This window comes from Microcebus murinus, chromosome 1, assembly GCF_040939455.1.
Source record: "Microcebus murinus isolate Inina chromosome 1, M.murinus_Inina_mat1.0, whole genome shotgun sequence".
NCBI lineage: Eukaryota > Metazoa > Chordata > Mammalia > Primates > Cheirogaleidae > Microcebus > Microcebus murinus.
In genome coordinates, this window is record NC_134104.1 from 46,444,749 (window position 1) to 46,562,615 (window position 117,867).

The 117,867-nt window shown below is 38.4% G+C and overlaps 1 long non-coding RNA gene and 2 pseudogenes across 1 annotated transcript; 2 read left to right on the top strand and 1 right to left on the bottom strand.

The window, feature by feature from the left end:
• Nucleotides 1-1,199: 1,199 nt before the first annotated feature.
• LOC142872938 (uncharacterized) lies at nt 1,200-112,469 on the bottom strand. The gene is made up of 3 exons (XR_012921046.1): nt 111,734-112,469; nt 14,313-14,490; nt 1,200-1,436 (listed from the first exon to the last, which is right to left on the bottom strand). It is a non-coding gene; the product is annotated as an uncharacterized LOC142872938 (long non-coding RNA).
• LOC105879429 (thioredoxin-dependent peroxide reductase, mitochondrial pseudogene) lies at nt 16,911-17,663 on the top strand (annotated as a pseudogene).
• LOC105879423 (actin-related protein 3 pseudogene) lies at nt 40,333-77,496 on the top strand (annotated as a pseudogene).
• Nucleotides 112,470-117,867: the final 5,398 nt, after the last annotated feature.

Below are 117,867 nucleotides of genomic sequence, written 5' to 3' on the forward strand. Positions count from 1 at the left end.
ACTTTACTCATAAATGCCAAAACTTGAAGCAACCAAAATGTTGTTTAGTAGGGGAATGAATAAATAAATGGTGGTACATTCAGACATGGAATATTAGTCAGGACTAAAAAGAAATGAGCTATCATGTCAGTAAAAGACACAGCTGAATCCTAAGTGCATATTATTAAGTGAAAGAAGCCAAGATGAAAAGGCTACATACTGTATGATTCCAACTCCATGACAGTCTAAAACAGGCAAAACTATGGAGACAATAAAAAGATCAGTGGCTGCCAGTGGTTGCAGGCAGGAAGGGAAGAATAGACAGAGCATGTTCAGGTAGTGAAACCATCCTGTGATACCACAATGGTAGTTGATGTCATTATACATTTGTCAAAGCCTACAGTATGTACACTATGAACTTTAGGTGATAATGATGTGTGCATGCAAGTTCATTCGCTGTAACAACCACACCACTCTGGTGCAGGATGCTGATAGTGGGGGAGGCTGTGCATGTGTGGGAACAGAGGAAAATCTCTGTACTCTATACTTTCTGCTCAATTTTACTGTGAAGCTAAAACTGCTGTAAAAAAATTAAAATATTTTTTAAAAAAAATATATCACGCAAAGTGGTCTTTAAAAATTCTAACTCAAGGTCTTTTCAGAAGTGAATACAATTACTTACAAAAAATGCTTTCAACAAAATAATTATGTTGACTGCAAAGGGATATATTTCAAGCTGCTTCAATTCACTTACAAGGAGTGAAGGGTGAAGAGGAAAAGAAAAATTGGATTTGTTCAACTAAGTACTAAAATACTTTTAACATTAATCAAGTCTTTGTAGTTATCAGATAAGTCATCTAATAAAAAATATTAGATGGCATACAGAGAAGGGAATGACAGAATAAAAAGCTTTATCCTTGATTAAGCTCTTTATTTTGTCAAATAACCACAAACATCCTTTCAAATAAGCATGACAAGTTCCACCCCACTCTGGCAGCTGCTTTCGGAAATGTGCAGCTGTGCTATAATTTGGGTTATTGGAAATTCTCAAAACTGTGATATTATAGCCTATGAAAAGTAAACTAAAGAGTTGGAGAAACTCCACCAACTTCCAACATGAGCAGAAAGTACCTTGCATTTGCACATGGTGAGTCATGGACATGTTTCTTTTTCAGAAATAAATCTCTCCAGTATTGTTTTGAAATTCTTAAAAGGTCTTAGCTATGAGTCTGCAGAACTTTCTTTTCATTAATAAGCAGGTCACAGGCTAGTACTTCTTTAAATACCATCACAGGTGTTAAAAATGCATGGGGCTATAGAGGAGACAAGTGTGATCACGGAATCCTACACATCACAGTAGCATTTCTTTCAAGTCCAAGAGCTTATCCAGGAGCAGCTGCAATCTCTCTGTGGCCATTAGCATGTAAACAGATGATCCTCCATTCAGACAGGTCACTCTGGCACAAGTCAGAAAATAGGAAGGGACAGAAATACAAATATTCAAAACCCAGCCTTAAAAAGAGATATGAAAAACTGCTAAACATTTACAAATTTTTAAAAAAATGGCTCAGCTCTAATCATTTGGAGCCAATCTAGTCTTTACTGTACATCTACTGTGAGTGAAGAACAAGGACATATCTATAACGTATTTGGATAACTGCTGTATAGTCTAATGTATTCCTTTTCCTCCTCAAGGACTAAAATGGTTAAACGTTATCTTCTTTAAAAAACAGAAAAGCAAACACTAGGACTTGTTTTATGAAAGCTCATCTGAGAAAACTGAATGAGTCTCTTAGCATCATTGTTTACTTTCCAGGTAGGACTAAAGAGGTTATGGGATGAGTTGAAGGTATAGTAGATTCCCTCTTATATGATATACTCAAGACCAGCAGATGGCTCTTTAAAGTAAAAGTTAGTTAATGTGTACAAATCAAAAATTGATTAGTACATTAAGCATTTTAACTAAAGTATGTAAATATACATTTATTTACCAATCTTCAGATATAGGGCAAATTTTCACAGTATCACATTTAAATTTCCATTAATCTCAGAGCAGGAACAAGCACAGCATCCCTTGTCAAGTATGTTGAGTGTAAACACTTTCTCGAGTGGTGTGATCCCTCCCTCCAATCTCAGTTGTCTCATTTACACCTAATTAGACAGCACACACGGTGCCACGTTTTTATCAACACCTCACAGAGTTTGCCTTTGTTTTTACAGAAATAATTGTCAGGCAAACATTTATTGCATTGATTTATAGAGTGCCTAATTAGATGATATAATTATAATAAACATGTATTAGATTATAATAAAAGACAACTGGATTAAACAGATTTTGAAACAATTTAACTGGTGGTAGCAGATGCACACGGACGTGCCAAAAAGTAGCCTACAGCTGTGTGAATGACAGGTTTAGTGCGCTGTGAGTTTTGGAAACAGGCTTTAAGAGGGAAAGGAAAGTTTCAGCACAAGGCTGATAAACAAAGGTGCTTCTATAAAACTAACTGGGGGACTGGATTATGCCCATGAGAAAAACAGGCCTAATTAACACATTTCCCAAACATAGTAGCAAATCCACATCACCTGAGTATGTTCAAAATTGTCTTATTTGTGTGTTTGTGTGTGTGTGTATACGCACATACGTAAGTATGTACGTACCTAGTGGAGGATGTGGGGACTGTCTATGAGTGCTCCAGAGATGTTTTTAAACTTTTTTCATTTTATAATTTAAATAATTTATGTGAATATATTTTGTGTCATCTAGAAAACCACCTCCAAACTGAATCCTGCCTCTCCAAGTATTGCTATGTCACAGAATTTAACTTTGTGTTGATAAGCATGACTAACTGCTGTCAGGTTGCTACCATTCCAATCAAGCTAATTGTTAGGTACTGTATTTGTATCGATTTATTTTTACTAGTTACAAAGACAATTTCCCTTTGCCAAGAGAATCTGTAGTTGAAAGACCTTTCATTAAAAAAATAGACTTTAGTTTGAAGTCTATTTATCTCACATTGAAGCCAATTTGAGATAAAAACATGATATAGCAGAGAAATACACTTATTTGTCACAATTTAATAAAGACTATCATAAATGTAGACTTTATATATAAATATACTCACTCCAAGTGATGGGCAAATCACACCCAGTTTACTATTAATATAAAACAAGAGTTCAGTAATTTGGAATAAGGAAATCTGAGTTTCGATCACTTCATTTTTAAATGGGCTGTAAAAATCTCTTTTGGTATTTATATTGACCTCAGTCTGAGAGCAGGGTAAGTATTTATTACTATGTTCCAACATATGCAAAAATCAAAAATTTTAGATATTTCCTACAGTAATTAGATTAGATACCACTTTAATTTAGAATTCAATAACAACACAATGATAACCATTTCCTGAATAGACATGGAACCTTTGGAGTTAAAATGATAGCTTATTGAGAATGGCATTCTAGTATTGTTCCTTGGCAGAGTTTTGGTTAAGGATGAAGTCTGCTTATGGCAAACCAGCAAACAAAGCCTTGAAATTATTAATGGTACGCACAGCATACTAACACAAGTAGGCGTTCTCTGCATTTTTAGAACTGAAGTTCAAATACAGAATCAAAGTAAATATGTTACAACTAACAAAAGGCAATTTAGTCACAACAAATTTGGCATATTAAAACAGTTAATTTGAATTGTATTTGATTTTCTATTATTTGCTTATTTATAAATTTGCTTTAATTTTTTAGTTGTGTAAGAGCTACAGATACAGGTAGTTGATAAATATGTAGCTAAGTAATAATAAAACAAAATAGGTTAAGTCCAGTGGGAGCCCCACGAGGCTGCTCCCATGTCCTGGGGTGGTTCCACTAGTCATTGAGCACATCTTTGATTGCTGGCAGCATACAGTGTTGCAGGCCCACCTGTCCCTTCCTTTCCCAGGACTTTAATCAGGCATTTCTCCAAAGAAGAAATTAAGAAAGTAAGACCTGGGCACCAACTATGTCATTGCTGCCATGGTACCATTGCTTCTGTGCTCTTCTAGCAGACAAAAATTAAGAAATAAATTTTTAACAGATCATAAATTCATTGTTTATTACTTCATACTAATATCTCCAGTGTAAATTAACACAAGATTCTTCCTCACTTTCTCTATTCCATATTTGTTTTTCCTTTTTCCTACAATGAGGACTCTCATTCCCAATATCAATATTTATACATACACACTCTATCATACAATACACATGAAACAGTTTTAAAATTAACTCATCAATACCACAACTAACCCCAGTGCATATAAGTTCAAGATTTCTACACTGCCTGGTTATAACTCCTTTACAGGCAATGCAGTCCTAAAGCCATTTGATGGGGCAGAGCAAGAAGCCATCTGTATGTGACGGGGAAGCTGGCCCAGTGTAGGAGCAGAAGCCCACCGAGGGTCTGAGACCTGTTCAGGTGATGTGCTAAGTTAAAACCATTTTCAGAATAACTCTAAGGTTACTTGTCTTTTGCACTTTTATCATCTCATGAGTATACTGTGGAGTTTTCCAAAAGCTCTAGGACTTCAGAATTGTATGAAGCTGGGTTTTCTTTAAACAAAACAGCCTAATTAGATAATTTGAATGAAAAAGCATATATAGAATCTAGCTGCCATCTATTAAGCCAGACATTGAAGATTTCAAAAATGTAAAACAATGCCACGCTTCTCACTAAATTATTTATTTATGTTTGGGGAAGTAATTATTTTTCATAAAAATATTTCATTTATGTTAACATGTCATGGGTTTATTGCTATTACTTTTAATGATTAATAATTTTTTTACTTTAAAATAATTTTAATAAGGATTTTTTAAATGTTTTATTTTCTAATATGGTAAAGACCAATAGATATAACTCAAATAAATTATATTAAATGCAAATTAAATTAATAAATAACTCACATAAATTAAAGCTCTTTAGAGTCCTCCATAATTTTTAAGAGTGTAAGGAGTCCTGAGGCCAAAAAAAGAAAAAAGGAGAGAACTACTTCTCTAACACAACATGGCAAGGAATAAAAGGGGGAAGAACTATAAGAGATAAGAAACTTTATATAATAACCAAATGTATTAAATGTGTCTCTTTTGGGTCCTAATTCTATTTATTTTTTATTTTAATAGATTTAGGGGGTACACGTTGAATTCTGTTAAGTGTATATATTGTATGGTGGTGGGTCTTCATTTTTAAAAAATCAATTATAAAAAGGCAATTTTGAGATATCAGGAAAATTTAATTATGTACTAAGTACTATTAGATGACATTAAGAAATTTTAATCTTGTTAGGTATGATAATGGTACAGTGATTAAAAAACCCTACTTACCTGTTCTTATTTGTTATATATGCTGTCTGAAATAGTTATAGGTGAAATGAAATGATGACTAAATTTCATTTAAAATTCTCCATAAAAAAAGTAGATGAGACAAAATTGGCAACTGTTGACAACACAAAATCTGGATGATAGGTATGAGTTAATGTAATATTCCTTACATTTGTGTATCATTAAGATTTTCCAAAATAAACTTTACAACAAGAAACAATAAAAAAACTTACAAGATACTAATTTTAATATTTCCCAGGGTACATATTTTATAGAGGTTCAAATTTAATTTGTACTGATAAATTTTAATTTCTACTTTCTCTTAAAATTCATGTCTAATTAAAAGGAGATCAATAGGCTAAACACAGTTAAAAATATGAGAATTTCAGCAGATGTTCATGTACTCCTTCTGCTACTTGATTTCAAAAATTTTCCCAGATTATCCTACAAATATCTATGACTGTATTGGAAATCCCAGGAAACTCTGTAGTTACAAAATAAATTTAGTATTAAAACAGAAAGTTTCTAAACTAATTAGAGTGATCCTACTAAGGAAAATAATTTAGAGCAAACTGGAAGTAAGCCCTTTTATTTTAACCAGGTAAGATCAGAAACATGTTTTCTTGCCAAAAATGGAAGCTTGTTTAAATTAATGAGTCTTCTGAAATAGGTTAATTAACCAATTTTATGTAGTAATTGTCTTCTGCAAAGCAGAACTCTGTGAGGTCAAGTATATATATAGCAGGGTTGCTACTTTGTATTCTAGTTAAAGATCTGAGCGACAGGAAGACTTGACTCTACAAAGTGTCTAAATGTGCAAGACAAGTTTCCCTCCTGCTTGAGTAATCTGAGAAATCTTCACGAAAAATTAGAACCCAACCTCGAAGTACAGGTTCAATTCAGAAAAGCAAAAATTAAGAAAAGAACATTCCAGATAAGGCACACACCAAGAATAAAATCAGGGAAGTAGAAAAATGTAAGGTATATTTAGGAAAAATGAGTAAGCCAGCCTTGTTAAAGCAGAGAGATTACGGAAGGAATAATGAGGCATAAGTGGGGAGAGCGGGTCAAGTACAATTGTGGAAGACCTTGAATGCTAACACGAGTACTGACAGAGCAGTCCTCAACACAGGAGAGGCAGTGGCATTACAGGAGATTCATTTGAATGTGCACACAAATTGATTCACATAGAACAGGATTCACATAGAACATAGGCAGGATCTACTGGAGTATGGTAAACAAAAAAATGTGGCTGTGGTAGTGGAAGTGAGACTGGAAAGAAACAAAAACAAGACTGGGGGGTGGGGCTGGGGGGTAATCAAAATGACATGATAAGACTCCTGAAAGGTCTTGGGTTTAATTCAGTGAGCTGACACGTGCATTTGCCTCCATTTTCTCCTAGACACATGGAAACAAAGGCATTAAGTATAAAAAGAATAACCTCACAAATAATTATTTAAAAGTGTGAGAAAATGGAATTTAACCAATAAATATTTCAACAAACTTGTGTTAACTATGAAATGAGTTGGTAGACAGAACAGATGGAGAGAACACCCCCACCCCCACCCCATCTACAACTGAGCCATGGAGGACATGGTCACCAATTTTGTCCAATAAAACTAAAGACAGTCTGAGCTGGAGTCTGCAGATAAAGCAGAGAGCATGGATATACAATGGGACTAAAAACAAGGAGACCCATTAAAGGGTACATAGGAGACTTCTGTACCAGTCAACACTGCCTGCCCACACCTCACAGTCTAGGCATTTACGACCCAGACAAAATAACAAGTGCTTCTTTTCTGAAGATATTGAAATAAATATTCAATGAAAGCCAAGGATTTTGTCATTTCTTGTTTTCTTTCTAGTACCTTTTAGGGAGTGGAGGCTATTTTGTCTTATAGCAATTTCCTTACCTCCTCACCTAATGTAAAGCAAGCCTGTTGATGTAAACTACTCACTCCACATAAAATCTTGGTAAGAATTTTCATTCAGGGAAGACATTTAACTGGAAAATAAAGCTATGTATAAAATAATACATAGCTTTGGGTAATAGGTAGGTAATGACAATTACCCTATTCTTTAAACATAAATGAACCACCAAGAACCACCAGGTATATGAGGAGAGACAACATTATAAAAGTGAAAGACACTCCTTCCACCAAAAACAAAACCCAAAAAACAAAACCAAAAAATAACAAAAGTCCTTGGTAAGAACAAATAGTCCAAGTGTAGGAAAAAAATTTTTAACACTAGAAAAATTTATAATTTACTCAAAAGTTGAACACTAGAACAGAAGACAATGAAAAAAAGAAAAAGGAAATAAGAAAGAGCTTGTAAGCATTTTTTTAAATATCCAAAATAAAATATTCAGTAGAATGACTGGAAAATAAAATTTAGTAATCTCTCAGAATAAGAAGGCAGAGACATGGATGACATTGAGGATATAAAACATTGGGAAGCAATCCAGGAGATTCAATTAATGGGAACCTAAGAGAGAGGAAAAAAAGTGGTGAGGAAAAAATTATCATAATAAAAGGACATAATAAAGGACATATTATCATAATAAAAGGACATAACTTCAGAGATTAAGAACAAATCTTTGAATTGAAAGAGTCCACCAAATATACACTAAAATTATTTCTTGAAAATATAAAAAATATATACCTAGATACGCTATGGTGAAATTTTAGATCAAGGATGAAGAATAAATCCTAAACAAAAACGAAACAAGAATCAGATAGACACCAGAATTCTCATGAGCAATTTTATGTACTAAAACACTGTGGTAAATTAAATACATTAACCAATCGAAACAATGATCTTCCTGTATCTACCCTTTGCCTTGTAACTTTGTAGTTTTCTCTCATCTGACTCCAAGCTCAGCCATGCAACTTGCTTTGCTCAATAGGATGTTAGAAACAGAGATCTAAAAAGGTGCTTGTGTTCTTCCACTCTCTTAGATTCCTGCCTCAATCATGGGAACACACCCAGGCTAACCTGCTGGGAGAATAAGAAAGATAACTACACAGAAGACAGCTGAGTTGTTCCAGGTGACATCATTCTAGACCAGAGTATATAACTAGCCAATTCCCAATATATATAATTCTATTTGTGACCAACAGAGTCATATAGTTACTCTCAGCTGACCACACACTCCTGAGTAGTCCAACTGAAATCAAGGAACCATGCAGGCAACTCACAGAATTGGAAGCAATAATAAATGGTTTGATTTGTTTAAGCTACAGCATTTAAAGCACTTTGTTGTCCATGATTGTTGCAGTAACAGAGAACAGATAGAAATGCAAAAGATCAATGCTCTCAAAATTTTGAAGGAGAGTTTTAAACCTGAAATTCAATACACAGGCAAACTATCAATCAAGAGTGAGGGCAAGAACAAAACATTTCACAAATACAAGAACACATACCCATTCTCTCCTTACATACCAGTGTTCAAGAAATTACTTGAGAACCTTTTGCAGAAGAATGAGAGACAAAGCAAGATAAAACAAGGTGCTACATCTAGAAAACAGAATCTAATCCAGAATGTTCCAGAATAAAAGCTGTATAATAGGCCCAAGGAGATGCCAACAGATTGGATTAGGATGATACATGCTATGAGAAGGAGAGCTCTCCTCCCACCCCAAAAAAGTGACTCAGTAAAAGAGTAAACTCTCCCCCCTCAAAAAAAAAGTGACTCAATAAAAGAGTAAATATTTCTGAGATATTAGAAAATAGTGAGAATGGGATTTAAAAAAATAGTATAGCAGTGACATCAGTGGAAATGGCAGAGTAAGTATATCCAAAAAGCCTCTTCTCCATAAAAGCAACACTGGTAAAACATTAGAATCAACTTTTTCAGAACTCTGGAAATTAACAAAAGGCTTGCAGTAATTTCAGGAGCATTTATTCAAGAAAAGCAGTTGGATCTCAGTAATATCAGTAAGTTTTATGGTATTTTAACTTGTCCAATTCCTTTCCCCTACTCTCTAGTCCTGTAGTAACCTTAAAAATCAGCACCAAAAAAAACAGCAGCCTGGAAGCCACTGGATGGGGCTACTCATTTGCTGAGAATTGTCATTATTTGATGCGTCTGGTGATTCCCTAGAAGACCCTACTCACAAAGATATCTTTATATGACCTGACTCAGAGATTACCCAGTGTAACAAATAAAGTTGAACATCTATTCCATGCAATATACAAAAATTAACTTAAATAAAAAACCTAAAAGTATGAGCTAAAACTATAAAACTCTCAGACAAGAATGTCAATAATTTCATAGATATGGCACCAAAATCACAAGCAACAAAAGAAAAAATAGATAATTTAGACTTCATAAAAATTTACAATTTTATTCTTCAAGAGACACTATCAACAAAGTGAAAAGACAATCCACCGATCAGCAAATCATATCTGATAAAGGTCTAGTATCTAGAGTATATAAAAAACTCTTAACAACTCATCAAGAAGAGGACAACCCATTAAAAAGACAGACCAAAAAAATCTCAATAGACATTTCTCCAAAGAAGGTATACAGATGGCCAACAAGCACATGAAAAGATATTGTCTGTCATTAGTTACTGGGGAAATGCAAATTAAAACCACAATGAGATAGCACTTCACACTCACTAAGATGAATATAATTGAAAAGGAGACTGTAACAAGTGTTGACAAAGATGTGGAGAAATTGGAGTTTTCATACATGGAATGTAAAATGATGCAGCTGCTTTGGGAAATAGTCTGACAGTTCCCCAAAGAGTTAAACACAGAATTCTTATATGACCCAGCAATCTCATTCTTAGGTACATACCCAAGAGAAATGAATACATATGTCCACACCAAAACTGTGCACAAATGTTCATAGAGGCAATATCCATAACAGCCAAAAACTAACAATGATCTAAATTTCCATCAATCGATGGATAAACAAAATGTATTATACCCACATAATAGATTATTTAGCCACAAAAATGAATAAAATACTGATTTGGGCTACAACATGAATGAACACACTATAGCATGGATGAAAATATTATGCTAAATCAAAGAATCCACACACAAAAGGGCACATAGGAGCCGGGCGCGGTGGCTCACGCCTGTAATCCTAGCTCTCTGGAAGGCTGAGGCGGGCGGATTGCTCGAGGTCAAGAGTTCGAAACCAGCCTGAGCAAGAGCGAGACCCCGTCTCTACTATAAATACAAAGAAATTAATTGGCCAACTAATATGTATATAAAATTAGCCGGGCATGGTGGCGCATGCCTGTAGTCCCAGCTACTCAGGAGGCTGAGGCAGCAGGATTGCTTGAGCCCAGGAGTTTGAGGTTGCTGTGAGCTAGGCTGACGCCACGGCACTCACTCTAGCCTGGGCAACAAAGCGAGACTCTGTCTCAAAAAAAAAAAAAAGGGCACATAGGGCATGATTTCATTTATGTTAAATGTCTAAAAATAGGCAAATCCAAAGACAGAAAGTAGATTAATGGTTGCCAGGACCTGAGTATATGGAGAAATGGGAAATGACCGAGAAAGGGGTTTCTTTTTTAGATGATGAAAATATTCCAGAATTTGTGGTGATAGCTGTGCAATTTTGTGAAAATACTAAAAGCCACTTAATTGTATATCTTAAAAGGCTAAATTTTATGACATATGAATTATATTTCAATTTTTAAAAGCAATAATGAACGATAAGAATCACAAAGTTCCTTCCCCAAAAAGTCACATTCTAAATATTAGGCAACCTCAAATGGAAAATAATGTTAGGCAGTTGCTATTATATTAGAAAAGATAATTCAATAGAAAATGAAAGTGGGAACAAAGAACATGTTCCTTCAGAGCCTGAGGACAACAACATTGAATCTATAATGGGGACCCAGATGTGGATATGTACAATAATGCTATAGTAATGTAGGCAATATTTATTGGTGTTCAACCTTTAGAGATCATCAAACACAGCAAACTGAGAAACGGTGGCAGAGAGAAGGTAACTGTGTTCTGTAACAGTTGAACTTAGAGTGTCCATGGTGAAAGTACAGAAGGAAGAAGAACAGAGAAAGTGTATAGTATAATAGGATCCAAGGAATCAGAAAGCTTACCAAAATATGTCCAAAATTGTAAACACTGACTCTTTCGATTATAATAAAGAAGGTAGAAAACACAAAGAGAAAGTAGCATTTGAAGCCCTACAACCTAGGGCAGCTAAATTCCCTCTGGCCTTCACAGACAGTACTTAAAATAGACTCATAGAAGTTGAAAGCTGATCCATGATTTTTCTGACTATAACTGGCTCTCTAATAATACAATTGACAAAAACACCCTGCTAGTTACACTTTTAACTACATAATGCATGTAAAAAATGTTCTGCCAACTCTATTCTAAATCTTCCTCATCCATCGTGACCTGCTCCAAAAGCATACCATATTGGGAGAAAAAAATACACACAATTACAAAAAGCTGGAAGCCAATTTTTGTTCAAACCCAGTGATGTAGTCTTTGAGAATTACATCGGACAGCATTTCTATGAAGACAATATGGAAATATTTACGTCTCGCTTATTTTTATAAGAAACTTCATGCAGCATTCACCTTGGATCTCCAGAGAGAAGGCATGCACTCCTGAGTGTCATGGAGTTAATATTAAAAGAATAAAAGATAGAAAAGATCTCAAGTTACAATCTAAAGTCTGAAGGAAAGGTGCATTTGAAAATGAAACCAATGGGCCTTATGCATAATTATAAGCATATATTTTTGCTTCTCAGTGAAAATATCAAAATTGTTATGCCTATCTCACCAATCTAAGCTACACTGATTTAGATTTCTGACATGCACATCCCTCTCCAGCTATTGTCTCCTCTCTTCTCTCCATAATGACCACACGTATTCAGAGCTGCCCACATACAGTTGCCTGCAGCCCATTTTCTTACCTCCAACCTACTCTCTAACCCTTCCAATTTGCTTCTGTTTCATCACTCCATCCAGGGATTCTGGTTAATATGAATGAGAACCCTGATATTTCTAAAACCAGTGGATATTTTTCAGTGCTTTTTTTTTTCCTATGTAGTAGGCTATATTCAACACCTTAAATCAGTCTCTCATACTTGAAACGATTTTTCCCTTTGTTTTCAAGATAAGGCACTCTTCCTGTCTCCCTTGCAGGAACATTCTCATCAATTACCGATCTGTAACACCATACTATAAGCACAGCACTCATTCATATGTACAAGTATCTTCTTAACACTTGTACTTGGATGACTGGGGTATCTCAAAATTGATCTAATGATATTGACCTCTAAAGCTGATTTTCTTTATGTTTCCTATTTCAATGAATGGACCTACAATGCATATAAGGCAAAAAACTTTAAATTGTCTTTGAACTCTCCTCCCTCCCCTCCTATATTCAACTCACCATTGACTTTGCTAACTAAATATCTCTTAAATCCATACAACTGTCTGTCTCCACTATCACCCACTAGTCAGGCTCCAATGATCCCTTCCCTGAGCTACTGCACTAGCCTCCTAACAGGTCTTTCTACATTCACCTTGGACTCTCTAATCTAGTCTCTCCATTGTAGCCAGAGTCATATTTTACAAAGCATAAATTTGATCTTGCAAACAACCCTAGTTCTTCTAAGCTTTTGCTTAAACTCTTTCCCATTGTTTTTAGGCTACAGACAAAAATTCTTAACATGGTCTATCAAGTCCTACATGATCTGATCCCTGCCTACTTCTTAGGCTCATATCTCAGAACCCTCCTCTCATTTTTGAACTCTGCCACAATGACATTCTAATTCTTCAAATGGGTCAAGCTACACACACCCCCAATCACCAAAGTGCCTTTGCACATGCTTGCCCTACTGCAGCCCTGTTCACCTAGTTGCCTACTGATTCTTCAGCTTTTGTTCAACCACCACCTTTAGAGGGAAGCCTTTCATGGCTTCCTAGGCTATTAGGTCCCTTTCTTATCTACTCGTATAGGCTGCTCCTTTCTTTCAGAGTGCTTATCTCACTTTGTTCACATTCAGTCACTTTCAATTATGTGGTTATCTTATGAATGTCCTTCTCACCTATACTCTGAAGCTTCATGAAGTTAGGAGCCACATCTTTTTTTTCTTGCCATTTTATCTCTATCTCCAAACAAAGCTCCTGGTATATAGAGTACTCAATACATTTTTGATGAGTGAATTAACACATGAATAAATGGCAGATTTGGGTTAAAAATAAGTATATGGCTCATAAGCCAATTCTTCTTGCAATTCAGACATGATTTTCCCCAATTTTTAGCTTGAAGTGTATTGTTTATTTTTCTTCTTATACATCTACAACCATAAAGACTGTTCACAGCACTGAAATGTTATAGTATTTATGAATATATTGTCTTAATTTCTGACCCACAGGAAATAGTAATGACATGAATATAAGATTTCTCATGCCAAACAAGTATTTTAGATAATGCCAAATAGACCCAATAGCTTCACTAAGGGTGTGTTCATATGACACCCAAAGATATCTGAGTAATTAACTGATCCTTGTTCTGGTTCTACTGCACAGAATTCAGGAAAGAACTTGTGTCAGGCCCTTTTATCTTGGAGGAGGGAACGGAAAGTGCTGCAAACAAAGGGAAATCTGTGACTTGAGTGTACTTCAGTTTAGCAATCAAATGTACAATTCCAAAACTGATGATCTATCACTGGCCCAAATGTAGAGCCAGCCACATAATTTATGGGGCCTAATTCAAAATTAGAAAAATTCTAATTCAAAATTTATGGGGCCTAATTCAAAATCCAAGGTGCTTTCTTCAAAAACCAGGATAAAAATATTTTTCCTACCTTCTGCAGTCTCTTGATTGATCTGTCATGGTGTTTTTATTTTTACTGTCATTGTTATTTTGCTATTTAATGTTACATTTCCTTGGACACAAAACACTCATGGAGGAGTGCAGACCCTCACTAGTACCTTGGTCCCTGCCCTGTGACTTGGAGTGTGCAAGTGCCCCAAACTTACCCTCCTCATGCCTAGTGTCCCACTAGGTGTGGAGGCTCACAGCAATCTCTGACTGGGGCAGACGAGCAGATGGCTGAAAATCCAGTCTGAGAACTCATGGAAGCAGCAGGAGGCAGAACCACTCCCAAGTGAAGACTCTTAGTTCCAAGTGCACGCTCCATTGTCCAATCAGACTTTACTTTTAAAACACAAATTCAATGATAAGTTGTTAAAAACTTCAAGGTGGTGACATTAGAGCTTTAGACCCTACATATATAGTTCCCTTCTGAGTGTGGGCCCTGTGCAACTGCACTGGTCACACACTTGTGAAGCTGGCCTTGCCCAGATGAAATGGTCTTTAGCATAATTCAACATTACCAAGATGGTTGGACCATGATGAAGAAGGTATAACATACCTTCACACACTCAAACATAACTGTACTATCTTCATTCTGTATCATTCCGATAAGTACATCTCATGTCCTGTATCCAAGTGTTGTTAGTGCCTGGTGCTTCCTCAAATCCAGCAGACAGGCAGTCAAGAACCTATGTATTTAAGTATTAATCTAGAGCATATGCTTGCTTAGGGCAGGAATAATCATCTTTCTATCTCTAGCAATTAACAGTACCTTACATAAGTTGATCTTAATAAATAGTTCTTGAGTTAAAATAATAGACTCCATAATCCTCTTCTGATTACTCTATTCCTAAAATAAAAGTCAACTTTTTTGAAGTGAATGATAGACTCTTTAAAATTGTCAACCTATTTGGTATACGCATGTACACACACACACATATACAGTCTTAATTCCACACATTTCTTTTCAGAAGTTCAAGGTGGCTGTCAGAACCAATCCTACAAATGAGCAAATTGAAATTTCCACAAATTTCACCTTAACCAAAAGGAAGTCCTAGTTAAAATGCAAAAAGCTAAAAGAATATTTAAATATCATGAAATAGAACTTATTGAATAATTAAATGAAAAACCAAGAGGAAATTATAATATTTCAAGTCATCAAAATAACATGTACTTACATATACAAAGTAAAAAGATTGGAGGGAAACATTATCCAACATTATTAGTATTTATCTCTTGGTGTATAAGAATACCAGGGATTATTGTGTTTTTCCTTTATTTTGTGTATATATTAAAATTTTTCTCCCACAATGAGCATATGCTATTTTTATAATCAGAAATAAAATTATGAAAAGAAAATCTTTGAAAAAAAATAATTTTTAGTCATTTAAACCAGTAGTTAAAAGTATTTCTTAGTAACAAAGTGTTTTTGGCATATTATGGAATCTCAATATATTTTTTAAAAAAGCAACATGTGGGAAACAGCTTCCTGAGGCAGTTTCAATCTTCATCACCAGGCAGAACATATTCCACTGCTTAAAGAAACTCCTGAAGTGCCATTCAGAAATTCAATGATTTGAATCCAAATCCTATCCAGTAGTTGTGAAATAGGCATATGAATGTTCTCTGATTCATATTTTATTTAAGACATTGGAGTTAGTTAAGTAATTTTTAGTAACAAATAAATCCTGAAGTCTCAGTGCCTTAACTCCAAGGCTTTATTTTTCACTTGTGTTAATCCAGTATAAATCAGGTAGCTAAGCAGTGACTCAGGACCCAGGATTCTCAATCTTGCAACTCCCTCAGCTTAGACTTCTTCGCTTCCAGTTACACAGATAAAAGAGAAAGAGATGGTAGAGGTATTTTGACCCCTAACATACATAGCCCAAAAACCATCACTATATACACATATATTTTTTATATACATATGTATTTTTTTTCTTCCCAGAACTAGTCACATGGCCCCAACTTAACTGCAATGGAGACTGAGAAATGTAGAAAAGTGCAAAGAATGTTTGGCTTTTACTAATAGTGACTGTCATAATATTTTAAAATTTCAAATAACATTAAAGGAGACCATGAGATTTATCATAATGAGACAAAAGTTAAACGAGGATATAAATACTATCTTAGCAGAAACTTTTTTCAAAAGATTAATGTACTCAAAAAAATTCCATAGAGGATATGACAAGACAGATCATTGGTATGAAGTGGGATTGAAGATGAGATTAAATAGAGTTGAAAGTGTGAAATGAAACTAAGATGTCACCACCCTCAGATTCCCTGAGGGTCTATATTGAGACAGGCAAGTGGAGCTTTTAAAATGTTTAGCAGAAGTAGAAAGTTGCCACAACTTATTCATTTCACGTGGTTTGATTTATGTTGCTTACAATACACTTCAAAGAGAAATGTGCCAATGGTTCCTAAATGTCATATAAACACAACTTCATATAAACATCAGTCTGGAACTGCACCAACCTGTACAGATCTCGTGGATATTCAGCAGAGCAAACTGGCAAAGGACTATTTTTAAGCTTTCACAATTAAAGATAACTTTGTTCATTTTTCTACTCAGACTGTCCATCTAATGTTTCTACTTTAGGACAGCAAGTTATCTTCTCCATAGTTTTGCATATCAGTTTATACTTCTGAAGAAAAATTTCTATAAATTTAAGTAGAAGAATGTTTTGCAATCATGTACCCTATGCCTAGGATTGTGCTCTGTATTGGTCCCTTAAAGAAATGATGATTGGACACTGAAGATGGCTGCAGCTGTGTGCAGATTGCTACAGCCCCAGTTGCTCGACATGTGAGCGCCATCCCTTGGGGCATTTCTGCTCTGCATCCCTTAGGCCTGCTGCTGTCAGAAGAACGGGCTTGACAGATGTATTGTGGTGTGGTTCTGGCCAAGCCTTTAGCATCAGTTCCTCATACCATGCCCCTGCTGTCACTCAGCATGCACCCTATTTTAAGGGTGCAGACTCTATCAATGAGGAGTTCAAAGACCTAAACCTTGATGACTTTAAGGGGAAATATTTGGTGCTTTTCTTCTATCCCTTGGATTTCACCTTGTGTGTCCTACAGAAATTGTTGCTTTTAGCAACAAAACCAATGAATTTTGCAATGTGAACTGTGAAGTTGTTGCAGTCTCAGTGGATTCTCATCTTGCCTGGATAAATACACTAAGGAAGAATGGTGGTTTGGGCCACATGAACATCACGCTCTTGTCAGATTTAACCAAACAAATTTCCCGAGACTACATTGTGCTGTTAGAAGTTCCTGGTCTTGCACTCAGAGGTTTCTTCATAATTGACCCCAACGGCATCCTCAAACATCTGAGTGTCAATGATCTCCCAGTGGGCCTAAGTGTGGAAGAGACCCTCCGCTTGGTGAAGGCATTCCAGTTTGTGGAAACTCATGGAGAAGTCTGCCCAGCAAACTGGACACCGGATTCTCCTACAATGAAGCCAAATCCAACTGCTTCCAAAGAGTACTTTGAGAAGGTAAACCAGTAGATCTCCCTGCGTGTACCTGCACCTCTCACACCAGAGAAGAACCATAGTTGGAACCTGCTTTTAGCATTTCAGAGATGATCGTTTGTAGAAGGCAAAGCACCAATTATGCTTGTATTCATAAATATTACTCTATTTTGTTTTTGTAACACTGGCTAAGGCTTTTTAAATGTGGTTAGTTGCTAGTATAAACAGTTCTTTATTGGTAACATCCTGATGGCTAGCTAGCTAGTTTCTACAGAATGCCTTGTTCACCTATTTCTTAGATCATGTCTTCAATGGGTAAAAGAAACAATTTGTGTTTAGCCTTACCTAAACCTTTGTCTACACCAAAGTAGTACAACAAGCATCTAAAGCCTCTGATCAAGGGTCCTGAAATTTTCTTTTTGAATTTCTTTGTATTACACTGAATCTTCTTTTAAGGTAACAAAGATCACAGTTTAAGATGTTAGTATCAGCAGTCTAACTTAACTCTTGAAATGGATGTATGTGTGATTAAAGAAAATGTGAATAATGTTATATAAAAGCACAGCAAAGTGACTTAACTGATCATGCATGGTCCTCATCACTGAGATTTAGAGTTTACAGTCATTTTACTGATTGTAGTCATTAGCTAACTTAGTGTCTACATGTTTCTAGACATTGATTGGGTATAATTATAAAGGATATTTATTGAATCCAGGGATTGCATTTTGAAATTATTATAATTATTTTCTTTCTTGAGGTGTTCATTATAAAATATATTTAAAAACAAACATTTTAAAATACTAAAAAAAAAAAAAAAGCAGAGTAGAATGGTAGTTTCCAGGACCTAGTTTGGAAGTGTGGGGAAAACTGGGAGATGTTGGCCAAAGGATATAAAGTTTTAGTTAGAGAGGATGAAAATATTCTAGAGATCTAATGTCCAGAATGTTGACTGTAGTTAATAATACTGTATTTTATACTTAAAATCTACTGAGTAAATCTTTTTTAAATTTTTTACTTTTAAATGTTATGAGTACATAATAGTTGTATATAAGTTATAATTTTAAGTGAAGATACCACATTGTAGTGGTATGTGTAAAGAAAGTTTAGATGTGTATATATAATATATACCTAGAACATTTCTGAAAGGATACACAAGAAACTTTGAATTTTTACCTCTATGGAGGAGTACAAAAGGACTGGAGGAGTAAGGAAAACTTTTACTTATTATAAAATTACTCTTTGGTACTATTTTTTTGTAAAGACAAAAAAGGAAATCTTCTCATTACTCCTTAGCAGAGACATGTGTAGGTTGGTGTCTATTGGGGTATAGGGTATCACCACCGCAGCAGCAGCAAGGGGATCTGACCTGCCTCCACTGGCTTTTGATTTTTTGTCTCCTTATTTATCTGTGTAATTTTGTGTGTGCTTCTACCATTTCCTCCCTGGAGCAGCGCAACTTTTAAGAGACTAAATCTTAAATGTACTCACCACATCACAAAAAAGGAAAAGGTAACTTTGTGTGGTGATGGTTTGTTAATCAGCTTGACTGTGGTAATTATTTCACAACATACATGTGCATCAAGACAATATGCTGTACCCCTTAAATACATACAATTTTTATTTGTCAATCATACCTTATTAAAGCTGGGGGAAATAATAAACCTTTAAACAAATGCAATAAAAAGGAAAATAATTGCCCAAAAGATATTTAACTGAAAACAGGGACAGTCACCTATTAAGAAGCTGTTGGAGTAATCTAAGTATGAAGTAAGTAATCTAAGTATGAAGTAATGCCAGTCTAGACTCAACTCCAGATCAGTGGTTATTGAACTTCATCACCCATTAGAATCACCTGGAGAGCTTGCTAAACACCACAAGTTTAAATGCTGATTCTAATGGAGAAAGTCTGGGATAGGACAAAGAATGTTCGTTCCTAACAGGCTCCCAGGTGGTACCAATGCTATTGATCCATAAACCATGCTGTGAGTAGTACTACTATAGACTACTGGGGTAAGAAACAACAAAAGCAAAAACAATTTTCACTAAAAATCAAAATTATCTAAGAAAAACCTACTTGTAAGTAAAAAGACACTAAAATTTCCCCTGAATGGAAATTGAAAAACAACAACAACAAAAAAAACACTAGATAGGAGAATGAAAGATATGGTTTTTATAAATGTTGGATTTGAGATGACATCAGGATATCTAAGTGTGTGTAATTTGTAGGGAGAAGGAAATAAATGTCTGTCACAGGTATATAGTTAAAATTCAGATTTAAAAGTAAAGATTTGTGAGTTTCATTAACACAGTGGTCAAACTCAACCAGGGATAAAGACTGTGTTATGAGAGGAAATCAAACAGCACTCACAGAACCTCAAAGAATTTCAACATTAGGAAGGAGAATGAGAGACATCAAAGGAAAGAGAAGAAGGACTGGTTACAATGATTATGATAGAAGAAGAGGAGCTAGTAGGTGAATGTTTCAGGCATTTAAAGAAGAGAGTAGCATTTCATTTATTAATACGTTGTCCGTACTGAATACTTCAAAAAGATTGGGAAAAATGAAAACCAAACAGAGATGCTCCAGGAGCAGTAGGCTCACTGTAGTCACTGATGAACTTCTGAAAGCATTGTCTCAGTTGCATGGAGCAGAAGTCAAACTGGAAGTGGTTAAGAACAAAATAAGGAAAGAAAAAGTGCGGCAGTGGGCATGAATTAAAACAGAGAATCACACTGAACTAAATTTTGTTTACTGAACTAAGATTCAAGGACATCTAGGATGTTTACAACTTCCATTTACTGTTTCTTTTAATATTTCCAAAGAGTTATGCATAGGTTGTAGTAGGCTGAAAAATGGTCCCCCAAAAGATATGCACATTCCAATTCCTGGAATCTCTGAATATAACCTTATATGGGGTCTTTACAGATGTGAATAATTTAAAGATCTTGAGATGGGGAGTGTATAGGGATAATCCAGGTGTTTCCTAAAATGCAATCAGAGGTATTTTTATAAGTGGGAGGCAGAAGGAGGTTTCACACACAAGGAATAAAAAAAAATAAAAAAATAAAAAAAAATCACTGTGACAACTGAAGAGACATGCTATGCTGCTAGCTTTGGAGATGAAGGGGCCACACACCAAGGAATGTGAGGAATGCTGTGCTGGAAGCTGGAAAAGACAAGAAAGACAAAAAAACAGATTCTCCCCTGGAGCCTCTAGAGGAAGCATGCCCCTGGCAATATCCTAATTTCAGCACAGTGAAAGTGTTTTCAGAAATCTCAGGCTCAAGGACTTTAAGAGGATAAATTTGTGTGGCTTTAAGCTACTAAGGTTGTGGTAACTTGTTAAAACAATCACAGGAAACTAATACCTAGGTCAAGTTTTGATTGTATCTGGGCAATAAATTAAATTTAGCGTACTAAGGCATCTGCTCTTAGACAATAAAAATACTTGAAGTAATTATGAAATATTTCTCAGTTGAGGGTCATAATATTTTATTACTCTTCTTACATCCAATTTGGTAAGAAACAGTTTTGCTGCATTGTAAGAACTTGTAGAGTACATTACTATTTAAAGAATTTGAAAAACTAGGTAAGAGAAATGAATTTTATCCACTACAATGTTAATTTTTTAAAATATAGTTTGCACTAGCCAAGCTAGCCAAAGTGGGTTGCCCAACTAGCAAATAAATTAGAATACATTCCAGAAACTACAGTCATCAGCATTTCATAACACAGATGCAAAGAAGAAAATCCCAATATCTTAAGAACTATAAAAGTCCTGTGACAAAATCCTAAGAGAGAAAAAATGCAATTTAAGCATAGCAAGAAAATTCCAGAAAAATCAATACTATGTGGAAACTGGAAGCTTTATCTACAAAGATACTTTGTGTTCAATTATATTACTTTTTAAAAAATGACTAAAAGCACTGAAAAAAAATGACACTCAACAGCAAAAACAACCCAATTTAAAAATGGGCAAAGGAATGGAATAGACATTTCTCCGAAGAAACTAATGGCAAATGAGCACATAAAAAGATGCTCGACATATTAATCATTAGGCAAATGCAAATGAAAACCACTATAAAATGCCATTTCATGCCCATTAAGATGGCTTTTACCAAACAAAAAGTCCCTCCAAACAGAAAATAAGTGTTGGCAAAAATGTGGAGGAATTGAAACTCTTGTGTATTGTTGGTGAGAATGTAAAATGGTATAGCAGCTTTGGAAAGTAGTTTGGCATTTCCTCAAAAAATTAAACATGTATTAAATCCCAATCCAGATCCTGTCAGGATACAGGAACATGCCTCATTTTATTGTGCTTTGTTTCATTACGTGTCACAGATACTGTGTTTTTCACAAATTAAAGGTACGTGGCAACCCTGTGTCAAGCAAGTCTTTCAGCAAAATGTTTCCAACTTCATGTGCTCACTTCACGTCTCTGTGTCACATTGGGAGAGTTTTGGTGACTCTCCCAATATTTCAAACTTTTTCATGTTATTATATCTGTTGTGGCGATATGTCATCATGATCTTTGATATTACTATTAGAATTGTTTTGGGGCACCACAAACTATGCCATATAAGACAGTGCCCTTGATGGATAAATGTTGTGTGTGTTCTGACTGCTCTGCCAATAGCTGTTCCCCCTTCTTTCTCTCCTCCCTCAGGCCTCCCTATTCCCTGAGGTACAAACAATATTGGAATTAAGTGAATGAATAACTCTGCAATGGCCTCAAAGTGTTAAAATAAAAGAGTCACACATCTCTCACTTTAAATCAAAAGCAAGAAATGATTATGTTTGTTAAAGAAGGCATATCAAAATCTGAGATAGGCCAAAAGCTAGGCTTCTTGCACCAAACAGCCAAGTTGTGAATTCAAAGGAAAAGTTCTTGAAGAAAATTAAAAGTACTATTCCAGTGAACACATGAATGGCAAGAAAATGAAACAGCATCATTGCTGATATGGAGAAAATTTTAGTGAGATAGAAGATCAAACCAGGTACAACATTCCTTTTGTGATAAAGCCTAGTCCAAAAAAAAAAAAAATGATGCTGATATTTTAATAGAGATTGCATTAAATCTATAGCTTACTTTGAGTAGTATAGACATTTTAACAATGTTGATTCTGCCAATCCATGAGCATGGCATGGTTTTCCATCTGTTTGTATCCTCTGCTATATCCTTCCTCAGTGTTTTGTAATTCTCCTTCTAGAGGTCTTTCACCTCCTTAAACATATTCCTAGGTATTTTATTTTCTTTGTTGCTATTGTGAAGGCTATTGAGTCTTTGATTTGGTTCTCAGTGTGACTGTTGTTGGAGTATAGGAATGCTACTGATTTCTGTACATTGATTTTGTAACCTGAAACTTTGCTGAATTTGTTTATCAATTCTAGTAGTCTCGTGGCAGAATCTTTGGGGTTTTCTAGATACAAGATCATATCAGCAGCAAAAAGCAATAGTTTGACCTCTTCTATCCCCATCATATTTTGCAGATTTAGAAAAAATAATTCTATGTGTTGTAAGGAACCAGAGAAGAGCTCATATAGCAAAAGCAACCTTAAGCAAAAAGAACAAATTGGGAGGCATCAATCTACCAGACTTCAAGCTATACTACAAGGTTATAGTAACCAAAATAGCATGTTACTGGCATAAGAGCAGACACACAAACCAATGAAACAGAACTGAGAACTCAGATATAAAACCATCCTCACATAGACATCTGCTTTGACAAAGCAGACAAACATATGCACTGGGAAAAAGAATCCCTATTCAATAAATGGTCCTGGGAAAATTGGATAGCCTCACATAAAAGACTGAAACAGGATCTGTACCTCTCACAAAAAAACCAACTCACAATGGATACGAGACTTAAATCTAAGGCATTAAACCATAAGAATTCCAGAAGAAAATATTGGAAAAACTCTTATAGACATTGGCCTAGGCAAAGAATTTATGAAGACACCAAAAGCAATCACAGCATCAACAAAAATACATAAATGGGATATCATCTAATTAAAAAGCTTCTGCACAGCCAAAGAAACTGTCATGAGGGCAAACAGACAACCTACAGAAAATATTTGCATGTTATATATCCGATAAAGGGCTGATAACTAGAATCTATATAGAACTCAGGAAAATCAGCAAGAAAAATTCAAACAACCCCATTAAAAAGTAGGCAAAGGACATGTACAGAAACTTTTCAAAAAAAAAGATAGACTAATAGCCAACAAAGATGAAAAAGTGCTCAACATCTCTAATCATCAGGGAAATGCAAATTAAAACCACAATGAGATATCACTTAACTCCAGTGAGAATGGCTTTTATCAAAATGTCCCAAAATAACAAATGTTGTGTGGATGCAGAGAGATAGGAACACTCATACACTGCTGGTGGGGCTGCAAACTAGTACAACCTCTATGTAACGCAATATGGAGATACCTCAAAGAGTGATGAGTAGAACTACCATTTCATCCAGCAATCCCACTGCTGGGCATCTACCCAAAGGGAAAAAAGACATTCTATAAAAAAGACATCTGTGCTAGAATGTTTATAGCAGCACAATTCACAATTGTGAAGATGGTGGAAATAACCCAAGTGCCCATCAATACATAAGTGGATTAATAAAATGTGGTATATGTATACCACGGAGTGCTGCTCAGCCACAAAAACAATAGTGATCTAGCACCTCTTATATTATCCTGGATAGAGCTTGAGCCTATCCTTCGAAGTGAGGTATCACGAGAATGGAAAAACAAGCACCACATATACTCACCATCAAACTAGTACGAACTGATCAACCCTAAGGTGCTCACATGGAAGTAATATTCATTAGGTGCCAATTCAGTAAAAGGGGGATGGTGGGAGTGGGTAAACTCACAACTAATGGATGCGGAGCACACTGTATGGGGGAAGGGCATGCTTGTAGCCCTGGGTAAGGCAAAGAAAGGCATGTAACCAAAATGTTTGTACCTTCATAATATCCTGATATTTTAAACAAAAAACAAAAAAAAAATCCTCTCTGCTCCTTGTCCTTTTCTCCTTTCCCCATATTTCAAACCTGTAGTGATCAGAAGCCTAGGATAGAAAGTGAGGAGGAGGGAAAAGAAAAGGAGATGGCATGGAAAAGGGCGGGGTAACCTAACCAGATCCCACCCCTTTGACAGAAGGCTGGAGCTGAGGTAGAGGAGAAGTTTTAACTTCGTTTTGACTATTTCATGATTCTTGATATTTTATTCACTGAAATAAGACTCCTTAACTAGGAGTACAAGACAATATCTGAGCATGAGATTTTAGCCAAAGTCAAAGAAAAAACTACCCTCATAGAATGGATTTGAATGAGAGATGGTACATGAATAAATTTTGTTTCCACCTTAAATGTTTTTGCTCCTTCAACACACAAGTTAACTTATAACCCTTGAGAAGGAATAATGAGAAATTTATTTTTATTCTTCATTATTTTTTAAAACCAGCCACCTCTGCTTCCTTACTACCTACTTACTCCTTTAGCCTTAAAACTCATTTCCTATAGAAATTGCCAATACAAGATATTGGTGTTTTATGTCAAATAACTTAAAAAAAAAGAAAAGGATCCCATTATAATGTAAACTATTTCTGAAAAATCAAATCTAGCCCCATGTTAGAGGAATGATACCTGATGACATAGTTGGTTTTATCCCAAAAATGCAAGAAGAGTATCATATTAGGCTGTTATTAATATAATTCATCACTCAAAGGAGAAAAACAAAATGATCATAAAATGTATAAAATCATTACTTATTTTTTTAAAATGTTAGAAAATGAATAAGATTCATGTGATAAGGATCTTCTCAGATTGGAGTTTCATCAGAATTCTGCATGTGAACCTGGCCAGATGTTTTGCTACTTGACTATACCACCCACCCATGATGTGGGATTAGTGTTTAGGTTACACAACCATGAGATGCTCTGATAAAGAGCTGCCAACATGATATGCTAATTATATCCAAGATAATCAAGTAAACACAGTTTCACCTCACGGTGTAGTTAGGGTAGGGCAGTGATTATCTACCTTAGCTGCACATTAAAATCACCTGGCAGACTTTTAGAACATATTGATATGGGAAGTACAAAACCCACCTTAGAGATTCTGATTCAATTCACCTAAAGTGAGGCCAAAGTCTTAAATTTTTTTTATTTTATTAATTTTTAGTTTTGGCGTTCTATAGTGCAACTGACCCTTGACCAACACAGGGGTTCAGGGCACCAACCCCTTGTGCAGTCAAAAATTCGTGTCTAACTTTTGATTTCAAAAATTTTACTAATAGCCTACTATTGACTGCTTCTGATAACATAAACAGTTGATTTACACATACTTTGTTATATGTATTATACACTGTATTTTTACAATAAAGTAAGCTAGAGAAAAAAATGACATTAACAAAACCATAAGGAAAAGAAAATATATTTACTAAGTGGAAGTGGATCATTATAAAGGTTTTCAGTCTCACCATCTTCATACTGAGTAGGCTGAGGAGGAGGAGGAAAAGAAGGCGTTGGTCTTACTCTGTCTCAGGAGCGGCAGAGGTGGGAGAAAACTCACATATAAGTGGACCTGCACAGTTCAAACCCATGTTGTTCAAGGGTCAACTGTATTTCATCATAAAACAAAGGGGGATGTAACTTATGTCTTAGCAGCATCAAAGATGTGGTATAGGAAAGCTTAAAAAAAACAATGGTGATTTACCCTCTCATCAAAGACGCACACTCTTATAACCTAAAGAATCCTATTCAATAATTCTGAAAGTGAAGAAATGTTAGGTAGATAGTGGAGGATTCTGGGTCTCCTAGGAACAAAAGTGGGTGCTGTTGCCTTGGCACAATTGCCCCACCTGGGGAGAAGAATGAGGGCAGGCCCCCATCTTGGTCCTGTTCCACCTTAATCCTCTCTAGCAACTGCCATACCTGGGGTGGGAGGGAACACCCTACAAATCAGCTGATCAGAACACAGCACACCAGCTGCAAAAGAATGCAGAGGAATAGCCCACAAGCCAAGCAGCACAGGTACTACAGAGTCCGGAAAGTGATCTAGAGCAACGTGCATGCATAGTAAGACTCAGGCGATGCAACTCCCAACTGTCCAACAAAAGTGGTTCCATGGTGACATCTGAGCCACTAGGGAGGTCCCAGTCCAGGCACTATAAAACTAGACAGACTATTTTTTTTTTTTGCATCCTTTCGTTTGCTCTCTCTGCTGCAATAATGGGTCCCGTCATCCTCTATGGCGTATGTATCATGCTCTATATACCTATATCTTGCTCTTGCTCTATAATCCTATCTTTCCCTCCTCAATAAACTTCATTTTCATGCTCGCCTTACTTTGGCATGTCTGGTCATTCTTTGTCCATGAGCATGTTAGGAACCAACATTTTCACACTAAAACCTGACAGAAACACTTTCCTTCAGGACAAATCTGGTTTCTGGTTATGTACTTACTTCAAAAGCTACTTCTTAATCACCCTGTACTCTAGACGCCTCTTACACTTCAATATCTTTATCTCCCCACAACACCACATCTAATCTTTATAACTATAAAACCATTGTTCTCTTGAAAGAAGGCAAAGCAATGACTAATTAGCTAAAAAAAAAAAAAAAAAAAAAAAAAACCTTCAAACTTGTATTTTTGAAGACAGGAGTAAAGGACTTACAAGATCAGACAGGGCACCTGGCACACATTCACGTTGGAACAACAAGAGCTCTTGAATCGTTTTTCCACGTCAATATGTTTGCCAGGCAAAAGAAAAAAAAAATAACCCTGCCAGGAAGACAGGAATAGTTCAGCATGAGCTCCTAGACATTTCGTACATAAGCACAAAAACATCTTCACACTGAGTACATAAACTCTAGTAGAACTCTCTCTGAAGAGAAAAACATCCTTCAATTTCTGAGTTACTTCTCTAATGACTTAGGAATGTGATCTCTAATCACCACCAAAAGCCTCACAACAATGCCTTGGGCTAGGTTTATATCCTACAGCAATTTGTTCAATTTCAAAATTTTTGCAGAATTCTTTGAACTTTTGCTATGTTTATCCTACCTAAACTAGAGTTTGAACTAGCCCCTTAAGTGCCAGAAATGTCCCCTTGTATCTTTATCCCATAGCAACTGCTACCCATTAGCACTCAAACAGTAACTGAATAACAGTTGCTTAAAATCTCCTCCTTCTCCCTAAAGCAAGAGCTCACATGCATATAAATGTAAATAACAGTCTCCTAAACTCTGTCAGAGGAATATGCCCAGTTAAGGGACCCGGTTACAGGAGAAAATGGAGGGGCAGCTAGAAGTGGTAGAAAAGGCAGCTTATTGGTTTTGGGAGAATCAGAAGAAAGCTCCCTTGCTTTCTCCATCTCCAACATCCTCCATTGTCATGAGAGGCAGCTAACACAACCAAGGAGGAAGCCGCAGCCCCAGAAGCCTAGGTTTGGGTAACTATGTCTGTCATGGTGAGATTTGTGGTCATTGGGCCCCCTTTGAGGGAAACCCAGGAATACTAGGGGAGAGGGTTTCTTTGAAAGGATATGGAAAGTCCTACATAGGCAACTGGAGGCAAAAACAGGAATTCTGGCTTGCTGCTGTCATTGTGACTTTGTGACTCCATTTGTACCCTCAGGCTGGAGCAATATGGTCATGTTGAGTTGTTACCATATGGAGATGCCAGAGATGCACCAGTGTGCTTTCTTCTCATGCTCTCAAGCCTTAAGTCTATCTTTTCTACCCCTCCCAGATTCCTCAAACCCCTTCTCCAACCACAGAAAACATACATGGGTAGAGGTGAAGTTTGCAGAGCCAAGACTCAACACTTAGTTTGGAAAGCAAACAATAGCAAACTTACAAGGAAGGTGAATCACTTATAATAGGGCAGCAATTAGAGGCCCATTGGCAATAGGAGTGTCAGCAAAAGTTAAGAAACTCTGAGATTTCCAAACTGTGCCAACTGCATGGTAGACTATAAAGGCATATTTGGAATCTATAAATAGTGTAAATAGTGGCAGCCTTTCCTTTTGCCAATGTGCAAGCTCTAGTGAGGGCTGTAGGTTCAGCAGCTTGTGCTGACTTTATGGTAGGCAGAGAATGTGCCTCAAGGGTTTTGTGGGGGGAGATTATAGCATAGCCAGATGCTATACTTCCTTTGCAATCTCATTTACAAGAGCTGCCACAAAAGAGGAGTAAGTCCGCATTGCCTAAAGGAATGCCCCAGAGACCCTCTCATGGTTTTGAAATCACACCAACAGCTGTAAGGCAATCATGTGGAATGGAATGGGGGTCTCCATCATCAGGTAGAGGTAGGAAGGTAGCTGGATTTAAAGTGTTATAGTGATGTAAAACAACGGAGAGGATGGTTAATAGGGCTTGCCCATAGGTGGTCTGCCGTCTGCTAGAGAGGTGTTTTATGGACTTGTAGAAGAGCAGACACAGCATGGGGAACATAGAGGGGAACCTCGTGGAAGGTGCTGGCTTTGTCAATCAGGGTGGCAGCTGCTGCCACTGCACTCAGGCATGGGGGCACACCTGCTGCCACAGGATCTGACTGGCATGAAAAATATACTATAGGATGGATCTGAGAGGAAAAGGGCTGTCCCAAAATAGCAGCCACAGTCCCATTATTTTCATGGCAATGTAAGTGGAAAGGTTTATCAAAATTAGGTAAGCCAGAGCAGGAGGTGTGGATAATGCTAGTTTGGGGAATTTAAAGGAGTCTAATGCCTCTGAGGGTCAGAGAATAGTGAACACTGAACACTGTCTGGGAGGAGGGAATAAAATGATTTAGCAAGAGCAGCAAAACTAGAAATCCAGTGGCAGCACTAGCCAGCTGCTCGTAGAAATTTGCATAGTTGTTTCTTAGTTTTGGGGAACGGAATGGACAAACTGACTCAAGGTGTTTGGGTGAGTTTTTGAATGCCCTGAGATAGTTCATGTCCTAAGTAAGAGTTGTCTGTACCCTGGAGTCTAGACCTAGAGGCTTTCTGGCCTCTTTCATCTAGAGCTTTTAAAAGAATGAGGGTGTCTAAGGAGGCACCTTGTTCACAGAGCAAAAGATCATCAACATACGGAGTAAGAGTAGATCCTTGGGTAAAGGTTGTAGAGTCTAAATCACCTTTGAGAATTTTAGAGAATACTGAAGGAAACTCACAGTATCTCTGAGGTATTCGGGTCTATGTAAATTATCTCCCTCTGAAAGTGAATATAAAGCCAGACTGTGAATTGGGGTGCAACAGAATTAAAAAGAAAGTTGAGCAGAGGTCAATTACTGTTTTATCAAAGTCATGTGAACTAACGGGCATTTGAGTTAGTTTCTATTTTCTTAATAAAATATTTGATTTAAGCACTTATGTTTTAAGCTAATTAGAGTTATTTCAAACATTTTGGTAGTAAAATTAATATCACATATACATGACATACATAGACACAGACATATAGACACACAGACAGAAGGAGATCTAATAGCTGTTATAAAGAATTTGCCAGCTCTCAAATGTTATTATTTTATTCAGACTATCAATCTTTTAATTACCTATTTTATTGTTTTAAGCAATTACTAGCTAGGCAACAATTTGCCTTTAGTAAGATTTTGCCATTTCTGTAAGGATTTGCCACTTCCAAAGCCTAATACTTATGCATGCATAGGTAGGTGTAGCCAGAAAGTAGAGTACTCAGTTCTCCAGAAATTAAGGATCCTGTTTTTACCTTGAATCTTGACTTTGGTTTTCAGATCTCCACAATCACCTTAGACAATGATTTTTCCTGATGCTAATTTTAGGGATTTAAAATGGAGTAGAATGCCTCTGAGGGTCAGAGAATAGGCTCCCAAGCACAAAAAGGAAAAAAAGAAAAATGAAAAAACTACCTTTTGCTCAGGTAAAGACACTAGAAAGGAGCTTTTCCCTCTGCATTGAAAACAGGGATGAAAACTGGATCTTTTCTGGGTGACCATACTAGGGCAATATTGTGATCACACTCTACGATTTGATTCCACAGAGGCCATTCTTGCACCTCCTACAAAAATCAGAGATGGTACTGACATTAACTCTCATGATGTCAATAATTGTCAAATCACAAGATGTTAGGAAAGGCTCACAAGCCAGGCCTGTGCAATTTGGGGTAGTTCAATTGCTCCCCTTAAGTTGTCAGACACTGAAGATTGTATAAGGACAGATAAAAAGTCTGGACTGAGTTGGTTAGGTGACAAAACCAAGCCCTACAACTGCTAGAACCAGGCCAAAGGCCTTTTATAGCAGATATTTCACAATCTGTTAATGTTCCCACAGACTGGCAGGGACACATGGACACTGGAGACGTGGAAGAGCCAATGAGGAAGAAGAGGCACAGCAAACTCCAGACTGGGAGGTCACAGGTTCCAACCTGACCCTACCCTGTAAATTGCACTGGTGTTTTTATCTTGTGTGATGATAAAGCATAACAAGTGGCTCTCACCTAGGTGGTCAGGACACTATGGACTTGTTTATCTGACACCCTTTGTTATGAGGTACTCTACTTGAAATGTCAAACTACAAACTTGGGCTCTTTCTTACATAAAGAGGTATCGTGCAAACATAATAGATGTGATATTATTAAAAACTACTTGTATTTTCCTGGATAGAGCTGGTACCCATTCTACTAAGTGAAGTATCCCAAGAATGGAAAAACAAGCACCACATGTACTCACCAGCAAATTGGTTTCACTGATCAACACCTAAGTGGACATATAGGAATAACATTTATTGGGGTTGGGCAGATGGGAGCAGGAAATGGGTATACACATACATAATGAGTGCAATGCACACCACCTGGGGGATGGATGGACACACTTGAAGCTCTGACTCGAGGGGGCAGGGGAATAAGGGCAATATACGTAACCTTAACATTTGTATTCCCATAATATGCTAAAATTTAAAAAAATAATAAAATAAAATTTTAAAAAATACTACTTGTATATATCACAATTTCTAAGTTATTTTTGGTGCTCAAGACACTTTTCCCAGCATTTGTATCTTATGATATTGAAAAGGCAGTTTTGAATATCTCCATGGTAGGAGAGAACAAGAGTTCACTTTCACTGTGCAAAGCATTTGGAGCAATTCAGTCAGACGTCCACAGCCTCGCCTCTGTTGTATTTGAAAACCACCAAGTCCTGGATGCCCTGACCTCCCAAAAGAGAAGAGCTTGCATAATCATTGGTAAAAAATGCTGTTTCTACATAAGCCACTCAGGGCAAGCAGAGACTAATCTACACTTCTTAAAACACAAGATAAATATTCTCCATCAGATTAATGAAGACCAGTTCCCAAGAAAGGGAGACAGGTTTAATGGGATATGGGGAAATGTGCTTAGATCTGTTCTTTTCTTATTTATTCTCAGTCTATGTTCTTGTCTCCCTTTTCAGATCCCTTGTTACTTGACTACCAACCAGATGTTTCTCTCTCTCTCCACAGCCACCAACTTTCAATGGGTGAAATTTCTAGGAAAGTTCCAGACAGGAGGAATGAAGGAGCTCAGGAAAGTTCATCCTAAAATATGACTCCTTGGTATAAAAAGTATTTTGAATTAAAGGCCCTTCAAGATCAACAGGCATTGGAAGGGGCTTCCCTCTACCTGCATAACCAGATGGACCCATCAAAAGAACAATTGACTTCCCTTCCTGTCCCTGTAATCTTACTGTATTGCAGGAAAGAAGATCAAAAATGCATCCGGGCCGGGCGCTGTGGCTCACGCCTGTAATCCTAGCTCTTGGGAGGCCGAGGCGGGCGGATTGCTCAAGGTCAGGAGTTCAAAACCAGCCTGAGCAAGAGCGAGACCCCGTCTCTACTATAAACAGAAAGAAATTAATTGGCCAACTGATATATATATATAAAAAATTAGCCGGGCATAGTGGCGCATGCCTGTAGTCCCAGCTACTCGGGAGGCTGAGACAGCAGGATTGCTTGAGCCCAGGAGTTTGAGGTTGCTGTGAGCTAGGCTGACGCCACGGCACTCACTCTAGCCTGGACAACAAAGTGAGACTCTGTCTCAAAAAAAAAAAAAAAAAAAAAAAAAAAAAAAAATGCATCCAGACCTAGCCCAAACCATTTTAAGATTAATACCTGTCTCTGGGGTTAATTTAATTTGCAAAGGGAAATATTTACAAGTCAATCTGTTTCTCCCATCCATTCGTCCTCCCTAGCAACGATTTATTGCCCCTAAACAGAATTACCTATAATCCTCATCCCCTCTAAAAGGAGGGTGTAAAAATTTTTGGACCTTATTGCGATATTGGGTAAAAGCTCTGTGATTCTCCCTGTGTGCACAGTAAATAAACCTCTTCCTCTTATTAATCTGCCTTAATTGTGAGTTGATCTTTCCATGAACTTTTGAGGGTAAAGAAGACATTTCTCCCTTACCCCTGCAATGCTTAGAAAGACTAAAGCACTGGGAAGTCTGACATTGACTTCTTCATGCACTCTGAGTCATTTTGTCCATGATTCCTAGAGATTCCTTTTGTCTCTCAATAACAACATGCACTTTATTTGATTAAAATAATATTATGTTAAGCCCTATTTCATCTCATCACCATATTATCCCAAAAAATAAGTAGAAAAATATTAATGTCTCATTCAAAGATTTCACTGTTGAAACTTCAATTAAAGTTTTACAGAAAACTACAATTTATTACAAGTCTGTCATTTCAGCTTCATAAAACCACAAATACTATACTGCCTAGGCATAACTTTATTATTTTTTTTTACTGTTCTTGCTGTATGATTGATTTTATTACATAGATACAAAGTTATAAAGTATAAAAAATAAAATGTAATCATATTACATAGATGGAAAATATTTTTACTTATAATGCAGCAGTAATTTTGTCAACTTTAGTTCAATTAGGGGAAAAGGACCTGGATTCTACCCTGGTTATATATTTTTTTTTTTAATTTTAGCATACTATGGGGGTACGAGTGTTAAGGTTACATATATTGCCCATGCCATCATAGGGCTTTTTGTTGGTTTTGTCGTTGTTGTTTAAATAAAAGAGCTTTAGCAGCTTCTAGGATCTCTGTTGCACATTAGCCTTTGGGAAATCACAACTGTTAGATAGTAGGCAGACAGCTTAATTTGCCTAATCAACTTTAAACTTTCGTTCCCAAACCCATAACACCTTCCAACTCATTAAAAGCAGTATTGCTTGTGTTTGTTATCTATGAGTAGTGCCAGCTGATACTACAAAAGATAGTCTGAGAAAAGCCTCCTTTTTGGTAATGTAATCACAGCTGCTGTCCAGGCAACAGTACTATTTATTATATTCAATTACTAAAGCAAAAGAAAATATACACAGTGTTTCAAATGGGTTAGCTAATAAACACCCACTACTTACTGCTTAAGCACCAACAGAAAATATTTTACATCACGAACATCAGCTGATAAAGAGGACATTTTTATTGTTCTCACTAAATACACAGCTTTCTCAGTCCACAGATACTCAATTCATACTTTTAATCCCACCCCTCCTTCAATGATAATCATTTATGAGCACCTACTATGTGCCAGGCACTAATCATCCTGAGAGATTCATATGTTTAACATATAGTGAATTCTAGCTTTTTATATTCCAAAATGTACCTTTCTCATGGTTTTATATGAAATGCAATTCCCTGTGATGTTAAGCAGCAGATATATTCTTTAAATTAATGGTCACATTTTAAATCTAATCCCATGAGATGAATTCACTGAATTCACTTTTAAGCAAATATGGATTAGCTTCTACACCATGGACAACACTGATTTCCCTCTAGAATGCATGTCTGCTGAAGTCTTTTTTTTTTTTTTTTTTTTTTTTTTGAGACAGAGTCTCTTTCTGTCACCCAGGCTAAAGTGCAGTGTCATCATCATAGCTCACTGCAACCTCAAACTCCCGGGCTCAAGCAATCCTCCTGCCTTGGCCTCCCAACGTGCTAGGATTACAGGCATGAGCCACTGCACCTGGCCTGAAGTCTTTAATTAAAACTAACCCCAAATAAAGCTCAAGGCAAGAAGAAACCCCAAAAATCTTTTTGCCATCCCCAAAGCAACTTTTAAGCCCCAGTGAGTGAAATGGAGTTTGAATAGTTAATTACACTCCATTAAACCTGCCAATAGCCTTATCAAAATATATGTGTTCGCAGTTTAGGAAGGCAGATTGCTTACCTGTTTCCTGGCGTTGACTTGCTCTGCCAGCAAGGTTATTGGAAAGGTCAGGACATATAGTGATGACTCAGACAGTGCTGGGAACGTGTGAGTTTGGAATGGTTTCCTGCCTCTACACGAACCACCACAGAAAGCGATTAAAACTGATCAACCTCAGGAAATGACTGGGGTGAGGCGACCCCAGCCGACAGAGCAGCGCCACGCACTTCTTCACCCCACGACAGCACAGTCAGGTCAGCCTGCACATATGAGCTGCTTCACCATTTCCCTACACCGTTTTCAGAGCTTAATTCATCTGCGAGAAAACCAACCTGATCTAAGCAAATTTTGAAATCCCTTAAAGGCACAGGTTTTCAAAGTGGAGTGTAATAAGAATTACCTGGAGTACTTCATCCCAGCCCTTCCCAATCAGTGTCTTTGTGGGGCCTGGGGTGGGGATATGCTTGTTTATACGCCACCCAGGTGTATCTGAAATGGTTGGTGCTGCTTTAAAAACACTCATCTAGAACAAAAACATCTACTCCCTAATGAACAGGTGTAAGAAATGACTGCTTCATTCTTTTCACTAAGAGAAGACAGGTTGGTGATTAAAGTCTGGAAAGCAAAAGCTAGCCAAAAAAAAAGGGGGGGGGAGTTGAATTCTGGCTCTGGCCAACTAGATCACATCTCACTGGAACCCAGACTAACTTATACTCTTCACATGTTTCTGATGTTTCCACAAACATGATTCTATCCACTCTCCTTAGTTAAATCCTAGAAAGAAAAAGAGAGAGATGTCACAAGGCTAAAACTGATTTCTACCACACTGAGCTCTTGGTGCAGAAGGAACCTGGGCTAAGAGCATAGTTATGAAGGGAAGAGTAAGGAGTCTGTATCCCAGAAGCAAGGAACTGAAATACTTATAAGCAGAGACTTGGAGCTCTAAAATGGGTGGGACAAGAGCACCCTGTGTGTGGTGCCAGCTGTGTCCTTCATATCTCCGACCTCCACTGGGTGCTCCTCTCTGATTAGGAGAAAGTCTCATACACCAGAAGGCCACACCAAGGAACAAGAGCCCACCCTGTTCCCCACCTTCACTTCTCCCACCTCAGCCTCCCCCTTCATTTCTGGAAAGGTGTGGTGCAAGCCAATGCCACTTTGCTGGGTGATAATTAACTAGAAATGTATTATAAAGTAGACATAGGCATTAACGTCACTTTTAAGAATTGTGGTAGTTAATTTTATGTGTCAACTTGACTGGGACATGGGGTGTCCAGATTAAACATTATTTCTGGGAATAGCTGTGAAGGTGTTTCCAGGTGAGATCAGCATTTGAATCAGTGGCCTCAGTAAAGCAGATGGGCCTCCCCAGTGTGAGTGGGCATAATCCAATCCATCAGGGGCTGAATAGCACAGAGGTAGAGGAAGGGAGAATTCACTCTCTTTGCCCAACTGCTTGAGCTGGGACATTGGTCTTCTCCTGCCCTCGACTGGGACTTACACTATTAGCCCTCTGGTTCTCAGAACTGCACCACCGGCTTTCCTGGGTCTCCAGCTTACAGACAGCAGACCCCGAGACTTTTCAGCCTATGTGATTATGTGAGCCAAGTCCTTATAATATATGCTTTATTTATACACACATACATATACATACATGTATATATTGCCCTGTAATTGCCAAATCACAGTAATGCTTCTGCATACCTGCATTTCAATTCAAAGAGTATGAATGAAAAATCATGCCTTGGTATTAAGAAACTCCTATTGAAATCTAACTTATGTATTTATATATTATAAACTAGGCCTGTCACTCACACAAGATAACAAACAAGTCCATGGAATTCAAGTGGCCTTGTCAGTTGCAGAGTTTAGTTAGTGTAAATGCTAATTAATTTGCTTTTATCATATTTATATTTATTAGCATAAATCTACGATGAGCGTCTACCCCATATTTCAGATATTCCCAGAAATAAAAATAAATTTTATAGCAGCACAATTCATAATTGCAAGGCTATGGAAACAGCCCAAGTGCCCATCAATCCAAGAATGGATTAATAAAATGTGGTATATGTATACCATTGAGTACTATTCAGCTCTAAGAAACAATGGTGATATAGCACATCTTATATTTTCCTGGTTAGAGCTGGAACCCATACTACTAAGTGAAGTATCCCAAGAATGGAAAAACTAGCACCACATATACTCACCAGCAAACTGGTATTAACTGAGCAGCACCTAAGTGGACACATAGGTACTACAGTAATAGGGTATTGGGCAGGGGGGGGCGGGTATATACATACATAATGAGTGAGATGTGCACCATCTGGGGGATGGTCATGCTGGAACTTAGACTTGTAGGGGGAGGGGGGAAAGGGCATTTATTGAAACCTTAAAATCTGTACCCCCATAATATGCTGAAATAAAAAAATAAATAAAATTAAAAAATAAAAACCTATTTGTTTAAGCTATTAAAAAAAAGAAAGAAATTATTTCAACCCAAAGAGCAGTTATACACATTATACCCAAAATATCACTCCCACTCTTTCACACTGACTCTAAATTTCTATGCCCAATTTCCTAGACCATGACCTGACCCTACTTTAAATGTCTATTTATTTTCTAGCCTCAGCCTCTGTTCCAGGCATGAAAGCCTCCACATTATTGTCCAAGTACTTTATAGTTCTCTTTATAGTTCTTCTTCACCTTCACTCAAGCCATTCTCCTTATTAAACTACTTTTCTCCTCTGCCGCTTCTGGTCCTATTGCATGAATTGGGATTCTTTGAATTGCAAGTGACAGAAACCCAACCCAAATGTGTTAAGTAAAAGCAAGAATGCATTGGCTTACATAATGAAAATGCACAGAGTAAACTGGTTTCAGGCATAGCTGGATCCAGTAGCTCAAATGATATGACCAGATCCAGTTTCTCTCCATCTCTCACCTCTTCTATATACTGAGTTGACACCATTATCAGCCATGCTCCCCCTCATGAAGGCAAATGGTTGCAGTTTAAAAGAGAGGCTCATCCCCAGTAACTCAAAAAGTCTTTATATTGAAACTTATTAGCCCTGATTGACCTGAGTTGGGTCATGACTGCATCCCTGAACCCACTGTGGCCTTACGAATAGATTCATGGGATGGCTTAGGATTTGGTCATATGATGCCATGGAGCCAAGAGTGAAGTCAGGTTCATCTGAAACTCATGGGCTGAATGTGACAAAGGGGCAGTTAGTTTCCCAGAGCAAAATTAAAAGATTATTATCACAAGGAGGGAGAGTGAGTGTTGGGAGCAAAACAATAGAGATTCTCTCCACATCTACGTATCTACTGGGGCCTGGCCATATTTTCCCTCCACAGGGCGGTTCCAATACAAAATGGTTTTCTGGGTTGTTGTTTTTTTTCACTTATTGTTAATACCAAACAATGTACTCACATTATAGAAATTTATTCACTAACTTCCAAATGGGTGCCTGTTTTATTTCTCTAACTACATTGAAAACTCCTCTGGACAAAGATCATGGCATTTCTCCTTTTGCATTCTTTTCTTGTTGGCATTCAATAAATAATTAACTTTGTACTAGGCACTGTATCTTGAGAATTTCAAAGGCATGACTTCAGCTCCTTAAAATCCCACAATCCAAACCAGTTACAGTGGAGAAATATTGTATCAAATTTAAAAACATTAAGCTGAAACAACAAGAGGTATATTTTTGAAAAGGCATCATTATGTGTTACCTGCATGTACTTCCCCAAGAAGGTTTTTCACTTGTATGTCTTGGAATAAGGTGAAGACCAATGACATAGATGTAGAAAGTGGCCCCAAATACCCTGCTGGGATCGGGACTTGACTATGGCAAAAAGTTAGTTAGATATGTGGGAAGCAGAGTTAGCCCTGCTGTAAACCCTGCATATAGATTCTACATTATTCTATGATTGCTTGGACAATATCTAGCAGCACTACTCCTCCCCAAAGCCACCAGCCAACAACAACAAAAAAAAACAATAACAACAACAATAGAAACCCAGAAGATTCTTTTTCTCTTTGTGTGTTCTACTCTGCTTCACTTCCATCTTTGAAAAGGAGTGGAGCATCTGGCTCCAGGCTAATGGTCCAGGGAGTCAGGTTAACAGGTTAATGCATTCAAACTTCTGCCTCTCTCCTTAGAGTTTTTAACCACATTCCAAGTCCCCATTGGGAATTGCTTTGCCCACATGTTGGGGATTAGACTGTATTGAGAGGATCATAGCTGAAAGTGAAACTGAGCCCTGGCTCCCTGCAAAGGCATCGCTATCCATATTAACTAGTTCCTTGAATCCAGTACAACTTCAGCTCCGGCATATTTTAAGTTCCTGGTATTTCCATTAAGTGGAAAAAACAGACGCTTGAAGCCAAGTCTCTCCCCCCCACACACACTTTTAACAAGTAAAATACTTTATGCTAGCTTTCCCAATAGTACATTTTATGGAACAACAGGACAAACTGTTAAATTGGTGGGATATCACAAAAAAAATCCCAGGGACCCAATAGCCTGAGTTATTTGGGTGGGGGATGCAGGCCCCAGACCCTGTTGCACCTCCTTAATCTCCTTGGAATCTTGGAAGTGCTATTTAAATGTACTAAGCTGCTTTCCTAATTATTAACAATGACAGATATGGATTCAAATTGCAGGTTGAGAAATGAGAGATTTGGAGATTCAAAAATAAGAAAGATCTCATATGTATTCTTCCTTTTAATCATGCAGCAAATATTTACTGAATTCCTGCTGCGTGTTAGGCATTATGCTAAGAGCTGGGGGTATAACAGAGGACCAGTCAGACAGTTGCCCATGTACTAATAGTAAAGGTTTTATCTAGAAAGCTGTAAAAATAGGGTATGCTCTCCCTCTCTCACTGTGGGCTTGAGCTGGGTAAACTCACCAGTCCTTCAGGTTCTTGCTGGTTCTGTGATTCTGAGTGCCCACCCGCCCCTATTCCCAGATCCACCACGGCACTGGTTTAAAGGACTCCTCTCGGACTATGGATCAATCTCACTGACCAAGGCCCCTTTTTGAGTTTTCAAAGGTGACATCTTCAGTTTAAAATCAAGCAAGGTCATCTGGTGGGACATTTCCTAGCGGACATTAATTTGTCAGACTGCAATTGTCTTAAGGGCATGCCTCACTGTTCAGATAATGTGTGGTAAGCATGTCACTGTCTTCAGAGAAAGAGTACAATATAAATACCAAACTTCCGGCATGGTTGTTTCCTCATTGTCTATTTCTAACTCTTTGAATTGCTCTTCTTAGAGTCCTTTGATTTGCAGGATCCTGCATTCTTGCCATTGGTATTTAATCCATAGGCAGAGCTGGGGGGAGGAAGTGGGGGTGGAAGTGGTGGCACATTTTGCCATAAGACAGGAGCCTGAATGCTCTGAGCTTCAGGATTCCTTCCAGTTCTGTTAATTGAAGAAGAGCAGACTGAATACAGGAAATTACACTTAGCGAAAGTATTCTTTCATGATATCTCACTTGCCTTTGGGGAAGCAGCACAGACCCAGCATGATGCCAGCAGGCTTCTGGGGTCCAGGCAAAGGGGTACAGAAACTGACAAAGCCTAAGGTGAGTTCAAATTCCACCCAAAGAAACCAGGATGGAAAGCAGGAAAGTATCACAGAAAGACAAATACTGTATGATTCCCCACTTATATGAGGTATCTAGAGTAGCAAATTCGTAGAGACAGAAAGTAGAATATTGGTTGTCAGGACCTGGAGGAAGAGGGGAATGGGAAGTTGTCTAATGGATACAGAGTGTCAGTTTTGCAAGATGAAAAAACTTTTGGAGATTGATTGTACAACAATGTGAATGTACTTAATACTGAATAGTACATTTAAAAGTGGATAGGATGGTAAATTTTATGTTATGTATATTTTACTATAATTAAAAAAAAAAAACAAAAAAAACAGGAGAGACAAATATACTAGTAGATCAAAACTCCTTTTGTGAGGAAAAAATTGGAAAGCAAAGCCCCAAAAGTCAGGAGCATGACAGGCATTGGATAGGAACAGGGGCTACAGAGAAGAGACAGTGCCCAGGACTGTTTTCAAAATCAGGGTTTTATGCTCAAAATATGGGAGCTGTTGTGCAATACCATCTGGATGCCCTGGGTTAGAGTCACAATCACGGTGAACATTTTAGACAGTAGCAAATGCCTTTGGTCTGCACTACAGAGAAGAGGCATATGCCTCAGAGATACATGGTTTGAACCTTTAGGTCCAACTTCAGAACAGAGCAAAACTTTTCTAATTGTACTTAACATATCGTTCTTTTGGCCATCACCAAATTGAGCAGGAGCCTCAGAAAGAAAAGCATTCCTTCCTTGGGTAATGGACTCCGGGAAGTAGAAAGAGGAAAAGGAAAGAATTAAAATGACATGACAAAAAAGAATCAACGAAAAATATCAAGTGTCATTGTGTCATAAAATTTTTACTACTTGTTTAGAAACTGTTTGTGATGTTCACAACTTTGCCACTCCAAAATAATCTGGTCACTCCAAATTGAGACCAATAAGTATTTTCAGGCTGTAACCCATTATACCACCCCTCTTTGGAGTGCCAGAAATGTGCTCCCTGGACTTCAAGCTCCACATTTGCAAAATTGAAGACAGACCAAACATGTTTTTCCCCCTGATTTCTCTTTCTTAGTATGGCACTAGCCTCCTCACAGCCACCCTTGAACTGTCAGAGTCAAAGGAATTCTCCTCAACCCACACCAATCTGGTTGCCAAGGTCCCTCAACTGTGCTCAGGGATACTTGCCATACCTATCTCCTCCTCTCTGTTGTCTTTGCCTCTGTTCTAATTCAGCTCTTAACATCAGCCTTTTGTTCGATGTCTTGCTAGAACTTCCTCACTGGTCCCAACTTCACTCTCCTGATATCCACTCCAACCTTCAAATAGCCACCTGAGTGACAAGCTTATACTCCCTCCTTAAATGTCTTCAGCGGCTCCCCAGTGTTCACCGATCAAAGTCCAGACTCCTAAGTCTCAATTTTATATTCCCACACAATCTTTCCCAAATTCCCCTCTTTCTCTACCTTCCACTACGCCCCGTTAGGTACCTCTGCTTTGCCATATCATACTACTCGCCATTCCCCAAACATGCTAGGACATTTTACACGTCTGTGCTTGGAGTATCCCTCAACCAGGATACTCTTATTATCTTCCCCATCTTTTTCACGTGTTGGAATTCTACTCATTTTTATATTTCATCCCCAATATTATCTCCTCCCTGAAAGTCACCACAAGCCCTCCCATTGGAATGAATCCTTTCTTGTTCACACCCAACTGTTACTAAATGACTAATACTATGTGTTGGGTACCAAGTCACAGGCCCTATTTTCAGAAAGCTTAGGGTAAGCCATAAAGAAAACATAGTCTTTATTTTACACTTAGCGAAAGTATTCTTTCTACAAAGAATACATTCTTTCCCCAAAGAATACTACAAAGAAAACATTGTAGTCTTTATAGTATTCTTGCCTATATTTGTGTTTACATTTTTATCTCCCCAGCAAGATGATACATTTCTTGAAGATAGGAAACATGTCTCACTAACCTCTTTAACCTCCATGGATGTAGTAATAGTGTTTTGAATTTAGTAGGTGCTCAAAAAAAGTCAACTGATTCAATGAATAAATAAATGGAATAATTCATCCTTACATGCCAACTTACCATATCATTATATTCTAGCCTTTAATGGCAAGGAAACTTCAAATATTTTCATTTTTGTGTTTCATTCTCAACAAGGAATTCAAAGTTACTCATTTTCATGTTTTTAAAAGCCACCTGATAGATGCAGTTTAATATATAATAAGTAGTAGCTTTTCTCTTTCCCAGCAACATCTAGTCAGAAATGAGGGGGAAAAAAGTCTCATTCACATTAGCTACAAAATTGTTAAATATTTGAGAATAAACTTAAGAAGGGTATAGCACCAACTTGAAAGAAAACATAACTATTACATTTTATTAAAGACCATAAAACTAGATCTAAATCAGTAGAAAGATATACCATGTCTCTGGAAAGGAATAATTAAATAATAAAAATGTATTTTTCTGAACTGATGCATAAATTTAATGCTGCTCCACTCAGCAAAAGAAAAAAAAAAAAGAAAACCGGTGGATTTGGCAAGTTTTATTTGACATCAAGCCATATATGCATCCCAAAAATGTTACGTACCTTACTAAAAGTAATATTTATTTTCCTTAACATTAGTGCTAGTAGACTTATTTGCCAGATATAGACTATGATATGCAATCATGTGGTATAGACATTTCCTGGACACATTTACAAGGATATCTTAGAAAAACATTACATTCTCTCCCTAGTGTTGAATTGCATTTTAATTTAGACTCTCTGAAGATGCTGGATGTGCAGAAATTAACAGCAAAATCTGCTAATAATACATTCCAAATTCTTTGTAGATAACTGTAGATAACTGTAGATTATCTACAGTTAGATAACTTAAAATATCAAGTGTCATTGTGTCATAAAATTTTTACTACTTGTTTAGAAACTGTTTGTGATGTTCACAACTTTGCCACTCCAAAATAATCTGGTCACTCCAAATTGAGACCAATAAGTATTTTCAGGCTGTAACCCATTATACCACCCCTCTTTGGAGTGCCAGAAATGTGCTCCCTGGACTTCAAGCTCCACATTTGCAAAATTGAAGACAGACCAAACATGTTTTTCCCCCTGATTTCTCTTTCTTAGTATGGCACTAGCCTCCTCACAGCCACAGTAGATAACTGTAACTTTGATGAGGAGGGATAATGCTGGAAAGAATTCTGTAAGCCCCATCAGAGAATCCTCTGACATTTGTGAGCATTTCCCTAAATGAATAGTCAAAACAGAGTAGGAGGAAAGAGGGAGGAGTATCTTTGGTGGGTTTGATAGGTTATTGTTCAAACATAGTCACACAGGCTACTTTATACTTCACCATAGGAATTATTTTGGCCAATAGACCATCAGCAGGTGTGACATGGCCAAAAACTTGAAAATCACTTGCACAACTGACATTGCTCCCTTTCACTTCTGTCATTTCTGTTAGAAGAACATCCATGGGTGAGCCTCATGATCCCAGGAGGAAGAGACACACATGGAACAATCTTCTCCAGCCAGACAGCCTCAACCAAGAAAACCCACAGACATGTAGGCTAAACAAATGCTCTTTGTGGTATGGCCCGGTAATCCAGGGAATTCTCCCACATCTTACCCTAGTCTACTAAAGTGGTACTACCAGGAGTCTGCAAGAGTCACAGCATTACTGGACTTGAGGTGCTCCCTAATGCTAATGTCACTGCCATGACCAAAAACTTAGATCCCAACACTCAATTCCCTTTGAATACCTGAGAAACCTTCTCAAGAAGGATGGGTACAAACAAGCTCAGACTCTGAAAATTAGAATAAATACCTGACTCTTCAATGTCCAGACATCAATGAACATCCACAAGCATCAAGAACATCTTGTAAAACATGACCTCACCAAATAAACTAAACAAGGTGCCAGTGATCAATCCTGGAGTGATGGAGATATGTGACGTTTTAGACACAGAATTCTAAATAGCTGTTTTGAGGAAGCCCGGTGAACTTTAAGATGCACAGAGAAGGAATTTGAAATTCTATCAGAAAAATTTAACAAAGATATTGAAATAATTTTTAAAAATCAAGTTGAAATTCTAGATCTGAAAAATCCAATTGACAAACTAAAAAATGTGTCAGAGTCTTTCAAAAGCAGAACTGATCAAGCAGAAGAAAGAATTAGTGAGTTTGAAGATGAGCTATGACAACACAGAAAGAAGAGAGAAACAAAAAAGAGTAAAAGAGAATGATGCACACCTATTAAATCTAGAAAATAACATTGAAAGGGCAAATCTAAGACTTATTGGCCTTAAAGAGGAGGCAGGGAGAGAGACTGGAGTAGAAAGTTTATTCAAATAATAACAAAGCACTTTCCAAACCTAGAGAAAGATATCAATATTCAGATACAAGAAGGTTGTAGAACATCAAGCAGACTTAACCCAAGAAAGACTACCTCAAGGCATTTAATGATCAGATTCTCAAAGGTCACACATAAAGAAAAAATCCTAAGAGGGGCAAGAAAAAAGAAACAAATGATATAGAAAGAAACTCCAATACATTTTGCAGGTACTTCCCAGTGGAAACCTTACAGGCCAGGAGTAAGTGGCATAACATATTCAAAATGCTGAAGGAAAATCTTTAATCTGAGTATATCATATCCTGCAAAAATATTCTCAAACACAAAGGAGAAATAAACACTTTCCCAGACCAAAAAGAAAAAATAAAAAAAAAAGCTGAGGGATTTCATGAACACCAGACCTATCTTACTAGAAATGGTAAAAGGATTTTTTCAATCTTAAAGAAAAGGACATTAATGAGTAATAAGAAATCATCTGAAAGGATAAAACTCACTGGTAACAGTAAGTACACAGACAAATACAGAACACTTTAATTGCAGTGTGCAAACCACATATATCTTGAATAGGAAGAATAAAAGATAAATCTATCAAAAATAATAACTACAACTCTTTAAGAGATGGATAATATAAAAAGATATAAATGAAAATAACAAAAAATGCCAAAAAGGTGGAAAATGGAGTTAGAGTGTTTTGTTTTTTTTTGTTTGTTTGTTTGTCTTTTGAAAACACAGTTCAGTTGTCATCATTTTGAAATAATTGATTATAAGATGTTTTTTGCAAGTCTCATGGTAACCTCAAATCAAGAAAAACCTATAAGAGATACACAAAACATAAAAAGTAAGAAATTAAAACACACTACCAGAGAAAATCACTTTTACACAAAGAGAGAAAGGAAAAAAAGAAATAAAGAACCACAAGACAACCAGAAATCAAATAACAACATGGCAACAGTAAGTCCTCATGTGTCACTAATAATATTGAATGTAAGAGGACTACACTCTCCAATCAAAAGACATAGAGTGGCTGAATGGAATTTTTTAAAAAGACCTAACTATATGCTGGCTACAAGAAACTCATTTCTCCTATAAAGATGCATATAGACTTGAAATAAAGGAATGAAAAAAGATATCCCATGCAAATGGAAACCAAAAAAAGAGCAGGAGTAGCTATAGTTATTAGATCAAATAGATCAAGACAAGACTATAAAAAGAGACAAAGAAAATCATTACATAATGATAAAAACATCAATTCAGCAGGAGGCTATAACAAGTGTAAATATATCCACTCAACACTGGAGCACCTAGAAATATAAAGCAAATATTACTGGAACTAAAGAGAGAGACAGACCCCAGTATGATAATATCTGGAGACCTCAACATCCCACTTTCAACACTGGACAGATCATCCAGACAAAAAATCAACCAAAATATTGGATTTAATCTGCACTATACACCAAATGGACCTAACAGATAGTTACAGAACATTTTATCCAACAGCTGGAAAATAACATTCTTCTCCTCAGCACATGGATCATTCTCAAGGATAGACCAATGTTAAGCCAGAAAACAAGTCTTAAAAAATTCAAAAAATTGAAATAATATCAAGTATTTTTTCTGACCACAATGGAATAAAACTAGAAATAAATAACAAAAAGAACTTTGGGAATTATATAAACACATGGAAATTAAACAAGGGAATTATATAAACACATGGAAATTAAACAATATGCTCCTGAATGACCAGTTGGGCAATGAAGAGATTAAGAAGGAAAGATAAAAATTTGCCTAAACAAATGAAAATAGAAACATAGCATACCAAACCTAGGGGATATAGTAAAAGCAGTAATAAGAGAAAAGTTTATAGCAGTAAATGCCTATATCAAAAAAAGCAGAAAAACTTCAAATAAACAACCTAATGATGTATCTTAAAGAATTAGAAAACCAAAAAACACAAACTTAGTAAAAGAAAAGAAATAATAAAGATAGGAGCAGAAATATATTAACTGAAACAAAAGTATACAAAATAACAATAAAACAAAAGATGAATTTTGGAAAGATAAAATTGACAATCCTTTAACCAGACAAACTAAGAAAAAAAGAGAGAAGAGCTAAATAAATAAAATCAGAGAGAAAAAGGAAAAATTACAAGTGATACCACAGAAATTCAAAGAATCATTAGAGACTACAATGAGCAACTATATGCTAAAAAACTGAAGAACCTAGAAGAAATGGATATGTTCCTAGACATGAACAATCTGCCAAGATTGAACCAGGAAAAAAATCCAAAAGCTGAATAGACCAATAACAAATAATGAAATTGCATCAACAATAAAAAGTCTCCTATCAAAAATAAGCCCAGAAAAAACTCATGGCAGATCAAGATGGCGGATAAGAAACACAACCAGAAAGAGTGTCTCTGCCGGAAAGACAGATTCTAGCAGAAATTAGAAAAAAGAAGCAAGAAGGTGAGCATACAGCAGACGAGGGCCAGAAGGAGGGGTATCTGAGACACCGGGAGACTCCACGGGAGGAGGCTTCGGAGCAGAACTGGAGCTGAGACCGCCCGAGCAGCCCAGAGACCAGCGGGAAGGGTAGGTGGATAAATCACCTTTCCCCTCTCCTGCATTTGGGACTGCTGGTGGGCTCCCCAGTGGGTGGAGAGACCTGCGGACACCAGCCAGAGACTGCCGAGCCAGCTAGCGGTGAGCCTGTAGCAGACACGGCACCAGACTCCCAAATCCCTGTGCACCTCCATGTGCACAGACCCGAGCCGCACGGCAGGTGCCATATTGCCTCCTTCTCCCCTCCGCCAACCCTACCCGCGGCTGCCAAGAGAGGCGATACAGCCACCAGCCGGAGGCACCTCCAGGGAACCGGACCTTCCCATTTGGGACCCTACAGCTGACTCAGGGGAACTCAGACTGTGAGCTCCCTACCCGCCCGCCCTCCCAGGTGCTGCTGCCACGGTGTTCCCAGGAGAACGGTGCCGACTCAGAGGCTGAGAGACACAGACACAGCTTGGGCTCCCTGTGGGTGAATTGGGACCGGAACTCCTCTCCCTGGTGGGGATACAGTTTGAACTCTGGAACCCAGAGGTCGGACCTGCAGACCAGATCCCGTGCACCGAGGTCTAGCATTGCCCAGGCACAGAAGGGATATTTGTGAACAGCCTGCAGAGGTGTGTGTGCCTTCAGGGGCAGATCAGCATCCTAGAGGGCAACACTCCCACCAAAGGGAGGCCATGCACCCAGCCCAGGCAGCGTTTCTGCGCAGGGAACCTCCCCGCAGGCATCACAATCCGGGGAGGCCTGGTGACGTGTGGTCTGGCCTGCTGGCAGAGGCCCAGGAGTAGCTGCAGAGTTGGGGAGGGTGGAAAGAAGCGAGGCCTGCTCCAGACTGCGGGTCTCAGACAGCCCCAACCCCACAAGCAGACTTTCTGGCTGAGCGGGACCATTCCAGCCCTGCCCTGACAGCTTTTCCTGGAAGCAGAGAACAGAACTTTGACCCCCCTACTAACGGCATTGGTGGTGCCTGAGGGCAGGCTTACCCAACCCAACTCCGCCCAGAACAAGAGCTGATAACAGGACACAAAAACAACAGCATAGCCTGTTCCTCCAAGCAAGCGCCACCTACTGACAGGGACAGCATCCTGCACAGCCTTATCACGGCACCCACTGACTCATTATACAGGGAGTGGTCGAATCTCACCCACAGACACCACCTAACGGCTCAGAAACTAAACAAGGCGTGTGAATATCCAAACAAAAACCTAAGGAAAGAAACAACAACTGATCGACATGGGAAGAAATCAGCGAAGGAACTCAGGAAATATGAAGAACCAAACAGAAAACACACCCCCAAAGAGGAGCACCAGTCCCCTAGAAACGGACACCAACCCAAATCAGGCAACCAAAATGACAGAAGAGGAATTCCGTATGTGGATCATAAGAACACTCACCCAGCTGCAACAACAACTCAATAACCAACACAAAGAAACCACAAAAAGCCTCCAGGATCTAGAAAAAGAAATGGACACAATGAAGAAAAGTTTAACCGAACTCCTGGAAATGAAGAATCAATTCAGGGAACTACAAAATACAGTGGAAAGTCTCAAGAACAGGGTAGATCAAACAGAAGAAAGAATCTCAGAGCTTGAAGATAACACCCTCCAACTAAATAAAACCATAACAGAGATAGAGCAGAGAAACAAGAGAAAAGAGCAAAGCCTACAAGAGCTGTGGGATTATGTGAAGAAACCTAATGTGAGGGTCATAGGGTTACCAGAAGGAGAAGAAGACAACACCCAAGGGTTGGACAAGCTGTTTGAAGATATAATAGACGAAAATTTCCCAGGCCTTGCTCAAAATCTCAATATACAAGTTCAAGAAGCTCAGAGGACCCCTGGGAGAGTCAATGCAAACAGGAAGACATCACGACATGCAGTCATCAGAGTGACCAAAATATCAACTAAAGAGGCCCTTCTAAGAGCTGTAAGACAAAAGAAGCAAGTGACATACAAGGGAAAGCCAATTCGAATAACACCAGACTTCTCTAATGAGACTTTACAAGCAAGGAGAGACTGGGGCCCCATTCTCACTCTTTTGAAACAAAACAATGCCCAGCCTAGAATCTTATTCCCTGCAAAACTAAGCTTCATCTATGAAGGAGAAATAAAGACATTCTCTGACAAGCAAAGTCTCAGAGAATTCACCAAGACAAGACCAGCCCTACAAGAAGTACTCAAAACAGTGCTACGCACGGAACACCATAATAAAAACTCACGAATATAAAAAAACCAAAACCCAAAGATTAAAGGCCAGATAATACAATGGCTCAAGAGAGAAATCAAAGCAACAACATCCAACCCAACAGAATGAACAGTAATCTACCTTACCTATCAGTTCTCTCAATAAATGTGAATGGCTTAAACTCTCCACTCAAGAGACATAGGCTGGCTGAATGGATAAGAAAATACAGGCCAAGTATATGCTGTCTTCAGGAAACACATCTAACCTGCAAGGATGCATATAGACTAAAAGTAAAAGGGTGGAGATCAGTATTCCAGGCAAGTGGAAGCCAAAAGAAGGCTGGCGTGGCAGTTCTAATTTCAGACGATTTAGTTTTTAAACCAACAAAAGTAGTGAAAAACAAAGAGGGTCATTATATAATGGTGAAGGGCACACTTCAACAAGAAGAGATAACAATTTTAAATATATATGCACCCAACTTAGGTGCACCCAGTTTCATAAAGCAAACTTTACTGGATCTAAGCAAAAGGATTAATAGCAACTCCATAATCACTGGAGATTTCAACACCCTACTGACGGCACAAGACAGATCCTCCAAACAGAAAATTAATAAAGAAATAATGGACTTAAACAAAACCCTGGAACAACTGGGTCTGAGTAACATCTACAGGACATTCTACCCAAAATCCACTGAATATACGTTCTTCTCATCAGCTTATGGGACATTCTCTAAGATTGACCATATCCTAGAGATTTACACAAAGTAAATCTCAAGAAATTTAAAAAAATAGAAATCATACCACGTACCTTCTCAGATCTCAGTAGAATAAAAGTAGAAATCAACCCTAACAGAAACTCACATTTCTACACAAAAACGTGGAAATTAAATAACCTCCTACTAAATGATTACTTCATAAGAGAAGAAATCAAGATGGAAATAAAAAAAATTCTATACTCCTGCACTGCTGGTGGGACTTCAAACTAGTTCAACCTCTGTGGAAAGCAATATGGAGATATCTTAAAGCGATACAAGTGAATCTACCATTTGATCCAGCCATCCCATTGCTGGGCTTCTACCCAAATGATCCAGTAACACTCTACAAAAAAGACACCTGCACTCGAATGTTTATAGCAGCACAATTCATAATTGCAAGGCTGTGGAAACAGCCCAAGTGCCCATCAATCCAAGAATGGATTAATAAAATGTGGTATATGTATACCATGGAGTACTATTCAGCTCTAAGAAACAATGGTGATATAGCACATCTTATATTTTCCTGGTTAGAGCTGGAACCCATACTATTAAGTGAAGTTTCCCAAGAATGGAAAAACAAGCACCACATATACTCACCAGCAAATTGGTATTAACTGAACAGCACCTAAATGGTCACATAGGTACTGCAGTAATAGGGTATTGGGCAGGGGAGAGGGGGGCGGGTATATGCATACATAATGAGTGAGATGTGCACCATCTGTGAGATGGTCATGCTGGAGACTCAGACTTGTGGGGGGAGGGGGAAATGGGCATTTATTGAAACCTTAAAATCTGTACCCCCATAATATGCCAGAAAAAAAAAAGCCCAGGACCCAATGGCTTCACTGCTAAATTCTATCAAACATCTAAAGAGGAATTAATACCAATCCTATTCAAACTATTCCAAAAAATCCTGGAGGAAGGGATACTCCCAAAATCATTCTATAAGGTCAGTATCAGCCTAATACCAAAAACATACAAAGAGACAACAACAACAACAAAACTATAAGCCAATATCTCTAATGAACATAGATGCAAAAGTCTTCAACAAAATACTAGCAAGGTGAATTCAACAACATATTAAAAAGATTATTCATAGTGATCAAGTGTGATTCATCCCAGGGAAGCAAGGATGGTTTGACATATTAAAATGAATCAAAGTGCTACATCATATAAACAGAAGAACAAATACTATCCGATCATTTCAATTGATGCTGGAAAAGCATTTAATAAAATTCAACATCCCTTCATGTTAAAAACTCTCAAAAAACTGGATATCACAAAGGAAAATAAGTCATTTTTATCAAAAAGACACCTGCACTTGGATGTTTATTGCAGCATAATTCACAATTGCAAAGTTGTTGAATCAACCCAAATGTCCATCAATTCATGACTGGATTAACAAAATGTGGTATAAGTATACCATGGAATACCACTCAGTCACAAAGAAGGATGACTTAATGCCTGTTGCAACAACATGGATGGAACTGGAGACTATTATTCTGTTCGGTTTTTTTTTGTTTGTTTGTTTGTTTTGTTTTGTTTTGTTTTTTTTGAGACAGAGTCTCGCATTGTTGCCCATGCTAGAGTGAGTGCCGTGGCATCAGCCTAGCTCACAGCAACCTCAAACTCCTGGGCTCAGGCGATACTACTGCCTCAGCCTCCTGAGTAGCTGGGACTACAGGCATGTATCACCATGCCCGGCTAATTTTTTCTCTCTATATATACTAGTTAGCCAATTATTTTCTTTCTATTTATAGTAGAGATGGGGTCTCGCTCTTGCTCAGGCTGGTTTCAAACTCCTGACCTTGAGCAATCTGCCCGCCTTGGCCTCCCAGAGTGCTAGGATTACAGGAGACCACTATTCTAAGTGAAGTATCACAAGAGTGGAAAACAAACACTATTTGTGATCACTATTAAATTTGAACTAACCAATCAGCACTAATGTGCATAATGGGAAGTAAAACTCAATGGAAATCAATTAGGGAGGAGAGGTAAAGAGAGAATGGGTGAAAACCTACCTAACAGATACAATGAACACTATTGTGGTAACAGACACACGTATAACCCTGACTCAAACATTTTTAAACCAATCTTTGTACCCCAAAACATTTGTACCCCCAAAATATTAATACTTTGAAATTTTTAAAAAATGGATATTAAAGGAACATATCTCAACACAATAAAAGCCATATATGACAGATCCACAGCAAGTACCATACTGAATGGGGAAAAATTGAAAGCCTCTCCTCTAAGATCTGGAGCAAGACAAGGATGCCCACTTTAACCACTGTTATTCAGTACTAGAATTTCTAGGTATAGCAATCAGACAGAGGAAGAAATAAAGGGCATCCAAATCAGAAAGAAAGAAGTCAAATTACCATTGGTTGCATATGATGTGATCTTATATTTATAGAAACCTAAAGACTCCACCAAAATACTATTAGAACTGATGAACAAAGTCTCTATGAATTCAGAAATAAATCCACACATCTGTGATAAGCTCATTTTTTTACAAAGGTGCCAAGAACATACATTAGGGAAAGGTCCATCTCTTCAGTAAATGGTGCTGGGAAAACTGCATCCATATGCAGAAGAATGAAACTAGACCCCTAACTTTCACAACATATAAAAATCAAATCAAAATGGATTAAAGACTTAAATCTAAGACCTGAAACTATGAAACTTCTAAAATAAACCATTGAAGAAATGTTTCAAGACATTAGTCTGGGCAAGGACTTCTTGAGTAGTATCCCCAAAATGCAGGCAACCAAAGGAAAATTGGACAAATGAGATCACATCAAGCTAAAAAGCTTCTGCACAGTAAAGGAAATAATCAACAAAGTGAAGACAGAATCCACAGATTGGGATAAAATATTTGCAAACTATCAATCTGACAAGGGATTAATAACAATATATAAGGAACTACAACAACTCAATAGCAAAAAAACAGCTAATATGATTTAAAAATGGGCAAAGGATCAGAATAGATGTTTCTCACAAGAAGGTTTACAAATGGCCAACAGGTATATGAAAAAATGGTCAACATTATTAGTCACTATAGAAATGCAAATCAAAGCTACAATGAGATATCATCTCACCCTTAGGTGATCCAAGAAGATAAAGGAGCTCACACTTTATAAATGCACTCAAAGTATATAGTTGAACTTGATTTTTTTTGCTTTCAGAGGAAAACCAAATACATCCCAAGAATCCCTTCATCAATTTATACCCTTCTAGCTTTATTATTCTAATTATAAATGTTTTACAGATTGCTTTTCCATTTTAGTTCTTTAAAAATATTATATAGAGACTTGAAAATATATCATCAGATCATTTCAAAAAATAATTCAAAATTTCAAAAAAGGTAAAATAAGTTGGTTCCTATTCCTTTCTATTTCTATTAGCTGCATAGGATAATCTTACTCGTTAAACTGATGGTCTCAGAGGCAAGAGACACTGATTTTTCTCCTTCCTTTACCCTCTTACTTCCAAAAACAGTCAATTGCTCACATTCAGTCAACCTTTCTCTGCAAGCTGTTTTTTCCATTCCCATTGTACTCCAGATTTCAGGTCCTTGTTTTTTCTCCCTTGGAATATCTGGGGCTTATTTTGTTTTGTTTTTAGTTAGTTTGTTTGTTTGAGATGGGGTCTTGCTCTGCCACCCAGGCTGGAGTGCAGTGGCACAATCACAGCTCACTGCAGTCTTGAACTTCTGGGTTCAAGTGATCCTTCTGCCTCAACCTCTCAAATATCTGGGACTATGGGCATGTATCATCATGCCCGGTTAATTTTTTGTATTTTTTGTAGAGACAGGGTCTCACTATATTGCCCAAGCTGGTCTCAAACTTCTGGCCTCAAGCAATTCTCCCGCCTCAGTCTCCCAAAGTACTAGGATTACAAGTGTGAGACATCACACCCCGTCTCCTTGAAAAATCTTAAAAACCTCTTAACTAATCTCTGCCTCTAGTCTTTACCCTCTACAAGCCATCCTTCACACAAAGTTAGATCCTTAAATCCAGCCTTCAGGGTAGAGTTAGATTCCTGAAACCTATCCCTTGCTCCCCTCTTACAATGGCATCTATTGCCCACAGAATACAACTCAAATTCTCCATAATAAGCAAGGCCCCATAACTTAGGCTCAGCATCTCTTGTTGCAATTCTCATCTCACTGTCCAACTCCTCCTCCTTCTCATCTCTAGCCTCACCCCTGCACTACCTGAGCATACACTGCAATTTTTTGACTTCGCTTACACCATTTTCTCTACATAGAATACCTTTCTTCTTTACCTCAATGTTTTCAAATTCTGTCCTCTCCGTGACACTTTGACACCTCCTCCCAAGTAAGAAATAATCGTTCCCACACCTATGTATGTGCTACTTCATTTTTATGTCTGCCACATATGTCCTACATATGTCCTACAGTACCCTCATTTGTGTACCTGAGGACAAGGATTGTGCCTTACCTCCATAACATAGAGCTTTGCCTTTGTTGAACTTTGATCAATAGACTTTTGCTGAATTGAACTCAAAAGAGCCAAGCTACAGGAAAAAAGGGGGCATTGGAGTTGGGGAGCAGACATTCTATTGAAACAAAAGGTTCTCATTTTTAATTTGACAAATTCTATATAAATTCATTTATGCCACAAAGAGTCTACCCTATAGCTACTGATTAGGCCAAAGGAAAAAATCTCTAAGCAAAAAGATTCATAACAAAACCAATTCTATTCTTTTTATAATTGTTATTCAAAGTATTTGTTCTATTCTTCTGGGACTTTTCTCAAACTCCTGGCCTCAAACAATCCTTCAGCCTTGGCCTCCCAGAGTGCTAGGAGTACAGGCATGAGCCACCCCACCAGCCTCTTCTGGGACTAAGTTCTAAGCAAAAGCTGAAAGACTGGCTAGAACTAAATGATGTTGTCGACATGCTTTGTCTTCAGCACACTCTCCAAGGTAGTATTTGGCCAGAACTATCTGTGCACTCGCTATTAGCCACAGAGAGCCTACCTGTGACCCACCCACAGTGGCAGGGGAAGTGGTTAGGAGAAGCTGAGGTCACCATGTGATGATACTGATGGTTTCATAACGCCTCCATTCCAAGAATATCATGCAGGAAATTGATTCTATTTATTAATATCCCTCTGCTAATACCCACTGTGAACCACCCCAGTATGCTAGCAGACAATACCCACACTAGCCAGAAATAAGAAAGAGTATGTGCTCTGCCCATGAGTGAATGACTGTACGACATAGAGGTGAAGAGACTAGGTTCTGGATTTAGATCCTTACTGTGTACCTATCACTAGCTGAGGCAAATTGCATTACCAATTTATGTCTCAATTTCCTCACTTCTTAAATGAGGATAATAGTTCCTACCTTTGCTTTCTCCACGATTATGAATATCATATGTATATGACCTAATTTACATATGTAAATGTGATTGTTATTGGCCAGAGTAAGTACTCAATAAATATCATTTTTCATTATTAGCATTATTATTGTTTTAATTACTGGAGAGACATATAAAAGAGAATATGGCTATAAGCAACACTATAAAGGAAAAGATGGCATAACTCATATTTTCATTAGACACAATCATGAAGGCCAAAAAAAAAGTAATAAAATCCAGATCTGTACTCACCAATTTCATCTAGCAAAAGTTCCAAATATCTTTATTTATGAAAGTTAACCTGTGTCTTTTCATCTCACCCCTAAGGAGAGCTCTTAAAATTTAATTGGTCTAGTATTTTCACCCTTTTCTCCATCAAACTCTAGATGGGTTAATATAACACCAACTGTTGTTCTGGCACATTCTCTCCCTCCACCAACAGTCTTTTCAGGAAAAGTGAAGATGTTAAAAGGGGAAGATTGGGGCTCATAAGCAGTGGTGAATATGGGCAGAAGATGAACACCCAAAACCAGTAAAAAACACCAGGCTGTCACTCAACCATCACTTTCTGAATAATTATGCATTGATTTTGGTGGACAACAAAATGAAGATGCATTTAAAATTATATGTTTTCAGCAGCACAACCAACATAAGAAGTGATGATGTGAATTTGGTATAAATTCCTACAACTCTTGAGACTGTATCTCTATGCCTGAATGGTAAAATAATCAGCAGATTCTATAAAATAGTATTACAAGAAGTCATTTGATTTCTAGCAAAAAAAAAAAAAAAAAAAGCCTTGGCTTTCACATTGGTATTTGGAAGGCTGTTTTAGAATAAATTTTATTAGCCTGAAAAAGACACTAAATGAATATCCCAGCTGTTATTCCATGAAATAGAGCAATATGATTGTCTTTCTTGGGGTTTTTCCTACTTCATTATATGTATTTAACATTATATGTATTTAACTATCAAGTACCTTCCCCAAATTTAACTTCTAGGCTAAAGTAACTTTAAAGAATTGGACTTGAGGGGAAGGTGGCAGTGTTCCTAAAGGAACAAGAGAAACTATCATATTTTATTGATTGTCTTTGCATGTTTGACATCCAGAACTATTGTTTTTCCACTTCTGGAATTCATATCAGAGATGTATCTTCTTAAGAAAACCATTTTTTTAAGTTTTTTATTTTTTTAAATTGGCACATTAAAAATTGTACATATTTATGGGGTTCGTTGTGATGTTTGGATACATGTATACACTGTGTAAAAATCAAATAAGGGTATTTAGCATATCCATTACCACATACATTGATCATTTCTTTGTGGTGAGAACATGCAAAATCCTCTCTTCTAGCTATTTTGAAATATACAATACTGTTAACCATAATTACCCTATTGTACAATAAACAGCAGAACTTACTCTTCCTGTCTAATTGTAACTTTGTGCTTGCTGATCCATCTCTCTCCATCCCCCCAATCCCAAGAAAATGCCTATTAATTCCTTAGGTGTCTCACACTGATGTTATGCAGTGACATGAACAATAAAGTAAACTTGTTTGGGGCCATACAATAAATCAGTGTTGTGAGAATATCCATGTGCCAGAGGAATAAACACTGATCAGGAAAAACATTTGAAAGCTGATAGCCTCATTTTGATGCACTTTCAGGCCTTTATAACCTCTACCCCAAAAGCCATAGGAAGAGGAAGAGTCAAGGAAGTTGTGTTCAATAATTTCATTATTACTCAAGTAGGTATTAACTACATTTCATCCTTGTAAGTATACAGATAGTTACTAGACGTAGACTTTCTCCATGCCTCCTCTGTTGGGAAAGCCAGTCTTGTACACAAAGTCTTTTGATCCCTGCTTGGCTGCATAAAAATGGGCCTTGGGCCTGGAACACCTCCTTACCAAAACATAAAGATTCCTCACAGCATGTGGTGGGCCTGTTGCCTTGTGTGGGACTATCTTTCGCTGTTTCACACTCAACGTGCACTCCTTTGTTCTGCTAAAGCACAGCGCATGTGTCATATGGCACCTGGCCAATCCCACTGCTATATCTGTTCCCTGCAGCGGAGACAAGGTCTTTCATTCTGCAGCACAAGCGGGGTGTGTAGGCCAATGCCCTGTGCCAGCTGCAGAAGGGACATGCTGGCCACAGGAGACCGACCAATGCCCACTCCTGAAGCTGATCTTGCTCTGCCTCTTCTCTGTGGGAGTTAAATGCTGTTCCAACCAGTGCTTGACTGCATTGCGTTTTCCTTGGCAACTCCGATACTAAGGTGCAGTGGGCAGAAGTGTTGGACTTCTACTTCTGGAAACAGGCAAAAGACGCCACTTGCTTGACATCCTCATATTTGGGACTTCCTCATACTCCCTACACTGGGCCCCGCTGTGTGAGAAGGAGCCAGATTCCAGAGTCTTTGAACATGGTTAACATTAAGTAGTTTAAAAACAGCGAGAAATGAAAGTTCACTAATTTGTTTCCTAACTTTCTAATGCCTAACAACATGAAATGGAGCCATTTATTTATGCTTGTCTGAGTACTTTAATTTTTCCAGGAGGAAAATATTAGGTTGTGAGAGCTAATAAAAACATGATACACCACTTGGGAATGTTTATGAACCATCCCTCTATAAACACAAAAACTTTATCACAAAAGACGCTACTTGCTGTGTTGCATAGAACAATGAAAATATGTTGAAATTAGTAACAATTTAATATCTGTAAATAAAAAGCTGCTCAGCCACAACTGTAATGGTGATTTTGTTATTGTGAATTTTGTCAGCAAACACTTCAGAACAATCTGGGATCAGAATGTTCATCACAAGTGACTTCATATCCCCTCTTCTATTTCTAGGAACAGAACACATATGTATGGATGTGATTGGGGCCACAACACAGTACTATCAGTACATGAAACAGTCTGAGATTTCTTAATTTTGCTAAAATGTGATGATCATTTAGAAGAAAAATGAGGATAAGACATAGTATTTAGTTTTACTGTTGACCTTGTTAAACAGCAAAGCAACTCTGTATTAGAACTTTAAGTTCCCTCATGAGCTAACAATCTCTTTCTAAGATGTGGCAATTGCTCTGCAAAGCATACTCTAAAACTTTCCAAGGCAAAGTAGTAAAGACATTTCAATAATTCAACATCCTTAGACACTGCTAGTAGGAAAAATAATTGGAACAGTCAAGCCTCTGTATTGCCAAACTTTACACATGGACTCAAACCTTTGTTCTAATGTCAGAACTATTTATTAAAGCTGTGGAATGCAAATGAAACATATTTCATATTAGATATGCAATGAATCATCTACATGTACCTAATGGTGAAAGTTCTAAATATTGGGAAATGCAAATACCATCCAAAATTTAAAAGAGGTACATTTAAAACTTCCTTGTATGATGTGTGCTTTAATGTATAATCATTTCATATAGCAATAGAAAGTACTGAGTAGTAACAAAGTACTGAGTAGTAACAGATTAGATGAAAAATAAAATATATACATAATACCCTCAATGAATTTTCTAATTTTTTATTTTACTCAAATTGTATTTGTATTGAATTCTAAAATACTTCTAGAATAGGCACCATATTTCAGGAGGAAAAAAAATCTTTCAGGAAAAGCAAATCTTCCATCTTGTAATAAACATTTTGTGAATAAATAAATGAGTGAATAAAATCTAAAAAACAAAACATAAAAAATAATAAAACCTGAAACTTAAAAATAAATAGAATCTTTATATTTGTTAGACTAGTTAAGAAAGCAGATGTTGCAATAACCTATTAATATGTCTCATAACTTTCCTCAGCCTCTCTCCAGACGCTGTGGAAGACCTGAAATCAAGGAAACATGGACACATACAGAGGCAAGAGGGAGGGGAGACCCAACTCCAGAAAGCTAGAGGGTGGAGTCTGAGAAAGTTCCTCAAACCAAGGATCAGAAATAGATACCATATTAGAATCTGGAATAATTCTGGAGTCTAGAATCTGAAATAACTCTATAATTGCTAGAGATTTCAGGATGAGCAGTCTTGATTCATTGTACCTGGAGGATTTTGGTTGGAAATTCAACTGCCCATAAAGGGAAAACGATGAGTTAGAAATTTTTATAACAACCTACAGTGTGTTACTGCTTCCAGTAACTGAACAATAGCACATCATTCTAGAAGGAATTTTAAAAGTCTTGTAGTTCAACTGTTAATTTAACATGTAAATATGCACCGATATTCAGAGAGGCTGATCAGAAGAAAGCTAAGACTAGAGCCTGTCTGGAGACCTGTTCCCTGCTCTTTCCATAACCACCACTGTTATTTCCTGTTCATCTGTACAGCAAGAAATGGAGATTGGCCCCCACAAATTGGCAGTTATGCATCTGCCCTTGTCTGTCCACAACCTGTTCAGGTGATCTTATACTGTAGAGTCAACATTTCCACATGACCAAAGGTATTGTCTCCTCATCTCTTCTCACATCCTCTACACCATACTGTGTCTTTTCACCATAAATGGAAGCTCAGCAGCACAAGCTGACTGGAGGACTCTGAGTGGAAATATCAGACCAAGCACTGACTAGGCCACTAGCCACACACCATCCCTTCCAGGAATTGTAATTTTCCATCTGCCTTCTGATCACATCCATGGTGGTTTTTTCACTCCACCCAGTCATGATTTTATTGCAGAAACAACTAAGCTACCCTAAAAAAAAAAAAAAAAAAAAAAAAAAAAAAAAAAAAAAACCCTATAAGAGCTTTGAAAAATGTATGAATGTTGCTTGGCAGTCTGACCACTTCATATAACTTACCACCCCAAAAAGTGTTTCATGACATCAGCAAAATGCACACCTAAAGGGAACAAATCTTAAGACCAAGTTCTTTTGAGGCATATTTTAAAATTCTTATTCTAACATTCCTCAGGACACTAATGCCAAGTTCAATATAATATTTAGAACTTCTTCCAGAGTAATTTATTCATAACGTCATTATAGGTCATTTGAAAATTAAACTGAAATTTATTAATAATTTTATCTTATATTTGTGTTTCTCTCTTCCTCTCCCTCTCCTTCCCAAACTCCTCTCTGGCTCCTGTTCCCTTTGCTTCTGCAGACCTAATAACCTCAAGATTAGAAAAATATTTCATAGTTATAAACACCCAATAAAGATAGCTTTTTTATGAAGAACTTTATCTATGAACAGATGGGTACAGTTGGGTTAATAGCAAATTAACTTGGATTACAAAGAACTATATTTATATTAGGCACATTTGAAAGATTATTTACAAGCATACTTTGTGTATTGCTTAAGTAATTTATTGATTATATAAGTTTTCAAAAGAACAAATAACCAAAAAACAAAAATCATTCATAATCTCAAAGTTTAGATATATATCTCAATACTTGGAAGAACTTCTACTGTTTTTTCTAAGTAGATATCATACTTTTTATTTAAAAGCCTACTTTTAAAAAATTTAACATATCTGTTTTCCTATCATTAAATATTTATATTAGGGTTCTCCAGAGAGACAGATCCAATAGCAGATATATAGATATACAGAGACATATGAGAAGGGAATCTATTAGAAAAATTGGCTCATACAATTATGGAGACTGGGAAGTCCCACTACACACCATCTACAAGATGAAGACCATGAGATTCCAATGCTGTGGCTCATGCCTCAGTCCAAGTCCTGAAGCCTCAGAACCAGTGAACTGCTGGTGTAACTCTTAGTCTGAGGCCAAAGGCCAGAAACCTGGTAAGCTGGTAAGTCCTGGAGTCCCAAGGCCAAAGGGCCTGGAGTTCTGATGTCCAAGGGCAGGAGAATAAGAGTGTCTCAGCTACGAGAGAGAGAGGAAGAATTCACCTTTCCTCTGCCTTTTTGTTCTCTTTGGGCCCCCAACCAATCAGATGGTGCCTGTCCACACTGAGGGCAAATCTTCCCCAATCAGTCCACCAACTCACACACCGGTCTTCCCTGGAAACACCCTCACAGACACACCCAAAAGTAATGCTTTACCAGTTGTCTAGGTATTTCTTAATCCAGTCAATTTGACACCTAAAATTAACCATCAAACATTCTTCCATGGTCTTTTTAAATACTTACATGATATCTTATTACTTAGATAGTATCATCTTTATTTAACCAGCCTAACATGTTTCATTACTAAAAACAGCACTATATTGAGTATCCTTATATCTTTGTCACTGTATCTTTCCACATAGAATCATTTCCTTACAAAAAAAAAAAACAGTGGAAGAATGTTTGGGTCAATGGTTATACAAACTGCAAATGCCTTTTACAAGTACTGCCAAGTTACAATCCAAAAAAGAATACCAATTTGAAATCTACCTCAACCTTCATAAATGGTCCTTACCCCTGAAAACTCACTTTAAGATTACAACTGATATAAAGCAAATTATGGAAAAACTTTTAAGTCCCTTGTAAATACTATATGAACTAAAATACAATGAATATAATTTAGGAATATAAAATTTTATTTCTAATGCCATCAGATTTATTTTTACAAAACTGGCTGCTTATGTAAAGTGGCAGAAAGACATACAGAAGACCTTTAGTGGGTTTTATATTTTAAAACACAAACAAGTTAAGCAAATGACATATTTTATTAAGCTTGTTATAATTGAACATATTTACAGATTTCTACAGCTCAGAGTATATTACCAAAAAATCAAAATGAATATTATTGTGTGTGTGTGTGTGTGTGTGTGTGTTTATGTAGCAGGGAGTTTGGATGTCATATTCATCCCCTTTGATGGTATCCCTTCTCAGTTGGCTAAGCCCCGAAATTCTGAACACAAGTCATGCCAGAATTCTATACCCCCACAATCTGGATGACAGCTTTATCAACAACCCGGGAGAGAGAACAGTCCCCACTCTGCCCTCCCATATCTGTAGGGCCAACGGCAGCCTGAATGTTTGGGCTTCAATGGTAAACAGAAGCAGACAGGCCTTAAAAATCTAAAATAAGCAGATATTACTTTTACTAACAACAGCATAAAAAAAAAAATAAGTACAGAAATGAAAAGCAAGCTGTTACAACCAGAATGTGTATGCACTTTTAAGGCAACGATGGCAAAAGCAGTCAGTAATTTAAATTCATCAATGATATTTGCTGTATATTGTATTCAAAATACCAATAATCACATTGGTAAATAAAAAAATCACATTCATTAAACAAATATACCTTTCAACTGTCTAGAAGGCAAATCATACCAAAAAGAATAAAATAATTAACAGAGCAATGGCATATCCCTATTTACCTGTGTGCCTAGTCAAAGCTGATTAGGACAAAGGCCTGTAAAGAAAGATGAGGCAAACTTATCATTGTTCCTTAACTATTATTGTTGAATGAATTTTTGCTAATGTTTCCACATTGTCCAACAAGTTCTCTGTTAATCACCTATCAGTTACCCAAAAAGGTTGGCTAGAGATGCCAAGAAGGAAATAACATCAACAAAGTTCTCCAAAGAGGGAGCTAAGCAGCTCAGTCGTGGCAGTTTCACCCCAGGTACAAGATTATTTCAGAGTCAAAGCTGGTCCAGCAAAATGCAACTAGCTGCTCAGAAGTAAAAGCTAGTATGTAGCAAAATATTAACCTTTTTGTTATTTAATAGTGAGACCCTAAAAAATAGAACTCCATTAGGATGACAATTATTTTTTTAAAAAAATGAAAAATAATAAGTGTTGGCGAGGAAGTGGAGAAACTGAAATCCTTGTGGAATTTTTATGATGAGAATATAAAATACTACATTTTTTATGGTTCTTGAAATAGTTAAATATAGAATTATATTATCCAGCAATTCCACTTCTGAATACCCAAAAGAATTGAAAACAAGGACTGAAACAGCTATTTGTACACCAAAGTTCATAGCAGCATTATCACAATAGCCAAAGCCTAGAAATGACCCAAATGTCTATCAACAGATAAATAGATAAACAGAATGTGGCATATACACATAAGAGAATATTATTGAGCTTTTAAAAGAAATGACATTTTGATACATGCTATAACATGGGTGAACCTTGAAAACATGCTAAGTGAAAAAAGCCAGCTATAAAAGGACATATATTGTATGATTCCATTTATGCGAGGTACCTAGAATAGGCAAATTCATAAAGATAGAATGTTGGTTACCAGTAGCTAGGGAGAGGAGAGATGGGGAGTTATTATATGATGAGTATTGTTTCCTTCTGGGATGATGAAAACATTCTGTAGATGGATAGTGATAATGGTTGCACAAGAATATAAATGTACTTAGTGCCACTGAATAATACACTTAAAATGGTTAAAATAGTAAATTGTATGTTATATATATTTTACCACGATAAAAAATTTAAAAATTAATCTATTATATACTTAAAGGACCTGATTATAAATTTTCTCTTTTATTTTTATGCATAAATTAAATGTGGACAATTGTCAAAACAAAAAAAGGTAAGAATAGAAAGATCTTAGATAAGTATATGTACTTGGAATCATTTTGTTTGTTTTCTTTGTTCTATTTGGTTATTGGCTGAAAAAATACAAAGGATCGGACTGACACAAATCAAGATCCTACCCAGTATCAAGCTTTCATAATGATGTAAAGGATTCAGGTAATATAGAAGCTCAAACAAAGCAGAGAGGAGTCTGGGACATGAGGCAGCTTCTCACGTCCTTTCTGTTCATGACAAACTTACACTCCTCTGCCCAGAGTGACAGATGAGGTCTCCAATGGAGTTTTTATGGTATGATCTCACACGATAAGGGAACATTTTATTCATGAAACATCTCTGTGTTATACACCAGCTTTCATGTCACTTTTCTTTTTTTTTAATTTATTTCAAAATATTAAGGGTGTACAAATGTTTTAGGTTACATGGATTGCTTTTGTAATGCTTGAGTCCTGGCTAAAGGTGTGCCTGTCACCCAAATGGTATACATAGTACCGATTTTTCAGGACATCCTGCTAGGAGCATTCCATAGAAAAGATGCTTCTGCTAGCATATATCATTATTGTATTACCTTGAGGTCCAGGATCATTAAAGGCATGGATTCGTTAAAAGCACCTGCCTTCTTCCCCTCACCCCACGTCAAGCATTTCCTAATAGCCAGGGAAAAACTGAGTCACAGTCGAACTGCATTAACTCTTTCCTCCTTGTTATGGACTAGATGCTTGTGTCCTCCCAAAATTCATTTGTTGAAGCCTTACCCCCTAATATGATGGTATTTGAAAGTAAGGCCTTTGGGAAGTACTTAGGTTTAAATGAAGTCAGCTACCATAATGAGATTGATGTCCTTATAAGAAGAGGAAGAGAGACCACAATGAGCTCTGTCTCTATGATATGAGGATACAGCAAAGAGGCATCCATCTGTGAGCTAAGAAGCAGCCCTCACCAGGCACTGAATCTCCTGGCACCTTGATCATGGAATTCCCAGCTTCCAGAACCACGAGAAATAAATGTCTGTTGTTTAAGCCACTTAGACTATGATATTTTGTTAGAGCAGCTCAAACTCACTCCTCAATGACTAATTATTCTGATTATATAAGTAAGCTAGTATATAAGTACTTGTCTTTAGAAGGAATTGTTTACTTCTAGAATTCTTATGGTTTCATGCCTTACATTTAAGTCTTTTATCCAGCAAGAAAAAAATAAATAATCCCATTAAAAAATGAGCAAAAGACATAAACAGAAGTTTTTCAAAACAAGATACACAAAAGGCCAATAAACATATGAAAGAAAGCTCAATGTCACTAATCATCAGGGAAATACAAATTAAAACCACAATGAGATATCACCTTAGCTCTGTTAGAATGGTGTTTATTAAAAAGTCCAAAGACAATAGATGCTGGCATGGATGCAGAGAGAAAGGAAAGCTTATACACTATTGGTGGGACTGCAAATTAGCACAACTTCTGTGGAAAACAGTATGGAGATGCCTCAAACAATTAAAAGAAGACCTACCATTTGATCCAGCAATCTCACTACTGGGTATCTACCCAAAGGAACAGAAGTCATTTTATCAAAAAGACACCTGCACTCAATTCACAATTGCAAAGATGTGGAATCAACCCAGTGCCAATCAATTCATGAGTGGATTAACAAAATGTTGAGTGTGTGTGTGTATACACACACACACACATACATACTGTGGAGTACTATTCGGCCATAAAAAGGCTGAATTAATACCTTTTGCAATAATTTGGATGGAACTGGAGACCATTTTCCTAAGTGAAGTATCTAAAGGGTGGAAAAACAAATACCACATGTACTTGCTATTAAATTAGAACTAACTGATGAGCACACATGTACACAAAGGGAAGTAAAACTCAGTGTAAATCAAGCAGGGGGGAGGTGGTAGGAGAGGAGGGAAAAAACCTACCTAACAGGTACAAAGAACACACTACTGGGGTGATAGGCACACTTATAGCCATGACTCAAGTATTACAAAGCAATCCATGTAACCAAAAACATTTGTACCCCCTTAATATTTTGAAATTTAAAAAAATTTTAAAAAGAAATAATCATTTAACATACAACCTGTGATACTTCCATGGGAAGTATCTGCTGCTGAAGTTCAATGTCTAGACCTCTATACTTGGAACACTCCTCAAACAAGTGTATCAAAATCATCTGGTGAAGGTAAGGATGAAACGGCAAAGCTCCCTTTGGATGGTTCCTCAAGTCCTTGTATAGCTCAGCAAGGACTCAGATCCAATGATTCAGATGTAAGGAGCTATAAGCAATAAAAACCTAAAGTAAAATGAAAGCTGCTTTCACAATAGTCGTATTTCAGGCCAAAAGGAAATTGAAGGGATGGATGTACCATTGCCTTAGAGGGGCTCTCCAGCTTCCGCCCAGCTCACTCCGTCTTTCACATTCTCTGTTGCTAACCTTTTCTATCAGAATTCTTGTTCTCTACCTCCTTTTTTGGACTATAGGATTCAGAGAGTTCACTGGATCCCAGGTCAACCTTGCCTTTGATGGAAATGTAAATTTCTCTTTGCCCCAAATCCTTAGTTTGACCTCAGGCAATTCCATCCCATCCCAGCTCTCGAGACCTGAGGCCAAGTCAGAGGGCCAGGTCTCCTGCAGATCCAGGAGGAAAAGCTGGAAAAGAACCCCAAAGCCCCAAGGCAGCTCTAGGAGCCACCCAACCTGACCACCATGCAAAAGACTTGGCCCTATAACCATCACTCCCCTGGAGGACAGGGTTCCCCTGCCCTGTTCCTCTTTCTTACCCAAGTGACTTCTTGACTAACGTGGGCAGAAGAGCAGTAACAGGGAGACACCTAGGCCCTAGCGTCTTCAAACTCTCCTCTAAATGCTCTGTTAATCTCAATTTGGAGATTAACAGTGGCGCCAGGGAGCCGTGGGAATGGAACCAAAGCTGGTGCCTCAGTCATGCGTATACAGCGCCCCTAATTAATCCCACCTGGCTGCATACGATTATTTAAGCAGAAGTGCCTTTGGCATTATTTGAATCACAGAATTAGCCCTGGCTGCTGCTAGTAGCTACAGAGCCCTTTCTTCAGAGCATGTGGCAATGCAAGCAGAAGGAATAATTTGTTTCTTATAGATATGTATCCTGAACAAGAGACATCTTCTGAGTGAAATACAGCCAGAAACATAACAAATAGGCACAAAAAAGAAAAAACCTTGTTGTAAATAGTGCCAAATGCAATTTTTAAAACTTTCAAAAACATGGCAGTTTAAACATGAATGGCATTTTACAGCTTACAAAGAATTTCCACCAACATTCCCATTTGAAAGGAAAATAGTAAGTAAATGTCACAGTATCTCCAATCTAAAAACAACATAAGAAGACATAAGCCTGGTTGTACAGGCTTTGCAGGAATTCGAGATGCTGGATAACTTATTCACAGGAAGAAAATGATTTGGTTTAAATTACAGACTGTTTTCAAGAGCTGCTATGTTATGATGAAAACTGTTCTTCATAATTTTTATATTTCAGTCTCTGAAGAAAGCAAAATAAGATTTTCACTTCATTTATATACATCAGAGAAGTGCAAGAAAACATTTCCACAAAATGTACTGGGCAGAAATCGACTGAATGACAGCAGTGTATTTGATGGGGGCTCTGGAGATAAGGCAAACCCCCAAAGTTGGAAATAACAACTGATGTTTTTGCTAAAGCTTGCCAGCTACTGGCGGCCATCACTAGTCTAATCCTGAAAGGTTGTGTCTTAGCGGTGGTTTCCTGTGTGATTGTATCCCATCGGACTTCTCTGGATGGACTGTGGAGTATATGGAATTCATGGCTGTTCCTTTCCCACAGTCAGGCAAACATTCCAAATGCCATTGCTGGCTGCTTGATTGTGGAGTGGTACCTGGTTTAGTCGCTCCAAAATCAAATCAAACATGAGGGATGCTTCACTTGACCAGCCAAACAAACAAAAAAAAACCATGGAGGATGCTATGAGAACCTGGTTACTATTAGCATGACTTCTTCAAGAGCAATAGAAGAAATCGCCAGCACAAATAACATTTCCTTCAGACCCAGGACAAGAAAGTAATCAGCCTTTGCCACTTAAAAAAACAAGAGGAAAGGAGAAACATAGATTCTATCCCATGTAAGCCCACAGATACCTTCTCTTTACTGCTGAGACTGTCATTCTCTGTTCAGGATTCTACTACATGTTAAATCATTTTGGCCAAATGCGGTGGCTCATGCCTGTAATCCAAGCACTCTGGAAGGCCGAGGCAGGAAGATCGCTCAGGAGTTCAAGACCAGCGTGAGCAAGAGCGACACCTCATCTCTACTAAAAATATAAAAATCAGCTGGGCATGGTGGCACATGCCTGTAGTCCCAGCTACGTGGGAGGCTGAGGCAGGAGGATCGCTTGAGCCCAGGAGTTTGAGGTTGCTGTGAGCTAGGCTGACACCATGGCACTCTACCTAGGGTGACAGAGTGAGAATCCTTCTAAAAAAAAAATATTGTTTTGCACTATATTTCTCTAAATTTTGAATGTCAGTAAGAGTTTCAAAGCAGAAAATTCTACCATTGAAAAAAAAAATCTTTCCCCATTATGAAAATGATGATTCAAATTCCATACTAAGACAGCATCCCTTCAATTTAAAAAATGTAACACCCTTAGAAGAGTAATGTCATAAGGTATTTGACATTATTTATACTTAATATGAAAGCTCTGAAAATTCATTTTAATTGGGAAGAGGACTAGAGAATAAAGATACTAACTCTCCCCAAGAAAAAACAGGAGAGTAAATAAGATAACTAGCTTAAGACCAAGCTCCAACATCAATTTCATGTGCATCCCTGTGGAGACAGTGATGTGTGGTCCCAACCTGTCTGATGGTAGGGTTCATGTGGGTTCAGGTGTTTCTAGTGTTCTTGACTTCATCTTTGAATCAGTGTATTCATTCATTTTCTCAACATTTACTGAGGATCTGTAAGTACCTACCGTGTTTCAGGCACTATTCTAGATGCTGTGGATACAGCAGCAAAAAAAAGGCAAAGTCTCCAACTTTATGAAACTTTCACTGCACTATAATTTTAATGTTATTAAAGTTAAATGCTAGAGATATGCTGATATTCAAATATATAAAGCAGCCACCCTATGTGCACCTACAACTCAATACAAACAGTCAGTACACAGCTGTGATCTTCATTTTGGTCACCAACCCTGCTTTCCTAGAGATTGAGCCAAGATGACATCTTCAGTTACAACATCAAAGACTTGAGCCAATTCCTGTGCCTGTTTTGGCTTCTTCTATTCATTCTTACTCTGTATTGGGACTGCCTATCATTTCACCAATCCCTAACCCCCTGCTCTGGAGGGCTCTCCCCCTCCACAGAGGAGCTCCCTCCACACAGGCCAGTAGCAGGGACCCACTAGCCACTTCTGACCTGCTCAGTGTCTTCAAAGCCTTCTTCTCTAACCCCATTCCATCACATGACTTCTTTGACTTGCATGGTCTTAAACATCCTTAACAATGCAGAACTACCTTCCTGAGTTCGCGATCTGTCTTCATCAAAGAATGAAAAACAATTCCAGTCTTTTTTGTGGGTAGTACTATTGACTCTTCAGGCCACCTCTGTTATCCAGAGGTAGAAACTAGTTTCTAGAACATTGTAAATTTATTCCTCTGGCTCAAATATCCCTTCCTCAACACAGCTTTCTAAAAGTACAAATGCTACCCCTGGAGATTCTGATTCTGAATGTCTCAGGCAGGACCTAGACAGCTATATCTTTTTTTTTTTTTTTTAACAACATGGGTCCATTCTGCTCTGCAACCAGGTGTGCAAGCATTGCCCAGAGAGCTACTCGGTTAAACTAAACTTAATGCAGTAACCTCAGCATAATTCAATTTCCCCTCACATGCACCTAATGGCTCACTTCCCCAGTTTCTCTCCAGATATGTCACCTTCTACCCATATATCAATCTAAACATTTGTATTTGCGACCACACTTGGTTGCATCATCCCAAGAAGTCCCCATTGCCATCCCTTTTCTAATCCTAAGTGATCTTAGCCTAGGCACTGTTTCTATTTGGCTCTTTTCATACTTTGTTTCTCATCTGTCTAGATTTGATTCTTGCCAACATTAAGGTAACACCCTGGTCTAGACTAGGCTTGATTTTTAGGTCATTTAAAAAGAGCACTGAGGCAAACAATAACCTAGAAATCAAAGTGTTATTCTGCTTCCCTGTAACCTCTATTCAAAACACTTATACACAATACTCAGGGTGTCAGCCTGGCCTGGGTGTAACTGGGGCATGGGCACAAATGGACCATCTTGGATTTCTAAGGAAAGATGGTGTAAAAGGAAGAAGTGATAAGAGATGGCTACCCAGCCATGCAAGGTTAGAGAGTCCCCATCTTCTGCCATCAAACTCAGGACCAACTCAGTACCAACCAGACAGTGAGAGCAGCAGGAACAGGAGAGAAGGGAGATGACAGGATAGCTGCCAGCATAGACGGTGGATTGTGGCATTGGGTGTACAGAATCAAAACATGCCACAGATACAGAGCCACAGTTTATTATTCCTTTATGTATTTCTATCAAGGAGTCAGCAAAAGTGGGCAATCAAGCTCAAAAGAGGGTGAGGAAAAGTGCCAGTAACCTAGATTTCTTCACTAGGGATAAAGTAATAGAAAAAGCCACACGTACCCTGAAGTGGCCAACATGCCATGGTTTAGCTGAAGACAGTTGATGGAAATGTTTGTGGAGCAAGTGATCTGTAAATACTTAAAGTGGAACCTGAAGGTCATTATTTTCTTTTGACTAAGCCTCTACTAAATGCTCCAGAAAACAGCACATGCTGCTGAAAAAATGTTGGAGTCCTTCAATATTCCAGCCTTGTATACAGCCATGCAGGCTGCTCTTGCATCGGCAGCATCTTGAGCATCAGAACAAGAGGGAAACCAGACCTCGATGGGGATGGGAACAGACAGGAAAGATGGTGGCACTCCTGTCCCACCTGGGACTAAAGGACATGCAGTGGCAACTGCAGCAAGTCCATTCCAATCACAGGACGAGCTACCACATATTTCATCCAGCAACTGCTCAGAAGCTGAGAAGTAGGAATTCCTCAGAGCAATCACTGGAAACAGCAATGGCAGTAAAGGAGTACTATAGTCATGTCTGCCCAGATTTAGTAAAAGAATTTAACAAGTATGACACATATGGGCCAAGTGGATTAAACAGTATACTCGAATCAAGGCAATCTCGAAGAAAGAATTTTCCATTGACGTTGGTTATGAGAGATCTTTGGAACCTGAAATATTTTTTCATCCAGAATTTGCTAATCCTGATTTCACACAACCTACCTAAGAAGTAGTAGATGAAGTAATTCAGAATTACCTTATTGATATCAGAGTTCTTGCTACAAGAACATTGACCTCACTGAACTGGGCATGCAGGGAATTTGAGCATCGTTTTTATATTTTGTGGGAAAAAAATGAGCAAGTAAAAGATAAATTTTTAAAAGTAGCTCATATGCAACTATGTGAATATATTTAATGCCACTGAACCGTACATTTAAAAATAGTTAAAATGGTAAACTTCATGCAATATACTGTTATGATGATAAAAATAAATAAAATAAATGCAGTATTTTTTAAAGTAGTTTCATGAAACTTAGCATTACTCATTCATGGGACATAGGATTCTGGTAATTATGAATTGCTACTATCATCCCCACCAAAAAAGTTTGGGTTTTGTTGCAAATGCTTTTAGAACTAAGAAGCTAGTATCTTGGGTGAAATCTACCCATATTCTTTTCCTTGTTGGGAAAAAAAAAAGTAAATACAAGACTGTTGGACCAGTTAAAAAAAAAAAACAAAAAGCAATGTTCACAACATGCAGGTATTATTACTACATGAGATTCAGCTTCTGCATAGTGAGAGTTCTCCTGGTTCACACATCTAAGCAGGTCTCACAGATCCAGTGTATGAGGGGCAGACACAGAGACAGTGCTGTGTGTGCAGAGTCGTCTGCTTCTAAGGGAAGAGTTGTCAGCCTCTCTTAGCATCTCTCCTGTGGCAGAAATGACTGGCACTGGCACTGAGACCCACCAAATTTCTATGGATTTTAATGGACTTGTTCCTCTCTGCTCTTTAATGGTATTATAAAACACCGAGCTGGCACAATTTATGGGCAAATATTTTTCTAATAATTCTGAAAAAATTATTTGCATTGGTTCATTGTTGCAAGAGTATATAATTTATCTTTTTTGAGAAAGATTCATGCAGATTTGGGTGGGGCTTTCATGAAAACATTAGTTCCCAAAACAATTTGTTGTTTCTATTTTTTTTTTCCTAAGAAAGAGACTGAAACATTAAATAAATCCAAATGTTGAGGGACTTCATGTTAAGTCTCAGCTCTAATAAATTTAGAGTCACATCTCCCATAATTTGTATGCCCTTCATTCTCCAGTTGCTTTTGAAAAGAATGGAAGTATAGGTGGGTGATGCTCCATAGTGAGGAAGTCTTGATCTCATTGAGTCTCACCTGCCTACCCAGTCTCCTGACCCCACCAAGCCAACCACAGTGTGTGTGGTGAGTAGTCTATGCCCAGAAATTTATGGGGCATAGAAAGACCTACAGTGGGTATGAGTCATTCTTCCACTTTAGAGCAAAACTTTCATCACTGTCATTGATTTTGTGTATTTGTTTGTTCATAGTACTGAAAAGAATAAGGAGGCTGGCAGGTGGCATGGCAAGTCAGTGGCTTGTTTGCATCCATCAAGCAAGCATCGACTAAGTATGTGCTGTGTGCACAGCATTATGCTGAAGGAATATAAGCCTAAAACATGGCCACTATCCTCAAGAAGACTGTCACACAGCTGGAAAGGCAGGATATGCACTACCCAAAAGCGTTTAGGCAGGAAGAAGTAGGCATCAGGATAAACAAGGTGAGCTGTCTCTGACTTAGCAAATTGTATTATTGCATATCTTTGTCTCAGTCGAATGTATTTGTTCCTGGTATTAGCAACATAGACTCCAGGTCCTCCTTGATCCTAAATCTCAGCTAACTGAACAGAAATCTTTTGTCTCTGTTGCTTTCAAAGCATCGTGCTCCTCCACTGGGTGCGCCACATACCTAGACTCATGTCCTCCATCTCCACCTACATCATGTGACAATGCAACGTAGTGCTGCCTTGCGACCTCAGTTCCTTTCAGATTTCACCTTGACCCTGGGTGAAGGCTCTGGAAGGAGCCAAGGAGTATTAAACTAGAGGCAAATCTGAGTAAACCACCCCATGCTCTATTCAAATCACCCCTTACTACTGGGGATGACCTACAGTCCTTACAGCATGCTTATGCACCTTGACTCCTCTTTCCTTCAGACTGATTTCTCCCCAGTCCTCAGTGCAAATTACCCCACATGAGCTCACCCAGGATTCTCCTCCCAAGCACACACATTGTGAACTAACAGCTGAGATGTTTATATTGGAGTCCTCACTACAAGATAAAAATTCGGGACCAGACACAGACAGACCTATCCATCCAACCAACATTATCCTCTTTTACTACTTACAGTGGGTTCATGTTATCCCCCCAAAAGATATGTTCAAGTCCTCATCCCTGGTACCTGTGAATGTGATCTTATTTGGAAATAAGGTCTTTACAGATGCAATTAAGGATCGCTGGGTGAGATCATCCTGGATTTAGGGTGGACCATAAATGCAATGATCAGTATCTCTAAAAGAAAAAGGAAGTTTTAAGGATACAGAGTCACAAAGTATAAGGCCACATGAAGACAGGGGCAGAGATTGGAGTGATGCTCCACAAGCCAAGGAACACCAAGGATGGCAGACAAATACCCAAAGCTAGGAGAGACGCACAGAACGGTTTCTACCTCAGAGCCTCCGAGAGGAACTAACCCTGCCGACATCTTGATTCTGTGACTTCTAGCCCACAGGACTGTGAGAGAATAAATTCCTCTTGTTTTACCACTGAGTTTATAGTAATTTGTTACAGCGGCCTTAGGAAACAAACACACTAGCTAATTATCTTGTCATTGTCCTTGAAATATCATCCTCTTTCCCATCCCCATACCTTTACTTAAATATTTCCCCATGCAGAATGCCTTATCCTTACCTTTTGCCTTAACCTTCTTAGCCTTTGGGACTGCTCTCAAATCCTACATATGCCAAGCAGTTTTCCCCAGCTGATCCCAATTACTTATGTTCTTAACTGTTCATCTTGATATATATCATATACTGTCTTCCCTACTACTTACGTTTCCTTATAGAAATTGAAAGTTCCATGAGTATAGATTATTATGCTGCATCTATTAAACCAATAAGAGCTTGATGAAGACAGGTAGGTAATTACTGTACATCACTGCATAGCCCAAGACAATGGGCTTCACAGGCAGGTAAATAACAGCTGCAGAATCGCTGACATTAATAGCCAGGTCTCAGTGATCTTCCTGCAGATTCACTCCCCAGAGAATCATCTGGACTAAATCTACTGTGGCTGAATTAGAATAGGATGAACAAGACCCCATGGCATTCCTCTGAGGTGCTGCTCAAGGCTGAAACTGCACCCCAAAAGGTATTACTGTCACCCTGTCATTGTTTCTGTAAGATTAAAGGGGACCTACAGGAGGTTCTGATAGAAAGACTCCATAAACAGTGTTACAGCAATTGGTAATATTGAAGGTCATTGACACATTTCAGTAACACAGGGCTGAGGCTGGATTATGAATTAAAAAGAAAACTAATAGTAAAACAAAATGAGTGAAAATGACCTCAAGAGAAATGTTGAAATCTTCCTCTGTGATCCAAACATGAATAAAATAATTTCTCTGAGTGGAAGGGCCCTGAAAAGATATTTACAAATTATCTCTCTTTCCTTTTCATCTTTCTTTCCAACCAATGTTTTTGTGAAAATCCTGTTATTTCCATACTTTCTTGCCTATATATTTTCAGGACTCTCAGGTAGGCACCCATGACCCAGCTCCTTGTAAAAGGCAGGTGGCCTGAGATCTTCAAGGGCAAAGCTGAGCTAGAATGGAGTTATGGACAAACTGTCAGAAATGGACACAACTCACAGCAGATGCTTCTCCCTCTGGCCTCTCTTGTTAATAGAATATGAGTTGTGAACTCTTTCAGTGGGTGGGATTGGAAAGGCACTTTCAAAAACACCATATTGAGAAAGAAAATCACCATGGAAGTTTCCCTGTCTGAGTCAGTCTCGGACCAGGACATTGCCTGCATTCCATGGAGGAATGGAATCCGTGTGGTCAATAAAATCTTCTAGAATTCTCCAAGCCAACAAGCCACTGCCTTCCCTAAATTACCCCAGGATCCCAAGGAGAATAGACACTAGGACTAGGTCCTGGTGAGGGCAACTGGGGATACTATTTCACGTACCACCAAGACTAGCTAAGCAAAGATGTCATTCCCAGGCTCCAGTGTCCCACAGAAGGGACTCTACACTTCATTCGTCCACTCTCACTGCCCGCCCCAACGCCAGCCACAACCACTGGCCCAAGAGAGCTGCCACAGTGACCTCACCAGATTCGCCTGGGTGACAGTGCGTCTGCAAAGTGCTAATCTTCCCTCTCTGTTTTACACTTGGTCAGAAAAATGGAGCCTCAAGAGACTCTCACATTCTCCCTCTCTCTCCCTCCCTTTCCCTTCCTCTCCCTCCTTCTCTTTCTCCTTCCTCGACACACACTCTCTTCCTTTCTTTCTCCCTCCCTCCCTCTGTCTCTCTTACACACACACACACACACATACACACACACGTGTGCGCATGCATTTGGGAAGCCAGGTTTGGCTCATTATAACCTTTTCCATAATTCACATTTATTCAGTAGGTTACCAAGCACCAAAAAACTTTCCTAATATACTGGCAGGGAGGGGGGCAGGGGTGTGTGGAACGAACCAAAGTGTTGGCCTCTTTGTGTGTGGATGACTGTGATGTGCAAGGCCCTGTTGCTGGGTCTGGGGTCGTGTGGCGCTCTCACGGGCAGAGGTGGCAGAAAAGCTGACTGGCACAGGTGCTGCCGCCGCCACCTTGCTGGGGCTTCCAGGGCTTCACGGTGAGCCGTCTCTCGAAGACTTACGGCCTTTTGCTGAAATCTGGTCTCTATTATCAACACTCTGGATCTGCAAATAGTTTTGTACATTCCAGAATAATAGTTCTCTGCCTGAGCGAGACATTAGAATCACCTGGGAAGTTTTATTAAACACTGATGCCTGGGCCTCAACCTAAGATTCCGGTTTAATTAGCCAAGGACGGTTCTCTGGGATCAGGGGATTAGAAGTTCCTTAGGTGGTTCTAATATGTGACCTAGATTAAATAAGCCTGGGGATGGGGGTGACAGAAAGTGGGTCAGAGTTCCAGCTTCCTTTTCCAAATGGCACAGCCTTTGTGCCAATCTATTTACAAATAGATTTGGGAGAAAAGTGAGATGTTGACCAATGCCTCTCACAAGAAGTATCTTAATTCTGCTTCTGCTTCCCATTACAATTATTTCCATTTTACTTACAGCCCAAAACAAACATAAAAAATGTTGTGGTAAACAACATTGTTTCTCCATCCATTTACCATCTCAGCAGGAAGATCCAAATGTTGCCATTGCATTAGATAATAAGGAGAAAAAAATACACCACTGTAAGGGACAACAGAATGTGTTTATTATATAATCTTATTTCATTCACTCATTTTCCTGCAAATGCGAAGCAGGAAGAAGGGTCCTACCTTTCCTATTTTGTCCAACCATAGGCTATTTAATTAGAAGAAAGTGTAGATGATTATCTGGAAAAAAAAAAGCTTATTCTATTACAAAAAAGAAGCAAATCATTTCTCCTAAAAATGCTAGTAAATAACACCCTTACATGACATATGGTCATAACCCTGCTCCAAGTGAGGACAAGACCAGTTTATCAGATTTTCCTCTGTCCCATAAAATTCTCCACTCCTTAGAAGCCTGCAATTTAATTACAGAGAGAAACTATAAACTACCCTACCCTGTAGAGTGCAGGAGGAAGAATGAGCCATCGTCTTTATTTATGAGTATTCTAAACAAAGTAGCTGGCAAATACGAATACAGTGGATGTCTCCCAGGCCACACCAAGCAGGGGGTAAAAATAGGGTCACCATATGTTACAAGCAGGATTTGCTGGCCTTGCTCTCCAGCTTCTCTGCCAAAACTCCAGTCCCCTCTTAGATAATGCACAAAGAATTTGGGGAGCCTTCGGGGGTACAGGAACTAATGCTTATATCTTTCATGGATGTCTGCCCTTTTCATTTGTCCTGCTCAAGCTCCTGGAGGTGACAGTGCCTGTCTCAGCAGAATCCAGAGTCATGAGCCACGCCATCACCACCCACTAAAGATGATGGCACAGCTGCCCCTCTAACAGTGCCACGTCCACACTCCGAAGGCACAGTCTTCACTCCTGCATCCACTGCTATTACAGAGTTGATGACTCACATAGTCAACATCCAGGCAGGTTACAGCAGAATGGCTGTCCCTCATTTGTCTCTTTCTTGGAGTCCACTTACCCTGAGACTTAAACAGCTCCATGGAGTCTGGGCCAGAGAAAGGTTGAAAGGCATTTTTTTCTATTTAAAAATCATCCCTCTCCTCTGGTTTTGGTTCATTCTGCCAGAATCAAGCATGTGTGGCTTTATTTTCTTTTATGAAATTTTTTATTGGAGGCTCTTCAAGTTCACCAGTCCACTGGATGACTTCATTCATTCAGGGACTAAGCTGGACACTCAGGACACAGCAACGACCTAGACAGATACAGTCTTCTCTTCACAGACCAAGTGCGATGAGCAAGTCCCGAGTGGGGAGGTCAGGAGGCTGTGAGCACACAGAGGTTGAACACTTCCTCCTCATATTCATGTAGTTGAAATGTTCTCAAGGGAGAGGAATGGCCTTGAAACTGAAACCTGAAGAAGCCTCCAAAGCTAAGTAGGCCAGGCATACAGTGGGTGGGAGGGTGAGTAGAGGGGCAATTCTATATATAAAGAACATCAGGAACAAAACCCCAGATAGGTAGAGCACATCAAATTCCACAGATTACCCCAGAAGACTCACTTTCATCAGAAGTTATAACTTTCTGCACCAACAACTTATAACCACAAAGGGGACAACATGACCGATTGAGCTTGATCTCCTGAGTTTTTCTTTGAGAAGATGTTAATTCAGTAGAGACAGATCCTGAAGGCAAAAGTCAGATGAAAGTAAGATTGCCAGATAAAATACAGAATGCCCAATTAAAGCAAACTTTTGATAATTCTGTAGTATAAATATGTCTCAAATATTGCATGCAATATACTTATACTACATATTATTTGCTGTTTTTCTGGAATTCTAATTTAACTGTGTATACTGTATTTTTATTTGCTAAATCTGGCAACCCCAAACCATGAATATGACCACAAATTTTGTCACTCTCACTGGAAAATCAATTGGAAAAAGAAGAGATAAGATTACAAGAGCAGACATCAATGGTAAAAACATAAAAATGCAACTCCACCACACACAAAAAAAGACCACAACAGGCCAAGCCAAGTTCCCTGTCTGAATTCTAAATAACTAAAATCCATGGAGAATGCTCTACAATAGCAAATGGAGGGTTTGTTGCCAGAAGCACTTTGAAAGAGCAGGATTGCAGAAGGACCCCTTAGGCTGAGTTCCCCAGTCACTAGTAGCCATCTGCTTGGGCAAGGAACCTGACACTGACAGAGAAAAGCCCTGCAGTCATCAAAAAGGGCCAGCTGTTCCTGAACTCGTGGTCACACACAGCCGAGGTGGTGACTGCACTGGGTATCCGTGGGGTGGAAGCATGTCTAAATGCACGCATGTCTGTCTTCTGGTGTATCACTGTTACACAGCCCTGACTGTGTTTTGTGGGCCAGTCCCTACACGTACGCCCTACCTCTGCCTCTGAGGAAGTAGAAAAAAATCAGCACATCCACTGGGAAGAGGAAAGTTCACGGCAGCAAGAAACAAAACAGACCGGAAGTTGGGAGGAGAAAGGTGTGCTGCTTTCTTAGTCTTGATCTGAGAACAGTAGTGTTAATGAAGAAATTAAATGGGAAGGAGGAGAGCCATAATAAAAATTTTCTAGATAAGGTTATAGCAAATCTGAGCCTTTAATGTCTCTGTAGGGTTGGCTTTAGGTTTATGTGTGGGGGCTGTATGTGAGAGAGGGAGAGATGGGAGAGAAGGAAGAAAAGCTTAAGAGAGAATATGATAACAAAAAGAGAAATTGAGGAAAAAAATTGTATACTGATACAAAGTTCCATAAAATTGTTGAGCTTAAGTGGAAATGAACCAAATTTGAGGACAGATGAGAACAAAACTCACTTTTACAGGGCTGTAGTGAACACCAGATGTTGAAAGAACATCTTACTAAACGAGACATCTGCTTTCATCTCTAGGAGACAAGAGAGATATGAAAAATACTCAAAAAAGCACAAAAACAAGAAGCATGAGAGATGACAAAGTGAAAAGCGCAGCTCCAGATTTCTAGGCAGGAGGCACTGCGGAGCCACTGTTCCTTCGCTCCTCACTCCCCAGCCTTCTGCCCCGATCCCGGTGCTTCCACAAGGACCCCCTAATCTCAGCTCTTCATCTTCAATTCTAATCTGAAATTATGGTTGTGAACCATCCTCAAGTCATTCAAAAATGAAATGCCTAGAAATCCCCTGTCTTAGTTTCTTTGGACTTCTATAACAAAATACCTGGACTGGGTAATTTATAAACAGCAGAAACGTATTGCTCACAATCCCAGAGGCTGGGAAGTCCAAGATCGAGGTGCCAGCAGATTCATGTTTGGTGAGGGCTCATATCTCACAGAAGGCACCTTCTATATGTCCTCACGTGGCTGACAGGGCAAACGCACTCACTTCCTCAGCCTCTTTTATAAGGGCCCTAATCCCATTCATGCGGGCTCCAGCCTCATGCCCTAACCACCTCCCAAAGGCCCCTCCTCTTAATACTATCACAGTGGGGATTAGCTATTGACACATGAATTGGAGGGAATACAAACATTCAGACCATAGCACCCCCTTCCAATTCCTTACCTCCTTCAATCCACCATTCCCCCAATAAACCTCAGTGTATTCATTCCTGGTTCCAAGATAGAAATGGCCCCTTTTTCCAAAGGCAAGCAGAGCGGTCCGTGCAGGTTTATGTTCCTACCCAGGTCTTTATATTGTGTTAAAATAAAATATAGGTTTTTCTCATGAGGCTCATATGGTACACTAGTATGTATATTTTTATAGACTTGAGTATAAATTATATTTTTTTACAACTAAAAAGTAGGGTTTTTCTGGAGACATTAAAAAATGCAATCAAGAAAAAGGAGGTCAGGCACGGTGGCTCACGCCTGTAATCCTAGCACTCTGGGAGGCCGAGGCAGGAGGATGGTTTGAGCTCTGGAGTTCAAGACTAGCCTGAGCAAGAGCAAGACCCCATCTCTACTAAAAATAGAAAGAAATTAGCTGGACAACTAAAAATATATAGAAAAAATTAGCCAGGCATGGTGGCGCATGCCTGTAGTCCCAGCTACTCGGGAGGCTGAGGCAGAAGGATTTCTCGAGCCCAGAAGTTTGAGGTTGCTGTGAGCTAGGCTGACGCCACGGCACTCTAGCCAAGGCAACAGAGTGAGACTTTGTCTCAGAAAAGAAAAGAAAAGAAAAGAAAAGAAAAGAAAAGAAAAGAAAAGAAAAGAAAAGAAAAGAAAAGAAAAGAAAAGAAAAGAAAAGAAAAAAGTTAAGCTTTGCTTGTATGAAATAAAGTGCAATAGAGGTGGGCTATGTTAAAAATTATATCAGATGGATGATACAATGGAATGACTTAATGATCTAAAGCTGCTGTGCTTTCAGATCAAATTATCCATTGAAAAGTGAATATGGCCTTTAAAACAAGTAGCTATTTCCTACATTTTCTTTTATTTATTTATTTATTTTATTCTTAGAAAATCAGCATGGTTTATTTTAGATACCTTTTTAAAACATGCAGGGACCTCATCTCTTGATTGACAGAGAACAAATAAAAATGGATTTTCAGCAGTTAATTCTCTTTTTGTCTTTTTTTTAATTTCAGGGTATTATAAGGGTATGAATATTTTGGTTATATTTTATATCTTTACCTCTCCTTAGCAGGGGTTAGAGGCATGCCTTTCCCCTCTACAATGCTCACCATGTCCTTTAGTTGTGAGTTTACCCCCCAACCCTCCAACCCTGGAGAATATTACTACCATGTGAGCACCTTGTGTTAATCAGTACCAATTTGATGGCGAGTGCATTTGGAGCCCATTATTCTGATCTTGTGTTACCTAACTTTGGATAATGGACTCAAGCTCAATCCAGGAAAAATAAGACACGCTAGATCACTGTCCGTTCTTATAATTGAGTAATATTCTATTGTATACATATACCAAATTTTAATAATCCACTCATGAATTGACAGGCACTTGGGTTGTTTCCACCTCCTTGCAATAGTGGATTGTGTTGCCATAAACATTCGGGTGCAGATGTCTTTATTATAGAAGTCTTTTGCTCTTTTGGGTAGATGCCTAATAATGCTATTGCTGGATCGAATAGTATTTCTATTTTTAGCTCTTTGACGTACCTCCAAATTCTTTTCCACAGAGGTTGCACTAATTTGCAGTCCCACCAGCAGTAGAAGAGTGTTCCTGTCTCTCCACATCCTTGCCAGCATTTGTCGTTTTGGGGATTTTTTGATAGAGGCCAGTCTAACTGGGGTTAGGGGATATCTCATCGTGGTTTTGATTTGCATTTCTCTAATGATTAGAGATGTTGAGCATTTTTTATATGTTTGCTGGCCATTATTCTGTCTTCTTAGTTTTCTTATTTTAAAAACAATTATGGCAACACAATTCACAATTGCAAAGATGTGGAAACAACCCAAGTGCCCATCAATACATGAGTGCATTAATAAAATGCGGTATGTGTACACCATGGAATACTACTCAACTACAAAAAACAATGATGAACTAGCACCTCTTATATTATGCTGGATAGAACTTGAGCCTATGCTTCAAAATAAGGTTATCACAAGAATGGAAAAACAAGCACCACATGTACTAACTGATTAAATTGGTACTGATCAACATTAAGGTGCTCACATGGAAGTAATTTTCATTGAGCACCAGTCAGGTGGGAGAGAGGTGGTAGGGGTGGGTAAACTCACAACTAATGAATGTGGTGCATACTGTTTGGGGGAAAGCATGCATGTAGCCCTGGCTTGAGTGAGGCAAAGGCATTATACGTAACCAAATGTTTGTACCCCCATAATATTCTGAGAAAAAAAAATTGGGGGAGGCCAAAAGCACAAAGAAGAAAATTAACATCACCCATAATCCTACCACTTAGAACCATTAATTAACATGTTGATATTTAGCCTCCTAGTCTTTGTCCTATGCTTATATAATGTTACTCTAAAAATGAGATCATCCTGTGTTATTGTTTAGTAACTTTACCAATAAACAATATACAGGCAACATTTTCATATCATTAAATATTTTTCTAAAACATATAGGTAATTTTTAAGCACTATAAAATATTTCATCATTGACCTTAAGTGGAAATGCACTAAATTTGAGGACAGATGAGAACAATAAATTGGTTTTGTTTTATGAATATATATTGTTCATTTATTTAATTTACTTAACCAATTTAATTTAAATTTAATTTAACCAACTTAATTTATTTAAGCAATTCTCCTACTACTTCTTTTCTACCTCTATCCCTCTCTCTCCATTCCCATCATTACATAAGCTATGATAAATGTAACATCCTCCTAACTAAATCTTTTTGCATATCTAGTTATTTCCTTGAGATAAATTACTAAAAGTGTAATTGCTCGGTCAGAGAGAATTTTCTATGCTTTTTAAACCAAATGTTCCTTGTTTTTCTCCTGAAATTTTCTAGAATTAAGTAAAAGCTCCACACAGCCTTTTCAGTGATGTATGCAATTTATATGACTATCTCCTCTAGTCTATAATACCTAATTTCATTCTACCATGTAATAGGTATCAAGCCCATGTATACTTAATTATTCTTTAAAAATCAGAGTCACCACAATTGTCTCATGCTGATAGCTTCAGTTATTCCTAGTTCATAAATATATCACAAAATTAAATCAATTCATGGAAGCAATTTACATAGCAAACCCAATAGGGAGCTAATCTCTGTTAAGAGCAGCATAGAGAACTATGTCATTCTTAAATCTCAAGCCAATGAACTACATGTACACGTAACAAAATGAATGAATTTCTCAGGCATTATGCAGAGCAGAAGAAGCCAGACACTAATAGCACATATTTATGATTCCGTTTATGTAAAGTTCAAGAATAAGCAGAACTCGCCGGGCGCTGTGGCTCACGCCTGTAATCCTAGCTCTTGGGAGGCCGAGGCGGGCGGATTGCTCAAGGTCAGGAGTTCAAAACCAGCCTGAGCAAGAGCGAGACCCCGTCTCTACTATAAACAGAAAGAAATTAATTGGCCAACTGATATATATATATAAAAAATTAGCCGGGCATAGTGGCACATGCCTGTAGTCCCAGCTACTCGGGAGGCTGAGGCAGAAGGATCACTCGAGCCCAGGAGTTTGAGGTTGCTGTGAGCTAGGCTGACGCCACGGCACTCACTCTAGCCTGGACAACAAAGTGAGACTCTGTCTCAAAAAAAAAAAAAAAAAAAAGAATAAGCAGAACTCATAGAGAGAGATAAAAATGAGAATAGTGTTTACCTCTTGGGAGAAGAAAAGATGATATTGACAGGGAAGCAGCCCAAGGGAGCCTCCTGGGGCCCTGGAGATATTTTATCTATTAATCTTGATGACAGTTGCATAGTATATGTAAAAACTAATGAAGTACATATATTAAAAATTGAAAAATATATTTAAAATATGTATTTTCACTTTATGTACTTTACTGTTGTATGTTACAGCTTGCTTATTTATTTATTTATTTATTTATATTTATTTATTTAAGACAGGGTCTGTCCCTATAGCCCAGGCTAGAGTGTGGTGGTACAGTCATAACTCACTGTAACCTTGAACTCCTGGGCTCAGGCGATCCTCCAGCCTCAGCCTCCTGAGCAGCTAGGACTGCAGGTGCATGTCACCATGCCTGGCTGATTTTTTCCTTTTTTATTTTTTCAATAGAGATGGGACCTCACTATGTTGCCCAGGCTAGCCTGGAACTCCTGACCTCAAGCAATCCTCCCACTTCAGCTTCCCAAAACACTGAGATTACAGACATGAGCCACTGCACGCCCAATTTTTTTTAAACCAAAAAGAGCCTAAGGTATAAATGGTTCATTTACTAGTTTCCTAGGGCTGCCATAACAAAGTACTTTCAAAGTGGATGGTTTAAAATAACAGAAATTTATCTGGAGGCTACCAGTTCAAAATCAAGGTGTCAGCAGGGCCACAATCCCCTTGAAACCTGTAAGAGAACCCTTCCTTGCCTTTTCCTACTTTTGGGTGGTTTGTCAACAGTCTTTGGCATACTTGGCTTGTAGAGGCACCACTCTAATCCTCCATCTACACGGGGCTGTATCCTCATAAGGGCACCAGTTAGATTGGATTAGCCACCCACCCTATTCCTATATGACCTCATCTAATTACATCTGCAGAAACTCCATTTCCAAATAAGTCACATTCTGAGGTACTAGGAGTTAGCACTTCAACATATATTTGGGGTGGAGGAGGGACACAATTCAACTCATAATAGTTTACAATCTTGTTTTTAAACTTTCTCTCAAAAGTTTGAGTTCTGCGAAAGGAACCAAAAGCAAGAAAATGGTGTCTGCAAGGGTTTATATCACAGTCAACAGTGAATAGGCTCTATTTGCAAGGACTACAGATTTGTTCTTAGTTTCCAGATTATATATTGAGAAAGAAGAAAGACACTTGGAAAAAATTATACAAGGGAAATTTTCAGATATTAAGAGATAGCTCACTTACATAGCAATGCAGTGTAGTATTTCTGAGACATTATGTTATGCTTGTTGTTTTCCCAGTGCCCAGCCAGTTGGCTGCCTCAAAAGAAGCTTTGGCAAGGCAGGAAACAGAAGTAGAGAATGAGCCTCTCTGGATGTTGTGTTCCAGAATGGGAAGAAAATTAGGACTGTAGACACAATGTCTTGAGCAAAAAATTGGAGGGAGAATTCTCTCTCTGTGTTGACTAAATGTGAGGATTCTTTCAGCCTTGGGCTGCAAGGAAAAGGGGAGGGGGTGAGTTATGATTCCTAGTAGAACCACTAGAGGGCGGCAAGGGACATTCAGATGCCAGAGAGGGAATAACTGCAGCAGAAGGGCTGCGGACAGCCTCACAGATACTTCCTTGTCCCAAGTGTGGCATGGCATCAGCAGATAGACCTTCAGGGCCCCTGGGGCCATATGCACAGCCAACGGTTACCTTAACAGAGAGCTACAAAACTGAGGGGCCCACAGGTGGGCCCCTTAACACACAAGCAAAATAAGTGATTCATTAAATTGATAACTAAATCTGACATAGTTTGTCCCCATCCATGAGGTATTTCAAATAAATAAATGCACAAATAAAAAAAAAATACATCCCTTATCGGATCACACATCCATATTTTTGGTTCAGACGTCATGGTCATCTAAAAAATACAACAAAAGGGAAAAATATCTAATGTTTCTAAGAGCACCAAGAGGTACAGGAACCAAAATTGGATTAGACCTGGTAGCAGGAACCTACAATTTAGCTTTTATCAACTGCTCGGTACAGATCTAAAAAAGAAGAAACAAAAAGTATTTGGTGTGTTGTCCAGGATACAAAAACATGAAAGGAACTCAAACTGACAATGGCTGGTCAAGTCTTGCCCATCAAAATCCATACTGAAGAAGAAAGTAACAAATGAGATGCAAAGAGAGATGCCGTGAAAGGAATTCTGCTGGGTAGCAGGGAACGTCTTGCTGTTTCTCTTAAATCCATGTGCTAACATTACTTGACTGCGAGGGGCTCCCCAGCTTTACAAAATGTACTCTCCTAACAAAACCACTTCCAGAAGAACACTGATTGAAAGCAGACACATTTAAACATACTTATGCAAATTGATACCATCTTTATAGTCAGGACTTGCCTGTATTCATTTGATTTGTTCGTTGTTAAGTAGTTGTACCTACCCATTTTAGCACCATTGAGTATTTCTGACTTTTTAGACAACCATGATTTCTAAACCAAAATTTGGAAAGTCTGATCTGACGAAGGAGATTTTTTTTCTGATTTGTGAATATACTTATATAATCATTATAGGTTTATAAATGATCATTTTTGTCAGATTTTGTTAGAGATTTATTCATTCTACTGAAAAGAAAAAATTACACAAAAGTGGGTCCAGGCTAGAAAATTCAGGACATATGGTCATCGAGGAGGAAGCAGCAGTCGTCTGGTAACTGTCGCTTGCTTCTGGCAGCACAAGAATTTGCTCTAGGAAGATTGATTGTTCTGTGAGTGCAAGGTCAAGCTCGGCACCGTGTGCCAATGAAGACCTAATTGTCATCTGGCAATGGAGGGATAATGAGAAGGGAACGATTCCACAGGCTGAAGCAAAGCATTTGCTAAGGTGGAATTTCCTTTAACTGCATTAGAACAGTCCCTGATTGGCTGTCAGCAGTCACCTATGTGCCCCTTTCTGTCCTCCGCACTCTGTGCTGTTCTATGGATGCCGGAGGTTTCTTTCCAACAGACCTAACCATGAACAACCTTTTCTGCATGTCTGCCAATTCTGTTAGTTACATTTTGTCCTTTGCATCTCAAATTAATTCATCAGCAGATGAACATTTTGGCCAGAGCAAGAAGGTGAATATTTCCATTTCTAAAGAGCAGGAAATCATTACAGAAAATAAATGTTATTTCTGTTCATTGATGACTCTCCACTATGTACCTATGCATTTAATCTTTAACATAAAGAATCAATAAGCTTATGGATATATATGGTCATCCAGAGTGGTATAATGGACTGTGGAGACTCGAGTGGGGAGGATGAGAGGGTGAGGTATCAAAAATTACCTGTGAGGCCAGGCACGGTGGCTCACACCTGTAATCCTAGCACTCTGGGAGGCCAAGGCAGCAGATAGCTCAAGGTCAGGAGTTCGAAACCAGCCTGAGCAAGAGCGAGACCTCATCTCTACTATAAATAGAAAGAAATTAATTGGCTAACTAATATATACAGAAAAAATTAGCCGGGCATGGTGGTGCATGCCTGTAGTTCCAGCTACTTGGGAGGCTGAGGCAGTAGGATCACTTGAGCCCAGGAGTTTGAGGTTGCTGTGAGCTAGGCTGACGCCACGGCACTCACTCTAGCCTGGACAACAAAGCAAGACTCTGTCCCAAAAAAAAAAAAATTACCTATGAGGCACAGTGTACACTATTCAGGGGACAGGTGCACTAAAAGCCCTGACTTCACCACTGTACAATTCATCTTTTTTTCTTTTTTTTTTTTTTTTTTTTTTTTTTTTGAGACAGAGTCTCACTTTGTTGCCCAGGCTAGAGTGAGTGCCGTGGCGTCAGCCTAGCTCACAGCAACCTCAAACTCCTGGGCTCGAGTGATCCTTCTGCCTCAGCCTCCCGAGTAGCTGGGACTACAGGCATGCGCCACTATGCCCGGCTAATTTTTTTTTTTATATATATATCAGTTGGCCAATTAATTTCTTTCTGTTTATAGTAGAGACGGGGTCTCGCTCTTGCTCAGGCTGGTTTTGAACTCCTGACCTTGAGCAATCCGCCCGCCTCGGCCTCCCAAGAGCTAGGATTACAGGCGTGAGCCACAGCGCCCGGCCTACAATTCATCTAAGTAACAAAAAACCACTGTATCCCCTAAATCTATAGAAACAAAAAATAATAAATAAGTAAATAAATAAGCAAGTTGATTTCTTGGTTAAGGGTAAAAGTCTGACCCTCATAACTTTTGGTGGTTGAGGGTAAATTATAATATAATTGAAATGCATCATTTTTATCATATATCATTTATCATTCTCCTATGTAGGAGATCTGACATATAATAAAACAAGCTCTTTTATGGATGAGGAACTAGAGTCATAAAGAGCTTAAGGCAGTGCTTCTCAAACTTGAATGTGCATCAGAATCACTTAGGATATGTGTTGACAAAAGCAGAACCAAAACAAGATCGGGCACGTTTGGGTTAAAGATCTCTACAAGGAAGACTACAAAGTACTCATGAAACTCCTTGACACCAGCATCAGAGATTCTTTTCAGTGGGTCTGGAGGAAGAAGGCCAGGAATCTGCATCTAGCAGGGTATCACCTGCATATGTAACAATCATCCCAGGTGATTCTGATGTAGGTGGTGTCCAGAATGCTCTGTGAAAATATAATGAAACCAGCCCTGGGATCCCACAGACAGAAATAGCAGAGTGTCAGGTAAGACTTTCAGCACTGAGATGAGGCACAAGGAAGGCAGGTGAGATCCAAGGAAGGTAGGTGGGAGACCAGGAAGCCAGGTGCAATGCAAGGAAGGCAGGTGAGGTACAAGGAAGGGAAGTGGGGGCCAGCAAGATAGATGAGGTGCCAGGAAGGCAGATGGAGTACAACAAAGGCAGGTGAGATACAAGGAAGGCAGGGGCGGTGCAAGGCCTTCAGCCTGACTCTCCTTCCTATGACCTGCTGCTCCTCACTCTCAGCTGCTCTCACACTTGTTTGGGAAGCCCTCTAAATTAATGATTATATTGGAATTAAAATTTGGGTTGCAGTGTGAAATACATTTCATACATTAGATTATTAAATCCTCATATAAATAATAGACAATTTTATTACCTTTATTTCACAAAAGATTGAAATGTGGCTATAGTTAGCTGTCCAAAATCACACAGCTAGAAAATATAATAGTCATATGCAAACCCATGTTATGTTACCCACATAACCCTACTACCTTCCTGAGGGATGCAAGTTAATGGCTCAGTTTTTCCTACTTGAAATTTTTTCTGCCACCAAATACCTCCAGTTTCTCTTCCAGGCCTTCCATTAGGTGGTCAGTGACATTTTTTTGGCACCGATTGCATGCAGAAGGTCAAAACCAGGAACTAAACAGAAGGTCCACAATTGCTCTCTGGCAGCTCTGGGAGTTTTCAGGCCTCAGAGTACTTTTCTTTCACACCACTTTGCTTCTTTACTTTTTCAGGAGCACATCTGGCCTTCTGAACAGAGTTAAGAGGAGTCATAAGGGAACATTCCCAGAATTGCTTCTGAGTTATATTCAGATTTTCCCATAGAACAACATGGTTTAGGGTAAGTTATGGGGTGAATTGTGTCCCTCCCCAAATTTATATGTTGAAGCCCTAATCCCAAATACTGCTGTATTTGGAGATAGGACCTCAAGACAAATAATTAAGCTTAAAAGGGGTCTTAAGGGGGTGGGCCCTAATCTGATAAGACTGGTGTCCTTATAAGAAGAGGAAGAAAGACCAAATACACTCTCCCCCCAGCAGTGCACAGAGGAAAGGCCATATAAAGAAAGAGTGAAAAGACAGCAGTCTACAAGCTAGGGAGGGAGGCCTCACCAGAAACCAAATTTGCCAGCACCTTGATCATGGGCCTCCAGCTTCCAGAAGTGTAAGAAAATAAATGTCTGTTGTTTAAGCTACCTATTCTGTGGTATTTTGTTATAGGAGCCCTAGCTGCTAATATAGCTATTAGCCCAGACTAATACAGAGTAGTACTTAAGTCACACTAAAAGCAGAAACAAATAAGATTAGGCACGTTTGGGTGAAAGATCTAATTTATATAGAACCAAATAAGAGACTGAATCACCAAAGCAATTCTAATCAAAAAGAATAAAGCTGCAGGCATCACATTACCTGACTTCAAATTACAACACAAGGCTCATAATAAACATTAGACAATTTTATTTCAGTAGGTCTGAAATAAAACATGATGGGTCTGAAATACCAAAGAGTGGGTCTGAAATACCAAAATAGCATGATACTGGTATAAAAATATACACATAGATCAATGGAACAGAATAGAGAACCAGGAAATAAAGCCACATATTTATAGTCATCTGATCTTGGAAAAAGCCAACAAGAACATACATTGGGGAAACAACACTCTTTTCAATAAATAGTGCTAGGAAAATTGGATTGTCATATGTAGAGAAATGAAACTGGACCCCTATCTCTCACCATACACAAAAATCAACTCAAGATGGATTAAAAACTTAAACATAAGAACCAAAACTATAAAAATACTAGAAGAAAACTTAGGGAAAACTTTTGGACATTGGTAGAGGTAAAGAATTTATGTCTAAGACCTCAAAAGCACAGTAAATACAAACACAAAAAAATAGACAAATGGGACTTAACTAAACTAAAAAGCTTCTACGCATAAAAAAGAAATAATCAACAGTATGAAGAGACAAACTGTTGAAAGAAAGAAAATATTTGCAAACTATTCATCCAACAGGGGACTAATACTCAGAATTTATAAGGAACTCAAAAACAATAACAAAACCAAATAATCCCATTTAAAAGACCACCCTCAGATTTGATTCACTAGAAGGACTCCCAGAACCCACTAAAAGCTGTTATACATGATTATGGTTTATTATAGTAACGTGATACAGATTAAAATCAGCCAAGAGAAGAGAGGCATAGGGCATAGTCCGAGAACATTCCATGCATGGAACTTCCAGTTGTCTTCTCCCAGTAGAGTTGCAGACAGTATTAACTTTACCAGCGACAATGAGGGAAAATGCACACTGAGTACTGCCAACCAGGGAAGCTCACCCAAGCCTTGGTGTGCAGTTTTTCTGGAGGCTCTCACGTTTACATGGTTGGCTGCTCACACAGCTGACCTTAGTCTCCAGGTTTTCTGGAGACTGAGCTGATGCCACATGACCCAAAGCCCGTACCTTCAATCACATTGTTAGAATATCTGCTGTGGCCCAAGGCCCCCAGTAGACAAAGACACTTTCATCAGACAGGATATTCTAAGGGTTCAGCAATTACCTCTTAAGAGTCAGGGCAAAGGCCAGACCTCTCTTCAGGCAAAATTAAATTCTTTACTACACGGTGGGGAAAAGACATTCAACTAAATGAAGCTCATGGCAATGACTGGCAAAAAGTAAAACAGTTTCATAAGTAAAACAATTTCATGTTTGTGCTCCACCCACCGACCACAGGGATGTGGCTTTTACTTACGCTTCTTTCCCATGACCTAAACTTCCCTCCCTGCCCCTCTGCTGGCACTGGCGTGAGTGACGGTGCAGTGACTGGTGCAGCCTGCACATATCCCACCTAAGAACAGAAAACACCAACAAGTCTAGGAGAATCAGGCAGGAGTTTAGGCAAAACCACATGGGATGAAATTACAACATGACACCCATCATTTTGATCAAAAAACTCTTCTTAAAATGCCAATATTCTAGGAACATTAATGTATTGGTATCTGTCACTCAAGCTTCTGTCATTAGTTTTATCTTACTGCTTTTCATCCTGAAAGCTGGATTAAAACAGTTGTTTGTGGAAAATAGAGGGCTGGGCACAGTGGCTCATACCTGTAATCCTAGCGTGTTGGGAGGCCAAAGTGGAGGATGGCTTAAGACCGCGACTTTGAGAGATTTAAATATGGAAGCCTCTCATTCAAGCAGGTGAGCTTTGAAGCTACTTCTTTTACTAACTTTTCTTACTAATCGTGTCCAAAGATCCTGGAATTTCTCAAGAGCTATGCAGAAAGAAACTTCTCAAAGTGATAATCATTTAGTAGTGTCTGCCTGGAGCATTGTACTGAGGATTCTGAAGCCACACCTGTGCTGTGTGAGAAAGCGTGGCAATGCATTAGTAAGGACAGTCACGGCTGTGGGAGAGGAGATTAGCAGCACCTGTACCTCCTAGTCCTCATCCTAACCTAGTCCTTTAACCTCAGGCCCAAGGAAGAGGCTGAACCACTTGTAAACCCTGAAACCAAAGACTATTTCTTCATCCTTGCCCTACTCTCTGTCCAATCCGACCTTCCTGCCCAAGTTTCCCTCTTGGTGTTAATGTTTAACTCTTAGTGACCCAGCAAGAACTACTAGCTCCAAGGTCAAGTTTAACAATTGCTCCTTCACAGTGTGCTTAGGGCCAATTCCTCACCATGTTCTGAATACCCAGACCCAAAGGGAGATGGCACAGATGGCACTTAATTTCTCCAGAGCAGTGCTTTGCAAACATCTCCACCCCTAGTAACCCAGGAGCATTAATTTTTACCTTTAAGGATAGGATCATATTGCTACCAGCAGCATCATAGCTGATATTTGTGTGTTTACCATGTGCCATACCTTGAGCTAGGTACTTCAGTGTTCATGCCAACTCTATTAAGTTATATATGATCATCAGCCCCATTTTATAAAGGAAGAAACTGAGGGGCAAAGAGGTTAAGAATCTTGCCAAAGGTTAAGCAAGGTTTTAAGCGGTTTGCCTGAGTCCAGAGATTCCACTCTAGATATTACATTATGTTGCTTACATCTTGCAAAGAGTAGCCACGTAGAGTTGTGTTCTGTGTTTAAAATTCATATGGATTATGGACTCCATCCTACAATAAATCTGGGTGTGTTTTAACATAAAAATTATATTATTTCTCAAAAATCTTAGTAAAGGTGATACTCCCACAAGAGATGACATATTTATCCTGAGGCTCAATGTTCCCCTTGGAGTACAGGGACGGTGTGAGAGAACCAGACCAGGACATTGGATTTTGCTCTACCTGATGATAAAACCTGTAAATTCAGAAAGCTTGTTATCCTCCATACATCCCTGCTACATGTGAGATATGAACAGTAGGGTAGGGGGCTTCAAAGACCCCTACAAGGGCTAGAATACGCTAGGAAAAAAGAAAAAGATAAATATTTTAGTTTGATTAATAAATATGCAAATTGACAGTATTTGAACAGTATCTCACTTTTTACTTCTACAGAGAAAACAGAGGAAATAAGCATTATTAGTTATAAGGAGCCCATTAAAAATGGTTCTATGTAAATAGTCTTGAAAGTAAATACTCTCCTTTAAGCACTCTAGGCTCCACTTCTTCCTCAGTCCGAGACCTCAGGCCCTTTGTCCTATCACCTTTCGTAGCCTCAGTGACACATGTTTCACATCTGAGTACCTGGTGGTAAAAGTTCTACCTTATCTCAAATTCCCATACACAGAAACTTGCAGGCTTAATAGCAACAAGGTATTGTGTAGTGGGTTACGTATATTTATAAGCATGAAATAACACATAGCTTATGTCAGCAATATGTTCTATACTGAGGCCAAATTGGATAAAGGTCTATTCTCTGGGGATAGGATTGCATTGTGTCTGCCACATGATGTAACATAGCACACTTCCAGTTATGTGTCCTCTCCTGAGGTATGTGAAATTAATCTTCATCAGTATTTGATGAGTAACCTTCTGAAGCATAAATAATTAATCCTCAACATGTTATGCATGAGAAATTTGACAATATAAACCTAAAACTTTACTTGGCTTTAGCAGGTGGCATTCTATAGGGGAAATCAAATAAACCAACCCACAAGGCAGAATAGAAACTTTTTTTCTTCTTCTATATTCAAGAGTGCAGGAATGTTGCTCCACGAACAGAGCATGCATTTTAACTGTCATACCAGCTGTGTAGTATTTTACATAGTCTGCTCTTCTATCCAAGTGGTGAGCCAATGTCAGACTTATGTAAACCTGAAGGCAACGGGTGGAGGTCAAGCTTGCTGACATAGAGGAAAGTAAAATGACACGTGGAGTTCCTGCTTCCAGCCCTGGACCAATTGCAGGGGCCAGGTTTGAACACCACCCCAAAGAGAGCTGGCCATTGGTTTTGCCCAGCCACTGGTGCCACTGTCAGCAATGGCCAAAGACAGGCCTGACACCAGGAAGCACAAAGGAGGAACAAGGCAGAGGAGGAGCTCAACACTGACCAGGCCGGTCCCAGGCAGAAGTGTGAAGAAGACAGAGAAGGTCTTTGGGTCATAGCTCACCACCTTTCAGCCCCCTGATTACACCACTTTCCACCATCAGTGACCAAGTATCACTTTATCAATGGATGATTAAGTACCTGACACCCACCTCTAATGTAGTATATTAGTTTACAAGGGCTATTACAACCAAGTACCATAAGCTTGATAGTGTAAACAACAGAAATGTATTGACTCACAGATCCTAGAGAATAGAAGTCCATGATGAAGGTGTTGACAGAGTTGGTTCCTTCTGAGGACAGTGAGAAAGAATCTGTTCTGTGCCTCTCTCCTAGCTTCTGGTGGTTTGCCAAAAATCTTTGGCATTCCCCAGATCTCTGCTTTCATCATCACATGACTTTCTTCCTGTGTGTGTCTGTGTCCAAATTTTCATGTTTTATAAGGACACCAGTCATATGGATTAGGGTTCAACCTAGTAACCTCATCTTAACTTGATGATTTTCAAAGGCCCTATTTCCAGATAAGGTCACATTCAGAGGTACAGGGGGTTAGGACTTGAACATCTTTGGAGGTACACAATTCAACCAAAAACATGCAGGGTAAAAATATCTCTAAATCAAGCCAAATTGAATTCTATGACTCAGCTTATAGTCTAAGTGCTCCCTTCTCACTAAATAGAAATTGCTCAAATTTAAGAAGAGTCCTGAGTCCACTTAACATGGAACTTTGTGGAGTAGGAAGAAGATGAAGAGGAGAGGGCTGCCCCATGGAGACAGACCCTAAGCGATGTGGTTAACATCTGGAAACAGGAAGGGGAAAGAAAGTGTCAGTTATTTAAGGTGCAATTATCCACCTTCTAATAATATATGACACAATCAATGTCCTGAGTTCTCACAGGGAGGATGAAGATCCTTGAGAACATGCTAAATTTAGGCAGCAACATCAAAAAAGATTTTTGATGTTTTCATCAAAGATTTTTGATGTTTTGTGATTTCAAATCACAATAACATCTGTTATCCATTTTGCTCAAATGGCAATTACCAAATAAGGTCTTGCAAGGATATATGTATCTTTGTGCCAGTTCTGAACTTTTCCCCCCATAGTTCCATTCTTTACCATTTCTGCTTTGCTTTGAATCTCAGGGGGCTGCATATGCAGGCTTTGTTTCCCAAGTTCCCATATCAGCTGGGTTCTGGCCGAGTCAGACGAATGGGAGGTACTGAGAGTAGATTGAAGTGGGGGAAAAAAGAATCCCTCCTTCCCTCTCCTCCCCAGATGGCTTCATTTATAGCAGATGCTTCTCTATGGCTCAAGTTCCTCTGGACAGTCCAGTGTGTCTCAAGCTTCTTCCAGAAAAACTTAACCCCTGGGTACACTAAATAACTTCTTTGTCCTTCTACCCTAGGGGTGTTAGTGGTTTCCCTGGGTTGCCTAACTAACCTGTTTGGCTCCAACTTCCCCATCACCAGTTAAATTAATTTCCTGAATTAAATTCCTTCTGTTGGGGTCTAAAAGCAGCAATATTCTAATATCAATGAGAACACTCAGAGCTAGATATTGGTCCCTATATACCATCCTCCACTAAAAGAAGTCAGAGATCCTGGGAGATATGGTTCATTTCAGGGCTGTGGCAGGTAAAGAATAACATGAGCCTGGAATATCTTTTGGGATCAGAATGTAAGAAAGTACTCAAAGAATGATGGAGATATGTCAAAAGGATACAAAAGCCAGCTGGAAGGGGCTCCCACTGGCCAAATTAGGGACAATTCGAGCAATAAAATTAGGATACTAACAGAGATTATAATCCATTTAACAAATTAAGAAAGCAAGAGTTTGTGCTGATATAAATAAATAAATTAATAAGTTGAAAGTTTGATGAGGTACAGAAAATTATGTAGTTGCTTTAAGAGTCTTAGTGCTCCCCATTCAAATATTTAACTACACAAGGAAAAAGATTATCTTTACAGTGGAGAAGCCTGGCAGATAAAACCCTAAGAAAGTGGTCAAATTGTATATCATCAATAATAGCACAAATAAAAAGTATGTTCCACCTGATAGCATGCATTGAGAAGAACACACCATTATTTCTGTGATATTCCCACCAAACACACATAACCTGAATCATGAGATTCTAATCATGAGAAAACATCAGAAAAATCCAACTTGAGAGATTTCAAAAAAATAAATGGCCTGTAATCTTTAAAGAGACAAGGTCATGAAGGTCAAGGAAGAACTAAGGATCTCTTCAAACTGAACAAGTCTAAAGAGACATGACACCTAAATGCAATGTGTGATTCCATACTGGGTCCTTGAATCATTTCACTACAAGTTGGTTATTGGACAATTGAATGTAGTCTAAACTTAAATTTCCTGATTCTAATGGCTGTATTGTCCTTATAAAGGAGAGTATACTTGTTTGTAGAAAATATACACTGAACTATCAAGGATGATGGGCATCAGCCCAGCAACTTACTCTCTGTACTATATTTGCATCTTTTCTAGAAAGTTGGTGATTGTTTCAAAATCTTTAAAAATCACTCTGTTGAAAACTTTGAGTGGGTTCTGTTTTCCTGTTACACCTGACTGTCACCCTTATCTTTAGATAGTAAGTTCTTGTGGACAGAGAGCCTCTTCATGTCTTCTATAATACAACACAAGCCCACTGGCATCCACATAATTAATACCGAATGCATATTTGTTGATTTGATCAGCATAAGAACTCATTAGTCCATGTTAGAGAATTAGTAAACTTTGATTGGGAAAGCCAGTTAGCCCAGCTGACTGAATGGGTCCTAAGACCACACAGGCATTGGTCCAACCTTATGGGCTATGGTCATATATTGACTGCTGGGCTTCATTTTAACCCCAGCTTCAGCTTGCATTTGCACTGGATACTAGGACTTTTATTTAGACCATCAAATTGTCATTTTGCCTTCTCAGCAATCCTGTGAGATAGGCATGGTGAGTATTGTATCTCTGTTATAGATGAGGACACAAGCACTCAGAAAGTTAAGTGATTCAGCAAAATCACCCACTTAGAAAGAGGCAGAGCAGAGATTCGAATTCGGCTCTTCACACTTCAAACCTTCTGCACACATCTCTGAGCCTGGAAAGAACCAGGAAAGGGTTTTGCCTATAAAGTGACTCAGCCAAAAAAAAAAATGAGTGGCTAAGGGTGTCAACAGTATCATCTCCATCTGTGAAGGACCACAGGTTTAGATAATAATGTCTACCTCTTAAAGTGAGCTTTCTCCCTGTTTGACACAGAATTTGACTAGCATCTTAGCAACACAGACTTGAAGGCCTCCTAGATAACGCAGACAATAACACCTTTGCACACAACTGCGCTATAAAAACTCCTAGACATCAGAAATATGGGGCATGCAAATATGACCAGTGAAATATGGGGCATGCAAACTAGTGATTTCCAAAGGCATTTCTATAATGAATATTCTATAAATTAATAGTGAATAAACCAAGAAATGCAAACATTAGACTTGATAGTAAAGGGTGTTAACCATATAAATACATTTTGAAAAAAGCACACACAGGTACAAATACTTAGATTGAATTAAATGTTGTTTTATATATTGTGCTTTCCTAAATTTTCACAGTGTTACTATTTATTTGCTTTTTTGTTGTTGTATTCCCAACATTTATTAGTATAGATAATTTACCAAGTGAACATTTGTTACCTTGTTAAGCCAATAAATCAACCAAAAATTGAATTAAAAACTAAAAATGTGAAATTAAACTGTGTATGATATTAAATTTTTATTTCACATATTTTTCTTCATGTTTATACTTTGGAAATCAATACTGATTCAAACTAGTAGACATTCCAACAAGAAATTTAAAAGTAGAATTGTTATGGTTGTTGTATTTATATTTAGTAAGACATGTAATAACTCCATTCCAAAAAAAAAGAGGTTAGAGAATGTAGGCTATAGGCCTCCAAATATAGACTTCAGAAAGAGAAAAATAGAGTCCTGTTTAGGTAGAATAAGGAATCTAAGCACTGAAATCATCCTTTTCCCTGTTATTTTAAGTGAAATTAAGACAATTTCCAAGGATATGTAGGCCTGACTCCAGACTTCTCCAATATATAGTACAAGGTGGCCCAACTAGAAAATCCTATGGCATTAAGTCTGGAGCCGAGGAGGTAGGCAGGAGAAAGAGGACATGGAAGCAGAGTGCCTTTTACCCTCAGGGGAGGTGTAGGAAGCCAATGGGCAGATTCCAAAATTCGGGTTGCCAGTTGCCCTAGAAGCCAGAGTAGGGAATTCAAATGAAAGCCCTAGGTGAAGAACAAAAACCATGAGTGGAGTTGAGATAGACTCAAGGAACTGGGAAAGAAGTCATTAGTTCTTAGAGAAAGGCCTTGCATAACTTCAGGTATTGATGCCAACCTACTAGTTGTCCACTGGAGAGATTTTCCCAGTGGAAGATTGAAGCCTGGGGTACATAGGAAAGTGATACCCCCATAAAATAACTTGGACTCTATATACCATACCATATACATGTCAATAACAAAGATAACCAATACAAGAGGCTGGGCAGGGGGTGAGGGGAATGGGGAAAGGGGGGACTTTGGCCAATGGGTACAAAGTTACAGTTAGATGGGAGGAACACATTCTGGTGCTCTACTGCACAGCAAGATGACTATAGTTAATAAAAATGTATTGTATATTTCAATATAGCTAAAAGACAGGATTTTAAATGTTCTCACCACAAAGAAATGATAAATACTTGAAGTGATGGATATGTTAATTAGCCTGATTTGATCATCCCACAATGTATACATGTATCAAAACATTACATTTGTAACCCATAAATATACAGATTATTTGTCAATTAAAAACAAAGTAAAATTTTTTAAAAAGTAAAAGTAATAAAAAAAAGTCACAGAACTTTCAATCTAGAAAGGATCTTAGATACAATCAAGTTCAACTGCACAGTTTAGATACTACCAAGTGTAACCCATTCACAGATGAGGGCACCTAAAGCTAGAAGTGTTGAGGGACTTGTCCAAGGATGCATACCCACTAAGCAACAGAACTAGGACTAGTACAATAGTTGTTAAAGTCACAGTCCAGAACTCTTGCTGCTTTCTCATATCTTCCATAATTTAAATTTAAAATGCAGATATAGGGTAGAAAGCAGTTAGCAGTTTTTTGTTTTTTTTTTTCAGAATATTATGGGGTTACAAACATTTTGTTATATGTAATGCCTTTGCCTCACCCAAGCCAGGGCTACAAGTGTGCCCTTCCCCCATATAGTGCACTCGGCCTCCATTAGTTGTGAGTTTACCCACCCCAAGCCCCAGCAAACTTTTTTTGTAAAGGGCAAGACAGTAAATAATTTAGGTTTCTCAGGCCATGTGGTCTCATATAATCACAACTACTCAACTCTGCCATTTTGGCATGAAAGCAGCCACAGACAAAACATAAACAAATGAGTGTGGCTATGTTTCAATAAAACTTTATTTAAAAACACAAGTGGTGAGCTGGATTTGGCCTATGGGTAGTAGTTTGATGATGCCTGGTCTAAAGAAATGGTATTGTACTTTCTCAAACTTTTGATTCACTGCTTTCAGGTATCATTCAGGCTATGGTATGGGTGAGTATGGAAGAACAAAATTATGTTTTGATTCATGTGCCCAAAGCTTCTAGAAAAGTCAGAAAACCTTTCCCGATGTCATAAATCATTAAAATCACAGACTTACACACACACCCCAGAGTGAAAAAAGGTGAAAGGGTGGAGAGAGAAGCTAATGGGTGAACATTCTTGTGATTAATCAGCTGTCCCTTTTTCTTCTTAGCCTTCTAATTGATGAGATCAAATCAAGTGCCCAAGCTTTCTTGTTTATTTGTATTTAGGGTACTCCTTAACTACCTATAAATCTCTGCTGCTCTCTGGTGGTAACATGAAACTGTTAGAAGACATTCCAGAAAAGTTGAGTACAATAGAATTTAGGAACTGAATTCACAAAATGCTTTGGGACCCTAAAGAACTAAAGAAGAGTGAGATTGAGTATTTTCAGATTTACTAGATGGAATCATAGTCAAATCCCTGAAACATTTCTATAAATAGTTTTCTTTCCTCATAAATCCTCATTTTTTCTATCAGGCCCAAGCATCAGTTTTTCTGACACTTGAAGGTTCTGTGTTTTTCTTTTTCCTAAAGCAGAAGCATCATAATTGGTGAACCATGGCTCAGAAGAAGCTTTAATTCTTCCAGAATTTTTGGATAAGGTATAAAAAAATACAGCAGAGAGTCAAAGGAGATCCAGTGTCTGCCTGGCAGTTGGCTGACAGCAAAGGTGTTTCTAATGCAAATTACAATTCCAAGGGGTACATGTAGCTGAACATCAGCAGATTTTATTTCTCTTTAATGCTGAAAAATAGGTTCCTTATTTCTAGTGCCTTAATCATACCAGAAAAGCAGAGAACTCCATCTTCGGTTTTCTTACCACCAAAAACTGCCCTTTAGGCTTGGGTTGACATTTTATATCAGGAGATAGGATCAGACTACTATTTTCATATCAGTAAGTTGATGGCTTCTGGTGACTCAAGCAATACAAGGAAGAGAGGGAATCCAGAAACCAGAAATATGGAAGTGAAGGAACAAATGAGATAGCCTGCATACACAATGAGCCCAGGGGCCATGCCTGTTTCACCCACTGTGGTTAATACATTCCAGCTCCTGGCACAGAGTCTAATAATACATGGCAGGAACTAATATGCTTTTACTGAATGAGTGAGAAAATAATTGAACTAATCATTAGTGTTTATGAGCATGATTTATAAACTATATACCACTCTACCAGTGGTCATTTTATTCACATTATAGGTCATGAAAAGGTAAATTACAAATCAAGAGATAATGGCAGGAAATGACATGTCTAATATGGAAAGAAGTTCTTTCCAAACCCATAATTTGTCTCCCTTCTCAATATCATAGCATCACAGAACTTGGGGATTGAAGGAGATTTTAAGGCTTTTCTTGTCCAAATATCCATCTGATGCTTTTTGTTCAGAGTTCCACAATATTTCCAACAAGTGGTGGCCACCCAGCCTCTGCTTAAACACTTCCAGAGATGGGATCGCAACGTCTGCAAAGACATTTTGTAATTTTGATGAAGAAGAGAAATTGAAGAAGTGGGTAAGGGTAGAAAAAGAAGGTTCTAGAGTTGTGCTGTTCAATAGGTAGCCACCAGCCACCTGTGGCTATTGAGCACTTGCGATGTGGTTAGTCCAACTGAGTGAGGTGCGCTGTGATTTTGAAAACTTAATACAAAAAAAAGTAGAATATCTCATTAAGTTTTATAATGATTACATGGGGAAATCATATCTTGTACCACTGAGTTAAATATATTATTAAAATTAATCTCATCTGTTTCTGTTTGCCTTTTAATGTGATTACCAGAACATTTTAAAGCATCTGTATGACTCACAGTATATTCCTACTGGACAGCATAGGTCTAGAGAACATATTCTGCCTCTCTCTCTATCAGAACAAATGCGATATCTTAAGAATTTGGCAACTGATGAAAGGTTTTGAGTGAGATCTGAGATGTGCATTTCTGACATGGACCTGGATGATGCTGCCAGTTCAGAGACCGCATTTGTAGGACCAGATACTGTCGCGCCCACCTCGCCAGCAAGGAAGACGCGGCAACAGGAGTTCTTCTGACAGTGCTTTATTGGGGGATCCCTTAGGTTACATTTTGCGGAAGACGCAGAAAAGGGGAAGGGCAGTTCCTTATATACACTGCAAAGCAGGAAACTCATATCATTGGTTACATTCGACACACAGGCGCAGAACTTGTTTACCAGCGGGAGAAGCAAGGGCGAGGCACCGGATATCAGCGCCATATTTTAATGGCGTTGTCACCGCACCCCACAAGATACAGATAATTCTAACAAAGAAGTGCAGAAAGAAACACGAGCAAGAGCTCTTCTTTCAGAATTCAGATTGAGTTCTCCCTTCTAAAAAGCTTTTCAAACAACTTATTGAGATCATTTTATAAAATATTAAGCCTAACCATAAAAATATGGCTCAGAAAGATGTTTTTTCTATGCCTCATTAAATGAACTACTTGCAAATGTAGAGCATAACATTTGATTTGATATATAGTCATTGTCCATGATGATTATTTCCAGCAGCCCAGAAAGCCCTGGAAAAAATGAACCATATTCTTCAAATTTTAATCAGTATAAAAAATAATTCTCATGTCATTATTCAGTGGTTCTTTTTGTTCTCATAAAGTATATTTTTATACTTAAATACATTTAGTTTCAAGTAACTATGAAAAATAGTTTTGCAATACTACCAAATGCACTGGGAATTCATATTTAAAATCTGGTTCACTTTCAAAACCTAACAATTTTCTAAATTATCGAAGTTTTGTCATAGTACTTGGGACTAGGACTTGGAACTTTTATAAAACTTAGGATTTAGGACTTGGAACTTTTATAAGACTGAATATTCAAGTTTTCAAATCCTCATTACCACTAAAACATTTACACAGGCCATTAATGAATATCAAAAAGATTAATGTCATCAAATAAGGTTCTAATTAAGCAATCTTTCTAAAATGGTATTTGGAACATGGCTTTCAGAATAGTTGGCCAAGTTCTTCCTGCCAGAAAAACATACTCCCTCATCTTCTAGCTTCCCTATCTCACACAGCTCCAAGAAGACTGAACCAAACAGGGCACGGTGCAGTGCCTGAGCCACATACCTGGAGAGAATATATCCTATTCTCCCCGAAGTTAGATTACCTACCATCAGGAGTTCACTTGATGCCTCATATGTGAGAAGAACTCGGTCAAGGGTAGAAAGAATTCCCTTGGAAGCTTTGCTTAGCCACCTGCCTCTTTGGGGTGCACCTGCCCAGCTTCCAGCTATGTGTACATGAAATGTTTCTGTCTCTTGTCAGGTATGACTTAATAATCATGTGAACTGGGCATGTTCCCAAAAAGATTGCGAATAAGGCAAAAATTTAGTTAAGGCAAAAAATTAGGGGAGAATAATAGACCTTTATGAGCTTTATTGACAACAAACTAAGCTGAGCCAAGAAGGTGATGTGGCTGCCACTAAAAATGAATACTTTTCGGGTAAAGAAATGTCCTGCCCATTTTATTCAACAGTAGTCAGACCACTTCTGGAATGCTATGTTGATTCTGCAGACAACTTCTTAGGAAAGTCATCAACAAACAGGAGCAGCCCCAAAGATGGGTAGGATGATGGAGGGTCTGGAAAATATGTCTTTGAGGGAATATTTGAAGGAACTCAGAATGAATGACTAGAGAAGAGTTGGATATAGCAGGTAAGAGGCACAGAGACACATGAACCTTCTCTTGAAATATCTGAAGAGCCGTCACAAGACAGACGTTAAACTTACTCTTTTTCTCTACAAATGGCAGACGGGAAACAGACAAAGTATCAAAGAGGTTAAGAACACAGCTCTGACATCAGACTGTGGATTTAAACCTTGGTTCAGCCCTCATTGGATTTAACTATTTAATCTCCGTGAGCTACAGTTGTTGATCAGAAAAAAAGGATATTTGAAGTACTTCCTTTTAGGTAAAGATTAAATGCAATAACAAATATAACAGACTCAGAACAATGCCTGGCAAGTGTTCAGAAAATATTAGTTTGAATCAATTAATTTAATAAAGATGCCTGAAAATGCAACGAGCTTGCTTCTAGAGGGAGGTTTAGCCCAGGCTAAGGTTTAGCCCATCCATCTTCCAGGATGCTACAGGGTATCTCTGCATTAGGTAGAACTAGGTAACCGGTAAGCAGCCTCTCAACTCAAAAATTCTTCACTGTTAACTAGCACTTAACTTTCTTTACCCCCTAGTCTCTGCACTTTGTTCACTATCGTAGGACTTATCACCTTTCTCATCATTAGTTATGAACATATCTGTTTCCCACCTAGTCTGTGAGCTCTGCACAGTCAGGCTATGCCTCATCCATCTTTGTTCCCAGGCAACTTGCCCAATGCCTGACACACAGCAGGCATTCAATAGACACTTGTCAAATAAAGGAAGATACTCAGGGCCCAGCCCTGACTTGGGCTCCTGGCTGCTTCTCTACCTGGGTGGCACTTCCCCCAGGAAGGAGCTCAGCTAATATTCAATCCAGGAGGTTTTAGAATTCTTGTGATTATACTAGAAACATTACTTTGTGGGTATTAATTTTCTGGGTGAATGAAACATTCTAATCGTACAATATCAAGTACATTGTGAATTTATAAAGTTTGGACCAATTCCTGATTCCCAACATGTGAATTCCCCTCCTGGCCACAGGCTGTGACTCTTTGAGTTGATATACCCACTCTCTACAGTCTGGTTCTCCAACCGATAAAGTGGTTCAGTCCACACTCATAGAAATCTTTGTGCATATCTTCCTTTTTCTGTACATAAGTTTCTAAAAGTGGCAAGAGGCACGCAGTCCCTCCATGGGATTCAAAACTAACAAGACACTTGCTCATCTACCAGCAAATTGTGTTTGCATAATTAGCAACTGTGATTTTTCCAGTGCCTAAGTTCTTCTCTGGATAAAACTGATGTGTCTTTCAGATCCTCAGACTTATTAATCTTTAATATGTTTGTCCAAGTACTCACCAAAATATTAATGTTCCTTTGGTCACTCAATAAATACTTGATGAGTAACTAAAAAGTATCCTAAGGGCATGGCAGCTTCCAAACTTGCTTAAATTATAACCATGGGGTAGCTTAGGCATTTAGAGAAGGTAGTTCAACTATTATTCGATGCAGGACAAAAGTTTTAATACTTTATATTCCATATTAAACTCATCTTAAAGAACCAGAGCTCCCCAAACTACCTAAAAACTGAGAATATGATATGAATAAAAGTATCAAACGAACTGCCAGCCCTGGTCACCCACAACATCGCAATGTGTTTCCAAACAAACCAACAGTGGGTCTGTTCCAACACCACGTGCTCTCTCTGCTCTGGAATGCAGTGCAGGAAAGTCTGAAAGTAAAGCCCAGCTTGGCAAAACCACTTTTGTTCTTTCACGTATTCCAAAGATGTGAGACTCAGGGAGCACTCAAATCCCCAACCCCGGGCATGACTAAATCTGATTTTTACAAACTTCATAACAATTTCCTTCTGCCTCCAACAGTACGTGCAGCACTCAGAGCACAGAACCTACCCAAACTGCAAAAACAACAACAAAAAAGCATATGTTTTCCATCAGGACTGATTTCCTCAGTAATAACCTGTTATTTCTTTATGATATTCATAAAGCCCATTTTCTTTCTACTAACTGTGTATGAGGTTTTTGGTGGGGAAAATTTAAAAAGCCTCTCACGTGACAGTGTTTAGCCATATAACTTCCTAGTTCTTTTTGTCATTTGTTCTAATTCTTTATGTGATTTGTATCCTAACCAGGATATTTTCTATCCCTGCAGGAGTTCAGATACCTATACACAGTCTATTACCTTTGGCTCATGATGATCAAAAGGACTTTTATTTATTAAACACTTTTCTGACAATTATCAAAAGAATGAATGAGGAAATGTGAGACACAATGGTAACCACCTCGTACCTATTGACTCTTTTACTGTTTTTTACTTATTACTGTGATATATGCAGAGAACTGTTTTTAGCTTAAACAGTTTTGTGTCCCTGTTTCTCAGTGCAGTGAATTTAGGGTTGGGTTGATTCAAAATAATTTTTGCTGGTCATGTGTGGTGTCTTACTTTGGATAGAGGAGTTGCGGTGAAGCGATCTAAGCAGACGCTTTAAGAAGCATGACATTGAGCTGACTCCCAGCCTAAAGCAAAGCCTCCTAAGCTGACCTATGGAACTGTCAGCAAAAAAATAATACTAATAAATAAATGCTTATATTTGTAAAAAAAATAATAATAATTTTTGCAAAACTAAACAACTTTCTTAGACAACATTATTAAAGGATTATCTTGTATGCAGAGTTCAACACCCAGGGCCACTGGGCTAAACCAACTTGACATTTGTAATGACCCAAGAAAAGGCCTGAATAGTCTTTAGACCTCACAGAAATTAAAGGGACAGGAACTAACATAAATGCTACCCACAAAAGTCGGATAAAGCGCTCTTCTCGGCAGGGTGAGCATAACACGGGAAATGCAGGATATCTGAAGATCAATTAAGAAACGACAACCCCTGTTCAAACTGAATAAGGCCATACCAGTGTTCTGCTCACATATGCAAGGAAGTTTAAAACAGGCAGGAAAGACCACCTTCAAAGAGGGATGTTCATTATAGTCATCAAAATAATGTCAAGAATTTTCACAGCCAGCTGTTCATCTGGCAGTGAGAAACCTTGACTGTAGCCAAGCGGACTGTCCAGCATGAAGCTGAATTTAACAGCACTCATAAATGTCTGTGAGTAAAGCAGAAGTAGCTCCAGCGGTGGTAAAACCATACTGCTAATAAAGATAACTTTCGCAACATTTTTTCACAGGGTCCTATATATCAAAGGTTAAGATGTTAAGATCGCCAGCCATTCTCCAGGATGGCAAGCTCTTACTGCTCATATGGCCCAAACTGGGGGTGTGATCATACATATGGCTCCTCCAGATAGAAGAGACATCTTATAAGAGGTGTTTTCAAAACTCTGTTGAGAAGAAACAATTTCATGATACTAGTAATTAATGCCACTGTGCAAATACTGGTGAGGCAATCCAGCTACAGAAAATGATAACAAATTCCCCAAGGTATTCTAGAAGGAACTCCAAACATATAAAAGAAGCAAATGGTGTCAGCCCATGGGAATCAAGTTTTCTCTTTAATTCATTTAATCTTCTTTAAAAAGGAACAAAAGCGAAAGATTGAAGCGAAGCCTAGACATCTATTGTATGTACTCAGAGGATCACACTGGCTATACTATCAACAAATAATGATGATAAGCAAGACTGAGGGAGTGAGGTGTGTTCTGGGAACAAGGCCCTTAGGTAGCAAACATTCCCAATGCACCAAATCTAGATTGTTCTTCTTGGGATAATTGCAAAGCCTGACCATGTCCAAGTAGGTCAAGAAATACAGGAAACTATAATGAACACAAATATTGCTCATTCTGTGAAGAGCATTCCAGTTAAGGAATGCTTCACTTAGGAATTATTTTTGCCCCTTAAATATTCATTGCTTTATAGAAATCTTGTTTTCTAGGATTCCAGATCTGCTCATGATTCAATAATTATTATACAACAATTGCAGTTTGTTATATAATTTTCTAATTTTAAATAGTATCTCATTTAATACCTGTGAGGTTGGACTTATCATTATTCCCAATTAACAGATGAGGACATTGAGGCCCAGAGGAGTAAATTATCTTTCCCAATATGACACAGTCTATGAAAAAAAACAGGATTTGAACTTATATCTTTCCAGAATTCTTTGGCCTTTTCTCTACATGTTGTCTCTAACCAATGGCAAGACGACAGAACAGTTTAAAAACAAAGAATTTAAAAGCAGCCATACTCACACCTGTAATCTTAGCACTCTGGGAGGCCAAGGCAGGAGGATCGTTTGAACTCAGGAGTTCGAAACCAGCCTGAGCAAGAGTGAGACCCCGTCTCTACTAAAAATAGAAAGAAATTAATTGGCCAACTAAAAAAAAATTATATATATATATATATATATATAAAATTAGCTGGGCTGTGGTGCATGCCTGTAGTCCCAGCTACTCGGAAGGCTGAGGCAGGAGGATTGCTTGAGCCCAGGAGTTTGAGGTTACTGTGAGCTAGGCTGATGCCACGGCACTCTAGCCCAGGCAACAGAGTAAGACTCTGTCTCAAATAAATAAATAAATAAAATAAAATAAAAATACTTAAAAAATTTTTAAAAAGCATACAATATTTCAAATCACAGGTGAAAGCAAGAGATATATAAAATCATAACTATGCAACTTGTACTTATTCCCCAAAATAAAACAATAGTTTTTAGATTTCTTGATGTTACTATAATTTCCTTTCATAAAAGGCAGCTGGTGCCAAGTCATCATCACCTAATGGGAAAGGCTGTCCTTGGCAGGTCTCTGACTGAGGACAATTTCCAAAATTTCAAGCGATTTTTTACTTCAGTTTTGGGCTAGCGTATTAGACTAAATATAAATTTATGTTCCTTACCACTGAAATTTTATCTAATAATGTTGGAACTGAGCTTAGCTACAAAATACCAGCTGCCATAGAGCAACCCCTACTTACTACTCAGAAATTATGTCCCATACAGAAAAGAATTGTGCTCAGATCAACAAAGAAGCTTTTGGGGTTATAATGGAAGGCAAGAATTTCCAAAATAATCCTAATATCAAGACTTGACAGCTTGTTCTATCATCGAGCTGTTGGTAGATCATTATTCTAAAATTAAGCCTTTTCTGACACATTTCTTAATATGCAGGTTGCCCTGCAGTCTTCTACTCAGTACTCATGATTTCCTACCTATATTTAAACTTGGAAACAGAGTTGCTTGCTGATGCCACTAATGTTACCAGATTTTTGTTAGGAGAGTTGATGTAAGAAAAACTATCCAACTCATCTTTGCAAGCTGATCAAATCATTGGTTGACTGTCTCATATTTTGAGCTGGGTATAGATGGAGGATTCCAGTAGAAAAACTAGTAAAGAAATTTATTAAGTTTTCACAAATAGTGAGTGTTAATCACCTGTCCACAAAGAGGGCCCTGATGGGAAATCACGCTGGAATCCAAAAGGCTATTGTTTTCAGCCCCTTCTGGAATTGTTCACGTGGATGTATTACCTTCAAACTACATCTGGAGACCTGACATTGATTTTGATATGAAAAGACTATAAATCACTGTAAAACATGCCAGGGCCCTCAGTACAACCCATGAAAAACATATACATTTCCACATACATTAACCAAGGAGGCATGGTCAAGAATATAATATTGATTTGGAAAAGTCATTCCAATGGAAGACATTTTTGATTGCATAAGACTTCTCAAAACAGCTTGAAACAATCGTAGCTCCATCCAGCAGAACTATAATACAAATGAATCACATAATTTTAGAATAAGAGAGACCTTACCATTTTGTCCAACCTCCTCATTTTAGGTTTTTTTAATGTGCATTACAAATTGTTTTACTTTTTATTATGGAAATTTTTAATGAGTACAATAAACCCTCATGTATCAACCCTCAGTCATCCCAATTGAGTTGCCAATCTTTTAACCTCCTTACGTTTTACACAAGGCATTCAAAATCCAGAGAAGTAACTTGGCCAAGGTTACTTAGTTATTTTGTCGCTGATCCGTGACTCCATGACTGAAAGTTGAATCGTAACTACCCCCTTCCCCTAAATACTACTTTTTTCACTCTGCCTCATAGCTCTTGCCATTTTTAATACAAATGTCAGATACTTTCCCTTCTAATAGGGGTCTATATTTAACACTGCTCATCCTCCACTCCACTTGAATTGAAAGGATTTGTTTTCAGAAAATTTATTCTGACTGTCTCTATTGTACTTCTCCATTATCACATAAAAAGCCACTGTGAATGACCAGTACAGAAGTCTGAGGACATCCTAGTCTTCTGGATTGTGAGAACACCCTAGCCAAGTAGTGTTATTCAAAATCTCGTTCTATGTTCAGCAATAGGAAGTAGTTCTGTCAACATATTATGGAGCAGTTTTTTAAAAGTTGTTTTAACTATCTTCTTCCAGATCTGACTGAGAATGTTTAACACAAACCAAAATACATTACCCTGTTTTATTTTTGTTTTTGTGTTGCTACATCTACTCTTTGCTTATTTTTAACCCAGGGGATCAGGAACTATGGAATCAAATCAAGGTAGTGCTATCTCACTATAATAAGGTTTCTGAGTCTTGCATCATCCATGTCGTTCTTAAATTAAAACCAGTCTCCATGCAGCATTTACGTAGCAGCCACAGGCAACCCTGCTCTGTTGCCTGGAATCCTCCTCTTTTGATCCTAATCTTTCTCTTGCTCCATTCTATCCCAGTTTGGTCCAGTTTCCAATCCCTCTCTTACCATTTGCATTCTATGACTAACTTTGGCTTAACCAATTTGATATCTTTGTTGCTCTTTAAAGTATCAGCTCCCTCTGGCCCTAAGTGCCTCAACTCACTTTTGTCTGCTACTCCTTTGGACCACAAATCCTCACAGAGAGGGATTTGGGAATATGTCATATGAGGTCAAGGCTGCAGACAGGTCACTGTGTGGCAATGCCATGTTTATAAGCTATGAAGTCATTATTGCCTCCCAGGGAATCTTGGCTACCATTGCTATTTGATGATGCTTTTTCACTTAGACAAACAAAGAGCTCATCTGTCAAAAAAATCAAAGAAAGATATCATTGTTTTCTGCCTTTTATAACTGTTGAAGGTAATAGAGTTACTTGATGCCTCTTTCATACTCATCTGATAACATAAGAACAGCCTTTAAAATGGATTCCAACTTGCTTATTAAAAGACGTGCTCTTGTTAGTTAATTTCCTTGCCAAGGGGGTCAAAATTAGTGTTGTTCCTCTTAAGTGTATGCAATGATATGCTACAGTGATTTAAGGTAAAATTATCCAGAGTAATGTTTATAGCAAAAGAAGACCTGTTTATCCCTATGCTGTCTTCTATAACTCATCTCGACATTTTAAACATTAAGACACACTATTCACTTTAAGCCATCTCTTATTCCTTCTTTGACATTTGTTGCTGAAGAATAAATCAGTCAATAAATAAATACATGGTCAAGGCCCCAAAAAAGCTCTGATCCAGCATGGGTAAGGCATGGACCCAGAGGGGTGTGTGTGCATGCACTTATAGGTGCATATGAGCCCACGTATGCACGTCTCAGAAGCATTTGCATTGATTCATTCTCTCAAATGAGAGATTCTCAAGTCTCTCCCAATCTCCCCAGTGTCAACAGCTTCAATTTGTGAATTGGTGAGTTCACAATTAGGAGCAAAATCTGTTGCCAAAGAACAAAGCAAGTTAATTAGTTCACCTTAAAAGAAAAGGAAATAAAGCTTTTTAAATGATCTTTGTGATCTTTGTCTTATTAACATTATGTGAATTTGCTAATTAGCTAATTAGCTAAATGATTCATTTATCGTAGAAGAAAAACCTTATACTCTTCAAGACTAAACTGTTAGCCCACCATTCAACTCTCTTCCCACTCTCAAATTTACTATCTAGCACTCTAATACCAACAAAACAAAACAAAAATTCAGAAAAGAGGGGCCCACGGAGAAGCAAAAACTATTTCTAAAGCTGGATATACAATACTTTCTGCCATAAAGTGATATCCAATCTAAGCTTTCCAGTTTCTAGTGAAAGACTCCTTGGAGGATGACCACGTTTGAAGCTCTGACTCGAGGAGGGAGGGGAGGCAAGGTAACCTTAATGTTTGTGCCCCCATAAGATGCTAAAATAAAAAAAAGACTCCTTAATGCTCCTGGTAACCAAAATTTGAAATTTTAGAATTGATTTTTTTCTTTTTCCTTTATTTCCTATCTAGCCAGTCTTCAAATCTACCTAGTCTTTTGTTTTTGTTTTGGAAAAATTTCTTAAACACATTCATTTCTCTAAAATCTTCTACTACCTTACCTTCATCACATCATGCCTGAACTATGACAACAGCCATTTAACTGGCCTCCTTACCTCCATTTCTTTCGAATATTATCCACCACAGTGGCAGGAGCGGTGAAAAACAGGGCCCCTAGTGCTACCATCAGTATGTTTCCTGCCTCTGTCAGAGCAAGTTTAAAATGCTCTGTCTGGTGCTCTACATCTGACAGCCACTGCCTCTGCCACCCAGCTAAACTTATCCCCCACTACTGCCCAGACTGAACACTCTGCCCAGCCTGAACCCTGAACGCCGGCTAGGCCGGTCTCCTTCCCTGCCCTAGAGAGCCTTTCCTGCTCTACTCACTTATAACATCCACTAGACGGAACTAACCTTCCTGGCTCAGCCCATTGACCTCACAATGAATTCTCACTTCCTTTGGCACTAGAAGGAGCCTATTCCACCTGAGCTGGTATAGTCATGCATCACAGAATAACACTTCAGTCAACGACAAACTGCATATATGATGGTAGTCCTGTAAGAATATAATTCCATATTTTTACTGTACATTTTCTATATTTAGATACACAAATACTTAACATTGTGTTACAACTGCCTACAGTAATCAGTATAGTAACGTGCTGTACATGTTTGTAGCCTGGGAACAATAAACTATACCATAGAGCCCAGGTGAGTAGTAGGCTGTACCAGGTAGGTCTGTGTGAATGTACTCTAGGATAGTCACACAATGAAATTGCCTAATGACGCATTTCTAGAACATAACCCTGCCATCAAGTGACACATGACAGTATTTGATTTTATTCTCTGAATCTTTTCATGCATTTGTGTCTTCCCAATTAGATTGCAAACTATAAGAGCAAGGATTGTGTTTCATACATCTTTGACTTGATCACAACAAGGTGCTGAGTATGTGGGAGGTTTTTTAATAGTGGTTTTTAAATCTATCTTCTAAAAGTATTAAGTTAAAAATTTCTAAGGCCAGGTGCAGTGGCTCACGCCTGTAAACCTAGCACTAGCACTCTGGGAGGCCAAGGCAGAAGGATTGTTGAGGCCAGGAGTTCAAGACCAGCCTGAGCAAGAGCAAGACCTCCTTTCCACAACAAATAAAAAGATTAGCCAGGCATGGTGGCGTGCGCCTGTAGCCCCAGTTACTCCAGAGGCTGAAGCAGGAGGATCACCTGAGCCCAGGAGTTGGAGGTTGCTATGATGATGCCACTGCACTCTAGCCCAGGCAAAAAAGTGAGACTCTGAATGAAAAAAAAAAAAATTCTAACAGAAGATGAGTCTTGAGGTGTAATCTAAAGTAATAAGGATGAATAGAGGGGAAGAGATAAACAGACTTTTTTCTTTAATAAAAATATCAAGATCAAATGAAAGTTATTCATCTTTCTATATTGATACATTCATATATATAATACTGACTTCTGTTTTGTGTCATATTTATAGATTTCATTCAATAGGGACTTTTATCACAGAAAACAAATACTTTTCTAAGCATTAAAGTATAGTCAATACACTGAAACAACATCCAGAAAGTTTATAGTTCAGAATAAAAATTAGTAATAGTTTTAAATAATTGAAGCAAAAAGTCAATGTTTAAAAAGTGACATTATATTCAAGTAAGGAGTAAACATCACAAAATTCACTTGTACTAAATCACCTTTGATTTTAAAAATAATTAAGTTAACGGAGACTATGGCTGAATTAACTTGAGCAAAGCGGTGAGTGGGAGGGTAGGCCGAGGCGAGCTCTCACACTGGCCGCTGAGAGCAGGAGGCCGGGTCTGGTGAGCAAACGCCCGTGCGAGCATCTGAGACACCGCAGAGCTGACACTGGGAGGAGATCAGCCACGGGGAAAGAAGCCTGTTGTGAAGTGAATGTCAAGAAAGTGTGATAAGAAAAAACTCGAAACTTCAATGAAATAAATCTGCTTTAGAAATCTTTCTTAAGGAAATATTCAGAAATGCAGAAAATACAATCATATTCCCTACAGGATTCATTCTAACAATAAAAAAATCGGAAATAATCTAAAAATAGTTCACAATATGTGAATGGCTGGTATAAGTTTTAGCAGAGCCATCCCAGAACTCTCAAAGGACATATCAACAGGGTTCAAACCTGTCACCTGGGCTACTGAAGTGGCTAGGTGATGTGAAATTTCCTCATTTTAAAATATTGGCTACTAATGCAAATATTTTTTAACATTTCAAAGGTCAAGCAAAATATGGTATATGAGGTAAAATGTTTCTGAAAATTATTTATTAATTTTTAATAAACATGTTCTTCATATAATATTAGGTGGAAATGAGTATAGTTCTAATTCCTTGAAATACAAATGTATAGAAAAAAGACTAGAAGTAAAGATAGCAAAATAATAATAACTACATGTGGAGAGAGATTGTTGATTTGTTTTCTTTATACCTTTCTGTAATTTTAAATTCTCTTCAAATGAAAATTTATTACTTTACAAGAATTTTTTAAAACCATAATAAAAAAGGAAAAAATACATTTGGTCACCCTCCTTCTGCATTCAGCATTAATGTCACATCATTGACTGGGTGATGTCCCTAAAAAGAGGCAACTCACAAAGGGTAACATCTATTCTGCTTTCCAATCAGTCACGTTAAATTTTGTGTGGAAATGACTGCAAGGCCCCATAGTTTTGAATTGCCGTAAGACTAACAATTTAACATCACTAACAGCTTGGGAGCATTGTTGAAGGCAGTTGTAAAAACAATGCAATGAAATAGTGCATATAAAGCACTTAATCCATAGACACACTCAATAAATGGTAACTTAAAAATATTTAGAATTAGTAAAAAGTAAAGATGCATTGTTCTCAAATGAGAACTCAAAAGGAGAAATCACATTATTTTTTTTGAGGCCAACAATAGGCATTCAAGAGTAAATCCAGGAATAAGCTTATAAAATGGATAACTGCCAACAAAAATATAATGCCTATAAACAGAAAATGGATCAATCTTTTTAAAAAGTGAAGAGCAACAAGATTTGATGGCAGTTCAATTTTTATGCCATCAATTAGACATTGATTTATGTTCAATTTTCAACACTATGCCCAGAGGTTATTACTGTAAGGCAGAATTATGTGCATGTATGGAATGTTTTCCATCAAATTTCAAAGGCTGCATTTGGTATGGTTTTATGTAATTTACAAAAAAGAAGAACTCTTAGACTAAGTCTACATATTTGGGCTCATATAAATTTCAGAACTGAGAAACTAGCTGAGTAACTCAGTGGCCAGCACTGCAGGGCTATCCCTGGGAAACTTGTTTGCCTGGGTCGTTTTCTCACTACCATTCCTTGCCCTGACCTCCAGCCTCAGCTAGGCCCTTCCAATTACCTGCTTCTACTGCAGAGCCCAGCACCAGGGCAGAGGTGCTTGCCTCTCAGGAGCTCTTTAAACCTAGAAGCAGAGACAGGAAACTTCCTCATGATGAAGCCATCCTTGACAGACCATCCCTTTGTTCACTGGCTCATTTCCCCTCACCTCCCGTGGACTCTTCCTGGACCCTGACTTGGACTTCAGTCCTCCAGTGTTGGACTCCTACATTCTGCAGCAACTTCTGACTCCCATGGACTTGACTTTAGAAATACCCTTTAGCTTGCCTGCGTTGGTGCTGACTTCAGCCCACCCTGACTTTGCAATCACTACCTCTGTCTCAGTTACTAGCCTTTCTGGACCCTCTCCTTACCTTCTCCACACACACAAACCTACCTATGTCTTGGATTCTCACCAGCATTGTTGAATGAAAACCATGTCCCTGATCCTTCCAGGTTCTCTCTGCCCAAGCTCCAAACTTCCAATTTCTCACAATCCAGTAATAAAATGTGATTCTAAATATAACTCACTTGGGAAAGGTTAGTTCGAATAATGGACAGAAGTTTTTAAATATATGTTTATTATATCCTATTTCCCTTCTTTTTGCTCTCTATTTAGTAGTCAATGTTTATGGCTCATTCCAGCTTTTACTTCCACTCTGTACTATTCTAGAACTCTTTGGAGAAAAGGTGTTCGGAGACTTAGAAGAGCATGCTCTCTTATGTAATCATCCCCAGAAATTAATGAGATTAAATACTAAATAATCCTGAAATAATCAGGTGACTTTTATTTATTTATATATTTATTTATTTATTGAGACAGAGTCTCACTTTGTTGTCCAGGCTAGAGTGAGTGCCGTGGCGTCAGCCTAGCTCACAGCAACCTCAAACTCCTGGGCTCAAGCAATCCTACTGCCTCAGCCTCCCGAGTTGCTGGGACTACAGGCACAAGCCACCATGCCCGGCTAATTTTTTATATATATATATTAGTTGGCCAATTGATTTCTTTCTATTTTTATAGTAGAGACGGGGTCTCGCTCAGGCTGGTTTTGAACTCCTGACCTTGAGCAATCCGCCCGCCTCGGCCTCCCAGAGTGCTAGGATTACAAGCGTGAGCCACCGCGCCCGGCCTCTTTCCATTTTTATAGTAGAGACGAGGTCTCGCCCAGGCTGGTTTTGAACTCCTGACCTCGAGCAATCTGCCGGCCTCGGCCTCCCAGAGTGCTAGGATTACAGGCATGAGCCACCATGCCCGGCCATTAGGTGACTTTTAATGAAGCAAATTCACCCAGATCCACTTTTATGTTTCAATTAGTCAAATACGGAAATTATTTTGCATTCTCCAAACCCAGATTAAATAATAGCCAAAAGAAATTCACTTCACCTGTCAGGAAGATATAAAATATTACCCTGGGTAAATAAGGGTTGCTTGTGGTCATATTTTTCAATGATTCCAGAGTCACATATGATACCCAAACAAGTCGGAGACCAAAGATAGGCATGTGAAAAAGAACAACTGTATCCTCATAAAAAACTTATTCCTTTGAGAATGTAAATTTGATGATAATATTCATAAAAGACCAACTGATTTTATGTAGTTTTCATCTTAAACGAGAGTGTTTAGCTTCTGGGCTAGGAGGAAAGACGCAGTATTGTTTATCTGCCACATTTCTACTGGCCACTTTAACAACAGATGGTACTTTCCTCGTCTGTTCGCAGCCACTCAGTCCAATGAATGCTGGGCTCTCATCCACTCGGCACTGTGTTGCACAACCTCAGACACAAGCCTTCTGTGAGGCTGATGACTTTGAAACTCAGACGCTGAGCTCACTTAGTAACCACAACTACACACAGGTCACTATGGCCAGAAGAGAAGAGGATGCCAGAGCTGGAAGCCATCAGCAACTCACAACACGCAGATGAACAAGAAGTTGCATTAAGGGGAGAGGCAAGGTGGAGACATTGCATGTACCCATCAATACACCTCCCTCCCCAGTGGTGGCTCAAACAGGAGTTAGGTTTACAGGCCTGAGTGGGCTTGTGAGTTCTGTACAGTCATGATTTAGGTTTTGGCACCCAGATTAATCCTAGAAAATTGAGTCTTACATGATCACCTCTGTTGGCTAAAACGACTGTTTTTTCCAGTCTTCTAGATAATAAAAGGAAACTTGAAGTGGGAAAGTTCTCAAGATATTTCACTTCCTGTTTCTGCTGCTGAGGCACCAGTTTATAATCTGGGAATGACTAACATTATCTCCTCCTTAAATCAGTATAAGAGAGGTTAAAAACATTACGTTTTGGTTCACATAATTTGGCAATAAAAGATGATCTCAACAGTGAATATTTTAGGTAATAATTTAACCCAACCCTCTGCTCTAAATCAAACCATACTGGGTACAAAATTTTCTGAGACAATTAGACGGAAATACTGGAGCAACTGAATTGCAAGTTAACATGTTTATCTCTGCAGGTTGCCATGTAAGGCTGCCCTCTTTCCCCAGCAAGTCCTGGAACAGAGAGCAAGGGCTTCACTTGGTGCGCTGCTGAGACATCCCAAGTGGGGGTCAGGGTCAGGTACTGATGTAAACATGTTCACAGACATCAGCACAGTGTATCACAAGCCAGGAACAAGAAGAAATGATCAATGTCATCAGTCAGCGTGGCTCTTGCCTGGGTACCACAAAAATACTGGCAGAGCTAGTATTTTTATAACGTGTTCCTTTACGTTAACAGAATCCTACTCTCTCCAGCATGGCTTAATAAAACTGAGAAGAATCATCTGATTTTATAGATCTTTCTAAACTATCGGTTTTATGTTTTTAAGTTAAAATTAACTTAAACCTGTTCTCAAAATAGAATAGTGTCTAAA